The sequence below is a fragment of the Lissotriton helveticus genome, chromosome 8 (assembly GCF_964261635.1).
Source record: "Lissotriton helveticus chromosome 8, aLisHel1.1, whole genome shotgun sequence".
Lineage (NCBI taxonomy): Eukaryota > Metazoa > Chordata > Amphibia > Caudata > Salamandridae > Lissotriton > Lissotriton helveticus.
In genome coordinates, this window is record NC_136069.1 from 518,867,821 (window position 1) to 519,011,999 (window position 144,179).

General features: G+C 44.8%; 1 protein-coding gene across 2 annotated transcripts; it reads right to left on the reverse strand.

Annotated features, from left to right (window-relative positions):
- Nucleotides 1–16,748: 16,748 nt before the first annotated feature.
- Nucleotides 16,749–75,646, reverse strand: LOC144772821 (E3 ubiquitin-protein ligase TRIM56-like). 2 transcript variants are annotated; one of them, XM_078657409.1, is made up of 3 exons: nucleotides 75,541–75,598; nucleotides 46,256–46,296; nucleotides 16,749–19,717 (listed from the first exon to the last, which is right to left on the reverse strand). In XM_078657409.1, exon 3 carries the CDS (start codon nucleotides 19,711–19,713, stop codon nucleotides 17,308–17,310), a length of 2,406 nt encoding a protein of 801 aa, XP_078513535.1. In that variant the 5' UTR covers nucleotides 19,714–19,717; nucleotides 46,256–46,296; nucleotides 75,541–75,598; the 3' UTR covers nucleotides 16,749–17,307. The 2 variants fall into 2 exon arrangements, with proteins under 2 accessions (XP_078513535.1, XP_078513534.1); XM_078657408.1 differs by lacking the exon at nucleotides 46,256–46,296 and having other exon boundaries at nucleotides 75,541–75,646.
- Nucleotides 75,647–144,179: the final 68,533 nt, after the last annotated feature.

Sequence of the window (144,179 nt, forward strand, 5' to 3'; positions counted from 1 at the left end):
ATGATAGGCGCCAATGTTTTTTCCTAATCATCAGGCATTAATTATAGGACTTTTTTTCACGTTGTACAGTGAACGCATGCAAATTCCCTGAACTTGAGGTATGGATATTTTTCATCAGGAAAAATTGTCCCATCACTGCTTTCAGAACTATGGCAATATTAAAGCAATGGGAGTCAGATTATAATAATTTATCAAATCAAAATATGCTTTATTCGATTTTAGCCATTAAAATCACAAAAGCAGGCAGGTAAAATACAGATATGCACATATTCCACAATTCCTTTGACGAAAAGAAAAAACAATGCAAAGCTGAACCTATTAAAACATTGAAGAACAGGGTAACCCTACAGCTAATAATTCAGACAAGTTCATGTACATAGACATTTTAGCTACTTATTCTTTTCCTTGCTTTCATGATGTTCTTTAGAAAGCCAGTCATAACACCAATACGCTGCCCAGCTGCAGATATAAAAAATCAGGACGGCGTTGCCTCCATCCCCCCTCCTTCAATAGGAGCATAATCCATCTTGATCTTTCCTTACAGTAGTGTTTACAAAATAAAATCTCGTAAATAGTAGATTGAGGGGAAATGTCACAAGGGCCTGGGCTGAGTTTGCTAGACCAATTATTCATCCATGGGTAGCTGATCAGGTGATGAAAAATGCCAAACCTAATTCGCGTTAAAATTGATCTAATCATTACCCCCAATACAGCATAAAAGATATGGATGGATTTCATAAGTAATCAGGGTCAATTGATGTTGGACTACCATACACTTATTCATCTCGACAGTCATTCTAAGCAACAAGATGGGACATGCAAATTGCTTTAAAATCCTTCCTTGATGTAGAATTAATTGACTCTGGGGAAATGTATTAGTCTTGATGCCCCAAATCAAATATGAAATTCTTAACATATTTCAGCCAGGTGATCTTACTTGCATGATCCAAATTCATTGAGTCCTTGATGATGTCCCAGTTTAAGCCAGTAAAACTGGAGGCCCAAACACAGTGCCAGAGACGGGCCGGTTGTATTTTAATCACGCCTGTAATGTAAGAAATACCCAACTTGCTATGACAATTAAAAACTTGGCAACTCACAGGGACTGCTAAAATATACCTTAAAAAAGCTTTTTCCACCCGTTGTACAAAAAGATGTGTCATAAAAACCCCAAACTCACGCCCCGAATGTTGCAATGCTCACGCATTTAGCTTGATATATCTTCAGGAGGACCCCCGGAGGTCTTTTGCCCATTTTCCTCAAAAAATTTACCCAGGCCGCAGTCAACTTCATGAAGAGAAGGGTCCTCGCCTTCACTGCCGGCCCCAGTGATCCAGACTGCTCGAACACGACATCAAGGTATGTGAAGATGTTGGTGGAGGCAACCCTGCTCTCTCCCAAAGGGAGACTGCTACATTTTTTTCCTCCCCAGCCCACAGGTCATAATAAAAGTTTTTTGGCATTTAATTTGAGCCCCAGATCATCCATAAAACTGGTGTAGGAAGCTTGGGCCTTCTGAAGACCAAGCTGCGTGCGGGCCATAAGTACTGAGTCGTCTGCATAGAGAAGGGAGACAATCGGACAAATACTTAATACATAAGCTTCATTATATCAGTCACTGATGGTTGGATTCAGACAAACAATATACTTGAAAATGCTTTTCAACACAATATTATTTTTTATTAAATTGAGCAAGTAAAGTAAGGTTCATGGTCAAGTGCGGGATATCAATGTGTGCATTTTGTAAAACACTAACTTATTTGCATGTAGTTTGGAGAGCACACCATTTATATTTTTCTTCAGAGAAATAATGTCTTTGGGTTGAAGTAATCTATGTGAGACGATAAAGGTACTGGCCTTAATATGTCGGACTATAGACAGAACTTCAAAGAGCCCCTATCAAGACTGTTTGAGAATCAAACCATGGCTTGATTTTACTGAGATGTAGGAATAGGATATAAAGGTGTGTACGCAAAAAGTTCTTTTATGACTAAATCACAAAATCCCGTCCATAGCACAAAGTTTGTTAAAACATTTTTTAAGAAGTTTGACAACGTTTATTTTAAGCTTTAGCTGCCTTTCACAATACCTATATCTGCATGAAAAGAACTGGGTGGTAGAGCTTTCATAAGCCCTCGTGGTTCTATAACTATTATCCCACATTGGACTTAATTTGGGTGGTGGAGGGGGGTGTTTTCCTCCTTATCTACTCTTTTGTGTGAGATCTACAATAGGGAATTTATGATCCTAGTTTGAACCGTGCAAAATGTTAATGTACGCAAATGCATTGGTGTACGTAATGTGTAATTGGTCGTCTTTGTTTTGCCCTTCAATCACTGCACCCATTCACAAATGTGTAAGATTTTTAATATAGGTATCCAGAAGGTGACATTAGGTATGTCTTCTGGAACGCTTAGATGAAAATTGGGGACTTGATTCTTGCTACATGTTAAGGTCTTGGATTAAGACACAAATGAACGTAATGCAAGCAAAAAATAAAAACATTCACCCCACAGTCAAGAGATCAGGGTTAAATCCATTCTTCTTTTTCTCACCATGCCATCCCAGTTTAGACCCAGCCATATGCATATCATTCTCATCACGGTCCCCCATGGGAACAGTTCAGCCCGAACTGCCAAGCCATGTCCTCCCTGAACAAGAAACAAACTAGCTTGAATCCAGTGGTAGTGTGAGCCCGGGACCCATGTCTTGGCATACCCAACGCAATGGTGAGAAAGTAAAAGACACACAAATGATGGACGGAACATGGAAGAAAAAAATCAAATATTAACCCCAGGACAAGCGATCTGGTTCTTTGAATAACATAAGTATTGATCCATTGCAGTCAGATGAAGGATAATAAAGTCATAAACCAATATAGAAGCATTGTCTTTCTAATCTTCCAGACTATGTATTGGTTTTATTCACGCATATGGTTAGTACAAGAACTATCAATTATCTATACTAAATTATATAGATTTGTCTTATTTAAGTATGTGGTTGGTGCCGCCAAGGCATAGACTGGCCTCCTGTTGCATCTTAGATGCAGGACAAATCTACTTACCTTCATAAGGGCTTTGAAAACTAGGCTTTTTACTGTTTAATCTTTAACGTTACTCCTCCCAGGTTAGGTTTCTGTAAGACTTCATTTAAGCACCAGGACACCTACGGGTCACAGCCGCACTCTAGAAATGTCAATAACATTATCACTACATCCACATTCTGAGAAGTAAAGCTCAACTGTGTAAGGGAATTTCCCATGTTTTCTCCCATCAGAGGGTTGACCAAATTGCCTGGACCTTACCAAAAGGTAGGAATTATGCACATTTTAGTTTTTTAGTCACAAGATATCTTGTACTATACTACAAGTTATTATTAAGAGGTGCAAATGATACTCAATCTCTGAATGCCTGTTATCATCTGCGATTGGTTTGACTTGTGAATGGACCGAGTACTCAACAATCCTTAGTTTGGGAGTTTAATTGCTGGAATGTGAGAAATTAGGAGTAATTGAAATCTAGAATCAAACCAGAGACTTACACTCATTGACAGCACCTTACTTTAAATATACAGTGAAGAGTTTGCTTATGAAATATACTACGGTCGCATTCTAGGTCTCCTTTGGGAGACTGGCTTGAATACTGGTTTTCAGTAAGTAAAATCTTTGCAAAATAGTACATTTAAATTAGGTCACATATACCAATACATTTGTTAAAAGAACCCCAATATACATTACAGTAAGAACAGTTCATTATAAATCACAATTCTTATCAAAACAGTTGACCGGGGTAAAAGCAGATAAAAAAAAACCTCCTGAATTAACCATTATAATTATTGTCTATGTCCATAGTGTAATGTCCTGCATTGTACTCCGTTGGTGTTGGATTATGATATCCAGTTAGAGCCGTAGTTTGAGAGTTGCGGCTTTTGCCTTTTACAAACGGATCTTTATGTTTGATCTGTTATGTTACAGTTAAATTTGACATAGCTTGTGCAATATGAACACATTTCACCAATCTGCATGCTAATTGGATGTTTCTTCCATCAAAGCAGGCTTTTAATGCTTGCCTGCGGGTTCATATCCCTCTCACGTTCCAAGCTGGTTTACATAGCAGTTTGCCTTCTTTGTCTAAGCCTATGTAGCTGCACAGCAAATGGAGGATATCATCTTTGGATTCGCTGCAGATTTTACGGTGTGTAGTTGTGTCTAACTTTTGCCAAGGGGGAAGATGCTGGTTGACCGGTAAAACTCCCTTCCTCAGTTTCAGATATGATTCCTTCGCAATCTTTGAGAATCTTGTTCCCAAGTAGGTTTGCAGAGTGGCCCTTGTGTAACTCTGAATAACAAACCACCCGTGTGCTCTTTTGGAAAGGGTTAATTGGTCTTCTTCCAAAGATAGTAACTTTACTGTTTTGTTTACTAATTGTTTAAAGGTTTTCTGTGGGCCATTGATCTCCAAGAGCTCTTGTAGGGCTAGATAGTTTATTGCCGTTTGTACATAGACCGCAGCTGGATTGTTTTGGTTTTTGTTCAGCTCTTTCCATAAGTATGAATTCATAGAACAGTTCGCTGCTCCCTTTAATTTGTACCAGTACTTCACATAAGCCCCCTTCCGTGGTGCTTGCTGTTTTTGGAGTCCAAATTCTAGCCGTAGCTGGGCTGGAGAAATGTATTGAGGGAGGTTAAAAATTAATCAAATTGATTTCAACACGCCTTTATCCAGAACTGTCTTGTTTCTTCCTCTCATGCATACACTTCCGTAGGTGATGGTAGGCAGCAGTTTTGGTCAAGAGACTTTTAAAAGAGGCGATAGATCAGGGGCTGTTATTTTTTACTTATTTTTTTCAATGTTACTGCCAGTGCAGTCCCTCTTGTTCTAATAGTTGCTTTGTGTTGTACAAAGGAACCCTTTCTGTCAAAAATGATGCCCAGATATTTGTACTCATCGACCCCCTCCAATAATTTGCCCTGAAGTTCCAAACGAGGTTGCCCTAGTTTCTTTTGATTCAAGATAATCACTTTTGACTTCTCCAAGTTTATCGTTGGCCCGTTTCGGTCTGAAAAGTTACTTGTAGTATTTAGAAGGTGTTGAAGGCCAACTGGAGTTTGACTGACCAGTATTAAATCGTCTGCATACGTTAAGTTTGATATGGTTAGGTCTCCTAAATTTGGGGCATGGTGGATGCAGTTGTCGAGCTCTGCTGAAAGATCAGACAGGAAGAGGTTAAACAGTGTCGGGGCAAGGACACATCCCTGCTTCAGCTCCATGGTGGTCGTTATTTTCCTCGACTGGATGTTGCTGGTTCCTAGTTTTATTTGGATCCATGTGTCAGAATGAAGTGCAATTAGTTGGTTCAAAAGTTGCAGGTCGATTTTCCAGCCTGATAGCTTTGACCAGAGTTTGCCCCGGTCAATGATATTGAAGGCAGACGTTTAGTCAATAAAACAGACAAATAGTGGCTTCTTGAGTTTTGCTGAGGCATCTATTAATAAAGAGAGAGCAAGAATGTTTGTCGTTGTCACTGTACTTCTTTGAAAACCTGTTTGGTTAATAGGAATTAATCCTCTTGTTGATGCATCTATGTCAATTATGGCTATTAACCTGTAATTCTTTGCTTGATTTTTACTGCCTTATTTGATAATAGGGGAAATAATACATCCTTTCCAGGAGATTGGGATTCACCCCCCCATCTAGGATGTTTTTAAAGACGGGACCTAGGTGTTCGGCCCAGTAGTCTGAGTCTTATTTGTATAGACTTGGAGGAATTCTGTTGGGTCCCAGAGCACCCTCTTCCTTGCCCTTAGAAATTCGATTTTTAATCGGTTTGATTGTGAATAACATGAGATTCTCTTCTAAGTTCTTTCGTGATTGGAGATCACAATTGAAGGCCGTGGTGTCTTCGGTAATTTCGTCTGTATTTTTGTTAAAATGGTGCTGCAGGTACTTTACCCAACCTTCTTCTGTTATCTGCGAGTTTATTTCAGAAGCCCTTGGGTTGTCTAGGTCGTTCACTGTGCACCAGAATCTCGCGCTATTAGTTTTGACGTCGCATAGCAGTTTGGCCCATGTCTTCTCTGTAAATTCATGCCTTATTTGCCAAGCAGTTTTGTTCTTTCTGCACTTTAGCTTCCTGAGTTCTACTTGTAAGCTTATGTCGGGGCCACTCTGATGCAACTTGAGAATTACTCTGTTGATTTCCCTTTTTATTTGCCTCGAGTCATGGGCTTGATTTGATAGAGGGTTCTTACTTTGTTCGCTCGTCTCCAATGGGTAGTCTTTGGTGATTCTTAATTAAGCCTATGGCTACTCCTGTGTTTGATTTAGCATTAGCTGAGGTTTTCTAAGAAGTTCTCCCAGGCCTTGATATCATCTCCTTCATTCATTCTATTTTCTTCGCAGCAGGTTTTTGCCATCTCCACAAATTTTTCCTGATCCTTTATTTATTCTCTTTTGGTTTGAAGTTAGTGTTAAGTCTTGACTTTCAGTTGAGAAAGTTTGCGTTATACGCTGAACCTCTAGTTTAAGCTCTAGTGGCAAGTTATCGCTACAGTCCATTATTCTAATCTTAAAACCTCTTACTGGATTGAGAAGTGGAAGTGATATAAATGTATATTCTATTACTGAGCTTGTTACCCGGTTGTGGTAGGTTGCAGCTTGGGGGTAATCACCCAGGAGTCTGAAATGTAATACTATCAGACGTGTTTGTTCCATCAGTAGGATGATACCTTGGGGAAGGCAGGGGAGCTGGTTGGTGAAGTCTGTTGTCGCTGAGACTTCAGCAGGAGGCAAGCTCTATCTCAAACCCTTGGAGATACTTTACAAGTCAATATGAAAGTAGCACAAAGTCCTTTCTTTGTCAGTCAGGCAACCACTGCAGGCCAATCCCCAAACAGCACTCTGCTTAGGGATAGTCTCCTCTTCAGTTTCTCTGGTTCCTCTCCTCAGCAAAGGCTCTTCTTGTTTCCCGAAAAGTGATCTAAAGTTCTTGGGTCTGGATCCCAATATTTATACTAGCAAATGATTTGTCCTCTGAAAGCAGAGGGTCCTGTACCCAGCCAAACCAGTTCTGTGCAGTCCTGGAACACTTTGTTGACAAGACTCCTTTCCTTTGACAGGATGGGCCAGGGACATCAGACGCACCACAGGAGGTGGAGCCAGCATTGTGGAAGGAAGGCCCAGCACTATTCAGGTCCCAGGTACAACTCCTCCCACCCATCTACATGCAGCTAGCTCTATTCAGCCCTGTGCAACTCACCCGGTCTTCTGGGATCCTCCTGTCACTCAAAGTCCAGACAAGGAATAGACAACCTAGCAGAGGCAGGCTTGGACAGTCAGGCAAGAAAATTCCTACTTTCTAAAAGGGGCATTTTCAAACACAGAATGTTAAAAACAATCACTAAAATATGTATTTTATCATTCTGAGTTCAGGCATACTAAACTCACATTTCTACCTAGCTTTCCAAGTCAATTAGGATCACAAGATGTTATAATCAAACTGCCCATTCTGGCCTGTGGGGGAAGAGGTAGCCTTGCCATAGTGAAACATGAAAATGGCTATAATTCACTATTAGGACATGCCACACACACCAGGGAATGTCCTACCTTATACTTCCAATGCAGCCTCCCTTGGGCCTACCTTTGGGGTGTCTGATATGAGGTAAGGGTTAGGGACTGGTAAGTGGGTGCACTTGCCCAGCCAACATGGCAGTACCAGACTGCACACAGACTCTGCAATGGCAGACCGGAGACACACTTTACAGGCTGCTTCTGTGGGTGGCACCAGTGCTGCAAGCCCACCCGCAGCACTTGATTTACAAGCCCGGGGGACACGCAGCGCACTGTACTAGGGTCTGACAAGTAAACCAAACCAGCCATTAATGGAGTCACTAATCCATACATCAATTTACAATTGGGAGAGCATATGTACTTTAGCACTGATCAGCAGTGGTAAAGTGCCCAGGTCCTAAAACAGCGAACAGATCAGAAAAAAATACAGTAGGAAGGCAAAAGGTTAAGGGATGACCCTGCAAAAAGGGTCAAGTACAACACCATTTATTTTTTATTTTAACATTTGTCCTTGACTCTTTCAATAGAAAGCATAAACGGCCCTTTTGTGTGAACCACAGTCTGTTCCCTCCCGATTGCTGCACATGCATAGTACTCTAGAGTCAGCGGAATTAACCTGACTCAAACACCGTCCAAAGACAAAGATACATAGCCTGGGACAAAAAATGACAGTCTACTGACACGGATGGGAACCCATGAAAATTTACAATTTGTGACAATTAAGATGTGAATTCAGGTGGGAATAAAGACTTGAGAATAAAAATTAAGGGATGCGATTTAGAACAAAGAATCAAAAGAATATATAGACAAATAAGTATGGTGTGATGATCACCGCCCCTTGCCTGTCTAATCAGAGTTAGTATTTTTGTAAGTTTGAAACATTAATGGGTGGTACATGAACAAAGAAGAGCATAATTGAGGTAGTTTTTAGTTAGAGAGGGAGTTATGCTGAATGCTGCAGAGCTCGGGATGCTGTCAGAGTGATAGAATGCTGACGAAGAATCTAATTGCAGAACCATTTACCATAGGCTAATTAATTGAGAAGATTGCAGAAGACTAGGAGGAAGAGTGTGTCAGATGGGTGCTACGCAAGCGTTTGTGGAAGAAAGGTCATCTATCCTGTCCAGATTACTGTCCTGAAGCCTTTGGTCCCCAGCTCTTTCGTGGGGACCCTTCCCAGCTCCTTGCCCAGGGGGTTTGTTTTCACACCATATTTGGTAAATATAATTCAAGTCAAGTCAGTCAAGTCAAATAATTTATATAGCGCGCTACATACCCAGAGGGTCTCAAGGCGCTTGAGGAAGGGTGGGGAATTACATGTCGAATATCCAGGTTTTAAGTTGCTTTCTGAATGCTATGTGGTTCAGAGTGAGGCGAAGGTGAATGGGAAGTGAGTTCCAGGTTTTAGCCGCTAGGTAGGAGAAGGATCTTCCTCCCATGGTGGTTTTGTTGATGCGAGGTACAGCAGCAAGGGCTTGGCTGGAGGAGAGAAGCTGGCGGGAGGGGGTGTAGAAGGAAAGTCGTGTGTTGAGGCATTCGGGTCCAAGTTCGTAGAGTGCTTTGTGTGCGTGGGTTAGGAGGCGGAATGTTATCCTCTTATTGACGGGGAGCCAGTGGAGGTTTTTCAGGTGACCAGAAATGTGGTCTTTACGCAGGATGTCTAGTATGAGTCTGGCTGATGCGTTGGAGTTTTTTCTGAAGTTTTGAGGTGGTACCGGCGTATAGGGTGTTTCCATAGTCCAGGCGGCTTGTAACCAGTGCGTGGGTGACCGTTTTTCTAGTTTCAGTGGGGATCCAGCGAAATGTTTTTTTGAGCATGCGAAGAATGTTGAAGCAAGATGATGAAACGGCGTTGACTTGTCTGGTCATCGAGAGTGAGGAGTCCAGGATGACGCCCAAGTTCCGTGCGTGGTCCGTCGGGATGGGTGCTTTTCCAAGGGCCTCTGGCCACCAGGAGTCGTCCCAGGCGGAGGGGGAGGTACCCAAGATAAGGACTTCTGTTTTGTCTGAGTTCAGTTTCAGACTGCTGTGCTTCATCCACTCAGCTACTTCTTTCATTCCTTCATGTAGGTTGGTTTTGGCAGTGTTAGGGTCTTTGGTGAGTGAGAGGATCAGTTGAGTGTCATCAGCGTAGGAGATGATGTTGAGGTTGTGTTGGCGTGCGATGGCCGAGAGGGGGCTCATGTATACGTTGAAGAGGGTGGGGCTGAGTGAGGATCCTTGTGGCACGCCGCAAATGATTTCAGTGGCATCTGATTTGAATGGTGGGAGGCGGACTCTGAGTTCTTCCGGCAAGGAACGAGGTGATCCATTCCAGTGCTCTTCCTTGGATTCCGATGTTTCTGAGGCGTTGTAACAGGGTGCTATGACAGACTGTGTCGAAGGCTGCGGAGAGGTCGAGGAGGATGAGGGCAACTGTCTCCATTGTCCAGTAGAGTTCGAATGTCGTCTGTTGCTGCGATGAGTGCGGTCTCAGTGCTGTGTTTGGCTCGGAAGCCGGACTGTGAGGAGTCGAGGGATTTGTTGGTTTCGAGGAAGGCAGCGAGCTGGTTGTTGATGGTTTTCTCGATGACTTTGGCCGGGAATGGAAGGAGCGAGATGGGCCGGTAGTTTTTGAGTTCGGTGGGGTCAGCTGTGGGTTTTTTCAGAAGGGCGGCGAGTTTCCAGCTTTCCGGGAAGGTGGCGGAGCTGAGTGAGCAGTTGATGACTTCTCGGAGGTGTGGTGCTATGATGGAGTCTGCTTTGTTGAAGATGTGGTGAGGGTATGGGTCTGTTGGGGATCCTGAGTGGATAGAGTTCATCAGGCGGATGGTGTCCTCAGTGGAGATTGGGTTCCAATCATTAAGGATGTTCAAGGGGGGTGAAGGTACGGCAGAAGGTTGGGTTGGTTGGTCTTCGGGTTGGTTGTCGAAGCTGCTGTGGATGTCTGCGATTGTCGTGGAAGAACGAAGCTAGGGAGTCGCAAAGGGTTTGAGAGGGAGTGATGTAGTTGGAGTTGGCAGTAGGGTTGGTAAACTCTTTGACGATGTAGAATAATTCCTTGCTGTTGTGGGCGTTGTGGTCTAGTCGGTCTTTGAATGCGGTTTTCTTGGCAGTCCGGATCAGTTGGTGGTGTATGCGGGTGGCGTTTTTGAAGGCGTCCCTGGTGCTCGAGTTTGGGTCTTTTTTCCAGGCCTTCTCAAGGGAGCGACAGAGTTTCTTGGATTTTTTTAAGATCATCGTTGAACCAGGGGGCGTTTTTGCTGCTAAGTTTGATTTGACGTTTTTTCAGAGGTGCTAGGTTGTCGGCGCTGTTGGTTAGCCATTGAGTTAGGTTAATGGCTGCTTGGTTGGGGTTCGAAGAGTGGGCAGGGGGGTTATGAAGAAGCAATGAGGAGATCTGGTCGATGGTTATTTTGTTCCAGTTTCTTCGCAGAGTAGGTTGAGGATGGTTGTGGGTTGTGGTCTTTTTGTAGACAAAGTGAACGCAGCTGTGGTCCGTCCAATGGAGAACTGTGGTGTGACTGAAGGAGATGTGTTTGCTGGAGGTGAAGATAGGGTCGAGTGTGTGACCTGCGTAGTGAGTGGGGGTATTAAGTTGTTTGAGTCCGAGGTTGGCGAGATTGTCCTGAAGGGTGGTGGCGTTGATGTCGTTGCTCTGTTCCAGGTGAAAATTGAGGTCTCCCAATAGAATGTAGTCCTCGGAGGGGAGGGCGTGTGGGGTGATAAATTCAGTGATGTCTTCACTGAATTGTGCACGGGGTCCTGGTGGCCTGTAGAGGAGGGTGCCTCCGAGTGTGGTCTTGGGGTCGGTGTGGATCTGGAAGTGAAGGTGTTCGGTGCTAGCGAGGTTGACGTCTGAGCTGGTTGAGATGAGGATGGAATTCTTATGGACGATAGCGATGCCTCCTCCTGTTTGGTAGGTGCGGTCTTTTCGGATGATCTTGTAGCCTTCCGGGATGGCAATGGTGATGTCTGGGGCTGAGAAGGCGTTCATCCATGTTTCTGTTAGGAAGGCGACGTCCGGAGAGATGGTGTCTAGTAGATTCCAAAGGTCGATGGCGTGTCTGTGGACCGAGCGGGTGTTGAGCAGGATGCATTTTAGGTGGATGGTGTCAGATCTCTGTTTGATGTTAGTGGGTGAGGAGTTGGACTTGGTGCTGTCATACTTGAAGGAGTTGCATGAGAAGGGTCCATGGGTGTGTCTAGGAGGGGCTTGGGCGCAGTTGGGGAGTCGACCGGTGTTTAGGGCTGAGAGGGTGGAGGCGTCGTATGTGATGCGGGTGGGGTGGGTGGGACGGGGGCCAGGGGGTCTGGCGCTGGGTGCGGTCCAGGCCCGGACGGGCGTAGACGGGCTTACCTTTGGCGCACCTTCGGCGCGCATGGGGCGCTTCCGCTGCGCGTAAACGCTGCACGATTGTCCAGCAGTCATTAATGGAGGGTGGCGGAGCATGGGCGGGGCGGCTGGGAGGCGGGAGCGACGGGCTGAAGGCACAACCAAATGGCAACACGTAGAAAACAAAACACAAAGGCTAACACGCCGATATTCGGGCACAGGAAATGAAAATAAAGGTAATGGTAATGCTAATTCAAATACTTCTGTGGGCACAGTTAAGCACACAGGCACCAAGTACGAGTCAAGAGTCAACATAGGCAGACACACGGCACAATCAATAAATGTATAGCAGTGCGAGGCGCTTGGAGGAGAGCAGCGCTACGATACCCAGAAGCTGCAGGAGGCAAGGGGAGCAACCGCTGCGTCCGGAGACAGGCTGGTCACAGGGAAATGTCGGACCGGACGATACAGATATTCAGTGGGTGGGCGGGGCGGCTGGGAGGCGGGAGCGTGGGGGGAGGGACGGGCTGAAGGCACAACCAAATGGCAACACGTAGAAAACAAAACACAAAGGCTAACACGCCGATATTCGGGCACAAGAAATGAAAATAAAGGTAATGGTAATGCTAATTCAAATATCTCTGTGGGCACAGTTAAGCACACAGGCACCAATTACGAGTCAAGAGTCAACATAGGCAGACACACGGCACAATCAATAAATGTATAGCAGTGCGAGGCGCTTGTGGAGGAGAGCAGCGCTACGATACCCAGAAGCTGCAGGAGGCAAGGGGGAGCAACCGCTGCGTCCGGAGACAGGCTGGTAATTACATGTGCCTATGTCCTTGTCCTCCCTCCTCTCCATGCATAGTCATTGCATAGTATAAATGAATGCATTTCAGAATTGTTTAATTTTCCTTCCCATGGGAGATGGACTGTTATGTACTTTGTAAGTGGTTCACATAAAATTACTCTTAAATAAAGATTTGAAATACTTCCCGACTGATCATTTCAGATTTGAAAGTAAGTTGATTTAGGTCATTTCACCATTAACTAGTTCAACTATTGGTCCATCAACCAGAGGAAATAACGTTTACTAGTGAAAGATTAGTTAGTTAGGAACCACAGGTAACTAAACTTGGTATGATAAGAAACTCAAACTTGTCCCAAACAGTTATTGCCAGGTTGTTCTGAATGTGTGTATGGGCCCAGGTGAGTATATGGTGTTGGATTACCTGTTGCTGGTAAGCAGGAGCATCAAGAAAGATTGTTTAAGATTTGGCTAGTGTTTTGATGTTTATTAAGGTCACTGAAATATTGCTTCTTCTTCCTTTTGTGCACTTTGATTTCAGGTGCAGGATTTAGAGCATATATTAGGCCTGATCTAATTATTCTATATCACCACCAGGCCATAAAGACATTTCTTCAACAATTAGAGTTAGTAGGATTAAGACAAGAAGAGCAGGTAGTACTCCATGCCCCGATAGCTATGGAGGAGCTTCAGGAGGCAATGGGGTCGCTGGCTAGTGGAAAAGCAGCAGGACCAGACAAACAGTCACTCGAGTTTTATCAAATGCTTTTTCAAGTGCTTAAATGAGGACATGTTGGCCACATTTCAAGCGGCTCAGTCTGGGAACCCACCACCATCATGGGCTGAGGCTAATATAGCTAAAAAGAAATTTGCCAGGGTCTTATAGATCAATCTTTTTTAAATACGGATGGCAAAGTATACGCAAAAATCCTAACAAGGCTGGCGCTAGTGATCACACCCTTCGTATCTACTCATCAGCATGGATTTATACCTGGCAGGAGCACTATATATATATATATATATATATATATATATATATATATATATATATATATATACACACACACACACACACACACACACACACGGCTAGGTTTGATCTTTGATGCCGAAAAAGCGTTTGATCAGGTTTCCTGGCAGTTTCTATGGGCTGTTATAAGTAAGATGGGTTTTGTCCAAGCTATATCAGGGCAATATAAATTATTTATAAATCACAGCGGGCAAGGAATCAGAGCCAGTGTGTATCAGCAGGGGGACAAGATAGGTGTGCCCTTGCTCCCAGCTCTCATTTGCCCTGTATAGTCACCCATTTCTGGTAATGCTGGAAAACAGTAATAAGATCACTTCTATGACTTGTGGGCAATATTAGGTGCGGGTTTTAGACTATGCAGATGATGTTGCGATGGAGACCCCAGACCCGGAGCAAGCAGTTGTAGAGATAAAAGCTTGGCCTGCTCATCTGGGGAGGTTTAAGAGTATAAATTAAACCTTGCAAAAACTCAAATGGTTTGTATTAAAGCGGCTTGCCCCGGAGATGCTGGGGTAACTGAGGAAGCTTTGCATCTGGGTATTAAAATCAGGATGTCATTGCAGGAATTAAAAGAGGGTAACTGGGGAGGTATAGTCTTAGGGATCCAGCACAACTTGATCGATTGGAGTGCTTGCATCTCACTGGTGGGGAAGTGCAATGTGCTCAAGATGAGAATCCTCCCTAAAGTCTTGTATTATTTTAGGGCGGTATCTCTAGAGTTGACTAGAAACCAATTACTGAAATCGCAATCCATAGGCGGTAGTTTCTTATGGGGGCAAAGGAAAGCTCGTCGGGCATCCAAGTTTATGATGCCATCACTTGATGGGGCATGGCCAATTTTACATTTTTTATTATGTGTGTCTTCTTCAAAATATGCAGATATTGTCAACTGGGGAGGAAGTGGCCTCAGTGGTGGAAACACATATCAATATATCAGATGTTTGGGTCAGCTGCTAGAAATCCCTGATTTAAGTTCTCGGAGCCAAGCCGCTTTAAAAAAAAAAAACATGCTTTAAGGTTGTGCTGGCAGCATATATGGTATGGAAGTCAGTTTGTAAGTGGTTAGCTATTTCGGGGATATGTTTTTATACTCCTACAAACTCTACGCTTGCACTACCTGCTATATATTGGGAGTTCGAGATGGAAGGCTAATGGGATAAGACAATGGAGTACTAGTTTCATTTTCAGATTTAGCGGACAGATAGTTTGCAAAAAAATGATCTTTATGCAATTGTAAATTCAGGATTTTTTATTGAAACATAAGCAGGTTGGGATGGAAACGAAACCTCTAGTAGAGGCAATTAAACTAGGGGCAAAAATAGGGGTATTGTATGGTATGTTTATGGACACACAGCAGGATGATTTCGAAGTCCAAGTTAGGAAATGGTGTGCTCAGCTAGGACAGGAAGGTGCACATATGCAGCAATGCATTGATATTGTGGGGATAATGTTGATGTCAGCCAACGTGAAGGCCCAACATTAAGACCCTATTTGACTTGTGTCAAACACCGGTGAGGATGATGAAATGGGGAAGGGGGGTTCAAATGATGAGGAAGTGTTTAAGATGTGCGACTAAGAGGGCTGATATCACACATATTTCAGGATTGTACAAGTAGAATGCAATTGAGGTGGCATATTGAAGTTTTTTTCCGAAATCGCAGAGGTTGATGTCCATATAACCATGGATGTAATGCTAACAGGAGCTGGTGGTGCTCTCAAGCAGGTCAATCAAGCTATCCATTTAGATATATTTTTAGCTGTGGAGGTAGCACAGTTGTGTGTTGAGTCAGCTTGGTTGCAGCAGGATGCCCCCTCCTACGAGATGAGGCGGGCCAAATTCTATAATATTTTTTAATCTAGAATATAGCCTCTAGTTTGAAAAGGCAGAAATTGGGTATCCAGATATGGGGGCCTATGATCGACCATATAAGCTGAGAGCGTCATCCAGTATTTCTTTAGTATATGGTTATATAATGTTTTTCTGTGTAATGGATAGCCCGCATATTGTGAATCTGCCATGATGTGGTTGATTTGGTGAGTGGGTGTTAAAATACTTATGTAACTGATTAAGACTGCCACTTGCATTGGATTTGAGAAATACAAAAATAGATTTTCAAAATAAAAACATGACCAATTTGAAACTCTTATTTGTAGGAGAAATACAAATTTTAAACAAACATTTACAAAATAAAAGCCTAAGATGTATGCAGACATTTAATAACCATTTGACTATCTACATTCAACTTTTGTAACACCCAGATGAGTACCAAATAGCGCTGTCCTGTAAAACCAAGATTGAGGGTGGAGTGCAGGATTGAAATCCTTAACATTTTTGAATGGAAAAAGAAAGCTCCTGAATGATTTTCTCCTTTTGTAAAAGTGCAAAATGTGCAAAAGGGTGTACTCCTGCCATTAGTGCAGCCTATGCTCTGGACTCAGATTTCTCCAAAGAGATTTTTTTTAGGCCAGAAAAAAGCACTAAAAGTCACATAATGGATCTCATGTAAGGACCTAGTCAGATTTCCACTATATACACACATACCTATACAGCAGAGGATTCCACCACAGCTCAGAAAAATCTTTATATAGGCTTCAATATCGAACCAAGATATTGCACCGAGCTACTGTTTGGGGGTTACCCTGCATGGAGGGCCAGATAGCCTAAATACAAAACGAGACTTGGAACATGTTCTGCCAAAAAGTGCTTCGAGAACAGAGAGGAGGCCTGGACCTATCTGCTCAACCACATTAGTCAAAATAACGTAATTGCAATATTTTAAAAAGCAACCCAATGCTGCGAGTCCAGAACCGTTGTAAAAAAAATTAAACATTAAGCTCCTGCTGTCCTGCATTTGGCTACGTTCCAGAACCACATGCTTGGCCCAAATTAATTTTGCTAGAATGCTGGGCTTAATATTTATAATTCAAACCTACAAGAGATCAATGTATTCCCTGGAGCATCATGAACCTCCATATAAGACGCAAAGAAGCACAACAAAATTCATAATGAAAAATATTTTTATTGCTGTGGAAATCCATGCATAGTTGCATGCAATATAAAAATCATGTGACTTAATGCAAATCACCATTTCAGAAAAAGCAGAAAAAGTGATTTTTAAAGTGCAGTTTTTATAGGACAGATGGAAAGAGAGGAGAAAGTACATATATTAATTCATAAATATTTTAGAAGTCAATAAGTTAAACCTTGGCATGGTTTTTGTACACAAGTAAATACACTGGTTAGGTTTTTATAAAACATTGTAGTAGCATATGGATATTGGTCACTGCACTTAAGTCCTTGGTGCGCAGGCCCAAGTGGCTGCCATAACTGTGCCCCTATCAGTTGGCAGAGAACCACCTCCGCCGTCAGTTTATTGAACAAGTATACACCTACCCAGAAAAATAGTTTTGAAATGAGCCTGCAGTTATTTTTACAGTTTGTGTAAACCTAAGTAACTCTACCAATGTGCTTAGATCACAAAAAATACACTCACAAGTCTTATTAGGTTTCCATTTTCCCAGCAACAACTTTCCCACAGTCTAACATTACTACCGTTTCAAATGTTAAATATTTTGCCCTTAGATTTTAAAGGTGAACAATTTTTGCATGATTTTTCTTTTGGACAATAATAAGGCATCCCTCTTCATCCACAGCAATGACACGGGGGTATTCAGTGATTTTGTCTGCACGTAGAGCAACCCGGCCAAACACTCCATCACATGTGAACTCAAGCACCCGGTTCTGGTCAACCACGAATATGTGATCGTTGCTATCCACACAAACATGGAAAGGATCTCTCAGCAATGGTGTGTAAGTATCCAGTACATTGACAATTTCTCCAGACTTCCTAAATAGGACTATCGTCTTGTTAAAGAAGTCCGATACAATAAATACTTCCTGACTATTGACAGCAACAAAGAGAAACCTTCCTATAGTGTAACCAGCAGGCCCAACTCTACCTAGGAAGTGGCCTGACACTTCATACAATGCAAGGGAGCAACGGGTCCCTTCACAAACTGCCACATAGTCAGAATTGTAGGAGGTTATTGCATACTGAGACTGTTGGCCTCGCAGTTTGATGTTATGAAGCTGTTTTCCCCTTAAAGTCATAAAGATAAGATAACATCCAGCAGAACAAACCAAGGTGTCTCCGCAAACTGTGATGCCACATGGGGGTGGTTGACCACGTAGTTCTGGCAAAATAATCAGTTTAGAAAGATTTCCATTCCTGGAGAATATTTTTACATCCGCATTCTTTTCATCAGCCATGACAATGCGCCCAGAATCTAAAAGTGCTATACCAGTGATTTTAGGGGTGCGCGAATTAGGTACCTGGTTTACATGAAAAGAACAAATGTACTCGGGCTCACAATATACAGGTGGGGGCTTTCTGTTGACAACCCAATCATATTCATTTTCGTAGGACCATTCAGATGAGTCGGAGTCAAATATATCAAATTCATCAAGCGAGTCATCAGAATCCAAATAATACATATCATCCCATTCATCCAGCAGATCATCACTGAAATCATATCGGTGATAGTTCGAATGCTCCTCTAATGCTCTGCTGAAACTGGGCAACTCATTCTCACTGGGTTGTGTATTCTCAGTTTCTAAAGTGTTCCAAGAGGATCCAAGATCCCCAGTGACTGAGGCCACCCCAGATACCATGGAGTCCCCAGTGACCGAAGAATCCGGCATGGTTGAACAGTTTCCTGTGGATACAGTTTCTATACCTTCCCCAGCTGGCAAAAGGGGGACCAGGCTTACACGGTCTTCAGAAGGTAAGGGGTCTCCATTTTCAGTGCTACTGCTAGTCGATGAAATGCAAGCTGTGCTTATACTGTTCACAAAAGGGTCTGTAGTTGAAACACTGACCTCCTCGAAATGTGACTCTTCGACATCTTCCTGCTTCAACTCTGACAATTCTAGGTTAAAGAGTTTAATGCTAGGAATGTTCACTTCATCGATGATAACTGCCAGTTTAGGAAATTTTAAGTCTAACTGTTGGGGAGTGCAGAACTTCACATCCTGCACCCAACCCCTCAAGATATCCTCCATAGACATTTTGTCGGAACACTTTCCCATTTCCATCACCTTTAACGCCAAATCCTTGGTACTCATTGCTCGGTCACTTTGCCTTTGAAGCACCTGTTCCAATGATCTATATTTTTCCAAGTTCTGTTTCTTTACCATGTCCAATGTTTCACAAGTTGCAGACTGCATTTCTAGAAGGTGCACAGTCGCTTTCTTCACATACTTGCCAATATACAAGCGGATGCTGGTATCAGCTGTCTGACACATTTCCAATTCTTCATCCATTTTCTTCCTGCATTCACAGATATTATGTATATTTAATTCCAGTCCATCAAGAAGTTTCTTCATTTCTGACTTACTTCTCTGAGCTGCCTCTCCCATTGCCACGACGTGATGTTGAATGTGGCTTTGATAACAACAGACCCTGCAAATTGTTAATTTACATGTGCCACAGAAGAAATTCATGGGTTCCTGCTGGTGTTCTTGACAGCAAGCCTCTTGGAGCATTGCTCCTGTGGTAGGATGTTCATTCATAACTTCTATTTCTACTAATACGTGGTCCTGGGTAAGAAGTTGACCACTATGACACTGGGTACAAGTCTGACATAGAAAATGACAGCAGTCTATGCAGTAAGAGGTAGCTGCCAGTGACTGCTGGATGGCAGAACATAAGGTGCACACTTTGTTCTTTGTCTGCTTTAATTTGAACACCTCCAGGAGGCTGTTAATAAAGAAGTTGGTCCTAAGGCTGGAGACACTCCCTTCAATATCCACCTTGAGCCGGCATTCTGGGCAATTAATGGACCCATTCTTCACCAATAGCTGAAGACACTGCAGGCAGTAGCTATGTAGGCAAGGCAGGAGCTTAGGAGACTTGTAAAGTTCAAAGCACACTTTACAAGTTAAGAAATCTTTACGGATGGCATCCGGCAAAGACATAACAGCAGCGTCCATTTCTCTGTGAAAAGAAAAAACACATTACCTTAATATCGAAAATCTCAAACAAAAATTCAACTAAAAGCATGAAAAGGTTGACTTGAAAGTCTATATCTATATCTTTTAAGACAAGTTCTCTCGTGTCATTGATTTTTTCTAAATTGCATGTATTCACTTTATAACTAAGCATGCAACAGAAAAGGAAGGTATGCAACTATCACATCATAAAAATACATTGCTGCATATTTGGAACGGCCCATTCCGTATAACGAAACAGAGCATTATCAAATCTAAAGTACTAGATTGAATTCTGAAGACACGATTACACAGGCGCTTACAGAGCAGACCACTGGAAAGGCAAGTAGGAAAGAGAAATATAGGATGCAACATTAACTTAAAGGACAAAGTCACCACAAGGACTAAGACATTGCAGGGTAAAACAAAGGCACATCCCAAGATGGCGTTAGCATTACTGCTGAACGTGCAACAATATGAACTCCGTTTACAAAATTGCAGCGAAAAATACTTCAACTTGAGGGAGCGGGCGGAATTGAGTGCAGTCAGGGTACAGTTATAGCTGTATATTATTTGTGCATCAGTAGCAAGCATAAAGAAAGAGGTGATTGAGGGCTAATGTTCATAGATATTGTTTATGCTCTAGTGATTAAAATATGAAACTTTAGTTTTTATTCTAGGTTTGGTGGCCTGGAGTGAGGGGTAAGGTATGTGGGCTAGGAGGATTGTTGAAAGTAGTTTTCAGTGGAAAAACGTGGCCAGAGGGAAGAGGAGCTAGACTTCTTTTCCCCAACAATAACTTTGTAAAATATATTCGTGGCATAAAAAAAAAATAAAAAAAATCCAGACCTCCTCATTCATTTAGTCACCACATTTGAAAACTAAAACCTCAAGGTTGGGAAATTCAACACAACATTTTTACTAAGCTCCATCAGCATCAATTGAGATATTTTAATACTACGAATTAAACTGTTTTTTACAAGTAGGCCAGTACATCAATGGAGCTTGATGGGGTGTGTAAATTACATAGAAGCTGTGCTTCATTGCTTTAGCCAGTTTTTCACTGGGTAGGTGTGGAATATGGCTGGTGTCTGATCGCAAAACTTAGCCATGATGAGTGAAAGGAGAAGGCAGCTTTCCAGGATAAATTTTCCATCGGAATTTGCTGATAAGCTTCCAGACAAAACAAGGCTATTTGCAAAGGTAGCTTAACTTTTGTGAGAAACTTTACATTTGCACTGGTATTTAGAGTGACTACTACATTTGGGCATTCACAAAGTCAAAAAAAGTAACTTTCCGGCAGGTTTCCATATGTCCTCTCACCCAAAAAAAAAAGAAAAAAAAAAAAGAGGGTAGACACAAATTTATAAGTGCAAGTTACTGGGGAAAAAAAAAAAAATTTACATACAAATTTATATATTTTTTCGTTTTATTTTACAGCACAGGAAACACCTGCCGCCGCTCCTTACTCACTCCTTGGTGCTCACTCCAGCGGTGGCGAGCCGCTCGTAAACTGCAACAACAAGTATCGGAAAATCTTCGATACCAAGTGGAAAGCACAGTTGATTAAAGTATCCAATACTTTATTAGTGCAGACCCCCCTCCTGACAGACACGTTCGCCTTAGCTTTTTCAATGTCCATTGTTGTTGAAATATAAATTTATATATGAGCACCGAGGAGGATTCGCAAATCCGCCCGAGCTTCATTCTGATTGGCTGCCCACACTCCAAACCAGAATGTGTCGACACAAGATAACAGTAAAATAAAGGTTAAAAAAAAATTTAAAAAAAATTAAAAAAAAAAAATTAAAAAAAAAAAGAAGGGGGCACGGTAGAGACAACCCGACTCCCTAGGCTCTCAGAGCCTAAAAAAAGCATTTTAAAAAAACGCAATATAAAATTCAGCCAAATTAATGCTGTGTGCTCATGGGCCTGGTTTAATTAGGGGTGGGGGTGGGGTCCACCCCCCACTTCTCAGGGACAGCCACGTCCCCGGGACTTTAATTATGCTCTGGGGCACGCTTCCTCCTCCCTGGGGCTTTGTAATTTTGTGGCAGGGGGCCTCACAGGCACCCCAAGCCCCGGGGACTGCCACCTCATCCGGGCTTTTGTTAATGAAAGGCCAGTGGCCTCGTAAGCCCCCAAATATCGAGGACCACCACCTTCCCGAGGCTTTGTACACTATGGGAGGGAGGTTGCGCAGAACCCCTCCTGGAGCCCTTCATGAACCTGGGAAGCACCACCCCCCAGGGACGGCTTCTGCCATGTCCTGGGGTGTCCACCCCTGGGACATTGCTGTTTGCAATGACAGGGCAGGAGATCTCGCATCAAGTAAACGAGAGCAGGAAAGCAAAGCAGTATTGCTTTTGGGCAAGGGGAGCTGCATGGTGGGGAGCCAGACAGTGGGGGCATTTGGGCTCCCCCAGTCCCAAACTTGAGGGCTGCCCCTGGGGGATGGGGTCCCCGGGCCAGAAGTGGCCCAGGGGAGGGGGCCTCGTGGCTCTCCTCCTGGAAAAAATAAATAAAAAGGAGGAAGGCCTGTCCCGGGGAATGATGTATCCGGGGCCATATTTAGCCTTAGTAGAGGGGCCATGCGCTGCTCCCCTCCCCCAAAACAAGGCTAGCCAGGCCCCAGTGGGATTGGATCAGCAGGGTCAAAAGTGGCCAAGGGAAGGGGGGGGGGGTGCAAAAAAAAACAAAAAAGGAGGCAATGCCCTGGGGTTTAAGAGCTGGCCACAACAGCCAGCATTCTAAAATTTTTTTTTTTTAAAGAAAAGCCTGCATCTCGCCTGAGGCCCCACCCCCTCTCTGCACCACTCTGCAAACCCACCCACTGACGAGTTCTAAGTTGGGGATTAAGTCCCCTTCATTCCCAAGGGTCCCTGGGGGCCAACTAGGCCACCAGGTACCTCCAGTTGTAGTGTAGTTCCTATAGTCCCAATAGGCTCTGCGCATTGGAATAATATATTCAGCAGTGTAGACGTAGGACTGAGGTTATCTAGGTCTCTACTGACTATATTAGACTTAAGGTTTGCCAGCTAGCTCAGAGTTCACTAGAAACTCTCGAATAAGCGAGGAGGAGTTTAACCTCCCTGGATAGACAAGAAGGGATTTAGTTTCTGACAACCATAAAACATGACAACTTTGCTCTCCCTGAATAAGAGTATCTCTAGAGTCGTGTGAAAACAAAGGCAGTTATTTCACTCAGTCAATAAGTGCGTACTTAGTTTCACCAGATTGCAGAGAAAAAGAGACGGGCGTTTTCAATAAAAGATGTTATTTATTGAGCAGTCTCTTTTCTCATACAAGAGAAATGAATTGCTACAATTGCAATACTTGTAGTAAAGTAAAGTTCATACAGTAAAAGCAGGATTATGAAATAATACTGTAAAAGCATGGATATGGTTTCTTAGCCATATGATACTTTAAAATGGATAAAATAGATACATACATTGACTAATCGTACTCAACTGGTGCTTCTAACTATGCCTACCCCGGTGTACCTGACCTAAGCCTAATACGTGGGAAGGAGTAAGTAAGTAGCAGTTTAAGTTAAGTTTGTTTTGCCAAGAATCTGACTCAAGAATTCTCTGTAAGGGTTTAGTCAGTTCAGTACCTGGGTATTAGAAGGCAGGAGGGCTGGTATCTCTCTCTCAGGACGCGGTATCCCAGTCACCCGCAAGGGTAAGCTGGAAACGCCGGAGGCTGGATTTCTCGGCAAGAAAAAAGACAGCGTCTTTCTCAGCGCGTCAAAAGGGAGGGGCAGCGTCCGTGGGCTCTCGCATCAGCTGGGCTCTCGGGCAAGTAGTCGCTGCTCCAGATACACCACCACCGTGTCTTTGCTTAAGGCAGCGTTGGTATATTTATACCTGAAAGGTGCCGGGTTTGACGTAAGGATGGACATAAGACGTCAATAAAGAGGTCACTAAGAACTGGTCGTTCTTAGTGCTTTACAGGAGTACACGGACGAAATCAAAACGATAGCAGGCGGGGATTTCCCAGGTTGCTGGAGGCTTGGATTTGTTTAAGAACTCTGTGTGCTTTCTAGGGGGCTGGAGGAATAGTGCTTGCCTAATGTGACAGCATGCGCTATGACTGAATTATGAAATGGGTTTCTATGCCGTTGTAGGGATATTATTGATTTATAACCGGACAAGGGCAGAGAATAGGAATATCGATTCAGGTACCTAGATAAACACTACACAGTAAGTCCCACAAAGTGGAAATGCTGAGAGGTGGTCTGAGGCCATGCCCCTTTTTACATCACTCGGCAAACACACCTCAGGACGCAAGTGGACTTCATTCTCCGAGCAGCCAGGAGCCCGAATTTGCAGAGTGGTGGAGAAAGGGGGCATGGCCTGTATCCATCTCTCAATACCACTGTGTGGGGCATACTGGAGGTACGAGGTAGGCTTGTTGGCCCCTCAGCAGTGAAGGAAACTTCAATCCCCATCCAAGAGTGCGCCAGGGAGCGCGTTTGCAGAGTGGCAGGCAAATGAGTCGTGGCCTACTATGAGAACTTGGCAATCCTGCTGTGTGGGACTTACTGGAAGTAATAGGAGGGGTAGTTGGCCCCGAAGGATGTCCATGGGGCCAACTACCCATCCAGATACCTCCACCAAGTCCCACATCGTGGGATTGCTAAAACATCTCCAAGGCCTCGCCCCCTTTCTCCACCACTCTGCAAACAGGACTACTAGTTGAAGGAGCATTTACAATGTAATAGATTTCACATTTGCGAGAGTTAGAGCTATTGGCATTGTAAATGTAAAAGTTTTTTACTGATGTTTTTTGGTGTCGAATAGATGTACATTTTGTGTAGTGGAATTACATGGTATGATGTGCAGTGAAGGAATAGAAAGTGTGTAGTATTTAGTGTATAGGAATTATGTGGGGTGGGATCATGTGTTTTGGAGAGTAATTATGTGCTATTGTATTCCGTGTTGTGGTAACCTCAAGTTTAGTCTTCCTCGTTTCCATAAAAGCTAAACTATATACTCAATGAGACAAAAAATAAGGAACCACTGATGAGCACTTCTGGACCTAGTTAGTTATGAGGAGGGCCACTGGAATAAAGTGACTGTTCCCCTGCATCAATTTTCATATAATTAAAAAATGTTAACATTTGCCAAACATTCCATATTCTGCTGCCTAATCTGCAGATTTGAACAAAAAAAAAAAAAAGCATACTTACTAGCTCAAATGTTGCCAAATTGCAGCTTCACGTGTTACAGCGTGGTGGAAGGCCCTTTGCAAAGCTGGAATGATTACGTGTTACTTATTGCTAAATGTGGGTGTTAAATTTTTACTAATTGTGCACAAGCCTCTTCTTTGTGCCTCTTGCTATATTTCTCGCGCCTCTTCCTGCACATGTTTTGCTCCTTTCAGCACCTCTTGCTTTTTTCTTTACACCTCTTGCCCCTTTCAGCACCTCTTGCTTTTGTGGGCATGGCTCTTGCCCCTTTCAGCACCTCTTGCTTTTTCCTTTTTGCTTTTTCCCCGCTCGCCTCTTTCTATATCCCGCTCGCCTCTTTCTATATCCCGCTCGCCTCTTTCTATATCCCGCTCGCCTCTTTCTATATCTTGGCCTGTTTCTGCACATCTGTTGCATTGTGTACTTATCTTGCTTCTTTCTGTACTTTTCTTGCCTCTTTCTGTACCCTTCTTGCTTCTACCTGCAACTCGGTTGGTTCTTTCTACACTGGTCTTGCTTAGTTCTGCACCTCTGCCTTAAGGTATTTTTAATCCTCCTGCCCCTATATGTAATAGGGCCTTACAGGGGAGGTCATGCCAATCACAGGGGTACCCCAACTCAGAGTTTACTCTAGAGTAAGTTAGGTTTTCACTGTATTCTAAGTGTCTTTCAGCATAGCACTGGCTCCAAACCTGGTTAGTCAGTCATTTACCATCAGCAAGTGGTGGGACACAGGGAGACTTTGCAATAAGGCCTCTTTCTGCACCTTTGTCAGTTCTTTCTGCATTTATCTTGCTTCTTTCTCCACCTTTCTTAGTCTTTCTGCACGTCCTACCTCTGTAGGCATAGATAGCAATTGACATTTAAAAAAACCTTTGAAATTCACTGAAAAGAGCCACAGGTTTCAGGGACGTTCTAGTTAGTAGGGCATTTAACTCGTACAAAACCTGAGAAATTCGGCCATTATAGTTAGAGGTAACTAACTCGTGCCCCCACAATGCACTGCTGAGATCACCACATATTACATCACTCATTAAGAAAAAACTGTTTGCACCCATACTGGTTTTAATTCTACGCAAGAGTACTGCTGTATAGTCCCACGTGTATGTGCTCTAGATGATGTAACATTGGGTAATGCCCAAATGGAATATTTGGGTTTTTAGTAAAGCTATATAGTATATGGTACACAAAAATGCGAAAATGGCATGGAAGGTTAAATAACGCGTTTGCTACAACATATAATGTGCCGTTGATAAAACGGACAGAATATAGCTGAGGGTTAGCCGGACTGTTGCAGACTATAAATCTGCAGTCAAACCAGTTAAAATACTCTTGACGGGAAAGAATCCTATTTTTAAATATTAGCCTAGTCTCCCCTAAGCAGGTTCTATAGCCCATAAAGTAGAATGCATTGTATTAAAAAATACACATGCTAGAATTTAGTGTTTCAGGGACACAGTAAATAACCCATAATGCCATTTTCACTGCTGTAACTTATTCCATGAGGAAAACTAATTTTTAGATAAAGTAAAAAGTTTGCAACTTTAGATTTGGGATAAGCTACAGAGAGGTTTCAACAACCATTTATCATAGATCAGCACTCCAATTTACTAGTGGTGTGAATTATGATACATATTTACCAAAAGTAACATTTTAAAAGTTAAATCCCACTGGCTGACACCGGAAGCCTCCAAGCACCAAATAGTTCACCATTGTGTAGTTTACAGTAAAGATTCAAGTGCAAAAGTGGGAAGTGTTGCCCTGGGAACTCTCATTGGTTAGGAGTGTCCAGGTTTACCGCATCCACTAGCTAGTGAGTCCTAGAAACATGGTTCCTTACCTCCATTTCAAGAAGAAATATTTTGCTCTTCATACTACTAAAGACTACTTGTACGTTTGTTAGATAAGGTGCAGTTCATTTGTTAAGGCACTAATATAATCATGAATGTGTGCAGAGCATAGCTGTGCTTCTATATTTAAGAAAAATCACTGTTTTAAGTGTAGACACTTTACTCTGAAATTGAGTTACTTACTATACAAGCAAGAGAGCACAGTTCAGAAAGAGGGCACCAGTTGACTTTTCCAGTTTAGGAGCCGAGATTTCTGCTGTTCATGCATTAACTTTAATTGCATGCATTAAATATGGCAAGGCTTTGGTCAAATCACAAGTTTATGTTGAGGGCCTGGGGATGAAGACCCAAGATAGCTATGGTACAGAGCAGGTAAACTTAACTTCGATAAAAACTGTAAATCTATTAGAAGAACCACAATAGTAAAAAAAAAAAAAGAAAAAAAAAAACTCCCTTTGATAGAGAAATTTAGGGCAGCGTGACACCAAAAATGCAATAAGAGGGAACCAGAGATAGATATATGTATGTAATTATTTAACAACTTCCATGCTCATGACGGCTCCCGGCCATCATGAGTCATGGTGGGTGTTAGACCCGTCTGCTTCTGAGAGTCCCCTCACCACTATGATTTCTTTTGTTCCCCTGTACCTCCCAAAATTTGTCGCTTTTTATTTGTCTACCAGGACTTTTTATGTGTTGTCTCATGGGGTTAGATGTTCCTTGACGCCCAGTTGCTCACAAGGTTTGTGGCACCTATTTACAAGGTGCCTGGCCCAAACCTGTGGCATTACAAACTGGGGTTGTCAACCTGTATAAATGAACCTAAAATGGTGGACACCCTTTTTCCTCATCTGAAGTGACTCCCATTGGAGCCTTCATGAACCCTGGCCTTTTGAGGTTGAGGTTTTGGCGCCCTTTGTTTGGCGCGCATTTCTGACAGGAATTCCTTTGTTTTCCTCAGGTACACAAAATGGCTGCTCTAGAACCCCAGTACGGTGGCTGTGAGTGTCCTACATACCCCTCAAGAGTGCCTTGTCATTGTCACAGCCAGAGAAGGTTCTAGAACCTTCTGGCTCGTGCCAGTACCCCAGGGCACTGGCTATATAAGGCCCAGTCCCTGGCGGCCATTTTAGATTTGAGATGTAGATGAAGATTGTTCAGACTAGAGAAGAGGAGATTAAGAGATTCCAGACTTGACACCAGATTGACACCTGCCCTGTTGACCCCTGAGGTGGCTGGTAGCGCAGGCAGTAGAGCAGCAAAGGGTTGCTGGCGTTGTGTCTGACTGGCGCTCCAGTCAGCTACGTGAGAAGTGATCTAGCGCCTACAGCGCCTGCCCAGCGAGTACCTCATTGCCCCCAAAGACTGTGGCCAGATTCGTGTGCCTCCCCGCCCCCCGGTGGTGAACTGTGATCGATTTATCGAGTCGCGAGGCGAGAGCAAGTTCGCCGCGACCGTCAGCTGTGCCCCCTTTGCGACAGGTGCCTCTAGAGGGGAGCTCGGACGTCTCCGAGCCCCACCAGCGTGGAGCGCTTCCTGCGCAGATTGAAGGTGAGATGGTGCGCCGGGGCGGGGAAAGGCCAGCCTTCGTTGGGCGGTACTAGCGTCTCTGCCACTCCCCAGTGACCCGGGAGCTGTAGCTGTGGGCGGGAACCACCCTGTATGCGGAAGTCAGAGGGAGGACCGTGGAGCCCCTGAGAGCCCCGTCGCTAACGAGAGAAGTGCTGTGCCCGACTGAATCGTATTTCGATTGCAGCCGATGTGAGGTGGGTCCGTTTCTTCATAGTGAATGCAGCGTTTTGAAGGAACTGTTAACCGGCATTCATTTGACTGTGCGCGAAGGTTGTGTGACCTCTCCGGCAGCCCGTTCGTCAGTCTAAAGACTTTGAACTGGTGCCGCCTGTGCTCAAGTGGTGCTAAAGCCCGTAGGCGCGCATAGACTTCACTGGCAAAGCAGAGATCCTATCCTGGTGACCGCCGAGTGCAAATGATGTATTTACTGTGTTTCCTTGCCTTTTAGATATACGCGCATACGCCCTGAGTGATTATTAAAGAGTCCCAAACCTTATTTTGTGCTCAGAGAAGCCGTATACCCGGTCATTGAAAACAGCATAAACTGTAAGAGTTATCTTTCCCATTTGAAGCGTATTGCACATGTAATGATTCTAAAGTATTTAATTGGTGGCAGCGATACCAGAAGAAACATGTGGTTGTTTATTTAAATGAACCAATATTTATCCTGATATTTATTCTGATATTTATTGTGATACTCATCCCTGAAGTTATTCTATTTATTAAATACTATTTATTACCAGAACTGTATGACCAAAAGAAATGTATATGTGCTTTCCCAGTCAACCCTATTTACAACAAAGAACTTTTATATAAAGGAATCGTATTTTTCTACAGCAGTGGTGTGGTGTCCTTTTTGGTGTGGATGTACAAGGAGTTATTATTGGGTCAGAGCCGGCTTAACACTACAGCCTTCACTTGCCTTGTCACTTGAGCCAAGCTACCCCCTTTGTGCTGGGCTTGCCCATCGCAGGTCCAACATAAAATTGGTGCCCAGCGGGTGGGATTGCGAGCCGTGCTTGTTTTGAACCCCATAATAATTCAGTGTGCACCACAGGTACACACCCGGAGTTTTCTCCTAGCGGCCCTCCAATTCAACGTTTTGTTTTTTTCAAATTCTTTCCTGGAGGTGGGTGGAAGTGACCCTCAAAGTTCTTATCCTGTTCACCTACTTCGGGGTGGTTGTCCACACTTTTCACTGACAAGATGGAATTCGAAATGTCAGAGCTGGAGACCTATACTGTGGCACAGCTCAAGGATTTCTGTCAGGAGAGGGGAGTGTTTGTCAGGCGAGGGGCAAAAAGAGAGGAGCTCCGTACTAGTCTGCGAGCATGGGTGGAAGCACACACGGAGGGAACGGTGGAGGAGGAGGAATCGGACAGAGGTACTGTCATTGATAGGACTGCGGAATGTCCCCCGGGGGTGGGTGAGATGTCAATCAGACCCAAGGCAACCTCACGGGAGGGCAGCAGTGTGTCATCGAGAGGGTTGTCAGAAACCGAGTTAGCCGACAGGAGAGAGGAAAGACTGTTAAGGTGGGAAATAGCAAAAATGGAGTTGGAAGAAAGGAGGGAGGGGAGGAGGTTGGAACATGAGTCCAAGCTGGAGATGGAAAGGAAAAGGATGGAACACGAGTTCAAGCTACGAGAACTCGAATTCCAGGCCCGTAACATCACTCCGAAGGGTGTCGAGTCAAAGGAATTTGCCAGGGAGCCCAGGCCCCATTTACCCAAGGACGTAGTCGCCAGTTATACCGCTGGAGACGACATAGCCAAGTGGCTGGCAGCCTATGAGGTCTCCTTAAGAGCCCATGGGATCCATGAGAAGCATTGGGGTGGTGGATTATACCGGTACATGCCTCCGACAGGTAGGGATGCCCTATTGGCCCTAGACCGGGAGGAACAGGTTAATTACCCCGCCATGAAGGTGGCGCTCATCAGGAAGTTTGGGTTGACCCCCGAGAAATACCGGCAAAGGTTTAGGGGCAGCCACAAGCTGAGCTCACAGAATTGGGTTGACTTCCTGGATTTTGCTAAGAAAGCCCTGGATGGGTGGGTACAAGGTAATGAGGTGGAGGACTATCGAGGGTTGTACGACCTGATACTCAAGGAACATCTACTCGAGAAATGTCTTCCCGAGCTGAGGCAACACCGGGTAGACAGCAAACTTACTTGCCCCCGTAAGCTTGCTGAGGAGGCGGACATTTGGGCAAGTACCAGAGTGTCCACGAAGGGGACGGGAGGAGATTCTCAGAAGTCCGGACAGGGCGCTCCCCAGAAGAAAGAGGGGGGAGATAACAAGAAGCAGGAGTTCTCCAAAGGCCCCAAAATACCTTCAAGGGAAAAAGTTTCTTCTCCACTTCTAAGGCTAACCCGCAGAAGAACCCTAATCCTGGCCAGAATCAGCAGCCAAGGGTTATCCATTGCTATGAGTGCGGTGGTATTGGACATTAGAAGGGAGACGTGAAATGCCCAAAGAGACCACCCCCTCCCACTGGAGGAAAGGCCCCGGGAGTCGCTAGTGTAGCGCTCGGGGAGGAGATGCCCTTAGTTAAGGGGGGGGGGGGGGGAGTGGGTGGGTGTCCCCTTAGTGTCCCTGGGGGATGTATGACGTTACAACGCATACTTTTACAACGCATACCGTTACAACGCATTTTTTACAACGCAAAAACTTTTACAACGCATACCATTACAACGCATGTTTTTACAACGCAAGTACTTTTACAACGCATGCCATTACAACGTAAGTATTGGTAAGTATATAATATTTTTTTTAAAATTAATTGTAATTAATATAATTTAATTTATTTAATTTAATTTTTTTTATCCTGTACCCCTGTACCCCAAAAACCCAAATTAACCCAGAAACCTAATACCCCTGTACCCCAAAAACCCAAAACTGTCCCTGAACCCTAAAAATACCCCTGTACCCAAAAACTGAAAACTGACCCTGAACCCTAAAAATACCCCTGTACCCAAAAACTGAAAACTGACCCTGAACCCTAAAAATACCCCTTTACCTGAAAACTGACCCTGAACCCTAAAAATACCCCTTTACCCATAAACTGAAAACTGACCCTAAACCCTAAAAATACCCCTTTACCCAAAAACTGAAAACGTAAAAAAAAAAACCAAACATAAAATATTAAATATAATTATATACTTACCAATACTTACGTTGTAATGGCATGCGTTGTAAAAGTACTTGCGTTGTAAAAACATGTGTTGTAATGGTATGCGTTGTAAAAGTTTTTGCGTTGTAAAAGTTTCGTTGTAATGGTAGTGCGTTGTAAAAGTTGCGTTGTAAAGGTTGTTTACCGTCCCTGGGTGATCGGGAGGTGGTTCCAAAGATCCAGGTGCCCTCAAATACTACCAAGTATGGGCAATGGGTCACCATCAATGGCCATAGAGGGGAAGCTCTGAGAGATACAGGAGCCAGTATGACTATGGTAAGGAGTCATCTGGTGTCCTCAGAGCAGGTGATTCCAGGCGTACTTCATCCAGCCGCGATGGCTGAGGGCAGAATGGGCCACTATCCTGTGGCCGAGGTTCCCTTTGAGTGGGGAGGGGTTGCAGGTTCACTTCGAATTGCCGCAAGCCCCGCCGTGCCAGTCGATTGTCTGCTGGGCAATGATATGGAGCACAATGCTTGGAAGGAGGTGGAATACCGGACTCATACTGAGATGCCGGGTACACCTGATTGGGCCTGTGTGAGTACCAGGTCTGTGGCTGCTCGGGAGGAGAAGTCGCGTGGGTTGGAGCCTGAAACAATGGCCCACCCAGCTGCTGATGAGGGAACATTGAGGACAGGAGGAGCCTGCCTCGATGTCCATGCCCCGTGAGACGGATAGGCCACCTGTGGAGGTGGACCCGGAGTCCGCGGAGGAGGACATGGTTCCGTTGGAGGACTTGCCTATCCCAGCTGAGTGGCGAGTTGAAGGAGGAACATCCCGGGAGGAACTGAGCAAGGGACAAAGGGAATGTCCCACCCTCGAGGGTCTGAGGCAACAGGCTGAAGCCCAGGCAGCAGGTAACGAGTCTGGGAACTATCGTGTTTACTGGGAGGATGGTCTCCTCTACAGTGAACCCAGGGCGCCAGTGCACGGATTGTCATGGGGCCTGGTAGCCCCACAGTGTTACCGAGCCTTCCTATTAGAGTTGGCTCATGAGATTCCCTTGGCAGGACACTTGGGTCAGGACAAGACCTTTGCCCGGCTTGTCCCCCACTTTTATTGGCCTCGAATGAGGGTGGCGTCCGACACATACTGTCGGTCGTGCGTGTCATGCCAAGCCAGTGGGAAAACAGGGACGAAGCTGAAGTCTCCCCTGGAACCACTTCCCGTCGTTGGCACCCCCTTTGAAAGGGTGGGCATCGACATTGCTGGGCCCCTAGATCCACCTACATCATCCGGTCACAGGTTTATCCTGGTCCTGGTGGATCACGCCACAAGGTATCCAGAGGCAATTCCTCTGAGAACCATTACTGCACCAGTAGTGGCCAAGGCCCTGATGGGGATCTTTACCAGAGTGGGATTCCCCAAGGAAGTTGTGTCTGACAGGGGGACCAACTTCCTGTCAGCATATATGCGGGCCATGTGGAAGGAGTGTGGAGTGACTTACAGGTTCACCACTCCTTATCACCCACAGACCAATGGTCTTGTGGAAAGGTTCAACCAAACCTTGAAGGGTATGATCAGAAGTCTACCCGAAAGCCTGCGGAGGAAATGGGACGTCCTCCTACCCAGTTTGCTCTTTTCCTACAGGGAAGTGCCGCAAAAGGGAGTGGGCTTCAGCCCCTTCGAGCTTTTGAACGGGCACCCTGTACGTGGACCTCTCAGCCTGGTGAGGGACTCCTGGGAAAAGTCTCCCCGGAAAGTTCCCCAGGATGTGGTGAGCTACATGCTGGCCTTCCGAAGCCAAATGGCTAAGTTGTGGAAGCAAGCTTCTGACAACTTGGAAGCCAGTCAGGCAGTTATGAAAGCGTGGTATGACCACAACGCTCACCCAGTGGAGTTGGAGCCTGGCCAGAAGGTGTGGGTGATGGAGCCTGGAGAGCTGAGTGCCCTCCAGGACCGTTGGACAGGCCCCTATGAAGTATTGGAGAAGAAGGGCAAGTCTACCTATCTGGTGGACGTAAAGACCCCTCGGCATCCGCATCGGGTGTTACATGCCAATCGCCTCAAGCCCCACTACGAGAGGCCCGAAGTCATGTTTGTTATGGTGACTGACGGATCGGAGGAAGAGGACACGGAGCCTCTCCCCGACCTTTTTGCGTCTCAAGAAAAGGATGGGTCAGTGGAGGGAGTGAAACTCTCGCCAACCCTGACTCCTGAGCAGCAGGAGGAATGTCGCCAGGTCTTGGGGTCATTCGCTCCTCTGTTCTCTCTTGTCCCGGGTAAGACCCACCTGTGTACCCATGACGTGGACACAGGGGACAGCCCACCTGTGAAGTCAAAGTCTTACCGGCTGTCTGACAAGGTGAAGGCCAGTATCCAAAGCGAAGTAGCTAAGATGCTGGAGCTAGGAGTCATCGAACCTTCAAGTAGCCCTTGGTCTAGCCCGGTGGTGTTAGTTCCTAAAGCTGCCCCACCTGGTACCACACCAGAATTGAGATTCTGTGTGGACTACCGAGGACTAAATTCGGTAACCAAAACGAATGCTCATCCGATCCCTCGGGGGGATGAATTGATTGACCGGTTGGGAGCTGCCCAATATCTCAGTACCATTGACCTCACTGCAGGGTACTGGCAGATTCCCATGTCTAATGGAGCCAAGGAAAGGTCAGCTTTCTCCACACCTGATGGACACTACCAGTTTTGCGTCATGCCCTTTGGGCTCAAGAACGCTCCTGCCACTTTTCAACGGCTGGTGAACACGATCCTCACTGGGATGGAGTCATTCTCTGCTGCTTACTTGGATGACATCGCTGTCTTCAGTAGCAGCTGGGAGGATCACTTGCAGCACTTGCAAGCCGTTCTCCAGGCCCTGGAACGGGCTGGCTTGACGATCAAGGCCAGCAAATGTCAGATTGGACAGGGGTCGGTAGTGTACTTAGGACACTTGGTGGGCCGGGGAACGGTGCAGCCCCTTCAGGCGAAGATTGAGGCAATCATGGCCTGGAAACCCCCCCCAAGACCCAGACTGAGGTCTGAGCCTTCCTGGGCCTCACGGGTTACTACAGACGATTCGTGAAGGGGTATGGCACTATCCTGGCACCCCTTACAGAACTCACGGCCAAAAAGCAACCCAGGAGAGTCATTTGGACGGAGGCTTGCCAGCGAGCCTTCGACACTCTGAAACAAGCATGGTGTAAAGCTCCAGTCCTGAAGGCTCCAGATTTTTCAAAAGAGTTCATTGTCCAGACAGATGCATCCGACATTGGCATTGGGGCGGTGCTATCGCAACTCAATGAAGAGGGTCTGGATCAACCCGTGGTCTTTCTGTCACGGAGACTGCTTCCCCGGGAACAGAGGTGGAGTACCATCGAGCGGGAAGCCTTTGCGGTGGTCTGGGCACTGAAGAAGCTGCGACCATATTTGTTTGGTTCACACTTCCTTGTTCAGACAGACCACCGACCTCTCGTTGGCTCATGCAAATGAAGGGGGAAAATCCCAAACTGTTGAGGTGGTCTATCTCCCTACAGGGAATGGACTTTCGGGTGGAACACCGGCCCGGAGTTGACCACGCCAATGCAGACGGTCTCTCCAGGTATTTCCGCCTTAGTGTTGAGGACTCCCAAGGGGTTGGGTAGCTCTACCCACTTTCAGCTGGGGGGGGGACGCGTGTTAGACCCGTCTGCTTCTGAGAGTCCCCTCACCACTATGATTTCTTTTGTTCCCCTGTACCTCCCAAAATTTGTCGCTTTTTATTTGTCTACCAGGACTTTTTATGTGTTGTCTCATGGGGTTAGATGTTCCTGGATGCCCAGTTGCTCACAAGGTTTGTGGCACCTATTTACAAGGTGCCTGGCCCAAACCTGTGGCATTACAAACTGGGGTTGTCAACCTGTATAAATGAACCTAAAATGGTGGACACCCTTTTTCCTCATGTGAAGTGACTCCCATTGGAGCCTTCATGAACCCTGTCCTTTTGAGGTTTTGGCGCCCATTGTTTGGCACGCATTTCTGACAGGAATTCCTTTGTTTTCCTCAGGTACACAAAATGGCTGCTCTAGAACCCCAGTACGGTGGCTGTGAGTGTCCTAAATACCCCTCAAGAGTGCCTTGTCATTGTCACAGCCAGAGAAGGTTCTAGAACCTTCTGGCTCGTGCCAGTACCCCAGGGCACTGGCTATATAAGGCCCAGTCCCTGGCGGCCATTTTAGATTTGAGATGTAGATGAAGATTGTTCAGACTAGAGAAGAGGAGATTAAGAGATTCCAGACTTGACACCAGATTGACACCTGCCCTGTTGACCCCTGAGGTGGCTGGTAGCGCAGGCAGTAGAGCAGCAAAGGGTTGCTGGCGTTGTGTCTGACTGGCGTTCGTCAGCTACGTGAGAAGTGATCTAGCGCCTACAGCGCCTGCCCAGCGAGTACCTCATTGCCCCCAAAGACTGTGGCCAGATTCGTGTGCCTCCCCGCCCCCCGGTGGTGAACTGTGATCGATTTATCGAGTCGCGAGGCGAGAGCAAGTTCGCCGCGACCGCCAGCTGCGCCCCCTTCGCGACAGGTGCCTCTAGAGGGGAGCTCGGATGTCTCCGAGCCCCACCAGCGTAGAGCGCTTCCTGCGCAGATTGAAGGTGAGGTGGTGCGCCGGGGCGGGGAAAGGCCGGCCTTCGTTGGGCGGGACTAGCGTCTCTGCCACTCCCCAGTGACCCGGGAGCTGTAGCTGTGGGCGGGAACCACCCTGTATGCGGAAGTCGGAGGGAGGTCCGTGGAGCCCCTGAGAGCCCCGTCGCTAACGAGAGAAGTGCTGTGCCCGACTGAATCGTATTTTGATTGCAGCCGATGTGAGGTGGGCCCGTTTCTTCATAGTGAATGCAGCGTTGTGAAGGAACTGTGAACCGGCATTCATTTAACTGTGCGCGAAGGTTGTGTGACCTCTCCGGCAGCCCGTTCGTCAGTCTAAAGACTTTGAACTGGTGCCGCCTGTGCTCAAGTGGTGCTAAAGCCCGTAGGCGCGCATAGACTTCACCGGCAAAGCAGAGATCCTATCCCGGTGACCGCCGAGTGCAAATGATGTATTTACTGTGTTTCCTTGCCTTTTAGATATACGCGCATACGCCCCGAGTGAATATTAAAGAGTCCCAAACCTTATTTTGTGCTCAGAGAAGCCGAAAACCCCATCATTGAAAACAGCATAAACTGTAAGAGTTATCTTTCCCATTTGAAGCGTATTGCACATGTAATGATTCTAAACTATTTAATTGGTGGCAGCGATACCAGAAGAAACATGTGGTTGTTTATTTAAATGAACCAATATTTATTCTGATATTTATCCTGATATTTATTGTGATACTCATCCCTGAAGCTATTCTATTTATTAAATACTATTTATTACCAGAACTGTATGACTAAAAGAAATGTATATGTGCTTTCCCAGTCAACCCTATTTACAACAAAGAACTTTTATATAAAGGAATCGTATTTTTCTACAGCAGTGGTGTGGTGTCCTTTTTGGTGTGGATGTACAAGGAGTTATTATTGGGTCAGAGCCGGCTTAACACTACAGCCTTCACTTGCCTTGTCACTTGAGCCAAGCTACCCCCTTTGTGCTGGGCTTGCCCATCGCAGGTCCAACAGTGGGCATGTGCCGATGATGGCCGGGAGCCGTCATGCCCACGATTGGAATCTCCGCACTGCGGCAGAATTCGTGCCGCAGCGATGAGGTTAAGAGCAAAGCACGAGAAAAATTTAAAATTCCAATAGAAATTATTGTTCACAGATAACCAGGATCTGTGTGCAACTTTGGGCTGACCACGAATGAGTGTGGATCAGGTTTGCATGCAGGTTCATTCTGGTCAAGTTTCACCTTGTGACTTACTCTGTAATATTAGTCAAAACGAGTAAAGCGGCAGGCTGTAGCTTGCGAACTCCCCACAAAGTAGGATAGGCATTGAGCAAGTTCCTACCAAACTAAACTGCTTCAGCAGGACAAGCTGGAGTGGGAAAAAGTATTTGTGCCCAGGAAGTCATCTACTTCTGAAGAACTTTTGCAACTTCGCCCATTCACAATTTCTTCCTTTGGACTTTGACTTTTTTGGAGCGAAGACTTTTCCATCTTGGATACTGTATCTGGAAAAGTCACTAAAGTCAGATAAGCTTGCCCAAGGGCCCCCTGAACTGGATTTAATTGGCAGAAAGTGGAGTACAATGACAACCAGAATTTCTTGCTCTGTGAAGTCACTCCTTATGTGGATTGAGTTTGGTAGTTGGTACAGGTCATCTGCAGTCCAGAAGTCCAACATTGTTCCAAAGCCACATTTTTCAGGAATATCAGAAAAACTGCTCCTGAACACCAGAGGCCACATGCAGAGTCAAAAACTCTTTCAGGTATAGACAGTCACTGGCCACTCGGGGGGGGGGGGGGACCTGTTGCCGGTTTTTAGGTCCCTGCAGCTACACAGCAGGTCAGCCAAATGACCAGTGATATCATTGTCTTGGGTACAAATGAGAGCAAGTCCAGCACTATAGGTTCCTCACAGGATTTAGACAACATATTTGGTCCTCCTTCATTCTTCTAGGAATCAATAAATTGTTCTGATAACTGTGCGCACGGTGACAGCCTTACAGGTTTTACTCTGGGTGAGAGGGTTAAGATTCCTGGACACTACCTAAAGAGAATGAGGCAATAGCACCAGGGGTGTACACTGCCCTCATTGTCAATAATTCCCATTGGCCTTCCTGCAAATTCTCAGTGCACTAGATTAGGGGAATTCCAAGATGAACAACTCTTCTGCCACTACAGGGAGTCTATGGGCTGGCCAGCTGTACGTTTAGGTAAATAATCAGTCGCATCCTCCTACGCTTCCAACTGTTTGTCATTCCCTCCCCAGCCCCTTTCCACTGAGATGGTGGACAATCAGCTACAGATCAAAGGCTTACCCTTAAATGGCACTGTGAAAGGACAGGCCTGATCCTGGTCAGCTTGAACCAAATAAAAATCCTGAAACCCTCCAGCCTCTTTCTGGGCTGACTGGAATCAGATACCTCATCTCCAGTGGAGTCGGCACCAGGCTTAAAGCCCTCAACAGTGCTCTGGAAGCAGTTTCAACAACTTGGGTTACTGATGGAGGGTGGTGAACCCCTAATCAAGCAGCAACCACAATCCTTGTACGGTGAAGTCACAAGCAAGTCCTAAATTGATCTGTGCTCAACCTTCTGGCTTGGCACAGAGCTGTTATGCTTAACTTTGAAGCAATGTCTACATATGTCTTCAGCAATTCTAACAGTAATAAAGTGAAATCACAATACAAGAAAAACCCTCACCAATTTAGAAGAGTAATTTTAAAATATCAACAAAAATCAGATTAAAGCCGGGGATATGCAATTTTAAAGATTTAAAAGAAACAAGCACCAAAAAGCACAAAGTGCCATCCAGAGTTAGCTGGTTATGCAAGACTGGAACAAAGTTGCAAGTTCAAGCCAACCGCAATGGAGTGCAGGCTGGTTACACCCCCCTCCCTCCACCCCCTCAGATAACCATACAACCCAGAGACACTCTGGTGGTCCAGGGTTAAAGATGCAGGCCCAGTCCTTCTCTAATGCAGCAGGGTGACAGTCCATTTTGCAGAAGAGCATTCCTTGCAAGTTTTCACAGGTCCAGAAGTGTACTGAAGAGTTGGATCCATTATTTATACCGGTTGACGACTTTGAAGTAGGAGAACATGCTGGGTGTTTCCACCACTCCGAGGTGTCAACACATCCCATTCCTCCCTGCCCTGGTCCTAGCTTGTTCGGGTACACTATAAGAATCATGACAAACCAGTTGTGTGTTCAGGCAGGGTCTTCCATGTGTAAATAACGAGGGGGCAAAGTGGTCACCTACCAAAAGCCAGAGTGGCCCATCCTGCCAACACCCATGTTTTTTCTATCTCCATGTCAGGGAGCAATATGCAAGGACCAACTGCCAGCTACACCAAGTAAGGTTATGCAGGGACCAAATGGCTAGGACAAGAAAATAACTTTTGAAAAGTGGCATTTTCAGAATTGGGACTTAAAAAAACGGACTTTACCAATTGGAGAGGGCTTTTAATTACAATCCTTTGGCACTAAACTCTGCCTGTCCACTTGCTCCCAATTGAAAGTTAACACCTATTAAATGTAAAAAGAAAGCCCAATGTTATCCTATGGTAGGGGTAGCCCTTGCAGTTGTGAACAAATAATTTAAAGAGTTTCCATTAGTAGGACATGTAAAAGTTAAAAGCACATGTCCAGTCTTTTAAATACACAGCACCCTGCCTTCTGGGCTGTACAGGAAAGGCAGCAGGGGTGACTGGTGTATTAAAACGGAATGTTTGGGACTGGCAAAAGGTTTATTTTGCCAAGTCTAAAAGATAGTTTAAAAATGCCCACACAGACTGAAGTGGCAGGACCAGAATAGGTTTTATAGAGCCACATAAGCGAGTGGCAAACTGTGCTGCTGGCTCACTTGCAGCATTCTATTTACAGGCCATGGCTACACGCAGTACCACTCCACTAGGGATCTAAATGTAAATTCAGTGTGCTAATTCAGTGCAACCCAATTCCATCATGTGTAAAGGAGAAAGTACAAGCACTTAAGCACTGGTTTTCAGTGTTAGTGTTCAGAGTCCTAAAAGCGAACATAAACTGGTACAGAAAACAAGAGTTAAAAAAATGTTAGTGATGACCCTGCAGAAAGAGCCATGTCCAACTACTAACTTCATGTAATTGGATTATTTTCAATAAATATTAAATAGAGAAAATAGTGGCTGAAGGATTTCTACCTTGTCCCAAACCCTAGCCAGCAAAATTAATACATGAATCTGTACTCTACTATGCCTTGTAGGAGACCCATCAACTTTCACAGTGAATGTAGCTTTTGGAAGGCTTGCCAATGTGAGGATATCACATTACATTTCTACAGGTCTCATTTTACATGCTAGGCACACTACCTTGTGGGCTACAAGGTCAACTTAAGGGTGGCTAATATTTGAAAGGAGGGTTTTTTCCTCTGCCTAAGGAGTTCTTTTGACAGGTCAGACTGCAGCAGTCATGCTACATTGGAAGCCTGGGGCAACATTACGTGGTAAAACTAGTGATGGCATAAGCGCTGTGGTTCACAGGTAACATTTAACTGTCCATGACATGGATGTAGTTTTTACACCATATACTAGGACCTTACATGAGTGTTAAAACATGTAAAAACTGGCTAATCCCGCATTAACATATTTAAGTGTAGGAGCGCACACACTGGGTGGTAGAACCCAGCATGAAGTCTCTAAAAATCTGAATAGAATTTAGCAAAAATGAGAAGTGGCCATGTGAAAGGGGGGGGGGCTTTTCTCATGACTAGGGATTTATTGCATTACCAAGGGAAAACACCACATGACCAATGAAAGAGTGGAACCTGGCCTGGGCAAATCCTTGTCTTCAGAAGACCAATGGGTGGAAGCGAGGGAAGAATTCTTATCCCAAAATGTAAGCAGGTCAATGGAAAGCAGATGTGCATACTAAAGAGATTATAGCATAATTAATATTCAACCTTATTGCAGCATTATACACCCACACAGTCATTTTGAAAGCAGTCTCTAGAGCTGCCCTGCTTTCATCATTTTGAGTGAGTTAATCCATATGTGGAATGGTAATTTCTTGAGTGGGGCAACCTCTAATTTGAGAGGTCCTCCGATTTCATGACCAGCTCAGAGCAAATTCTTACGGTCTACCTACAGAGTTATTTCTGGGTATGGTGAAGTGCATTTTGTATGGTTGACCTCAGATCATGCTATATTTTTTCACTGAAATGTGAGAGTGTGCGAATGTGCTACAAAGAAATGCACTCAATTTGCAGGGATGAATATCTGGGGGGGGGGGGGGGGGGGAAGAGGAGGAGGAAGACTTTGCTTATTTATGTTTCCCCTCGAAAAGAAAAATGGAAACATGGAATTTCCACTGCAACATTTTCTGGGAGGGAAATCTGTTAATAGTATAATCTTTGCTCTGTACCCAATTTCAGAATATAAACCTTTCCCATTAAGCCCATTTAGCTTTCCTGGTTGCATTCCAAACGCTACAAGCCCTAGATAATTACTGAACGTTGTTTAGTTACCCTTACTTTCCAAAGGACTCTTTTATTCCATCTGGAAATGAGATTGCAATTTATCACTTGAAGACACATATACACACACACACACACACACACAGATATGTAGACAGCATTTAAAAATAAATAACATTTCTTCCTGCTATGCCTTATGCGCAACTCACTGGACAAGTTCATAGACTATTGGCAACAGCCTGTTCTGAACATTATATAGTCAACCAGAGATGCATATAACTGCATTTCATGCCAGATTCTATGGCTCCGCAAATCTAACTGGAGAGACAATAAATGCAAGCGGAGACAAGCCTGTCTGGAGTAGAAATCTTGATGGTATAAAAAAACTAATTTCCCCCACCCACTGGGAATGTGGTTTTCCACATAGCCTAACATGTCTTTCCTCCAAGAAGGAAGGCTAAACCTGATCAGCGTATCCAGACAATGGCTTCAATCATTTATGGACTTTGATGGGTAGCAGACATTTTTACCTGAATGCTATTCTGTGAACCAAACTGCCAATGCATATATATTAATCTGGTTTACCTCCAAGAACTCTACATAGACTTTAAATATACCCAAAAGAAAAGTAGTGATGAGTGGGAGAACGTGATCTCCTGTTCAACCTTCCCACCAGTAAGCGAATGCGTAACACATGGGCTAATATTAACTGGGTTATATTTTTTTTTTTTTTTAAATAAATTGAACTATTGGTGTCCTCTGTCAGCCTTGTGACCATTCCTTTGCAAGATAAATCACTGTCACTTTTCTAAGAGTAAAATTCCCCATAAAGTGCAAAATGATGATTGACCGGGGTACTGCAAAGAACATAATTCAAACTGAAGAGGGGGGCACAAAGGGTCGTTGAGCCACTCAAGGGTCCAACACAACATTGTCACTCTTGGCTAGTAGTAGGTATCAAAGTGGTTGTCTGCTCCAAATCCTTACGTGCCTCTCACCCCTTCCTTTGATAAACATGCGCTATGTGGATACCCCTGCCACCCCCAATAAGGGTGGCCAGTAACCTTGGGCAAAATTCTCCACTCGCGAAGTTTGCGCAACTTTGCACTACGCGAACTGCATGTAGTACAGTGCAAACATGCGTAGCAGTCATTTTTTGCTTGCCCGCGGTCCTCAGCGTCAAGTTGGCGACATGAGCAAGCAAAATTACATCCTCGGGAGACTTTTTCCTTGTTCGCGATCAGCAACATCAAGTTGCCGATCGCGAGCATGGAAAATATACCTCCCGGCGAGATTCTCAACGCGGGGAGGTCAGGTTTCTCATTGCGAGTGGTCGCGCATGCTTGCGACCGCTCGCGATGAGAAACTATCAGTCCACTTTGAGAAAGCTGCAGCTCTAGTAAAAATCTACTCCAGCGGCAGAAAAGCACAGCTCGCACTATGCAAGATGCCGTTTTCAATGATTGTACAGTGCTGGATGCTTGTCCGCACTGTGAAGTCATTGAAAACGACATCTTGCACAGTGCGAACATGCTACTACGCAGTCTGCATAGTGCTACGTGTAGCTCGCGTAGTACTACACATCGTGCGAAGTGCACTTTGCGTAGCGCTACTTTGCGAAGTACGCCCAGGCTACTCATAGCAAGTTTGCAATTGTGAATTTGTTTGAAATATTACATATGTTTAGAGCTACCAGACAATGTTAGAGAATTGTGAAAAAATATTCTTAGCCCCCTGCACACTTTTTTTATATTGAAGGGGTACACCTTAATAAAACTTCTAAACCACTGTACTAAAAAGGATAGACAAAACCATGCTCGAAAACAGGAGCTTAATTTTTGGTTAAGTAAAGAGCCACCTAGAATCTTTCTATACCCACATGAATTGTCAAAAACTAGTCACACTCAGGACTGAACTGTGTAAATAAGCTGGCTGGGTGAACTGAAAATATGCACTCCAAAAACCATTTTGAGATGTAAATACACAAAGTTCAATCTCTGGGCCTTCCTCAATAGCATTTCTATGGCTATAGGGGAAGCAGAGGTGAAAACAGGGTGAGTTTTTATAATCAGGAGAAAAGGTTCTTACTTTTATGGAAAGTCAGATTTTTGTTCCATGATCTGGTCAACTGCTCTGGAAGCTCTTTTAGACTAGGTTGAAGGCAGTTGGTTCACATTCTAACCAGATTGTATCATTTGAGGTACACAGCAGAATAGAGCAACAGGACTTCTTTCAGCTCTTGGCTTATTTCTGTGGGCGCAGTCCTTTAAATAAAAAAATAAACGAGACAGCAGACCATACCCTGCAGAAACATTGCAGGAAGGGAAACTGCTGAATGCTACATTTGCCTAGACAGCATGGTGCAAGCTGTGCCCCATAGGTGAAAGTACTGGACATCAGACAGAGCAATGCTGCACTGCTTAAGAAACAGCTATTGTCCACTGTCCTTTTGTAGTACTTCGTGAAGGGATATAAACAAAGAAAATGAATTTAAATGGTACAATTTAGCAAATCGTGTAAAAGTTATTAATATCACATTCTAACCTAGGTTTAAACGTCTAGCTTAAACTTTGTAAAAACCTCACTGTATCCAACTAATACATGGGACAAAGTGATGGGATGACTGTACTGCTTCATATAAATCAACGAGCTAATTGCTTACAGATTAAGTAAAAAAAAAATAAGCTTATCAAACTAGATTTAAACCTTAGGACCACTTTAAACCAGCTCTGAGAGGACTTTACATGCACACATCAGGACAAAGTATCAAATCCAAAATTAAAATAAATTAAATCATACATAAGGGCTAACTGGAACAAAAGCATTGGCAAACTGCAAATAATGCTGCTACTACATTCTAGTGAACAATTAGGACAGGGGCATTCGAAGTTCAATTCAATCATATGAAAAGAATTAGAAAAAAGGGGGCTACATAGCCCCCCTTCAAAAATAAATATTTTTTAAAAACGGGAATGCGGCCGGAGGCCAGGCCCCCTTATTGCACCACTCTTCAAACACACCCCCTGGCAAATTCCCCTTGAATACTGGGGTCAAATAGCCCACCAAGTACCTCCAGTATGTGCCAGGGGGCTGCGTTGCAGAGGTGTTCTGAGGCCACGCCCCTTTACACCTCTCTGCAACGCAGCTCTGTGGCGTTTACTGGAGGTAGCTGGTGGGTTAGTTGCACCCCAGGGATCCTCAGTATTCGAGGGGAGTTAATCCCCAACTTAAAGCGCGCCACAGGCGCGTTTCCACAGTGGTGAAGGGAGGGGGCGGGGTCTGAGTTCACATGTGTGCAAACATGCCCTCTGGCGCGGTTCAAGTCGGGGAATTAATTCCTTGTCAATACTGAGGGTCCCTGGGGGCCAACTTGCCACCAGGTACCTCCAAGCGCCTCGGAGCTGCGTTGCAGAGTGTTGTAAAACGGGGCGTGGCCTCTGAACACCTCTCTGCAATGCAGCCCCCTGGCGCATACTAGTGGTACCTGGTGGGCTAGTTGGCCCCCAGTATTCAGGGTCAGCGCTGATTTGCATATTGCCATTGTCTAACCCAGGGTGGTGTGGAGTGGAAAAACGATGGATTTGGGCCCAGATCTTTGGACTGGGGTGAATGTGTGACATTGATCCACATTCTGTCCATCACTGTTGTGTTTGCAATTACCGCTCTAAGTGTACTGGGGATGCTCAGACGTGAGTCCCAGGCACTCCACACCACTGGAGTCAAGCTAGCCGGGCTGATGAGAGGTGTTTCCTCGAAACCGGGCCGGTCCTCGGATGCTTGATTCCGTTCTGGGAAGGACATGGCTTTTGTAGTTCGGACTGGACTGTTCCCATGGGGCACAGGGTCAGCGCTGATTTGCATATTGCCATTGTCTAACCCAGGGTGGTGTGGAGTGGAAAAACGATGGATTTGGGCCCAGATCTTTGGACTGGGGTGAATGTGTGACATTGATCCACATTCTGTCCATCACTGTTGTGTTTGCAATTACCCCAGTATTCAAGGGCACCTAATCCCGCAACTTAAATGCACCACAGGGCGTGTTTGCACACATGTCACGTCAGGCCCCGCCCCCTTCCTTCACCATTGTCAAATATTCCTCTAAAATCCTCCGAACTAAGAGTTCAGATTTATTCACCTGTTATCAGGAGAGAACCCAGTGTTGCATCTTTCAGCCCAGCACGGACCCTGAAAAGTAATTCTAAGCATACTTAACACTAACTTGTATTTCCTTTCAAAGGAATCCGTTGTGTGATTTTCAGCAGAAAAGTTTCTAATTGTTGATTTTTGAAACGTGCAAATATTCCTCTAAAATCAGCTGAACTACGAATTCAGATTTACTCACCTGTTATCAGGAGAGAAGTCAGTGCTGCATCTTTGAGCCTAGTATTGATCATGAAAAGTAATTCTAACCGTACTTACCAGTTACTTGAATTTCCTTCCATAGCCTAACATTGACTGGTTTCACTTGGAAATTCTAAGTGTGGAGTTTTTGAACTTTAAACAATTCCTATAAAATCAGCAGAACTACAAATTCAGTTGTACTCACCTGTTATCAGGAGTGAGCACAGTGCCGCTTTTTTGAGCCCAGTACCGATCCTGAAAAGCATTTCAAAATGAGTATTTTTGCAAACTAAAGATTTCTTAAAAATTGCCTGTATGACTTAAACACATTCTTTCAACTGTTTACAGGAGATGCACCCGTGCTGGAAACAGGATCCACCACTAACAAAAAGTAACGTTAACACTACTTACCAGAGAAGTAAATTTCCTCCCATAGGATAACATTGGTGATTCTATGTGAAAAAGAATGTGTCATCTTTTAAAATACAATAAAATTACTTAAAATCACTACTGTAACCAAAACGCTTTTACTCAACTGTTTACAGGTGATGTCTCAGGACTGAATTTAGGATCCAGTCCTGTGGTTAGAAAGTAATTAATTGCATTTAACTAGAAATTCACATGGACCTCAATGTTGCATTCGGTTTGAAATTGAGTTGCCCATTGTAACTACTGTACAAAAGTCTATTGGCAAAGTATTTAAACTAAAGTAATTCATTCTGAGAAAGTATATTTTGTAATGTATAAAAAATAAAATCTCTAAAAATAAAATTAAGAAAATGTAGAAAATCAGTACAAAAAAAAACTTTTTTACGATTCATAGGGCGTATTGGTCTCCTTGAATACTTTCCAAATTCAGCTCAGGCGGTGTGGTGGTGTGTCCCAAGTGCAAAAGTCCCAACGAAGAGGACCTGCACAGGTTTCTGCTATGTCCGAAGATCAAAGAGTTTTGGGAGGCCTTGAGTAGCGGTCTGTCGAGAGCCCTAGGCCTGCAGATCAAGGCAAGTCTGGAGCTAGTTATATCAGGAAGACTTGACCTGCAAGGTTAGGGCATAGACGATATTTCAAATCTTATAATATATGCTATACTTTTGGCATGAAGAGAGATTTGTAAATTATGGGTTTCACCGGTCCCCCCCCAACAGAACTAGATTGGGTGCGAGCTATGAGATTTACTGTGAAATTGGATATTTTGGATCAGACGAAGAAGAGATAAATTTTTGACTCCTTTTTTGATGTGTTTTGGGTAAGGGTGTTTCGCTTTTGATAGACTACATTCCAATGATGAAGCCTTCACCTACCTCGGCTGGTTAAAGTCTTCTCAGGTACCGTGAAGATTTGGGGTAATAGCTGACACTCTGGAGGAAGACTCCCTGTCCCTCCCACACTGAGCTCTGCCCGGAGGGAAGTGTCAGCTCTAAATAGCGTTGTGTATGTTCTCCCTGTAAAGCCAGTAAATGAGGTGAAAAAGCCTAGGGTGGATTCGTTGAGCAATGGGCGTCGAAAAGGCAAATGAGGATTAAAAAAAAACATTTAAACATTGTCATTTACAAAACCTTTGAAATTCATTGAAAAAAACCATAGGTTTCAGACAGGCTATTGTTCGGAATTAGCATTTAAAAAATCTTAGAAATTCACTGAAAAAGACATAGGTTTTAGGGGTGTTCTAGTTAGATGGACAATACTGTAATCTGACCCTTGTAACACTGAGTCTGATACATACAGGAAACATAAAAGGTTCAGACAGGGGATTCATGCAATAATGTTATGAATAGGCCACATATAATATACATGTAAGGTTCAGATGGTAGATCAATACACAGGAGAGTTGGTCTGTGGTGGTCTAGTTTTCTGTCCATCCAAGCAATCTCTAAGTTGAAGGCATTGTATATCCTGGATAAGATGGTTCTAATTGAGTACACATATGTTTGAAGTATACATGTACACAACTATACATATGACTTCTACTTTTTGTGTTTTTTTCCGGCTGGCAATTACTCTGATTGCGTGTTAATAGCAATAGCGTGTACTACAAGATACACAATCCTTAGTGGTTATCTGGTTATATTGTATATGGCTATCTGTTTACTGCAGGCTAAATATGTGGCAATTGGCTCTTATTCTAACATACATAAACAGTTTGTTGACATGTGATCTAAATGACTCCTTAACTGTGGGGTATTGTGCCGGTGTTATAGTTGACGTTGCAAGGTCTTTTTATTGAGTCTGGACCTTTCCATCGTAGTCCGTTATTCAATTTGGACAAAGTATCTGCTGAAAAGTTACACTACATGTTACTATGGAAAATAGGAAGGCTACATGGGTGGTTTAGTGTGAATTGACTTTATTTTCCACCAAAGTACAATTCCCATTATTCCTGCTGTCGATTTCAGAGGACGTCACACTCATCGTTAGCGCAACGAACACAGAATTGCAGAGACCGGCACGCTAACAAATAAGAGTGCTCCTGACACATCGGCACCTTCCCGACGGCTTGGTTGTCTGTCTCGAGGTATCGACGGTCAGGTAAGTACTGAGACCGACTGGGCTGGGCTCGTTTTGTTGTTATGGAATTCCGCTAATTTAGAAAGAGGCTGTGCTCTTGTTGAATAGAGTGACAGTGCTATCCCAGCTGCACGTCCATTGTAAGTTTAATCGCCATCATCCTAGTACGCGAATTTTGGTTACATAGCATTTGGCGGCTGGGTCTGCATGCTTCCGCTTCATCTCACTAAGTAAATAACAAGCATGTAAGCTATTGAATATTATGTTGGTGATAAACGATAATGAGACAAGGGATTATCACAGCCAAATGGGGCATTAGCTTGCAGCCCATACCGTGGAAGGTCTGGTTTTGTTTGTTCTCTGTTTAACTTGATGCAAGACATAACGGACAGGACAAAAAATCTAAAATAATCCAATGAATTGATATCCTTCACAATAATAAGGCCATCGGTCTCTGTAGAAATAAGGTTCAACAGCAATTTGCTCTTAAGGCTCGCAAGATGGTTGGATGTGTAAAATTGTCATATTGGCTTAAATATAGGAGAATACTTTGTAGCCATATGACACGTAGAAATCGCTTGATTGATGACCACATAATATGCTGCTGGTTATCACTGTTTTTGTGCAGGCTTGTACATGGTATGTGATAAAGATGAGAAGCTGGTTTACTAAGATTTTATTGAGACAAACATCATCAATGACAATGCTAAATACACTATGTGCGCTTTGGATTGTGATCCTGCAGTAGCAGAAGGTACATCTATGTGAGGCAGGGTAGCACTTTTAGAATGTTAAAGTTGAGAGAAGCATCCGTGTTTATGGTTCTTTTTAGAGCTGTGCCTCCTCTTTTTTCCTGAGCCGTTGCCAGGTAAGGTGAGGCAGCTCCCTTTAAACATCAAGGTGAGAATCATGAACTTATAGCCAATTGATTGGGACGAGTAGCTGGCAACTAGGAGAGCCACTATTTTCTTGTTTATTATGTGTTCCTGTATGATCTGTAATAAACCTATACTGAGATATGCAGGTTCACTTTATATTCCCTTGCAGACAGTCTGTCAAAGGATGCTTGAAAAGAAAGGAAAATACACACCAAGATATAGGTGACTATGGTTGTATCGTTTCCAACCATTTTGAGATATTATTGAAGACATTGTTCGGTCCACATTTTTTTACTTTTAATTCTTCGCAGTAGCATAATCCTGGGTGGGTCCTGATGAAAGGACGGTTAGACCTTATAACCAAGCGTGCTGAAACATGTCGACCATAATAAGATTCTAGATAGGTATTTGTTGACAATATCTTTGCACTGTTTTTAACTGTGAATTATGAGACATCAACAAAGTTTAGGTTTCTCATATATCAATTTTAACCTCACTACACCCAAGAACTGCACTCTATTCTCATATAGAACAATCACTGATCGGGTTAGACCATCTGTGAATTAGATCAAAACATCCTTGGGCTCCCTATCCTTCTGATATGGTTGTAGCTCTTAGAACCACCAGTGTGGTTAGAAAATGAGGAGACCCAGATGAGGAAGCAAGTCACCAGGCTTGGTGAGTGATGGGAATCCGTAATTTTCTTGAAGACTTGAGTTTGCGCGACCCTATTCTTAATTTGGAAATATTTCGGATTTGTACAGGACACATAATGAGTTAGACCCGTGGATACTCTTTGTGTGTTACATTGGTGAATGGAACATGCCAAAGCACATTTGAGCAGTCAAACTGGTCATAATGGGATCAATTCAAAGACAACTTTACAGTTCGGGAATCCCCCTCCCCCATATTTAAGATAATGGCACATTTAAGTGCAACAGTTCAGAAATACTGATGAGCACAAAATTAAAGATAACTCCATTGGTTTGGGTTTTCAGTTCGCAAGTACAAGGTATCCAAGAGTCAAATTGACTATTGTAAGAAAGTGTTTAAAACATTAATGCACACTGGTTATGGTTTTAAAATCAAGCCCAGAGTTTAAAATGTTTGGATGTGATGCACATTAGTGCCAGCTACCCACTGGCCCGCCTTTCAGTGACCGATCGGTCTGTAAAAAGAACACAGTATCAACTATTATTCCTAGTCCTCAAACAGCAACATACATCTGTACCTTTCAGCAACTGAAGAAAGGTGGTGGTAATAAATTACAGCCACATCAATGGCAAATAGCTCTTCTATTGAGCAAATATTTAAATGCAAGGCATAACACCAGTTCCAAAATAGCCACACATGACTGAATTTTCATTTGTATAATCTCACCTTTGAGGAAAGCTAAACAAATCTGCATTACCCTGGCCACAATGAGCAGTACCCTCCAAACTGATAAACCAGTACATTCGACATAACAATCTCCTAGAGAGATGAAATAAACATTCAGAGGGAGGTAGTTTAAGGATAGCACTGAAAAACAGAAACTTTTTCAATCAAAAATGCTGGAAAATAATGCCTTTGTATGGTTATCCTCCATTTATTCCTGAAACTTATTCCTGGTTCAGTGCTTAATTTTTTTATTTTTTTTTAAAGTTTTTATTGAAAAAATTTAAATGGCAGTTACATCATCACTATGTTCCATCACCAGATGCACAAATTACATGTCCACATTTTCTAGCATCCAAAAGTGTTTGTATCTTGCTTTTGATAGTCTAGACAGAGACAATAGAAAGTTCCAGTTCGACAGTGATAACATATTTCCCCACACAACCAAGGAGGAACTCTTTAAACAAAAGAGAAAAACAAAAAAAGGAAAATAAAAAAAAAAGAGAAACAAACAAGGAAAATTGTCCACATCAACCTCTACGCACTCCATCTAGTACAGTTATACCATCATCTCTAGAGGTCTAGCCCAGCTAGCCGAGCAGCCACCCCACCTATTCACTCTTTAGGCAACTGATGTTTCTCCCTGTCTGAGAAGATAGGCCCTCAGTGGTTCCCAAAGGTCTCTGGGCCTCGAGATTTCGGGCAGTTCTTTGGCGTAAGCCACTAGATTGTCTCTGCAATATACCAAATCTTTGAGCCATAAACTCATTTTCAGTCCATTCCTGCCACCCCATGTCATAGCTACTCTTCTAGCCGCCATCAGCAACGCAAGGCGCACAAACTTGCCAGTTGCTCCTTTAACATGCGGAACACAGCATAGCAAGCTCACAGCGCAGCCCCAGGCCCACCATTTCATTCAGGCACGTCACCACTTTCTCCCAGAACTCCCATACTATTTGACAGTCCCATGCTAGATGCATAAGATCCGCCCGGTCTTGGCCCCAGCGCCTGCACTCAGCGGATGCCCGCAGCCCGTATCCCTGCAGTCTCAATGGAGTGTAGTACACCTGGTGTATGTATTTAAAGTGAATAATCCTCAAATTTCCATTCTTACACAGTGTCCCCGTTAGGCTACATATGTATTTCCAATCAGTCTCCCCAATGGGTTCAGGCAGACAGGCAGACCATCCCAGCTATGGTCCTGGCCTTCCACAGTCTCCAGCTTTACCATTTTATATAGTTTAGAAACTAAATATTTATTGCTGGCGGCAGTAAGTATGTATTGCAAGGAGGTCAGTGTAGGTGGTTCCTGTGGGTATGTGGGGTAGTGTGTCTTGAGTGAATGCCGCAGCCTATGTATTGCAAATCTAAACATCAACGATTGGTTGTCAACGTAAGTCAGGTCGTCCTCTGTTAAGACTGAGCTATTCACATATATACATCTGCCATCGTTCAGAGTCCTGCTTCAGTTAACAATCGAAGCGATGGCTTCTCCTGCGTTACGGACAACTCAGCATGACATTCCAGGTATAGCGCCGGGGCATAGATTGGCAGTTTCTGTGCCAATTGTCCGATTTTCCACCAGGCAGCTACAGTAGCGTCCACCGAGTTGATTTCCGCCCTCGGAGTGCCACGTCGACGGTGTGTGACCACGCTATGGAGCGGGACCGAGACGCGTCTCCCTCTTCCACCGCAACATGTGGCGTGAAGGCGTGGGCCCTGTACCAATACAAATACTGAGCTTGCGCACTTAGATAGTACACATAAAAATCCGGGGCCTCAAACCCACCTCTTTCATATCCCCTGGTCAGAGTCGTCCACTGTACCCGGGCGTGCCTGCCTCCCCGCACTAACCTAATAAACTGTCCTCTCAGCATCCTGAAGAACTGCAGTGTGAGCCCTAAGGGAATGTTGAATAATAAATAAAGGAAGCGTGGCAGTATTACCATCTATCAAGGCGAGCGACAACGGCAATGTTATTCAATTGTCCACCTGCGTTTCTAGCGCCTCGTAGGCTCTGCCATAGTTCTCCCTAATCACAGTCTGTGGGTCTCTGTGTATCCATATTCCCAAGTATTTGACCGGATCTTCGGTCCATATTAACAAAAACTCTAATTCCAGACAGGTAGTCGATGAGGTCAGTGGTATAACAAAAGACTTGTCCCAATTTATAATGAGCCCCGATATTAGCCCAAACCGGACATATTCTCCAAGTAGTGGCTCCAAATAGGTTGATGGCTCCCGAACAAAGAGGACCATGTCATCTGCATAGAGTGACACACCCACCGGACGATGGTTAATTGAGTGCTGGCTCACGGTGCCTCTGTCTAATCGCACACGCCAGGGGTTCCAGTATCGGAGCAAAGATTAATGGCGATAAGGGACATCCCTGCCGTGTACCCCTTGTTATAGGAAAAGTCAGATGTGAGACCACCTATTCGCACCCTCGCAGTCGGTTTGGAGTATAGCACCACAATCCACTGTAAAAATAGTGGTGGAAATCCCATACGACGCAATATATAGTGAAGGTAATGCCATTCGACCGAGTAGAAGGCCTTGGCCGCGTCCAGGAACACGGCCGCCGCCTGCAACCCAGGTTCCAGAACATGGTACATGGAGAATACAGTCCGCAAGTTAAGAGGTAGAGCTTTCAGGTATGAAACCCGACTGATCAGGTAAGACTAGTTTCTGCATCAATGGTTGTTGACGAGTCGCCAGTATTCTGGCCAGGATTTTCGTATCTATATATCTATATTAAGCAAAGAGAGTGGGCGATATGAATCGCATCTGTCGGTTTATTTTTTTTATGCAATGCAATCATCATCATCGCCTCCCGCAATGAGGGGGGCAATTCTCCAGATTCATGGGCCTCTGCATACATTTCAAGGAGATGGGGAGCCAGTAGGTCTGCATATTTTTTATAAAATTCCACCGTCACTCCATCTGGACCCGGTGCCTTCCCATTAGCCAAAGCTGCGATTGCCATCTTCACGTCTTGTTCATCAATCCGTGAGCATTAATATGCTCTATGAGCGAACAGCCAGGCACACGCCACATCATTTAGGTATGCATCCATATCTGTCTCCACCGCTTTCCCACGGGATCTATATAAATCTGCATAAAACTTACGGAATTGTTCCAATATATCACCTTGATCAATTTGATCACCCCCTATCTCATCTACAATCCTGTCCACTCTCGGTTGCTCCAATCGTGTTTTGATCCTAAATGCTATCTCGCCCTGGCCTACCTCCCCGTATCGCCTAGCTGTGTGTCTACGTGACAGGTATTTTAATTCGGTTTCCGCCAATTACTCAAATTCCTTAAGAAGCCCCTGCAGGTCAGCTAGCGTGTCTGATCTGGGGTATGCCTCGTATTTGCACTCCAGCCTGCGCAGTTCAGCCTCAGTATTTCCCAGTTGCGTACGTATATCTTAATATGCCCGCCGCAGTGCCTATGCAGACCCCCCGTATGGTGACTTTGAAGGCCTCCCACAGGGTGGCAGCCTCAGCGACAGATCCCTTGTTTAGTTGGAAATACTGTGTAATGGCTGTCCTGATCGTTGACTCAAATACTGGGTCTAACAGAGCCTCAGAGCGCAGGCGCCATGTGAACGGGGGACGTCCTGTTGAGGGAAAGATCACTTCTAGTTGAACGGGGTTGTGATCTGACAACGTACGAGCCAGTGGGTGGATCTCACGCACCCAGCCCAGCACTTCCTCCTCCAGTAGCCTAACCTTGACCAGCTACCATGAGCCGGCATCGCATGTGTGCCAGGTTTCACCTGTGGGTTTCTAATTCGCCATGCATCCAGCATCCCAAATTCTTCCATTACACATTTCAACATCTGGGCCACTTTGGGGGTGCGGTGCGATAAGGGGTTGGACTTGTCCAGTTCCTCATTCAGATAAGTATTGAGATCACCACCTAACAATACCGGGGTCTCCGGCCACTCTCCCAATACCCCACGCATTCACCGTACACAAATTGGATCGTCTGCAATGGGGCCATAGATGTTCACAATAGTGACCCCTCTTCCCTGCAGTCTGCCACAAATCATCACACATCTACCTTCGTCATCCGCATACGTGTGCAGGGGCTGAAAGTCTACTCCCCTTTTAATCAGAATCATGACCCCCCTGGCATAGGATGAGTACGAGGCTGATAGCCTAAACCCCGCCCACCTACTGGCTATTCCACCATCGGTATATTTGGTGAGATGGGTCTCCTGCAGGAGTGCTATATGAATTGCATGCCTATCTAAATAGGTCAGCACCTGCCTGACTTTTTTCGATGAATTCAAGCCTCTGACATTCCAAGTCAAGAGTCTACAGGCATCTACCATATTGCGCTAAATAGCAACATCTGATACTATATCGGTGTCTACAGTGCGGGTGCCTCTCATGCTGGTTCAACGCCCCCAAACATACAGCCCAGTGCTATGTGTGTCATAGAAGTCGTGTGGAAAAACGTAATAAATCATAAAACATACAATACATAATTAACTCTGTCAATCCCATCCACCCTCCACCCACTCCAACCTCCCAATCAGGTCGAGATATGTTTCCACCACCCCCCAACTTAAATCAAATAACTCCATGCAACCACCAATTGGGGGGGGGATCACCCGCTAGGGGGCGTGGGCCAGCAACGATCGCCCACACCGTAGTGCGGTTGCCGATCTTCAACCATAATGCATCCCCCCACCCGTCTTTTTCAGTTGGGACTTGAATGGAACGACTAACAGTGTATAACAATCAATCCAACAGGCTATAATGTCGTTTAACTGCGAGTCACTCTATTTCCACTTCTGGCAGGCAGTAGCACCTGTTACATTTCTAACAATTCCCAGCATGTCCTCTCTGTCCATGCGCTATGCCAGCCAGAACTGTACAAATTTAAAGTAGTTCAGTCCGTATCGTTGAGACCAGATTCCTCGGGCGCCCTGCTAGCCACACGAGCCGCCTTTCTACTCTTGCAGATATGCTTCGTAAATTTCAGCGCCGATTTTGCATCGGTGAAGAAGTGCGCCTGTTCCTCGTGTGTGATCTTTAGCTTGGCTGGGTAAAACATAGCGTATGGTACGGAGGCCTCTCGCAAGAGTTTACCGGCACAAATTCCTTGCTCGCTGCTTGCACATTCAGGGTGTAATCAGGAAAGAACGACAACTTGTCTCCCTTATACATCACCAGTTCTTTGGCCCTGGCCTCACGCAATACTGCATCACGGTCTGCATAGTTCAAAAGGTGCACTATGATAGGCCGGGGCGGTGTACCCGGCTTGGGCCTGGGCCCCAGGGATCTGTGCGCCTGCTCCACTATTACAGCAGAAAGTGCAGGTCCAAATAGTTTGCGCAGCAGCTCCTCTATAAAGGTCTCCATTTTGAATATGGGTGTGGTCTCCAATAGGCCTAAAATTCGTAGGTTATTGCGCCTAGAGCGCGCTTCTAAATCCTCATTTTCAGCGCTTATGACCACAAGTATCTTTTTAATCTGTAGAATCTGCGTTCTAGATTCAGCTTGCGCATCATGTGTCCGAGACCCGGTTTTCAAGAACATCCAGCCGCTGTTCATGTTTCTCAACTTTTTTCTTAACCATGTCTAGTCCGGCGGCTAAAGCGTCTATCTTCCCATCAATAGTTTTCATTCCAGCTCTGAGTTCCAATAATATGGAACGTGTGTCATCAGCCGTATCCTCTTCTGAGCCCTGCTGCCCTCCTTGCGCTCCACCGTCGCACATACCTTCCGCTGCACGCGGGTGGAGTTTATTGTCAAATTGCAACTTGGCCTGCCGGGGTTCTGTTTTCCCCATGATGAGAACCCCTACAAAGCTGTGTCTCAGATTGTCTCAGGAAAGGGTCTCGGCCCATATGCCACCAGTCTCGGGCAAGGATATCTCCTTCGTAGCACTCTAGTTAGTGTAGCCCAAGCCTCCGGTCTGTAGTGTAGTGCCTCCAATGCCAGGCCCCACGAAACTCCACAGCGCGCAGTCCCGGTCTCTCCTGTGCAGCGGCAGGAGTCTTAGGTGATGCAGGGCCCCCCGACAATCCGGCCCGAGCCCAGACAGAGTTACACACTCCTCCGCTCCGTGGCACACCAGGCTAAGTCAGTGGCCCCCACCGTTCGCCCGGCGACCCCCTGCGGCCACCCAGACCCCCCCCCCGACCCGAACACGAGTCAAGGTTGGTCCCAGCACCCACAGTCAGAGTCCCCCAGCGTCCCGAAGTCAGCCCCCGACTCTCCCGGGCCCCTGTGAGCGCAACTATTGGCCTGTGCCACTCACCTCCCAGCGGCCTGCGCCACGCCACGCTCCAGTAAAATGGCGCCCGGCGCCAGCTCTAACACTCAGCAGCCCAGGCACGGCCCTGTCAGTTGTCTCACTTACCCCTGCTGGGCTCCTCCAGCCACACTCCCTAAGGGGGCCCGTCTCCACTCCAATCCGCAGCATTCCGGCTCCGTCCCGAGCCTCACCTTCAGATGAGCCGCACTCCGCCTAGACAGTGTCCCAGTTTGCCAGCTTTCTCCTCCGGTGACCTCGGGGCTCCGTTCCGACACCCAGTACCAAGATCCAGTGAACGGCTTCCTTGCACAAGCACACCTCTCAGCGCCTCCGCCCGCACCAGTCCACCATCGATGAGCACCTGGCCAGATCGGGCAGGACGTACACCCTCAGGGGACTCAATCGCCGGAGGACTGCTGCCGCCGTCCCCTCGCCGCCATTTTCTTCCCAAGGCCGCTCCGGTCCTTACAGCACACTATCTTCGCTTTTCATGGCGGCGAGGTCGCCACAGCACCCCCGACGCTGCTCCCAACTCTGTAACCGCAGTTCCGCCGCAATTTAGTTGCGGGTGGGGGTATTTTTGCAGGATGGTATTGCAGGATTAAGTGATCGGCTAGCGGAGCTCCTTCACCAGGCAGCCCTTCCGCGTCGCGCCGTAGCCACGCCCCCTCCTGGTTCAGTGCTTAATGTGTGCGCTCTGACCCCTACAACATGTTTAACTTGGCTACTCCTCGATTGGCTTCTCTACATTTTCAATAAGGTCATAGTGGAACGTTTGGAAATACATCTATGACATTTAAAGTTGAATGTCACCTGTGGACTGCAGCACTTATTGTGCATGGGTTTAGGCCTACCAAAGTAGCCTGAATGCTGCAATGTAAAACCTGCAATGAAGCCCATTAAAACAACCTTTGACAAGTAGAAACCCTTTTTAAATATGTAAGCCTTGTAGCCACAAGAAAGGGTGCATGGTTTTTTTAAAAAAAGTGGGACATGGAAACATTTATGTTACAAAGTCAAAAAAACAAATGTCACTGCTGCAGTTCTTGCTGTCCTATGTAGAAAAGCAGAGTACAAATCAAACTACTAATATTGCCATCTCTAGAATGGCACAAGCTAGAACAATAATTAAACTACTATTTTCATAGTTCTTAAAAAGCCAATGATGATGATGGAATTTTAATAAATATTAAATAAAAAGTAACTTTTAGAAAGTTACCATTTGCCTGCATGAACTGAAACTGCTAACTAGCATAAGCCGCTGACTGTGCTCAAGCCTCGGAATAGATGCAAAATGTGTAAAATGTCTACAAGAAGCAAACAGGTCAACCTGAATGGGCCGAGAGGACTCCTGAGCTCAGCGAATATGCCAGGTGCTGAGGGCATCATGCTATCAGTGCCAAGTCCTGCTTAACAGGTCAGTTGAGCCACATGTAATGTTTGGCGCACACTTGAAAGTGAAACAAGATGCAGAGAAAAACTCCTGTGTATCCCCTATCTGGTTGCTGAAGGACCCTGCTTTTGCCATACCTGACCTATGCCTCCGTATTTGTTTGGGTAAAGTGCCTCCTTCAACTGGAAGTTAGTGTTGGATGTGGGAGGACACCGATTACCATAGTACACTCCCCACTCACACCCCCAGCATCAGAGGAAAGTTTAGTGTGGCCTTATACAACATTTTGGATTTGCCTTGACACATTGCATTTTTGACCGGTTTGCAGTAAACCAAACAAAGTACTGCAAAAGTAGGTAGGTCGTAACTTTGGAGGCTTTAGTCCATTGGTCAAAGAGAACAAGGAACGTATTGAGGTATCACACCCACCTGCTTGTGAACCCTACAAAGCTGAAACTTCACATAGGCTTCCTCAGAACACTGCTGGACTTGCAAAAGGATTCCAGACAGACCAAACTTGCCGCAGTTTGCATGTGTGATCTGTGAGAAGGACCAGAGGAGATTTGAACCCCTTCCATTTGTCTTTCAAGGACAGAAAGATCTCCAAGGATTATAGTAATGATTCCTTTGGCCGGTTAGAACATAAAAGTTGATGGGGAAATGCCTGTAAACTATTCCAGCTGACCAGTGGTAACTGGAATTTGCTGAAGCCCTCTGCACACATTAATGCTCCCGCTGAAGTACTGGGAGCCTTGGAAGTGTACTTTTGTGTTTTTTTGTGCACCAAAAGAAGATTGTGAACTTCTTCAAATGTTATGCTCTAGAGCTTCAAGGGAAGTTACCGCAGAAGGTATCCAACTGGCAATTCCACATCGCTCAGTTTCAGGTTGGTCACACAGATGGGAGTTTTCTCCTCAGAAAGACAAAGTCCTATTTAAATTAAATCTAACCCAATTTCCACTATGCTGGAATTGTAATTCCCATACAGGTGACTTATTTCACATGCTCCTGCTATGCCACAACATTTTTTTAATCAAATTTTCAAATACATTTCACAGACACTCAACATCTCTCCAGTTAAAGAGCTATCTTATATTTTAGCAGGCTTTTTGGACCATGACCTGATGGGGGGAGGGGGAGGGAGGATGACCGCTTTCTGCTTAACTTAATGGTAACACTAGCGTGTAAAATAGTACTGTGTATTGGAAGATCTTTGGGAAAAAATCACATTAAAAAATTGGCAAGAATTGTTTTTTTATGAGGAGCGGACAATACCATCTTAAACACCTCCCCTTGGAAAACCAGGCATAGGAAACGATGGAAAGTGCTTGACGCTAGCTCTAAGGTTTTTAAACCCCCCTGAATTACCAGACCCAGAGGAGTCTATACCACATCACTTCATGGCCCTCACTGCTTATGAAGCCCACCCACTTGGGATTAAATGAAGGTTCCCATTTGAATTTAGCGAGCACCACTTATAGTTTTCCCCCTTTGATCCAGAGTTCTAGCGCTCTTCTTACCCTCACTCCTTCTGTACCACTTCCACTCCCTGCCTTCCTATCCTCATCTCTTACCTTTTACTGTTGGCTTTTTACTTTTCTTGACTTGTTCCATGCTAGAAAAAAGATAATCCTCAACATCCATGATATGATATTAATTACCTCTGGTTTCCATTAGTCTGCTCCTCACGGTCCATTACAGAGAAATGCATAATTCAAGCTTCTTGATCTGCCACGGATCTGCCACTGTTAACTTTCATATATGCCGTCTCCTCGATGGCTTATTACATTCTAATTTTGTACACTTACTAATTTGTGAACCTTCGCATTTATCTGATTACAATGTACCATCTGAACAACCTTCACTGTCTTGTCTAGTAATGGTGACATGGATGAGTTGAAGTGCCTGCAGTACTTTGTCCTGTATTTCATTTATTTTGTGTTTGAAAAGAAAATCCATTACATTATTTGAATAAAAAAAAAATAAAAAAAAGAAAGTCCTTTTGTAGATCGGGACTTAAAAACTTATTTGACCTACTCTACTTAAAGGCCTTAGCAGGGCCACTCTGCTGGTTGTATCCGTCCCACACTTGATGCCTGGCCTTAAATCACACATAGGTATTTGTCTACCAAGAACATGGACTCATTGGTGCTTTGCCCTTTTCGGCTCTATTTTCACTTACATCATGTCACTGATTTTAGTTACTGGATATTTGCCATTTTCCTTCTTATACATTTTCTCCATTTTCTTTTTAAAAGTTGGGGTGAGGTTTTTTGTTTTTTCTTTATACTATCCATTTTTGGTACTTCTAAATGCTTCACACATTTTTTCCTGATTTGAGCCGGTCTGCTCTGTACCGTAGCTACCAGGGATTGAGGTCAGGACGACATTACTGAAACCAACAAATAAGTGGGTTCATTACTTATGGTGGACTACCATACAGGCAAGAAATAGTTCACTTTCATAGTGTTCTATGGTCTTTCATAGTGTTGTACATAATCTTGCCTTAGTGTGTGGGGGGGGGGGGGGGGGGGGGAGTGGGCTCAGTGTGTTCCAGGAATTTACTGGAAGAGATTGCTCTCCACCGGAGAATATTTTACAAAATGAACCCAACGGTTGCTTTTTACATTACAGTACCATGACATAGCAAGCAGGGTGATTCCAGCCCCAAACTTCACAAAACTAACTTAATTATAACTTGCCTTTTAAATAGCAGCTAGTACAACAGTTTTTCACTTTCAAATGCTTGTATATGGCAAGCATTATTATTGAATCAATAGTCAGTTTACAAACCCGCAAAGTACAAGAGGCCGAGTTGTTCCAGCTAGGGATTCAACTAATGCAAGATCTTGGAAGACTTAAGGTGGCTTAAGAAAGGTCAATACTGACATAAGATTGCTGGTATAAGGTGTTCTCTGCTCAAACAATATGATTGATTGGAAAAGAAACTGGCATAAACTTTGCCTCACTGAATGTTGAATGTGTGTCCCTTTACACTCATTTCTCTATATCCATATCCCCTTCATTTCTTTCGCCCTGAGAGTCTCTCAGTCCTTACTTTTTAGGTCGAGCCTGAGCCAGCGCACAAGCGCTGCTCTGGAGATCTGCTGTAGTACAGTAAGGAGAGAAGCCTTGCCCACTCCCACACCCCTATTTTTCATTTCCTTGTGTCTTTGTACTTCATATATGCTGGCTTCTTATTCCTAAATAGGCTGTTAGTCCCTCCTCAGTATGGTCAGGTCTTCATTAGTAACCTCCCATGGCTACTGGCCCCTGCTTGGTTGTTACACTGTATGTGTATTTTCTTTATTGAGTTTCTCCTAGGTCAGTCACTGCAACATGCTTTGCTTACATTCAGCCGGCCATGCCTGCTTTCACTTTCGAAGCAGCCGGGACAACTGTGGCAGTTTGTAATTCGATAGGACGCTTATTTAAATGCAAGACCTATAGCATTGCGAATGTTTCTTGGACTGCTTTTGAGCTGCTGGCACTTCTGTCCGGAGCACAACTGTTAATCCCAATTATCCTGCACAGTCGCATGGTTGTGCTGCCTATGCCACTCTTCCGTCACTCTTGTTAGCGCCGGCACTTCACATTCGGAGGGCAAATGTTACCTTCTATTAGAGCAAAGGACGTGCTCCCTATGCCACTCCAGCTCACTTCTCGGCTAACCAAGTAGCCTTTCCTGGTTGCCGCTCCCTTCTCAGCACAGCATGTAGCCACTGCTCCTCATGGCTTACTCCTTGAGCAAGCACAGTCCGAGCAATCCATACTCTGGCCTTTGGGAGGCCAGTGTGGGAGGGGGGGGGGATGTGGTAATGTGGAGACTTCCCCCTCAGGCCTCCAGCTTCCCTCATTGATCCAAGGTAGACGCTTCTTCCACCAAAAGCCAAATTAAGACTGACCGTATTCATCAAGGAACTAGGTTGAAATAGTCAGACGCAAAGGTAAGACCCATTCAAGACTTTAAGAAGTCAATCTCAGACCCTAGAAAATTTAAGGAGCAAGATAATTTGGATCTAACAAAGCTTTGCACAGTTCCAATATGCATACCTTAATCCTTTTCTTCCACTATTTCCTCATTGTGAGCCTTTTACGAGGTGGTATTTTGACAACCTTCTTTTTAGGTTCATGAGCAGATCACAGAAGTTATCCCTCGTTTCTAAGATGTCGAACATGGATGGGTATTGGGGATGGTATTTCATGGAGGAGACTTTTGTCCATCCACGGTTCCCTCTTGAAACTCTAGTAGACAAACATGGGTGCTCAGACGAGAAACAACCATTACAAAAGTGTTTACACTACAATGCCTTCACCATAAATCCAACACTATGTATCATGCAATGCTTTACCACACACTTGGCCTTACCATGCATAGCATGTATATTTAAAGTAAGTGTGTGTATGTGTATATAATTATGTAGAGCTGTGTGTGGTAAAGGCTTCTGCATGGTACAGGTTTGTGTAAAGGCATGCTTTGTATATAGTCATACAACCCTTAGACTGTTTTATCACAGTTTCCACAACTCATGATTGTGTTCTTACACCTCATGCCACATCACATGCATCCAAGCAAAGCTGTATCCTGACAGTATGGTCCTGTTTGTTCTGGTTCAAACTTAATTTACTGTGCCCAAGGATGTAGCAATGCTTAACAATTCTGTTCTTATGCATTTTATATCTTGTCAAGTCCTGGTAGCAACATGTGAATAAAGAAAGGAAACCGGTTCTGGAAAACTTTCTCTGCTAACAAGTTTCTTTGAATTTTCCCAAATGGATGGTGTTGGAAATGGCCATTTTTGCTGTTTGGGCCAGTTTCCGTGTTCTATTGCCCTAGCAGGGAATCCCATTGAGGTATCATTTGGTCTACCCTGGCTTTAGGCTGAAGGGGGTTGTGTTGGATATGGCCCATTTTGCAGGGTTATCCCTAAACTTTTTGCTTCTTCCTTCTTTATTTTTCCTGACCCGTGGTTGTTGGCAATAGGACTCTGGGCACTTTACCACTGCTGATCAGTGCTAAAGTGCATATGCTCTGTGTAAATTGTTATTGCGATTGGTTATCCATGGATGGCATATTTGTTTTACCAGAAGTCCCTAGTAAAGTGCACTGAGTGTGCCAGGGCTGCTGATTCAAATCCTACCAGTGGGCCTGCAGCACTGATTGTGCCACTCACATGAGTAGCCCTAAAATGGTGTCTCAGGCCTGCCACCACAGTGCCTGTGTGCAGTTGCTAACTGCCATGCTGACCTGGCCAGTGTCCACACTGACCAGGCCTAACCCTTTCTATACACATTGGTCACCCCTATGGAAGGCCCAAGGTACCCCCCTGGGCAAGGTGCAGTGTACGTGAAAGGTAGAGCATGTACTAGTGTGGGTGACATGCGCTGGTAGTGAATTACAGCCATTTTCGTTTTTCACTATTAAAAGGCTATCTTGCCCATAGGCTATAATGGTGAATGCGGTGTATATTGTTTACCTGCATATCTTCCCATAGGAGCAAGATAGAAAATTGAAGTCTGGTATCCCTGAACACAGAATTTATTAACACATCTTTAGGAAGGATGTTTAAATCCTGCGTTTGAAAGCTGCACTTTTAGAAAGTGGCTGCTTTGTCTGACCTTTCTGTGTGCCTTTGGCTGTTTGTGAATTGACTGTCTGGTTTGGGAGTGACAGGGCGGGGGGGGGATTCCAGGAGACAGAATGAGTCTGCCCAGTGGTGAATAGAGAGATCGGCATCTAGATGGGAGGGAGGAGTTGCACCTGGGACCTGAATAGGACTGTACCTGCCCCCACAGTGCTGGCTCCACCCCCTGTCCACTAAGTGCTCCAGGGTTATGCTTTCCCTCCACAATGCTGTCTCCACCTCCTGTGGGATGTCTGATGTTTCTGCTCTGCACTGTGAAAGAAAAGAAGGAGTCATATAAACAGAGTGCTCCAGAACTGGTTTGGACCCGTCTCAGATCCCTCCTGCACAAAGGGAACACAGATTTTTGGGGTACAAGTACAGGAACCCAGACCAGTGAACTTTAGATCATCCTGGAATCAAGAAGGAACCTCTGCCAAGGAGAAAGCTGGATGACTCAAGGACTGTCCTGCTGTGTGCTTGTGGACTGACCTGCAGTTGCTTTGCTGCCAAGGAGAGGGGGAAGGACTTTGCTGTGTGCTATGTCCCCTTGTTTGAAGGCATATCCAAGGGCCTGAGGAGAGCTGGCCTCCTGTTAAGTCCCAGGAACAAAAGGACTTCACCCCCAGCTTCCCCCTGAACTCCCCTGTAGGAGTTCTGCCCTTCCTGGAGTGCCTGATCCAATTGTGGGGCCTCTGGAAGTTGTGCCTGTATGGGAAGCTGGACAAGGATTAAAGACGACAATCTGCAATTTTCACGCATCGCTCGCGGAGCGCATCCCCGACAGAGCGAAGAAATTCCCGCCGCCGCGAAGATAGAGATAGTCTCAGCGCCTGTTGCATCTGCAAGAACCGACGCATCGTTCGCTTGCGGAACGCATCGCCCCGGTGTGGGAAATTTCCTGACGCTGCGAGTATCGTCGCCGAACCCGTCGTCGCTGGGTGAGATCGCTGCAAAGCTTGCGGACCGCATCATGTCCCTGCAATCATTTATTTTTAAAATTTCTAGAGCGCGCAAATACCTTCCGGTGTCTCGGCGCTAGTGTGTACAGATTACATAGTTGTGAGAGGATGTTACTGGTTAAAAAGCCATGTCTTGAGATGTTTTCGAAAGGAAAACAGCGAGGTATGTTCCTTGATCTGAGAAGGAATCTGATTCCACAGTTTGGATGCAGCCACTACAAATCGTCTGTCTCCCCAAGTAACCTTTTTTGTTGGGGGAATTTGGAGCTGTTGGGCTGTGGATGAGCGCAGAGTTCGACTGGGTTTGTAAATTTTGAAGGCGTTTTTGAAGAAGTCGGGGCCATTATTGTTCAAGGCCTTGTAGGTTATACACATGGCCTTGAACTTTATCCTGCTTCTTATGGGTAGCCAGTGAAGCTCTCTAATTATAGGAGAGATAGAGGCGTATTTTGGTATCCCCAGGAGGACCCTTGCAGCAGCATTTTGAACAAGCTGTAGCTTATTCACCACTTGTTCCTGTGCATTGAGCAGTAAGCCATTGCAGTAATCCACCTTGGATAAAACCAGGGAGGACAGAGTTTTGCCAGCAGTGGGAGGAAGAAACGGGAGCAGTTTCTTCACCATTCTCAAGGTGAAAAAAGAGGCCGAGACCACAGCGTTAGCTTGGCCAAGGAACGTCAGCTTACTGTCAAATAGCACGCCCAGGTTTTTCACCTTGGCAACTGGCAGTGGAGGCGTGCCCAGTTCAGAAGGCCACCAGACCGGAGACCAAGACGGAGTTAGTTCGCCAAAAACCAATACCTCCGTCTTGTCGGAATTTAGCTTTAAGCAGTTCCGATTCATCCATGTACTGATTGCCTTCATGCCTGCCTGAAAGTTAGCTGCCACAGCTTCTCCGTTTTTATGTATCTCCAGGATCAGCTGTGTGTCATCGGCGTACGATGTAAGCCCTATGCCGAATGACTTTATTACCCTAGCCAAGTCCGACACATAAATGTTGAAAAGTGTCGGACTTAGCGAGGAGCCCTGGGGGACACCGCACGGAAGAGAGAAGTCGGGGGAACTGAAGTTTCCCCATCTTCACGGATTGTATCCTGTTGGCCAGGAAGGAGGCAAGCGTTGCTCTGGCCCTGCCCTGGATGCCAAGGGCGGCGACACGGTCGATCAAAGTAGTGTGATCGACCGTGTCGAAGGCGGCGGATAAATCCAGTAGTATTAGAATAGCGGTGCCACCCCTGTCCATGATAGTCCTGACCTCCTCAGCTGCTTTAATCAGGGCCGTCTCCGTCCCATGACCCTTCCGGAACCCGAACTGCGTGTTGTCCAGCAGGTCATTCTGGTCAATAAATCATCATCGCAGAGCCATCGCATCGAGGGGCCGTGAGAGGAGAAGATAGACGCTGCGCATCACCCCCACACCTGAGATCGTCGCAGTCCCAAAGATAGTCACATCGGGCCTTTGCGATACGCTTCCTACTGAACCTGCGCACCGGAATCCATACAAGGTATCGTCTCCCTCCCCATACACACCAGATTAGTCGCAACATGCCTGCTGCGTCCAGCGGGGCGGTCACATCGCCTCACAGGGTCTCAGGAGTGACGCATCGCTTGTTTTTCAACGCTGCAGCTTCTATTTGGAACTTTTGTTGCATCTAAAGGTACTTTTGGCTAAACGTGATGCAACTGTGGATTATTTTTACGGAAACCCTAGAACTCTTTTGAAAATCATAGTTTTGATCTGTGAAGGTTGGATTTTTGTCGTTTTGGTCTTGTGTAGTTTAGAATAAATAACTTTATTTTTCTAAAATAGTGTGGAGTCCCTTTGTGGTGTTTTTACTGTGTTACTGTGAGTGTTGGTACAAATACTTTACACATTGCCGTTGATAAGCCTGTCTGCTCGTGCCAAGCTACCAAGGGGGTGAGCAGGGGTTATCTAAAGAGTGTATCCCCTTACCCTGACTAGAAGCAAGGGTCCCTATTTGGACATTGGTACCTACCACTGCCAACTAGAGACACCCAGATCTAACAGATGGTATGCCCAGAATCAATCAATCACAGGCTTGTTCAGCGCAACTACACACCAGTAAGGATCTCAAGACGCTGGTGAGGAGGTGAGGTGCAGGTTCCAGCCCATCAAGGAGGGGGTCTGTCAAAGAGCCAGGTTTTGAGGTTTCTCGTGAAGACTGGCAAATGTTTCCTTCACTTGGAGCAAAGGACTAATGCCAATATTGTCCTGCTGAATACCTCTGCTTGTCAAAATAAATCTCTGCAGTACTTTTTACGCGTGCCACACAGACACTCCTATTCCCTTTCATAACAAAAACTCCCTGTTTACCTTCCTCCTTACTGCCTACTATCACCGACTTGCTAGTTTGTGTAGTAAACCCCTTACATTCCTCCCTTTTCTTTCATACTTGCTAAATTTCTATCCTAGCAGCCTAGTTGCTTCCTTCCATTCTCCCTCAGCTATGTTTTTTTCTATACCCCAGTCCTTTATCCCTGCCAACACCATAGTATATCTACCACTCCCTATATCCTAGTACCTCAACCCAAATCTGTATCCTAGCACGTATGTCCTGTGTATACCCTGGTGCCTCTATCGCTGCCTATGCACTTTGTCCCATACCTCTATACTAGAACCTCTGCATAGTAGGTTTCCACCTACCTGTACAGTAACCCCTTTACACCAATCTAAACACCAGTGCCTCTGCTCCCGGCAACATGTCTGCCCTTCTTATACCCTGCTACCTCTACCCTGCTATAAACCAATATATACTATTCTCTCTACCACTACCTAAACCCCACTGCCTAGCCCATGGTGTCTTTCCTCTACCTTCCCACAGAACCTCAACTCACATATGTGCACTAGTATACACTAGTCCCTACATATTTTTTCTTGTGACACTACCCTACCTTTGCAGCAGTACCTTTATCCCTTTTCTGTAGCTGTATCCATATGTACTGCCTCGTTAATCTACCCATACCTACTACAGAGTACCTCTACCCCTCAGTACTTCAATTATTACATATGCTTCAGTACCTCTAGTCCCATTTCTCTCCATTTCTCAAACCCCTTTTTATCCTTATACATTTTCTGGTCCCATTTTCTCCATGTTTTGGCAAATTTCTTCGTGGTGTTCAAGCAAAAAGTTGTCCTCATTTATGAAATTCTCCCCAACAGCATTTCACTATGTGCGTTCGTCGGAAGGGTGCACTCCATTTTGCTTTTCCTCAGAAATGAAGGGGAACCATTTAATAACGAGTACATTTATATTGGAATTCATTAATTCTAACGTCATCAATATGGCATAGGGTGCATAACAGACAAAAAGTGGATGGAGTAAATAGAAGCAGGGAAAAATAGACACATTAGATAATGCAGTTGGGAAGATGTCCTGTAGTATGCTCATATCCGGCGACAATATATTTCATCCTGGCATAACATGGACTTCTTGTTGATTTTATACTGCCTTGTGGTTCTGTATGTACATGTGCTCTTCAGTGTTAACACTTTAAAGTTCTAGCCTGTTAGAAGCGACCTTTGAGGTGCTTTTTTCCATATGCAAGACTGCCTCCGAGGCAAGTCAAGAATTATTGTTTTATCCTTATCAGACCTTTAACATGTTTAAAATATAAATTCCGTATTACAAACCAAAAACAAAACTTGCTCCCTAGTCTTAAAACAACTTTGTTCTTCTGCCTCTCCAAAGTACTTTTTCTAACAATTATGGACTATGGTCTATAAAGGTAACACATTACTGGTTCTCCAACCAATAGTGCTGTATTGGCAACTTTGAAGAAGTCATCAAGCTGCTCTTGAACCATGGTGCTAAGGTCAACTCTAAGGACAACGAGCTGTGGACTCCACTTCCTGCAGCGGCCACATCAACCTGGTGAAGATCCTCATCCAGTATTAAGTGCCTCTTTATTCTTTTGCTGGTGTCTTTCGTCAGTTACCTACATGGGCACAATTTTCCACTTCCCTCAAATCATTATTGCTAGAGCTGCCCTGTGTCCTTTCTAACACAGCCTGGGTGTTCTTTTCTTTATGGCCTTCCATGCTGATTTACTCAAAAGGAAGGGGGAGAAAGAGGGAAACGATGGCTAGGCTCACCCTACACTTCTATACTGGCTGACATTTGCTTCCTTTGCCTGGCACATCTGACTCTTCATTACACCTCTTATCCTTTCCTGTGGGATCCAGTTTAACCGTTGTCAACATAGGAGTGACTTCAGGTTGTGGGTGGACGCAATTGGGTGTTTGGGGTTCTAGATTCAGGTTGGAACCAGAGAAACTGTGGTTGTTGAGCATGAGTTCTCCAGCAAGATTCACAACTATGCAGATTTTGATCCAGATACTAAGAATAAACTTTGCAAGCAAAAATCTAGAGTCAGGGAGAATTTAAGGAGCTTTAAATAATGTGATCTGGAATTACGGTGAAATTAGCACGGAGTTACACGGCATGAAGACATGGGTATGATACAGGAGAGCTATCAGGAATTAAATGCTAGTTTCAAATAGGATAAAGAAGAGTTTTGGGTCTTAATGTTTTAATCGGCTAAGAGACAAAGCTCTGAGTACGCGGTGTTGGCTTTTGTTTGCACTGAACATGTAAAAAATATGTGCAGGCCCAATTTTTTTGTTAGCAGCCTGTCGTTGGTGCTGATGAATACAAAGTTTACCAAATTCCATGGTTGTCTAGCATTATTTACTGTAAATAATCTAGGGCAACTTTATAAGGAGCTCAAAACAGGTAAAATAAAAAGTAGTGACATTAGTTTAGAAAAATACAAAATCATTATATATCTATCTGCGCAAACTCCCAAAAACGCCGCTTCAGGTCCTAGTGCAATTCAGAACCCTCGAGGCAAGTAGGAGACGGACCACAGTCAGGATTCACAGATGTTTAATGCAAAGGTTGAAAATTGCGAGGGCAAGACGCGTTTCGGGCTTACAAAGCCCTTGTTCACATGCATCGATTCAATGAATTTTGTTTAGTTTTATAATGCAGTGCAAGCCCGCCTCCCCGCCACTTTACGTTTAGGTCACATGATCACAAAGGTAGAAAAAAGACTCTACGTTGTAAATGACCAGCTACATTACATGTACTGCACAAGTTACATTTACAAGAATAACTTTTGATAAAGAAATATTTCTTTTTAAAAAAAGACATCTATATTCATAAAAGTTCTTATTCAGTTATTTTGGGATAAATCCCTGTGCAAATGTTATCATATGTGCAAAGTTTGCGATATGTAAACAGTGGGGGAGCGGGAAAAGGTGGTGAAAGTGCAAATAACAAACTGTCATTGAATTGCAGTCTGCAATTCATGGAGTAACTTGTATTTTGTGCAGAAATACAGGTAGAGGGAAGAGGAAAAGTGCTGTGAGTGCATGATGATAATAATCTGTGTATATAATGCATAAATGCTAATTTAGACATTAGAGGAGAATAGATAATTTCCTATCTGTCTTATTAAAAACATGCATAAAAACATTTGATACCAGTATAAATACATCATATAAAAAGATTAGAAAAAGACACCATGTGTAAAATGAGTGCTAAAAAATCTCACATCTAAAATTCATGAATATATAAATATAAAAGTGAATACTATATATAGTGAAGAAGCAGAACAAGATGAGATGTGCAAAGAAGTGGCTGACAAGGAACTTGACCAGCCACTTACATCAATGTATACGAACGTAATATTACTTAGGTGCAATGTTTCAGAAAGGGTCACCTCCCTAGATCACAGGGAACCTGACATATCTAGGGAGCCACTAAGATGCTGTTTAGGATGACAAGTTTTCTTAGTGCGGCATATCAGTATTAGAGTCTGCATTTAAAGAAAGTGGCGTAGATCCTCGGTATTATTCAGGCCATTAGGCCATTTACTGTCGTATTCGAGGATCAAACTCGACTCTAGTCGCCTCAATTTGAGCTCTCGATTGCCTCCTCTTCTAGGCTTGGGGACAGAAGCCACTACATAGTAGAAGAGACAATTGAGGTCTTTATTGTGGGTGCTCTCAAAGTGGCGAGCCACTGGATATGCCTGGTCACTATGTAAGATAGCCCTGATATGCTGCAAGATCCTGACGTGCACCTGTTTTGTGCTGCCTATATAATTAAGGCCACAGGTGCACGTCAGGACATACACAGCATATTCGGTTTTACAGGTATGGCTGCCTTTAATTGGGATATCAACAGTAGAAAAATGAGTTCTATAGTGAGTTTTGTTCACTCCAAACTTGCATGCTCTGCAAGTTGTGCATTTACGAAAACCTGCTGATATTAACCAATTGGGTTTCTGTTGTAATTCAGGGCTGCTCTGATCTAGAATTGCGCCCATGTTTTGTGCCCGCCTAAAAGTGACCAAGGGTTTATCAGGTAACATGCATCCCAAAACAGCATCTGTCTGAACAGTAGGCCAATGTTTGTTGATTATCTGCCTAATTTTGTTTTCCTGACTACTGTAATCCGTGATAAACCTGGGACAGTCTACATCATTTGTTTCGGTCACTTCAGTGGCCGCATTGTTCTTGTTTACAGTGTTTGAGAGTAGACTGACTCTAGAAAAACTTTCAGCTTTAGCCAGTGCTTGGTTGAATATCTGGTCTGAGTATCCATGGGCCTTCATTCGTGCTTTTAACTCGAGTGCATTTTTTAAAATCCTCAGCCATACTGCATATTCTTTTTAACCTTCGGATTTCTCCATAAGGTATGCTGTGGATAGTATGCTTAGGATGAAGGCTTGTGGCATGGAGCGTGGTATTGCCCGCCGTGGCTTTTCTATGTAAAGTAGTTTGGATATGGCTATTGTCATCTATGTATATTTTGACATCTAGAAATTCTGCTTGTTTGGCGCTGATGTTAGAAGTAAATTTTAAGTTGAGGGGGTTATCATTAATTTCAGCAATGAATAGTTGTGCTTCATACTCATCCCCTTGCCAAACAATAAAAATGTCATCAATATATCTGAGCTATTTTACAATCTTCTCCTGTACCCAAATTTGGTGTGTGACATTAAGGACCCGCTCCTCCCACCAGCCAACGTGTAAACACCCATAGCTGGGGGAGAAGCAGGCCCCCATAGCCACACCCCTTAGTTGTTTCCAGATTTCCTTACCAAAAGAAAAATAATTGTTACTTAGGCACCAATCAATCAAACTTAATATCACCTTGTTATGTTCGTACAATTCAACAGGTCGTTGGCCAAGATAATATGTTATTGCATTTAAGCCATCGGAATGTGAAATGCTAGTGTATAATTGTTCAACATCAAGAGTGATGAGTAACATGTCATTCTGCCATTCCAAATCCTCTATTTTGGCCAAAAAGTCAGTAGTGTCTCGGACAAAGCTGGGAAATTTACTGACCCAACTCTGTAGAAAGAAATCAATATATTGGCCCACATTTTCTCCACAACTATTAATGGCGGAGATAATGGGCCTACCGGGAATCGGTGATGTTCCTTTGTGGACCTTTGGAATTAAATAGAGACATGGCAGTACAGGATGCTCATTGTACATGAATTTATATTTGTCTGCTGAGATGAGGCCTTCTCTGCGGTATTTTAGAAGTAGTTTGTGCAAAACATCATTAGCTTTAGAGTGCTCTTTATTGGTTGACTTGATGTAACAGGCAGGATCTTGTAATTGCCTTTGTGCCTCTGCAGAGTAATCAGATTTAGGCCAAATGACAATGTTACCCCCTTTATCTGCAGTTTTTATTACGATATTGGGGTTGTCTTTTAATTTCTTCATGAGTTCAAAATATTTGGCCTTTTGCACATTGTATTTCTTTTTCTTATAGTTGTTAGTCTTTCTGTACAAATCTTTAATGTCTGCAATTATACAATCCTGAAAAACATCCACCGCATCTTTTACCATGATAGGTACAAAATCTGATTATAAAGCTATAAGGTAATTTGGATTGAGCAGCAGCATGAGCGCTGGGAATTTCACAGTGAAGTCGACTGCGTTTCGGCCTGTAGGAATTTTAGGCCATCAGGACCAGGTTACATTGATTTTTATCGCAGTGGTCTGGGGCCACACCATCAGGAGCCCAGGGTGGAAGGGCATAAGGTCTTGGGGGAACCTAAGTGCGCCAAGGCTTGGTTGTCAGAGTTGGGTGAAAGTCCCCAACAGGAGATGGACATGTGCAGGGTCGTGTGTCGTATCAGTCCAAGGCTGTAGTCCTGGTAGCTCAGTGGACAACTGGTGCCAATAAATGTAGAACCGCGTCAGTCATGCTCTGTGTAACAATTGATTGTACTATTTTTATTATCCTCCTACTAACACCCCTTTGAGACATTGTTGTAGGTTACAAATGTTTGCCCTAGTCTCATTAGGGTATATGGGCTACCTCCTGTAGTCGGATATTATTTACAGGAGAAAGTGGCGCGGTGGTATGTTTAAATCAGTTTGCAGTTCAGAAAACAATAGCAACACTCCAGCTCTGAATAAATCTCTCAAGCATGTCACATCCCTCTCCACCCACATGGAGAGATTATGTTGATGCAGTGGGACAAGTAAAGATAACCACTTCAGTGGTATATCCGGCAAGTATGAAGTTCATACACTAGTTTTCTGTAACTAGTGATTCAACACCCCCTCCCCCAGACATCAACCAAGGACACCCTAACCCGTTCGTGTTCTAATAAAAATTGGGCCAGCCACTGCCATCAGGAACCACCATCTTCCTGGATCGCCATCCCCAACATGAATCCAGTGTGCCACCCACTGGATCTGTGTCACCAGATTCCGTGTCAGTGACAGCCAGTCCCACACACATCACTGGATATTGCAGCTTGGCAAGTGCCACCCTATGTCAACCCACATGACAGGTAATAAATATGGTACATCATGACAGGTAATATGTCTTCTCTGAGGCCTCAAATTCGTAAGATGACACTGCTTCTGCACCCCACCTAAGGGTACTAAGAAAAACTCTTAATACAATGCAAGCATGCAAACTTTATCCATATTCTTTGACCAGTACAAGGTTTATAATATCCGTTTGAAACTTGAGAATGCTTCATGTTAAACTGATAAAAACGCCCAAGTATGCAGCTTCTAAAACTAGCAAAGCAAAAGGCAGGCTGACTTCAAAAAGATTATAAGTCAAATTGTTCACATCACAAGAGTTGCAAAGCAGTTGCACATCAATCACACACAGTGGTAGCAATTTCTTCACCTAGTTCATGTTCAGTTGCATCCATGTGCCACCTTAAGCAACGGAGAGTAGCCTACAGCGGCGGCTCCTCCTCTAAGGGGGAGGAGCGTCACCCTATTGCTCTCTGAACAGTTCAAAATGGAAAAATAAAATGATAAGAGTTATTATGATTTTATTTTTTCGTAGTGCAGTGGCTCAGTTGGTTTGGGTCATGCGGGTTGGGGCAGGCCAGAGCAGGGGGTTCTGGGAGTGGTGGGTACTCTAAGTGTGCATGATAGTTTTCCTGGTGGTCTTGGGCCTGCCAAACAGTCATGTGCACTTAGCATGTTCTCCACCCAGCTGAATTGTACAGCCTGGGTGGAGAACCTGCACAGGCTTGCAGTCCCTGTCTGAGTGTCAAAATAGGGTGCTCAGACCAATCACGACGCTGCAGTCATTTAGCGGGGGGCACAAACATTAAAAGGGGTACCAACCCATATAGCCCCCGCCTAGACTGAGACACTGGGTGGTATACGTCAGGGCCAGCGCTAGGCATACGCCAAGGCCGGCGCTAGGCATGGAAAGCTGCTAAGAGCCCACCACAATTGCAACACCATCACTCCTCCTGTTCCCCTGCCGATCCAATTGAAAGAAAGGGGTCTCTGTGCAATTGGAATAAAACGTAACTACAACAAAACGCACACACAGCGAACCAGGCCTAGATTATTTAGGTGCACAAATTCACAGCTAAGCCTGAAGTAAGACGCCCATAGGACAAGCTATTTTGAATTGGACGGGTGCAGTCAGTCTCACCCCCAAGGTCACCTGACAGAAACTCCTTTCTAATAGCCACACGTGTTTAGTTTTGTTAAAAAGCATTCTGAAAATGCTACCTATGTCGCATAATTTATCAAATGTGCAACTGTGTTAATGTACGAAAAAGCGCTACGATGCCTCAGCATTCTATAAAAAGATAGACCGAAAATTCCCGCGTGAGCTGGTTGTCCTGCATAATCCATCCTGTCATTATCCGGCCACTTGTTGTTTTGCAAAGAGACACTGAGAAAACGCAGAATTAAAGGCATACGTGGTGTGTTAAAACAAGAACACGGTGGTGTTCAGAAAGCCTTTATTACGTATTCTCTCGATTTAAGTTTCATATAGTGAAAAAAAGTCACGTGAAGTAAAGTAGTGCGGTTTCGTAAAAGTAAAGAGGATCGCTAGATTACTGGGAAACAAAGATCGTGACTTGTAAAGAACGGAGAGCTCAGTGGAGCGAAAAGGATGTGCCGGGTACGTGGAAAGTGTAGCAATACAGCCCGACTCTTTCGGAATTTAACGAGTGAACATCCAACAACTACTATGGTTGCTTGAGCAGTCGCCACACAAGCACGCAAGGAAAGATGGGAGCGTTCATACCTGCTGCCTTAATACGCGTCCGAGCAACCGAACGGCGTCCACCTACTTCTCTCGGAAGATACAGACAGAAACATAAAAAAAAAGACAAAATCTTAACTTACTAGGACACTTCTGTAGCAATGTGCGCGGCAACAACAACCCACAGCTTGAAAACAAAACCCACCGCCAATGTGGAAGAGCTACCGGTTACTGCCCGGCCATTTTATAAGTGAGCACAGCTGAGCAGCGAAGAAAAAGGGGTAATCCTTAATTGAGCTACAGGTGTGAGCGTGACAGCAAAAACACGTACACAAATTTAGGACTGTTAGCACATAACTCACCTTGAACCTGAGAAAATTATAATAATGTAATAAAAGAAAAAGTGAGAAAAAAATCGCACACATTCTCACTAATTCCTTGGCAGAGTCACGTTCAGCCAGCCGGTGATAGTCAACGAAGAGCACACTGCATTTTGGAGATTGTAGTTTTGCGAGTCACTTTATAATCATGTCCCTATAAATCACAGCATGTGAACTGTTGCCGAAGAAAAAACTCTAATTGGTGGAAAGTGTATCTTTTGACATGGTCAAATGGCAATTGGCAGCTAAGTAATTATCTGATAATTATCCAAGTGGATCCATGTAATGTGTGACATTTTCAGCTAGTTCTTATATTTTAGACACCAACACTTTATAATATAAAACTTGTAGCCCCAATCTCTTGCTGAGCTGCCTGGGCCACCTTGGGGACGTAAAATCCGTCTGGAAGGCATGATCTGAAGGGAGATCAAAAAAGAAGAGAGTAACCCTTTAATCCCAAGGGAACAGGGTAAGTCAACAAGATGATGAATGATGGATGTGAGTTCATGGTAGCAGTAAACTGAAACAAGCAAGATAACAGTAATAGATGATCTTGCAGATAAAATTGTATTTAGGTATCACCAAGGTGATCTGAAGGGAGCAACTCTTCCATCCCCTCGCTCACACACCGCAGTGCGCCTACAGACTCTGGTAGGACTCCACGTCCCAGAGTGCAACGCGTGAACTACTGCCCCCACACCTGAGTGGGAGGGACAGATCTCTCGCTCAAAAGCGCTGCTCAACACCTGTGGCGCGGGACGCGCCAGGGCCAAGTACGGGCCAAGGGGCGGGCCCGTCCTTGACCGTCATCGCCCAGAAGAGGCTGGGCTGGGCCACCCCCCGTGGTGTTGATCATTCCCGAATACCACACTGGTATGACCCTTACTGGACCATCATATCTGCCTTTTATTGTCCTGTATCCCCCTACAGTACTGTCCAGCTGCCTATTACTCTTCCACACTGATTTGGAAGACCTGGTAGTGGAACGTGGAACCTGCTCCCCAGTATCTCTTTTGACTAACTGTATAAGCTTCTCATTTACCGTGCGAGTCGGGGCTGCTTTCGAGTCATCATCAACAGGACTATTACATTTTTTAACAAACTTTCTCTTTCAATTGTTTATCTTTGTCCTTTCTATTTTGACTGACTAGCCCACATTTGGTTCCTCCATTGCAACCTTAGCCTGTTGGCCAGGCCCTCCTCTGCCTTATTTGTCTTACTGTTTTGAAAATGGGTAAGCATGCTTGTGCAGTAAAGCATCCCCAAGTGCCTATTGCTTCACCCAAACCTCCAACCTCAATAGACAGGATGCTACCAGGGGGCCACAGGAGCAGTAATAACTGAAATAGAAATGACTCAGAGGAGCCTGTCTATAACATCAGACTTGTTTCGGCAGGTTTCGGAGCCTTCTACCATCTAGTCTGCAACCCCTGGTTTTGTACCTAGGATAGCGGAAGCATCACCAAGGCTATTAGAGTTTTCTTCACCCTTACTACAAGAACCTTTAGCAAAGCCAGTAACTCACAAAGGTAGAACTACCACCACCTTATCGAAGAAAGGGAAATGTAAGCCTGCATATGGGGCAGGTACTAAGAGGAAGAAAAATCCAGAGTTACTCCTAGTTTAGATGAGTTAGCCAGCTCTGGGAGAACAGCATCTAATACTACTAACCCTCGGTCAGATTCTGATTGTCCATTTTGGGTGAGGAATCTGGTATCAGATCTAGAGACCCAGCTGAGAGTCATCATAAAGGAAGAGCTTGCCTGTTTAACCATATGGGGCAGGGCACTTGATGGACCGCGATAGGTGCACTTACATTCCCGATAGTACTACCCAAGCACCAGGTACGAAGATAGATTGTAGCACCCAGACTAACAGCATAGATCAAACCCCCTTAGGTAATCTTGGTCCATCAAGTGTACCACTCCTTAAAGGGCCAATGGATGGGAGAAGGGTAGAGGATCTTAGCACTGAGTTAGTCGGAACTACATCCTCCCTTCTAGGAAGGCCACCCACCGAGCAGGTTCAAGAACCAGGGACTGCCAATGGCCCCAGGAGCCTCACTGCTTTGAAAGGGACTTTAAACTTAGCCCCCCATAGGGACGACCCAAGTACCTAGTGGGTCTATCCGAACAGAGTCTAGGGTAGCTTGGGTTGGGGTGTACTGTGTAGAGACTGCTGAGAGAAGACGTGTGATAACGACTCTTCTGACTATAAATCCACCCCAGCCTCACTCCCCTAGGTAATTATATTGACAGAAGTACCTGTGATCCAAAATGGCCAGAAGGAAACGCAGTTGGATCTAAGGAACAAGTGCCTTTTTTGGTTGGCTAGGCACAGACAGTTTCCCCATGATAGGGCCGGAGAAATTATAATGGTCCGTAGGGTGAGAAGGGTGGGCAGGAGACCAAAGTCAATTCAAGGGGACTGTGTAGTTATTAACTTTAGTAACCCCCTGACTGTTCATTCCCTAGTAGATCAGATTTTTAGTCCCTATATACCATACACAGGGGTTAGGGTATACACCCTAGACTATTTTTACTCTGGTAGCAGTGGTGAAGCTAGGACCCCTATCATCAGCGCCTCAACAAACTGGGCCCTGGGACACCCAGTGGCGGGCCCATCACATAGGCCTCTATCATTCAATATTACAGTAGGGAATAGGTTTTGAGTCCTAATTTAATTTTTTTTTTTTATTTTTTTTTTTTAAAACATTTGTAAAGCGCGGCGTACACCTGTCGGTTTCTTGGCGCTGAAGGAGGGTTTTAACTACTGAGACAAAGTGGGAACCGGTAGTAGAGCCGGGAAGTAGAAAGGGTTACGCAGGGAAGGCCTGTTTAGAAAGAAACGTTTTAAGTTCCTTGCGAAAGGATACATAATGGGTAGAAGCATGAAGGTGATCAGGGAGGGAGTTCCAAAAAGTGGGGGCTAAGGTGGAAAAATTGGACCCACCCCACTTTTTACGCCTGAAGCGTGGAATTTGAAGAAGGGACTTGGTGGAGGATCGAAGCTCTCTAGGGGGAGCATAATCTTTTATAAGTGAAGAAATGAAGGCAGGGGCGGTGCCTTGACGGGCCTGGAAAACCATACATGCGGTTTTGAACAGGGAACGTTCCTTAACAGGTAGCCAATGAAGCTCCCTGAGGAGGGGTGTGGAGTGGTGGAAGCGTGGAAGACCAAAAACCAGCCGGGCAGCTTGGTTTTGAACCAACTGTAGTCTCCTTAGGCTATATGCTGGTATGCCATTATAGACGGCGTTGGCATAGTCCAGCCGTGATATCACAAGCGCGGCCATGATCATTTTGAGTGCCTGGGGAGTGAAGAAACGGGAGACAGTGCGAATAGTGCGGAGGGTAAGGAAGCAAGAAGACACTACAGAACTGATTTGAGAGTGAAGGGTGAGCTGATTATTCATTTTAACCCCCAGTGTTTTCACCGTGGTTGAAGGAGTGGGGGCAGGACCAAGGGTTTGGGGCCAGAAGAGGGGGTTCCAGGGACTGGAAGAACCACCGGTAAGAACCAACTCGGTCTTGTCCGGGTTCAGCTTGAGGTGGTTGTGGTTCATCCAGTCCCTGATGAATGTCATAGTGTGCTGAAAGCTGGAGACAGAGAGAGGGGAAGAAGATAGATCAAAGATGAGCTGGAGGTCATCCGCGTAATTATACACGGTGACCTCCAGCTGCTGAAGAGCGAAGATAAGAGGAGAGATGTAAAGATTGAATAGTAGGGGAGACAAGGAGGAACCCTGGGGGACACCACACGTGACGGGGAGTGGGGTGGTTGTGAAATCTCCTAGTCGGACCGCCTGGGTGCGGTCCCTCAGGAAGGAGGAAAGCCATACCAGGGCGGATCCCTCGATTCCGGCCGCCTTGACACGGGACAGTAGGATGGTATGGTCAACCGTGTCAAAAGCGGCGGAAAGGTCGAGGAGAACCAGCGCCTGGTGTTTGTTGTCATCCATACCCTTCCTGAGGTTGTCCAGGACTGATACCACGACTGATTCTGTCGAGTGCCTCGGTCGAAAGCCTGCCTGGCGGGAAGCCAGCCCCCCATTTGCCTCAACGTGGGTGTTGAGAGTTGCGGTGACATGGCGCTCCAGCACCTTGCCCAGAAAGGGCAACAGGGAAATGGGGCGGTAGTTGGCTGAGATGGATGGGTCAGCGCCAGGCTTCTTTAGAATGGGCACTATGGTGGCTGATTTGAGCGTAGGGGTCACTACTCCCTGCGCTAGGGAGCTGTTAAGGAAGGCAATCGGGGGTTCGGGACAAGAGGAGTAAATTTGTTGGAGGATTCGTGCCGGACAGGTATCTGCCGGGGACCCTGATTTCACTCTGGGGAGAATCTCCAAAAATGCCTCTTCAGTGAGGGGAGGGATAAAGGTAAGGAGGTTTCGAATAACCGGAGGAGAAGGGTCAATAAAGGCGGGCGAGGGGGGGGGGATGTTGGCCTTAATAGTGGTGATCTTGTCGAGGAAGTAAATGTTTAGTTGGTTGCAGAGGGACTGAGATGGGGGGATCTGAGGTGAGGCTCTATCAGAGTAAGCCAAGTCCTGCACTATGCCGAAGATCTCCCTAGGTTTATTATCGGCAGATATTATTTTTGTTGAGAAGTAAGAGGATTTGGCAGCGAGGATTGCGGTCTTGTAGTCGGTGAGTGATGACAGATAGAGAGTTTTTAGTAAAGGACAGTAATTTTTCCTCCAGCGCCTTTCAGCTTGTCGGGTGGCCACTTTTAGTTCTTTTAAGTGGTCATTAAACCACCTATTGGATTCCTTGGGACGCCGAACGGAAATGCGACGCAGGGGAGCCACTGAATCGCACCCTCTAGCCAGCCAGGTGTTAATCATGTTGGCTTGGGAGTCAGATGAAAGACCGGAGAGAGACGGAGAGAAGTTCCGTAGGTGAGACATCAAGGTAGGAAAGTCGACTCTGTTCCAATTCCGCGCCCAGGTATTTTTGGCGCGGGGGGCTTTGGGTACCTGGTAGAGAGAAATGGAAAAAGAAATAAGGGCGTGATCAGACCAAGGGCAGGGGGAAACCGATACCGGGGAAACTGAAAGGTTAAGGGACCAGACCTGGTCAAGTATATGACCCCGGGAGTGAGTGGGGACAGAGATGTGTGACTCAAAATTTAAAGATGTGAGAGACTCAGTGAATTCTTTAGAGGCTGTACACTCAGATGGGTCTGAGGGCCAGTAATTGAAATCCCCGAGTACCAGGACCGATGCGTAGTTGACCACCATGTTGGCCAAAAGATCTTGAAAAGCCGGCAAGAACAGAGGCAGGGACTGGGGAGGACGATACATTAGAAGACAGGTAATGGGGGGGGAAAAGGCGAGGGAGCGAACTATAAGGAATTCGGTGGAAGGGATGGGGGGAGAGGGAACGGTTTGAAACTTTAGTTCCGACCGAGCTATCATCGCCACTCCACCACCAACCCTACCTGCCGAACGATCGGCACGTAAGGCCACGTAGGAAGGGGGGAGGATAGCCAGGAGGACGGGAAGGGAAGAGTCGCAAAACCAGGTTTCGGTCAGGAGCAATAAGTCAGGCTTCTCAGAATCGAGCAAGACAAAGAGCTCATGATGGTGCTTGACCGCTGACCTGGTGTTCAGTAAGAGAATAGATAGCGAAGGGATGGGAGGGATAGGGTCGTGTAGGAAAGGGCGTTGAGGGGGAAGAGAGGACGGGAGGAACGACAAGGTAGGGGCAGAAGAGGGTTCGAGCCCTAATGAAAGGATGTGACTCCGGACGAGGTTCGAGAGAGGCCAGTGGCCTTGGAGGGTAGTAAGTTCTTCCGAGGAGTAAGAAATAAAATTGGCATGGAGTCGTGCCCCTAGCCCCGTCCGGCCGCGGACGGGCGCAGACGGGCTTGCCTTAGACGCGCCTTCGGCGCGCAAACGGCGCTCCCGCTGCGCTCGTCCGCTGCGCGTTCTATAGATGCACATTAATATAGGGGGCCGTAGGGCGTGGAGGGGTCGTGGCCTAGCGGTGGGCGTGGCCAGCGGCGCAGGACGCCGGTGTGTAGGGTCACGTGAGCGCTAGATCCGCTCCATGATCCCAAAGTGCCAAGGTGCAATGTAAGTACAATACAAAGTTAAAAGCAGTTTTTTTAAAAGTAAGCAGGTCTTAGAAAGGCAAGCAACAGCGTCTACTCCCGGCTATTTTCCCTCAGGAGTTTGACCCAACAGAGCGCTCGTCAACTCAGCTCTTATGTAGGGCGGGGAGGGGGCGTGGCCTAGCGGTGGGCGTGGCCAGCGGCACAGGACGCCGGTGTGTAGGGTCACGTGAGCGCTAGATCCGCTCCGTGATCCCAAAGTGCCAAGGTGCAATGTAAGTACAATACAAAGTTAAAAGCAGTTTTTTTAAAAGTAAGCAGGTCTTAGAAAGGCAAGCAACAGCGTCTACTCCCGGCTATTTTGCCTCAGGAGTTTGACCCCTAGAGTCCTAGAGAAGGTTTATTGACTTGTGATGAAAGGCGCTCCGGCTCAGGGATTTGGGCCCTGGGCGTCTGGTAGGGTCACAAGAGATATCAATAGTGGTCAGTTGAACCAGAGCACTCTCTGGAATAATGAGGATGAATGAGGGGCTCAACAAAATGCAACCCTAAGTGGAGCCTCTGATCTGCATTGGCCATGTGCAGATCTATCTAGTAACTTACCACTTATTCCTTACCACTCCCCAACATCTAGTCCATCTGGGTCGAGCTCCCCTTTGGAAGCTGCAGATGTACCTATCATGGCCCGGCACGAGAATATCCCAACCCCTAACTTTAACAACTCTAATGCCTTAGATGAGAGCACCAATAGTGATCATAAGCTAAGGGTTCTATCCTGGAACATTGCTGGAATAAAAAAACAATCTGAATTGCCCAGAATTGGGATCTTTTGTACACAAATTTGATGTTTGCATGTTTCAAGAAACCTGGGCAAGGGATAACATCACGAGGCTGGGATATGCAACCTTTAACGGGTTGGCCACTTCGGGAGGGAGAGGAAGACCATCGGGGGGCTTATCTACTTGTGTTGGCACACAACGTTTGAACACTTTGTCCAATGATACACAGTGTACCGTTCTTACATAAATACTGTTCCCCCGAACACAAGGTTGGTTATAGGAGGAGATTTTAATTGCCAAATTGAGCCGCTTGTTGCACTCACTGATGCACCCCGTAGTGCAGAGGATCAATATTGGATAATCCCTGATCCCCAAATCGATCTGATAAAGGCGTGGACTCCGTTAGCATTCCATATTAATGCAGCATTATTAACTAACTCTCTGAGAGCATGCAAGGGATGCACAAAGTCAGATAGACCAGGGAAGCTAACTTTTAACAGAATTGGCATAGCCTCCTTGTTGGATTATATCCTGGTAGAAACAAGATCATGGCATTGGGTAGTTGATTTTGCGGTACTTCTAAGAACAGACAGAGACCATAATGCCCTGACCATGGAGCTGGAGATCCCTGATATTCATAATCCAATGCCTAGCCGCACTTCTGTAAATTGCAATCTAATACTTACCAACAACAGAAGGAAAATTAGGTGGGATACAGTCAAGCAGTCACCAGACAAGGTCGCCACATTATTCTCCCTAACTATTTCCCCTTTAATGGAATTGGAGGGGGTTGTTACAGCATTAGACTCCCCCCAAAATATTGTTAGGATAATGACATTGCCTGAAGAACTGACAACCAGTATGACCAACATATTGAACTCTTTGACACATTCTAAGGTGAAAAAGGGTGGAAAACAAACCTGGTTTAATGACACGCCGCAAGGCCACGGAAGCTCTTTTGAGCGCTATTCGAAATAAGGACAGGCCCTTGGTTAAACAAATGAGGGTCCTCTATCGTGATAGTATTATTCAAGCAAAGAAGGAGTGGGAATCACATAGATGGGATGATATTAGAACAGCCCTACTTAATAGGGATAGGAAGGCATTCTGGGCACTAGCTTGCACAGATAGTCGCAAAGGGAAGCCAGCACTAGAGCCCAATATTGCAGCGGATGTTTGGAAACTACATTTCCAAGCCTTATACACCACCCAGATGAAATATCTCCAATAAACGTTAGGACTTGAAGAGGCTTCAGGGTTTACCTTATTAGAAGTCCTAAATGCAATTAGGAAGCTCCCCCTTGGTAAAGCCCCAGGCCTAGACAAGATTCCTGGGGATCTATTTCGGGCAGAACCACCAGTATTGGGTCCCTATCTTTGGGCAATATTTAATGCTATCCTGAGAGGTATGGACATTCCAGACACTTGGCTAGGGGCTGAAATCCTTCCAGTCTTCAAAAAGGGTTCACCTCTCCTTCCCACCAACTACAGGCCACTCAACCTGATTGATGTCACTTAGAAATTGTTTTGCAAGGATTCTCCTCGACCACCTTCAGGTATGGATGGAGGAGTGTGATGTTCTGAGTGTCTTTTAGGCTGGTTTTAGAAAAAAATATCTCCACCATTGACCAAATCTTTAGGCTCCAATTGTTGTATTGGAAGACGGTGTCAATAGAGGGTGGCAGCCTCTATTTGATATTCGTCAATTTGAAATCCGCCTTTGATTTGGTCCCTTTAGTTAAACTATGGGAGGTCCTTAGGCAGTTGGGAATCCCTACATACCTACTGACATTGATTATGAGACTACATGCTAGCAACTTAGCTCAAGTAAGGTATTGGGAGTTTGGGGAACTAACCCCCCGCTTTTCAGTCAACAGAGGAGTAAGGCAGGTGCGTGTGCTTGCCCCTACTCTGTTCTGTTTATTCATTAATGCTCTGATTGCCCAATTAAATGAGACAAAAGGCAATAATGCACTGAAGTTGGTGCAAAGTAAGGTACCTGCAATGATGTTTGCAGATGACACTTTGCTATTATCTAATTCCTCTATGGGCATTCAGAGGATTTTAGATAGTTTTGTGACATTTTGTAATAATCTTGGGCTCGAAAGTAACACACAAAAGACCACATTTATGGTCTATAATCCAGCTAAAACATCTCGCCCAAACCCAACCCTAAATGGCACCTTCCTAGAAAGGGTCTCTGTTTTTTACTACCTTGGTGTGACGGTCACCAAATCATTTGAGTGGAGTTGGGCCAACAGTTAGCCAAAGCAAGCCTTAAGTTAGCTCAGACAGTTGGGGGAATAAATAGAACTCATAGGAATTCCGCCCACAAAATGGTCACTCCTGTGGTAGAGATATACAAAGTAAAAGTGAGGAGTGCGGCAATGTATGGGGCTGAACTCTGGGGACATTGCTTTTCTGATGGACTGTCCAAAACTGAGAATAATTTTATGAAATAGTTGTTGGGACTTCCATCAAGGACCCCCCTTATCCCTCTACGCATGGACCTAGGTATTAGACCGATTGGCAAGGAGGTGGGACTGCGACCGCTAACCTTTTGGCATAGACTGTGTGTGACCCCAGAACTAGCTGCTTACCAGCTAGAACTAAATGAGATCTTGAGTCTTCCGGGAGTGGGCAAACTACCACGGTTTTCATATATCAGGGAGTTATGTTATAGGATAGGCAACCCAAACCTATGAAGTAACCCCTAGGAAGTCTGCCCGACAATTTCACGCCCATATTTAGGGGCCGATTATGATGGCGGACGGACCTGAGTCCGTCCGCCACCATAGAGTAGGAGGGACCATCCGCAAGGGCAGCGGCGGTCCCTCCGTCCAAATTAGGATGTGACCGCCACCCTGGCAGTCACATCCTGTATCTTTAACATTGCGGCGGGTGCTGCATGAAGCAGCACCCGCCGCAATGTTAAAAATGTAAGTTGTGCATTTGCATGCACAAAGTGGCAGGCACCGCGCGGTGCCTGCTGCTTTGTTCACGCAAATGCAGGGGGGTACCTTAGGTACCCCCCATGTGCATCCCCCACCCCCCTTCACCCAGGGGGCCCGCAACGGGCCCCCGAATTGAAGGTCCGTATGCTTTTTCACGGTGGAAGCATAAATAAAAAGCATACATTTTACACCATCATAATATGGCTTGGATTGGATATTATGGAAGGTGACATTTAATTACCACAACAGATATTGCCATGGATAAAAGTGATGTCTGGTTGCAGGCCTAATGCTTCACATAGTGTCTGATATGATTTACTTTATGATTTATTCCTAGGTACATGTATAAGGAGCAATTCTGGTCCAGTAACTTCCTTTGCATTCCGGACTTGAAATCCTTAATTTCTGATGGAAAAACAGGACTACAAATCCCAGAATGCAAAGAAAAAACATAGAGCTGGATGAGTTACTTGCACGTGGAACTAGTGAACTTGAGAGCTATGGAATTGTGTATCCACTCCTGTCATTTAATCTCATTGCACTCCATATTGTGCAGCCTTCGCATGATTTCTAAATATAGTTTGTGGCCCTCGTCTAGGTTTTCCATCCCTGACTACAGTGGTTCTGAAACTTTTATGGACCCCCCCTCCCCACACTTAATTATTAATGAAACCTGGGGACCCCAACTGAATCATTATTGTAATCTGTGGACCCCAGCCTACGCAGTTTCTATGATTTTAACTGCAAAATGATACACAAAAAATACAAACAAGCACTCATCAAGCAAATGAGGAAATATTTTATTTAATTCACAAACAAATTAAAAAAAAGAAAATGTTAATGGGAAGATTCTGTCTTTTTAAAAGTTAATTGAGGCCACTCATAATTCATACTATATTCTGCTGGATGAAGTTGCACTGCTCACACAAACCAATCCGGCAATACTAACTTATTCTTTATCCTACAGTTCCAAATTCCTTTATATTTACAGTACGTGTTAAAATAAATTCTTTATTTATGTACACTTTTAAAATCTATTAATAATATTTAATTTTCTAAGCTGTCCCAGACCCCCTGAGTAGGATTTGCAGACCCCAAGGTATCCCTGGACCACATGTTAAGAACCACAGCGTCACTGAATAGATAACCCATTTCTCATCCTTTCGTTCCAGAAAGCACTATACTATGACCTACAACTATCTAAGGGTATTACTATGAGTTTGGCAGTCCGATGGACCGTCAAACTCATGGTGGCGGTGCAGCTACCATTGCACTGGTGACCCGACTGCACTATTACAAATAGGGCTGGTGGACAGCCATGGGACCACTGCTTCCGCCAGGGATCTTCGATCCCTGGCAGTCTTGCAACGGTCTTGCGGCCACAATATGCTTGGCGTGGTCACTATGGCACCGCAAAGCATATGATGAGTTTTATACCCACCTCACTTTTTACAGCGGGCTCGGTTTGGTGGTGAGGAAACAAGAGGGGCCCTGTATGCCTCTAGGCATGGTGATACATGCAGGGGGTCACATGGTGTGCCCCCCTGTGTGCATGTACCCCCAGTTCCTGAAGGGCATTGACTTCATGTGACACTGCATGATCTTGCTTTGGCATTCCGATTGCAGTACCTTTTTCATAGGCACCACCATGGGGCTGCCAGTGACGAAAAACGTAAAAATCTGGCAGGCAGTGCTCCGATAGGTTTGGTGCAATGTTCCCTCTAATTTAATTTCTTTGTATGCAGCAAGAAGCCATCTATGTGCACACTTCTCCTGGCTTTGTGCAGAACTCCTTCTGGGGAAGCCAGCTGTAGGGTTGAGAGCAAGTGAAGACTGGTCCATTTTAATCTTCAAACCATTATAATGTACTTTTAGCAATAAGCAAACTTCCTTCCACATTGCAAATTGTTTGAGCTTCCTACCCAATAAACATTTGCCCTATAGCTCTGTTACAAAATAATATACATTTATCAATATGGCTTGCTCCACATGACAGAAATATAATAAATGCTGAAAATGCAAAAAACAAACACAGCAAACATAACAATTTTTTTATATAGCACACACAGTGAACTGAATTCCAGGCTGTTTTGCTCTAGGGCTCATAATAGTGATTTACTAAAGGGTTTTTAGTATCATGCCTGTCGTGAGGTGCCTGGAGATTAACTCAGCTAAGTTGAGGTTGAGGATTTAGGCGTATACGTTTACATTAATGTTAATTTTTTGACACAGCAATCTAAAGCCAAACTGTTGGCAATACAGGTCTAAGCATATCTCTTTTACAATAACATGACAGAAGAGAGGAAGGCATTGCCCGGTGGTAGAGGGATTAGGAAGGAGTCTAATAAATTTGCAAATGAGCGCTTACATCTCAAGGCTCTTTGACTACAGTTTCCCTTGTTAAAAAAATGTAATCTCCTTGCAGAGAAACACTGTGTTGCTAAATCTACAACTTAAATACCAGAACTATCTAAGCATTATCATCAGTCTGTCAAAAATGGCTATCATTGGGGGCGTGGGTTACGCGCCGAGGGGGATGGCGGATCTCCCGTGAGCTCCGTGGAGCTACGGGGCTTGGAGCAGCTTTTGGACCTCACGTATCGCCCTCCGGAGCCTGCCTAGCGCATTTCTCCACGGCGGAACATGGTCCGCGACGTTTGGAGGCTCCATTAGCGGGATTCCTGCAGTTTTTACAGTGTATTTCTGCATCAGCAATTTCCTTAGGCTACGGGACGCGGGCGGCCGCCATTTTGAGCCGCCGTGCCCGCGTCCTTCCTCACAACAGTGCAAGCACCGTCTAATGCCGTTTTGCCTGAATCCTTCTCGCGTTGCCTGCCTCCCCTCATCAACAGTAAGGTATGGCTTAATTCGCGAGTTTTCAGCTGCATTTGTGCCACCATGTTTATAACAGCTGCAACTACTTTTATGTTTATGAGGAACAGCGGCCGCCATTTTAACTATTAATCTGGAGGTCTACTTCTACCTTGGTTCCTCTTTTACTTGTCACTGATTTCTCCTCAAAGGCACAACATCGTTCATATTTAAATGACTCTTTGCCGTTTTGTGCCTTCCCTAAATAAATGAGGACTTTCCAAAGGTAATTTGATGTGGTGACTGGGCAGCGTACTCCTATATCTATCGCCAGACGAGGTGGTGGTTGCTGCCTTCATCCTGGTGCGTAATCATTCCATTGTGGTCTCCAGTATCTATTTCTAGGAGAGCCTCTCTGTAGACACTGTCTGGTTATTTTTATCGCCCTTCTTGAGCCTTACCTGTCACCTCTGCCTCAATATTTTTTTGTCAAAATTTTGAACCTATTTAAATCTTACGCTTTTTCCTCAATTTTGGGGTGCCCTCAAGGTAAAGCAATGGCTCATGACACAGGCAATTTAAAATCTTCTCACACCGGAACAAAACCTAAACGTCTTAAGAATGACCCGCCCTCCCCTATTCATACCTCTACAAATCCCGTTTTGGACTCTATCCTTGAGGAGGTACGGGGTCTCCAACCTTTTATGTCTGCCACTAATGAAAAACTCAAGCAAATTGAAGAAAGATGGGTCATTATGGAAGGCAAGGTTTTGAATTTAGAACAAAGTGTCAGTGATATTCAGGATGTCTCCTCTAAAATACCTCTGCTGGAACAAGAGATTCAAAAGCTAAAACTACACACTGAGGATCTTGAAAATCGCAATCGTAGAAATAACCTATGTATTTATGGTGTTCCGGAAAATTTGGAAGGGTCCGACATGGTGTCCTTCATACAAAAGTTCCTCCATGAACTTCTAGATCTTCAACCTGCATGTCACCCTCTTAACATCCAGAGAGCTCACCATTTAGGTCGTCTTACATCCAACGCGTCCAAACCTCGTGGGATTATTATTCTTTTTCTTGAGTTTACTGAGTTGATGAATGTTCTGAAGGCTGCTAGACTCAAACGACGTCTCATATGGTCTGGCCATAACATTTTTATAGCACACAGAAGGATACAAAGTTCCCCGGGGAGAGTACAACAGTGTGGAGAAGGAGAAGAAGTGCAGAGTTAGGGAACTAGAGAGGTTCCCTTATCGGAACTAGAGAGCCTCACACACCCAGAGCGCTAGCTGTAAAACACCCTGCCTGTAGGATGGCCAGCTTCATCATCGGCTCACTGCTCCTCGTCAGACCGGCGCTGCAATGTCTGACGGAATGCCAGGGGGCACTCTTTTGGCGGAGTTCTTTTGTTCCTTGCCGATGGTGTGTGTGAGTGAGAACAAGAAGTGTAGTCGGTGAAAAGTGAGTGAATGTTAAAAAGGGTAAGCAATCCACAATGTATTTTATTGGCGTGGCTGATTCCCTGATTAAAAGGGGTGAGAGGGGAGCTAGAGACTGTAGTTTATGCAGAAAACTAACTCAACCCCCTATTGTGGTCAACATGTTTCTCGCCAACCGGTGATTCGTCAGGACCTTAACAAGGTACTACACAGGAAAACGGTGATACACTGCTCATTCAAAAAGTAAAAAGCAAATGCAAATACAACCTCACTGGGTCGGGTACAAAGCGGGCCAGGGGTCCTGCTCTAATTAGGCGACCTAAGGGTAGGAGGTAACAATAGAAAATAACAGAAAGCGGGTCAAATCATATCTCAATATTGTAGTCATACATTAGATGATATGGAGTGACTGTTGATAAACACTCTCCACACTGTGAGGGGGGGGGCGTGTAGGGAAAACATTCATACCGGACACAAAGTGGAAGAGAATTTCCCTTCATAATCGGTATGAATATGGCGCGACTACTATCTCTCATTGGAGAAACCAAAGTACAAGTAAACCACTAGTCTTAAGTGTAAAGCCGAATCTGTCAAATCCACACCCATTCCTGGGAGAAAAAGGGAAGGTTCTTACCCTAAGGGAGAGTAACACAGGCCTCGCAGCATGCTCCCGTGAGGCCAGCGCTGTCTGGTAAGAGTACCTGCAGGGTATGGAAGGGAAGGTATGATTTATAAGTTGCAAATCGCAGGGTAGGAGACTAGTTCCTGATGGAGCAGGCTAGTTCTTATGGTGGATTGGATAGGACCGGGCTCGTGCCTTAGCACAGCCACGCTGGGGATGCAGAAGCAGGTTCCCAGCTGTCTTCCAGGGCTAATTTCGCCAAACCCACACATACAGTCACCCGTTGGGTTGGGAGCCGGCCGCTCTGCCCGTGTCAGGCTCAAGAACCCGAAGGAGCTCCCGGCGCGGAGCCCAACTCACAAAGCCGGCATCAATTCCTCATTACATGCTCGCATGACGCGAGCATGGGCAAGGACAGTGCCAGAATGCGGCGGAGCACCGCGCAAGTAACTGACCTTAAAGCTAAGCCTAAAGGATGTAGGCGAGGAAGGGGAGAGGCGGGCGCTCGCTCCCTCCCATTCCGCTAAATGTATTGTGGGGAAAGGTGGGGGCCCGGTCGGAGCTGCGAGCTACCCCTGTCACCGCCTGGTGCTGTGGGACTGCGAGAAATGGTCGGAGCCTCCGGTCGGCGGGGTTGGGGACAAGGCTTACCTGAGCGTAGACGCTGGGACGGCGACGACACCTACCCCTCACGCTCGCGGCATCTGGTCAGGGTGCGGAGCAGCTGGTGGTGTGTCCCTGCTGGGTCCATCTTCATATAGGCTGCCCGCTACCTCGCCGCGTCATGCGAGCATGTAATGAGGAATTGATGCCGGCTTTGTGAGTTGGGCTCCGCGCCGGGAGCTCCTTCGGGTTCTTGAGCCTGACACGGGCAGAGCGGCCGGCTCCCAACCCAACGGGTGACTGTATGTGTGGGTTTGGCGAAATTAGCCCTGGAAGACAGCTGGGAACCTGCTTCTGCATCCCCAGCGTGGCTGTGCTAAGGCACGAGCCCGGTCCTATCCAATCCACCATAAGAACTAGCCTGCTCCATCAGGAACTAGTCTCCTACCCTGCGATTTGCAACTTATAAATCATACCTTCCATTCCATACCCTGCAGGTACTCTTACCAGACAGCGCTGGCCTCACGGGAGCATGCTGCGAGGCCTGTGTTACTCTCCCTTAGGGTAAGAACCTTCCCTTTTTCTCCCAGGAATGGGTGTGGATTTGACAGATTCGGCTTTACACTTAAGACTAGTGGTTTACTTGTACTTTGGTTTCTCCAATGAGAGATAGTAGTCGCGCCATATTCAGACCGATTATGAAGGGAAATTCTCTTCCACCCTGTGTCCGGTATGAATGTTTTCCCTACACGCCCCCCCCTCACAGTGTGGAGAGTGTTTATCAACAGTCACTCCATATCATCTAATGTATGACTACAATATTGAGATATGATTTGACCCACTTTCTGTTATTTTCTATTGTTACCTCCTACCCTTAGGTTGCCTAATTAGAGCAGGACCCCTGGCCCGCTTTGTACCCGACCCAGTGAGGTTGTATTTGCATTTGCTTTTTACTTTTTGAATGAGCAGTGTATCACCGTTTTCCTGTGTAGTACCTTGTTAAGGTCCTGACGAATCGCCGGTTGGCGAGAAACATGTTGACCACAATAGGGGGTTGAGTTAGTTTTCTGCATAAACTACAGTCTCTAGCTCCCCTCTCACCCCTTTTAATCAGGGAATCAGCCACGCCAATAAAATACATTGTGGATTGCTTACCCTTTTTAACATTCACTCACTTTTCACCGACTACACTTCTTGTTCTCACTCACACACACCATCGGCAAGGAACAAAAGAACTCCGCCAAAAGAGTGCCTCCTGGCATTCCGTCAGACATTGCAGCACCGGTCTGACGAGGAGCAGTGAGCCGATGATGAAGCTGGACATCCTACAGGCAGGGTGTTTTACAGCTAGCGCTCTGGGTGTGTGAGGCTCTCTAGTTCCGATAAGGGAACCTCTCTAGTTCCCTGACTCTGCACTTCTTCTCCTTCTCCACACTGTTGTACTCTCCCCGGGGAACTTTGTATCCTTCTGTGTGCTCAATACTTGGACATGTACACTGGACCCCATTAAATATCGTCCTATCCCCGTTCCTCTTGTTGTTTCACATAACATTTTTATCTCTCAAGATCTCTCAACTGCAACGAATGCTCGGCGCAAGGAATTTCTGAATCTTCGTCCTCAATTGAGACAGCTGAACATCCAATATGGTATCCTACATCCATGTTTTTGCAAGATCACGCATAATGCCCGTACCCCCTCGTTTGAGGATCCTCAGAAACTTCACGTTTACCTTCAAACTGTTTCCTCCTCCAGCATGGACACTAATACTTGATAGTTTTCGTCTTTTTGATTGTAATAGTTATGCTGTTGTGGTTACTTAGGCTCTGCTAAGACTTTCCGTTTTATATCATTCTCTTCCTGAGGTTATGTCTTTTCATCCTTTTGATTAGTTCTCTTGCTCCCCTCTCTGCTCTCTTGTTGCTCGCTGGGGTCCGTACCCTCTTTGGCATCTCTTCGCTCCCAATGTTTTGGTTGTTTCTTTTCTCTCAGACCTGGCATTTTTGCCTTCATCTGTCTACTTATTTCTTTCTTCTTACCTATTTCCTTTCTTTCTCTTCCTTCCTTGTGTTTCCCCTTTCTGTATCTCCTTCCTTTCTCATGTACTCGTCTGTTACCCTTTCCCTGTACACTCTCTTTTTGTATGGTTTCTGTATTTTGTGGTGCGGCCCTTTATGACTTTGGGTGCGTTTCATCCTATCAATGTGAATGTGTTGGATATTTTGTTCATATGTAATGTATTTGTTTGTTGTATCTTTTTTTGTAGCGGTTCTCCTGCAATGTGTATACTCCTAGTGTCTACCCTCTTCCCTACCTTCCATCATGTGTAATTTTGTTACGTGGAATGTTCTAGGCCTTGGGCATCCTGTCAAGCGTCAAAAGGTATTGTCTCATTTATCTAAGCTTAATTCGCAAGTTGTTTTTCTCCAAGAAACCCACTGTACGGATGTTGAATCGGCTAAGCTAAAAAGACATTGGGTGGGTCAAGTTGTGTTCTCTCCTGCTATTAACAAAAAAGGGGGTGTTGCCATACTGTTTCATAGGGGATTGAGCGTCCAAATTGTATCTTCTCAATCTGATGATGAGGGTCGTTGGGTAATGGCTAAGGTTGTGATCCAGAATAAGACATTGGTTTTACTTAACATTTATGGTCCTGTTCGTCCTGACCCCAAATTTTGGAATGATATCAAAATTCTTATCTCCTCAATTGATTGCCCTAATATTAGGTGGGAGAGGTGTGGCGCCGCGGCCAGGGCGACTGACGCTGGAATCTGGGGACCACGGTTCGATCCCCGGCTCCGGCGGCAGGTTAGCCCAGCACCATGTGACTCTGGGCAATAGCTCGCTTAATCTTCCCGACGGCCCCCCAGCGCCTAGAGACCCTTACGGGTGATTGTGCGCTTTACAAATGTGGACTTTACTTTACATTCCTACAGCACCCTTCGGCAATGCAAGAAGTATCACACCGAACATATGTGCGCGACCTCTTTTATACAGTTTAACAGCAATAAAAGGTAGGCGGTATACATTTGAACAGTTTTAAGTACATATAAGGACATTTTGGACCACAGCCAGCATGTGGGAGGGGCTTAATACCACTGGTCAGTTGGGGGAACATTGCTAAGGAGTGACCATTTGTTAGTCCAAAGATCGTATGTACGCATGCGCGAAACTGACCATCGCTAAAAATAGCCTGTTGCTGGGCAGGGTATAAGTTCATTGGCATGGAGGAAGGACAAAAGGCCACGCTGACCACGAGGCCGCATCTTCATACAAAATGGAAGCCACCAAATACAAAATGGCCCCCGTACTTTTAGGATAAATTAACAGAAAAGCTCGTGTAGCTGACCTAAACGCTAACTTAGGTACTGCCAAATTACGACAGACGGCCCTTTTAGCGTTTAGCTGAAGCTACCTCATAATGGAAGTAATCCGGATGTTCATCGTCAATATCGATCATCATAATTTGCTTTACTTCAGCATTACTCATCTGTACATTTTTAGCAATAGCTCGTTTGGATGGGATACAGGCTGTAATACATACAGAACATAAAGTAGGACCAAATTGAATACATAGGCAACAAGAGAAGAATATCCCTATAATCACACATAGAACCGTTAATAGTTTCCAACCCCATGTACTAAGCAGAGTCCAAATCCAGCCAGAAAAAGTCCAAGTACCATTGACAGTATGAATTTCAGCAGCAATTTTGTGCAATTTAGAGATGGCATCATACACAGATGGCGAATTATCAGGGACGTAAACACAACAACTACTTCCAATGATGCGGCATGCACCCCCACGGTCAGCTAACACTACGTCCAGAACCATCCGGTTCTGAAGCCTAACAATTCTTGTAATTTGGAGCTCTTCAGTTATATTCCCTAAAGCAGAGGCAGTTTCATTAGCAACTGCCTCCACAACACGTGTTAGCCGTCTAATTTTCCTGCTGTTTAAAGCAGCACCGACAAAAGAGAACAACCCTAAATTAAAATCCACATATTGTTGTAGTGAGGTGTCAGTTTGGTCGACGTCATCAATGTCCAATGTTCTCTTCACTCTATTCAGTATAAAATCGTGATACAATACAAAGTCATTATGGTACATAGGCGGGGCAATAAACACAGGGGGTAACACAAAAGATATGTAACATGTGCCTAACCATCCAAGAGGAAGACGATGATAACCTTTATTACCACAAATAAGGTAAGTGTTTCGTGAGGCCACAAATGAAATACCATTTGGTGTATCAAAAGTGAGGGTAATATTGCATTCACTCCTCCCTACCGGAATTGTTACTTTATTTCTAATACAAAGATCTGCTTTTATATCAATAACTGTAATCACATGTAAGCTGGACATATTTGTAAGTCTCTGGTTGGTGAAGATACGAGGCGTAGATACATTGTCCGGTCGATATTCTTCCCATTCAAATTTAGTTCCTTCTGCTTGTGGATAGCCATCTCGATCATTGTAACAGACCTTATTCAACCGAAAAAGTAGTCCACCCTTTGTCGGCCATCTTAATGTAAAGAGAAGTGTGTACCAAGCATTACACAAACCATTGTGAGAAAAAGGAAGAGGAATAAGTGGAGTTCCTCCTTTCTTCTGATGTCCAGGCAACATACCACATAACCAACAATTAGTGGTATTTGTCATATTATGTGTGTGGTGTAATATTTGAATGAAACTGTTATTCAAATAAGTCTGTCTATGTCTCTCTTCATGATAGGGCAAAGTAAAATGGAAATGTTCAGATGGAATTGGAGTGGTAGGCAGTACATAGTCCCGTGCAGGAAACAGTCTTTCTGTAATCCAAGCTATTACTGCTATTACCATCATTGTCATAACAAAAAGAACCGCACCCAAAATTCTTCTGCTTCTTAATGTCATAGGTGCCATAGTACAAAGAACAAAGTCTAAAAAAAAAACCAACTAAAAAATAAAAATATAGTGCTGAGAACCGAGGCTGCCGCTGATTTCTTCTCCGAGATTCAAGACGGGTGTCGCTACACTGGACAGAACTGATCCCCCCCCTTGATATTCTCGGCTTCCGTTTTCACAAACCTCAGAACGGTTACTAACCAGTCACGAAAAATACAAGAATATTATTTCCTTGGCCGCAGATTGTACTTCACTCCACCAGAAACAGTGTGGTCCGGGAAGGCTCCCTCCGACTCGTTGGGCATAACAGCTGGGCTCTTCTCCGCGTCCAAGATGTCTCTGTAGTCAGACAGCTCAGTAGGGCTCACCAGATCCGGAGAGACACGTCGGCAGTGCGTTGAATGTATCCACCGCTTCTTATTCTTGACACGCACAGCCGTTCGCGTTGCCAGCAGCACTTGTTCAGGGCCACGCCACCTCGGCTCCAAACTGCTGGATCTCTCAAACACCCTAATCATGACATACTCGCCAGGACGAAGATTGTGAGCCTCTCCAATGGAATTGTCGGGGAGCGCTTCTCGAACCTGTTGGTGAATAGAAAGTAAATCATTTGTTAATCGTGCCAAATAATCATTCATCATTATACAAGGCACATCATGTATCAAACGAGGCTTTGGAACTCCCCAAATATTCATGGGCCTTCCGAACACCACTTCATAGGGTGTGAGGCCAGATCGGGAGTGTGGCACTGATCTAATAGACAGTAATGCCAATGGCAAAGCGTCCGGACATTTCAAAGACGTGGATGCCACAATCTTCGCTAACTTCAGCTTCAGAGTCGCATTGTACCTCTCTACCAGATCTGCTGACTGCGGGTGGAATACAGCATGACATTTTTGTTTTATTCCCAATCCTTTCAAGACATGCTCCACTACCTTCCCAACAAAATGAGGACCATTATCATTCCGCAAAAATTTACAAACACCATAACGTGGGAAGTACTCTTTGAGTAACATCTTGGCTGTTGTTAATGCTGTAATATCCTTCGTGGGGTAGGCTTCAATCCATTTACTGAAAGCACACACCACCACTAGGACATACTTGAGGTTATTACAGCGCTCTAGCTGGATGTAATCCATTTGCAGCACTTCGAATGGTGCAGTAGGTGGAACAAACCCTCCTTTAGGAGTATAGGTCCCTTTAGCAGGATTATACTGTAAGCATATCAGACAGGTCTGCACTACTCTCCTAGCCGTGCTGGTAATCTCAGGATGCTCCCAAACTCGTGTAAGCAATTTAGTAATTGCAAGAGCTCCAATGTGTGCCAGCCCATGCGTCATTTGAACCATTGCCTGCAAGTAAGCAGCAGGTAATTTCCATCTCTCCATGTCTCTGCTTCTCCAACAACCCTCATCATCCAATACTCCCTCTGTTGCCCAGGTTACGAGTTCTGCTTCAGATGCTGACTTCTGTATGTCTAGAATTTTTTCTCTAGCATCATGCCATCGCTCGGCTTGTGATCTCACCACATACATAGGGGAGTCGTTTTGCAACATAGCAGTCTCTCTCGCTATGCGATCTGCAAAAGCATTTCCTTGCCCTATTTTGTCTGTCACTTTCTTATGTGCACTACATTTTATTATCGCAACCTTCTTTGGACATAATAGTGCGTTCAAGAGGTCGCATACCAACTCTCCGTGCATGATATGTGTTCCATGTGAGGTCATAAACCCTCGTTCCCTCCAGAGTAGGCCAAAATCGTGCACTACTCCAAAGGCGTAACGACTATCAGTATAGATATTCACACATAGATCAGCACTTAACTCACATGCTTTCGTCAAGGCTATCAATTTAGCTGCTTGGGCAGATTTTTGCGGTATTCGTGCTGTTTCTACCACTGTCTTAAGTGTCGTGATCGCATAGGCTGAGGAAGCCGTACCATCTGGCAATCTCACACACGATCCATCAACCCACAGTTCCCCATCTACATCTGGAAGTGGCGTGTCCTGTAAATCGACACGACCCTTTGTTTGTTCGTCAGTCAGAAATCACAATCATGTTGTTCTTCTTCCTGAGTCTCAGTAACAGGATATGGCAATAAAGTAGCAGGGTTCAAAGTGGCGCACCTTTTTAATGTAATGTGTGGCGCCAACAGTGTTAGCTCGTATCCTGTTAAGCGGGCACTGGTTAGATGCTGCGTTTTCGTTTGGTTCAATAGCGCATCTACTGCATGGGGAACTAACACCAGTAATTTGTGTGACAAAACTATTCCCTCACTCTGCCGTATAGCTACTGCTGTTGCTGCAACTGCTCGGAGGCATCCAGGCAGTCCTCGAGCCACAGGATCGAGTACCGCTGAAAAATATGCACAAGGTCTCTGTTTATCTCCGTTTAATTGTACTAAGACCGACAATGCACACCCATCCCTCTCATGTACGTACAGTGTAAAGAGCTTTGTATAATCTGGTGTACCTAACACTGGTGCAGAACAAAGAGCTTGTCTCAATTGTTCAAAAGCATTCTGGCATTCATCCGTCCATTCAAGGGGAGTTGGTGCAGTTTTGGACAGCAATGCTAACAAAGGTTTTACAATGTACGAAAATCCTAGTATCCATTGCCTACAAAAGGACGTCAAACCTATGAAAGCGTGAACATCCTTCTGCGTGCAAGGGACTGGTGTATCTAAAATTGCTTGAATTCGATCTGATGTTAATGCACGTAGCTCCTTAGACAAAAGATGACCGAGGTAGGTCACCTTTGGTCTAAAATATTGTAGCTTCTTTCGCGAAACCTTGTGATTGTGTTCAGCAAGAAAAGAAAGCAGGGAGAGTGTACTCTCCTCGCACTGCTCCTGTGTATCGGCCGCCAGCAAAATGTCGTCGACATATTGGATTAGCGCCACCCCAGACTGCAAATCAAATGAATCAAGTTGTCTTTTCAAAGCCTGGCTGTAAATGCTTGGACTTTCTGTGTAACCTTGAGGAACTCGACAAAATCTATAAGATGTATTATTTAATGTAAAGCCAAACAAATATCGGCTATCAGGATGAATGGGGATCGAAAAGAAAGCATTTTTCAAATCGATCACCGTAAATGTAGTAGATGTGGGTGGAACCAAAGTAAGCAATGTGGTAATGTCGGACACTACTGGATACTGGGGTACAACTATCTTATTAATTTCCCTCAAATCAATAATAAAGCGATAGATCTTAGTATCTGTATCTTTCTTTAGGATCGGAAGAATTGGACTGTTGCAAACATTGTAAGGAACTTCCTCCACCACCCCTGCCGTTATTAAGTCATTCACAATATGTGTCAAAGCTATTTCGCCTTCTCTAGAGATCTTGTACTGAGGGACACGAGGTAAAATCGCTCCCTCCTTCACAGTAATGCGCACAGGAGGAATATTCATTTGACCCACATCAGTGTCGGAAGTAGCCCATAACGTACTTGGAAGGGAAGCTAATGCATCGGCCTCTTGCATGAGGCACGATCTCTCAATTTCTGGGTAGTTCTCATTCAAAATAACCCGCACCCCTTCAGGGGCACAGCGTATTGTTGCACGAAAATGCTTTAGCATATCAAGTCCCATAATATTATCTGGTGTATTTGGAGATAATAGAAACGGACATGGGGCAATGAATTTATCAACATGAAATGTAAGGGGTTGAGACAATGGGCTTAGAGAAGGTGTTCCATCGAACCCTATTGCTGTAATTGTTTCGCCAGACAGGGGAGCCCTTGGAACCAAGTGTTTGGACAGAGCGCTACGAGTAGCTCCTGTGTCAACCAGAAACTGATCAGTAGAACCCAAAACATGTGCTGATATATATGGACCCCTTTGATCGACTGGTACCTCAACCGATTCCACACCCCATCCTACGCAATCCTATGCATATCTATTGTCCTGAGACTCAGTATTCTCTCCTTCAGCTATCTGATATTGATTCCGCCGATCAAAAGTATTATGTTCAACCTGACCACGACCCCTCTCTTCAAACCTACCACGATCATTCGCTCCACCTCTCGGTCCTGCATAACTATTTCGTGACCTTCCACTTACTCGACCCCTCTGACTACGCTGTTCACGAAGTACCGGACAATCTGCAATCCAATGTCCAAACTGCTTACAGTATGCACACTGGTCCTCAGAAATGTCGGAACGAGGGGGGGACATAACATACGATCCTCGTCTACCCCTATCATTCCCTCTCGATTGCGTAGCATGAACCTGTGCCAACATCACTTGCGTCTTTAAATCCTTCGTTTTCTTATCACTACTTTCTTTAGCCTCTAATTCCTGTCGTTCATAATACTGAGCCATAGTTAATAAAGAAGCGGGTGTTGCAGTGGTCCACGAACTTTCGCTAGCCTTTAATCGTTTTGCAATCTCCGGTAGGAGATTAGCCACATACTTGTCTACGAATAAGTGCCGGCCCGTGTCCTCTGTTAATGATTGACCACTGTAATCATGGAATGCTTCCTCAAAACGTGAAAAGAAATCAGAAACCGATTCGTCCGGCTTCTGCTTACAAGACACCAATACTGTGCAATCAATTTTCTTAGGGGGGACAAGCGTTTTTAATTTATTCAAAATAGCCGTTGGTAAATCTAAAATCAACTGACACGGCTTACATGCAGGTTCACTATCTAAATCAGCTCTCACTATGTCCTTCCACTCTGCACCTAAAATCGCTCGATCATCAAATTTACGAATCGCCCTCCACATATCAGGAGGCAATATCAAACCAAAGAAAAGATCAATATCAACTAACGTCATAATACACGAAGAAATAGCGCCCTCCACACCTTCATAGAAAGCTGCTGGATTTTTGCGGGGGTCAGGCAAAGCATTCTTAAGTGCCATAACATCTGCTCTATTCCATGGCGTATAAACCCAATTATACACAAAATAGCCCTTTGCATCTTTAGACGTCTTATCATCATCCGTACCATCCCCTTTAGAAGGGACATACAAAGGTGCAGCTTCCCGCATAGGCATAACATTAATCGCAACACTCTTATCTGATCCATAGATAGGGCACACTCGGGAATTTTCCGTCGATCCAGACGCTGATGGATCCGATGCCTTTTTCGCCGCTTGTAATCGTGTCGCCTCATCCCGTAGCCAAATCAAACGCTGGAAAAATTCATCCGCATCTGAAAGAGCAAAAACACCTTTACGGAGATTGTCACGACCAAGTGATATATCCTTAGGTTCCAACTCAGGAGATTGTTTCCTAAACCGCTCAACAACTTCATCTGCAAAATGATCCAAAAAATACAACCGTTCCTTGTCAGACCACTTACTCATAAGATCATCAACCCCTGAAACAGTTATAGTATTTATATTAAGTTTACGAGCAACCGAACGCAATTCCGTCATACGATCGGTAGGTAACCTGGTATGCTGTTTATCCTGACTATCCTTGTCCGAGTCCCCATCCGGAGCCGTGGGCTGAACATACGGAGGCAGGCAACGATCTAACAATGAAAAATCATCTAATTCATTAGTAAGGACAGGATAAAGAGGACGTCGAATAGGAAACTGACCATTAACTTGTAAATTACGTTCTCGGCTCTCTCTCTCTTTCTGTTCCTGCAATTCCTTCTCCTGTAGCTGTAAAGCTTTATCCCGAGCAGCCTTGCGCTGCTCTTTGTCCGCCAAGGCTCCTTCACGCTTCATTCGTTCACGCACCGCTTTCTCCCACATACGCACACAATCGAACATGTCCCTTCTAGACCTGCGCTGAAACAAACATTGTTCCACAAACTGAACCTTTTTCAAGTCAAATGACCCATGTAGTGGCCATTGCAACTCACGATCAGTTTTAGTGTACTTGTGCCATAATGTGCTATACATTATGGGAGGGAGGCCAAATTTAACGTACATTTCACGATTAGGAGTCCCCTCTGGGGGAGCCGGCTGAGATTCATTTAATCGATAATTGGTACCATTTCCAAAGCAGCACATTCCTCGGAGTGTGCTGAGAACAGGCATGTTCAAAAATATCACGGAAACGCGATATTACAACAAATAGCACTTAAATGTACTTACGCACGATGTGCCGTTCAAACAAGTTCAAAATCAGAGAAATATCCCTACATGCCTGCCTATGTGAGGTGCACTCCACATATATTTCAAATCATAGGTCCAAACGTTAGCTAACTCATACAAATTCAAATTCAAATTCAAAAAGCCACAGTAAGTGTCAGTAGACTACCTTACCAAACATAAGCTTACCAAGTATTTTCAAAAGTGTCCAGATTCCAACTGCCAAGTTCCGTAGCCGAATCAACCAAAACAGGCACTACACGACAGGCCAAACGATCAGGATCTCAGTCGAAGACCGGCGCCACCTGGAAGGTCAGATCAGAAGGAAAGGAAAAAACACCATGGGTGCCAAGACTCGGGTCACTCAGTGGCAGCGTATGCATCCATAGCGAGTTTCCAGTCCTCCGTCGCGACCTCTCCTTCGGGCATCCGAGTCGCCGATGAGTCCCTTTGTGGTCGCCAATTGTGGTATCGGGTTCTGTCAGGCCTACATACTCTGCAAAACTCCCGATCACCATATAACAGAGATTGGCACGGAAACTGAAAATGCAAAAAACAAGTTTATTAGGACCCCATGGGGTGGTGGTACATTCCTACAGCACCCTTCGGCAATGCAAGAAGTATCACACCGAACATCGGTGCGCGACCTCTTTTATACAGTTTAACAGCAATAAAAGGTAGGCGGTATACATTTGAACAGTTTTAAGTACATATAAGGACATTTTGGACCACAGCCAGCATGTGGGAAGGGCTTAATACCACTGGTCAGTTGGGGGAACATTCCTAAGGAGTGACCACTCGTTAGTCCAAAGATCGTATGTACGCATGCGCGAAACTGACCATCGCTAAAAATAGCCTGTTGCTGGGCAGGGTATAAGTTCATTGGCATGGAGGAAGGACAAAAGGCCACGCTGACCACGAGGCCGCATGTTCATACAAAATGGAAGCCACCAAATACAAAATGGCCCCCGTACTTTTAGGACAAGTTAACAGAAAAGCTTGTGTAGCTGGCCTAAACGCTAACTTAGGTACTGTCAAATTACGACAGTTGGAAATTCAATACTTTTCTCCTGCATGATAATGTTTTTGTAAAAGAGGTTACTGTGTTTATTAATGAGTTTTTCACCTTTAACAACCCATCAGACACCTCTATCCCTAATAACTGATGCTTTTAAGGCCGCCCTACGAGCCTTCACTATTTCCTAGGTATCTAAAAAGAAGAAACTAAATAGAACTAAATATGAAGACCAACTCAAGAGCATCAAATGGCTTGAACACTCTTACTTCTCTTCCAAGTCTACTGATGCCCTTCAAAACCTAATAAAAGCAAAAACTGAGTTAAATAAAATCGTTACAGCTGAAGCATGCAATACCTTGCTAAGAGTCAAATCTAAATTTGATGGGGGCCAAAATAAAGCTGGTAAAATGTTGGCTAATTATCTAACAATAAAATCGGAACCTAAGACGGGTGGTCCTATTCTTAATGATTCTACCAATAAACTGGTTTTGTCTGATGAAGACATCGCGGAAGTGTTTCATAATTACTATCAAGCTCTTTATACTGATGACACACACCCTTCTGAACAAAATTTAACGTCTTTTTTTGATGGTCTCCCCTCACCTCCGTCACTCCCTGATGAATTTGGCCAGTTAGAGAAAGATATTTCTCATCAAGAGGTTCTTCGAGCTATCAACTGCCTCAAAAAATCAAAGGCACCGGGGCCTGACGGATTGCCTGTTGAGTTTTACTCTGCATTTCATGCCATTTTTGTGCCGAAATTGCTGCAACTTTTTAATTCCTTTATTGCCGACGCTAAGGCGTCTGGGTCCTTTTTGGATGCTCTGATTATTATACTTCCCATTCCCGACAAGGATCACTCCCAGTGCAAAAATTACCGTCCTATATCCCTGATTAACTATGATTGTAAAATTTTTGCTAAAATCCTAGCCTCCGTCTTGATTCTCTTATTCCGCTTTTGATCAAAACTGAACAGGTTGGTTTTGTGAAGGGCAGGTTCGCAGCAAATAATGCACGTATGTTTTCCAACATTATCTCTCACAGTAATAATTTCAAAGCTCCTCTAGCAGCCCTTTCTATGGATGCTGAGAAGGCATTTGATCGTATTATTTGGCAATTTATGTTTCGTACCTTACATTGGTTTGGTTTTGGGCCTGCTTTTATTTCCCTGGTTAAGCTCCTCTACTCCTCTCCCGAGCCAGTATTTTTGTTAATAACCAATTTTCTAGTTTTTTTTCCTTATCAAGGGGTACAAGACAAGGTTGTCCTTTTTCCCCATTATTGTTTATCCTTTGTCTTGAACCTTTTTTGGAACGAATTCGAACTAACCCTCATGTTAATGATTTTAAACTCTCCTCTATTGAAACAAAAATCTCGGCATATGCAGATGACATCTTGGTTTATTTGGCTAATCCTGTAACCTCTCTCCCTCCTTTCTTAGATGAAGTTCGTTTATATTCCTCCATTTCAGGCTATAAGCTTAACTTATCCAAAACTGAAGTTTTGCCTTTAAATTCCATCTGCTATCAATACATGTTTGACTCTACTGATTTCACATGGTGCCCTTCCAAGTTCAAATACCTTGGCATTTGGTTCTCTTCATCTCTTGCTGCCACACTCAAACTTACGTTTGCCGCCCTTATTCAAAAAATCCAATCCCTCCTACGCATTTGGTCTCCCTTGTTTTTGTCCTGGTGGGGCAGACTAGATACTATGTAAATGATGATTACGCCACATATACTTTACACTGTCTCTATGCTCCCTCTAAAAATACCTAATTCCTATTTTAATCGTATAAACTCTATCTGTTCTAAATTCTTGTGGAATGATAAGCACCCTCGTATTGCCTTACACAAACTCATCTGCCCTAAGAATGAAGGTGGTGTACGTTAGCCCAATTTTAAAGCTTATAATTCTGCTTTCCTGATTAAACAATCCTTTTCTTTAGCTTATGATTTCATGGATACCCCGTTACCCACACGGGTTGCATTTGAACGATCACTGTTAAAGGATTTATCGTTTCAACACACTGTTTTTATGTCAAATTGTTCTTTTTTGGCCAAACATCAGGTTCTAAAATATTCAAAAACACTACTTCACAACACATTCTCTAAGGATCTATCCCCTCTTCAATATTTTTTGGCATCCACTGTATGGTATAATAAATTCCTCAAATACAAGGGCAAGTCCTTCTATTACAAATATTGGAAAGAAAGGGATATTGTATTTGTTCATCAATTTTTCTCCAATAATAATATTATTCCTTTTCATGATTTACAAGCTTTATATCAATTGCCCTTAACCTGTCTTACTGAGTATACCATTATTACTGCCGCCATTCAATCTTACTTGACTACTCTTTCAGCACCTGATACCTTGCCGTATTTCTCTCCCTCTACTCCCCTTTATCCTTTGTTTTCACTACATCAACCTAAAGCTGCCCTTGTATATAAACTATTGTTATCAACTGTTATTGATCGACCTAAATCAACTGCTGAGATTGCTTGGGAAACTGATTTGTCTGTTTCTTTATCTGTTGATGTTTGGGATCGTTCATGGTCCAAATTGTTTAAAGTTTCTATTGCTGCACGCATTACCCAATCACTATTTTTTATTTATCATAGAGCTGTTATCACGCCTGTAAGCATTTCTAAGTTTTCGTCATCAGTTTCTACACTTTGTTGGTCATGTTCTTTAGAAACGGGCACACTCAAACATCTGTTATACGAGTGTCCTTCTGTGTTATCCTTTTGGAATTCTGTTTGGAATATTTGCATGCGAATGTTTCATTGCTCCTCTTCTTTATCATTAGTAAATTAGTTTTTAGGCTCTGTATCAGCTGATATCGATATTGTACCTTCTAGTGCTAGACTGCTTGATCTTTTTATTGCTATTTCTTTTAAAGTGATTCTTTCTTGTTGGAAAGATAACTCCAAATTATCTGTACTTACTTGGTGAAATTTCATTTGTGACGAACATAGGATTAGTGTTGTTTCCTCTTCTTCTGTCTCTTTAAAAATCAAATCTGATCTTCTATGGCTCCCTTTTACTATCTACCTCTCGCCCCAATCTCCCAGCTGATTACTTTGCAAATATTCCCCTGCCTTGATCTAGCTTTCTCTTTTTCCTCTATTTTCCCCTTTCCCACCTCTTCTTTTCTTTTCTTTCTTCTTCTCTTAATCTTTACTGTCTATTTCTTCGTATCTTCTTTCTCTTATTCTTTCTCTTAACTTTTTTCTTCTTTAACTTTTATCATATGCCTCATGTTTTATCCCATTTTGGTTTACCTGAACTATTTTATGGCTTTCTATTGTATTTGTTAAATCTTAATAAAAAATTTCTTAAACAAAAAAAAAATATGGCTATCATTTCTGGGATCCTTAAAATGGATGATATTAGCACTTAAAATGAGTGAAAGTAAATAATATACTCTTGTTGAATAAATGATGAGGAATCTCTACATTTTTATCTGCCAGTGTTAACATGCAATCTGGTGGTCTGTAAGTACTAATTTACTCTACACATCTATCAAATGAGTAGTAAAATGAAGGGATATGCTCTAGAGTTTTCAGGGTAACCCCTTGCGACATGCGACACTGCTCGCAGAACCTGGCCTCACAATACTCCCATAAAAATAATTAGCTTTACATGGATGATGCCACCGTATTTATAATTTTGCAGAATTCATATCCTCCTAACAGCCGTTCATTAAAGGTTGCCTATTATTTTAGAAAGTAATATTTTCATTGGTAAATACAGATACCACCGAGTGCAGTGTTTCCTCCCTGTTACTGAGTTCAGCACTGCAGAACTGTGGATACTACTGAAATATTCCATGTTTCCCCATTTATTAGCTGCAAAACTAGAAATGAGCAGTATTTTCCCTCCACAAATTATGTCACACTTTGCCCAGCAAAATTTGCAAGGGGAAAACACTACAAATGTATTCAACTTTTGTTATCACAGTTCTGTATCCAAATATATTCAATAAAGTTTACCCTGCTTCTTTTCCAAAACCATTGAAAACATGTCACAATGCGTTATTGTTCTCTGTTGATTTCATAACACATTGTAACGCCCTGTCCACCTTCGGAGCATTATATCTATAATACAAGTGTCTTTGTTCGTGACTAATATCACTGTGTCCCTTTCGCTCTCCCATTACGTGAGTAAGACCGTCATAATCATTTTCGGGGCTATGTGTGAGCTGCCACTAGCTCAGCATTTCATAGTACTGAACTGGCGTAGTTAAAATTAATCGCCTCAAAAGGCAATATAATTATTAAATTAATAAAAAATCGGGGTTATGAAATGAATTCCCAATCTGATAATACAACCTTGTTGGTATTGTGTTTTCTCCTATATAAGGTGCCTAGTGCTCTGATTTTCTACCCCAAATTCTTCATATAGTCCACATCAGAGGTTCAATTGAAAGCCAGTGCTCTGACTATGTAGAACCACCATAAAGTATTCACAGTTATTTTATGCACTCTGAACCTCAAATTGCCACGCCCCTGAATCTTGCACCCAGATTTTGTGCGCACTGTCATATAACTATGTACTGTGACACAACGTAGTTTCCATGATTGTATTGATCCGTGTACCTGCAGCTCCATGCCTAGTCAATCACTTCCCTGCGCTACCTTCCCCTAATTGAAGGTTTCACAGAGGAATAATTTGCAGAATGTATAATTTAACGTTGCAAACTTAAATAGATAGGCATAACGTGTTACGTGAAAAGCTGCCCTGTCTGACTCTATGCAGACATTTAAATAGATCACCTTCCCCTAAAGACACGTTACATAAGGGAATAAAGTGCAAAGTGCCAGGTGCAATGTTATACATTGAAATACATGTTTTTTTGTTTAAATGTGTTTATTAGCATTTAAAAAAAATAGAAACAATAACAAGGCATAAATCACACAATGCGACAGAGGGCGCCATCCGCGCACAGTGCGAACACAGGAACAAACACTTTCTCTACACAGGAAGTGCACTGATAAGTGCATTGTATAACAGGAAACGGGCGGCACCCATAATTATTCTGCCTTTATAACAAACCAAATTCACAAACTCCCCCCCACCCTCTCCGGTATTCTCCATTTCACCCTGAGCTCCTGCGTGTGATACAGCACTGGCAGACTATAAGAAATTATGCGTGATCTGTCCATAAATTCAAGAGATGCAACCCTCTCAGGTGTTTGGTCTGGGTGATTTCATTAAACTCCGACGAGAGCAGTGTTAGGAATGGACTTCAAACCTTCTGAAACGAGTCAGCGGTGTTGGTCAGGGCAGCTGAGTCCCCCTCCATCCCCAGGATATGCCAAAGTCTATGCAGCCAACCCGTATGTGTAGGGGAGGTGGTGGAGCCCCAGTGAGACGGTATATTTTGCAACGCTGTGCCCAGTGATAACCCCATTTGACGTCCTCTCATGCTTTTAAGTGGGTATGTGATTGGGTGGGGTAGGCCTAGGATAACATACACAGGGAGTCTAGCAATCTGTGTGTCAAATAGCTAATCTATCCTGTCAAGGATTTTAGTCCAATATTGAAACAGCAGTGGATAATCCCACGAAATGTGTAGCACTGTCCCCTCGTTGTAACATCCCCACCAAGATTTGGGGCTCCGTTGTGGATTACACCTATGGAGGCGCGCAAGTGTGAGATACCAATAAGTAGCTTTTTTCATAGCGGTTTCTATACTGGCGACATTGTGAGTTGTATGTTTTGCACTACAGTAAATACCTTTCCAGTCTTTCTGCATAAGCTTTCCACCCAGTTCCCTCCCCCACCTCTGTTGGCTCTGCGTGGCCTGAGTTTGGGGGCTATGTCTAATCATTTCATACATGTCAGATATGAGTCCTTTATCGTGAGTTGTGTAATTAGCCATTTTTCATATTTGGTCAGCCGACGGAACCCTTGTTCCCTCACCACCTTCTGAAGTAACCAATGTCTCAATTGCAAATATCTCAACCTCTTGGATACGGGAATACCGTATTCAAGCTTCATTTGAGAAAACGGAAGAACTACAGATAGATCAAGCAGGTGGCCTATCAATCAACAAGAGGTGTCCCACCATGCCGGAAAAGCTTTATCTGACAACCAAGGTGCAAATTCACTATTACAAAAGAGGGGGGTCATGGGGGACGGGAAGGTAGTGAGATTCTTTGTGGTCGCCACCCCTTCCCAAACCTTCAGCACGGATTTGGTGATGGGCGAACCAATCAGTCTGCTGGGACATTGAGCCTTCTTTAAAAAGGGGACCTTCCAGAGCAGAATCCCAGCCAATGCTCTATCCTGAAAGAGCCATCTTTTTTCTGATTCCGGCCGCGCCCATTCCACTAAATACCTCAGTTGTGCCTCTTTATAATAGCTAAGGAGGTCCGGTATCCCCAAACCACCAGCTTCAGGTTTCATATATTCATATATACCAGAGCCTTACTCATCCGTGGTTATGCCCCGGACCAGACAAACTGATTGCTGTCCTGCTGTACTGAGGTTATCACCCCCTGGGAAGGCAATGCCAGTAGGGATTGGAATAGATAAAGCGCCTTAGGTAAAAAGGACATTTTAACCACTGCAATTCTCCCCAGTAGCAACAAGGGGTGCTTACTCCATGCACTCATATCTTTCTTCGCTTGCCTGGCTAACCTGGCATAGTTCAGATGGGTCGTCCCTCGGATGTTAGGATTGTCCCTAATCCTTTGTACCAGGGGCTCAATATAGAGGGGGAACAGCAGGGGGAATAACTGGCACTTTGAATCGAAAATGATCGTGAGGAGATGCTGTTAACTGCAATGGATGCCGATGGCTGGTTGTAGAAACAACTCACCCATTGCCTGAATTTGGTGCCCAAACCGAACTTGGATAGCGTATGACTAAGGAAGCCCCAGTCCACCCGGTCAAATGCTTTTTCAGCGTCAAATGTCAGTAGTAGAGCGTCCATTTGTGTTTGGTGGACTTTATGTATAAGGTGGATTATTCTCTTTGTGCTATCTGCACTCTGGTGGGATTGAATAAATCCCGCCTGGTCTGACTCAATCAGGTGTAACATGCAGGGGCCTAGGCGCGTGGCTAGTATTCCAGTGCAAATTTTTAGATCAACATTGAGCAAAGAAATAGGACAGTATGATCCACATTGTTGCCTGTCTTTGGCCGGCTTAGGCAGCACCACAATAGCCACCGCTAGCATCGTGGTGGGTATCGGATTCACCCTCCCAAAGGAGTTGAACACTCTCGTTAAAATTGGAGCAAGAGGATGGCAACATTTCTTATCGAAAATAGCAGAAAAGCCGTTGGGCCAGGGGACTTGAGCACTTTGAGACGCAATATGGCTGTAATCACTTCCTCAACCCGAATGGGAGTGTCTAGTGCAGACATAGATACGGACTGAAGATAATCAGAGATTGCGCCTTCGGGTGCGGTGTCAGCTGTGTAAAATTGCTCATAAAATTCCCTGAAGGTGTGTGCTATCTCCTGATCCCCAGTAACCATTTTCTGCCCGCCCCCCTGGAGCTATGAGACCCATGCATGCTGTCTTTAGGCACGAAGCGTGTTGGCCAGTAGGCGGCCGGTGCAGTCGCCCCCAATGTAGTAAGAGTGTTTCAGCCTGACTGCGACATATTCCACCCTGTCCAAGTCTATCCCAGCAAGCTGTGCCCTTGCGGCCAGCAGCTGCCTCCAGACCCAGGGTGCACCTGTTCGACTATGCACCTTTTCTAATTCCTGTACTTGAGCCGCTGAGCTAGATCGCAGCTCCTTGCTCTCTCTATTGTCGACAGTTGACAGCACAAATGGTTTCCCCCGCACGACCGCTTTCATAGCTTCCCAAAGTGTTGTTGTCACTATGTCTGGAGTATCGTTGAGAGTGAGATACTCCTGAATACATTTAGTAAGTTGCTCTTCCACTGTTTTCTTGTGGAGCATATTCTCTTTGAGCCTCCAGCAACCAGTGGGGCTGGGGCTTGATGGCAGCGATTTTATTTTATTTATTTATTTATTTTATTAAATTTATATTGCGCACAGCTACCCGTAATAGGTTTCCCGGCGCCAGGGACAGACTAAAGAAGAAAACAAGCAATTGCTAAAAAGAAGAAAAGAAGAACAGAGTCAAACTAGAACAGAAAAGTTTTCAGTTTTTTGCGGAAAACCAAAAGGTTGGTTTCAGTTTTCAGCGCCAACGGGAGAGCATTCCACATCTTTGGTCCCAAGTGTGCAAATGAGCGACCACCCATTTTTGCCAGTCGGATTCTTGGAACTACGAAGTAGGCATTGTTTGATGACCTGAGAGAGCGACTGGGCTGATATGGCTATAGGCATGTAATCAGTGCGTTGTGGTCCGAAAGTGATGTAGGCTAGATGGTCACTCTTTTGACCACTCTGTTAATCTCCCCGGTCTCTGGGAAATAGTCTATATGGGCATAGGATCAGTAGGTGTGCGAAAAAAAGGAGAATTGCGTTGAGACGGGGTGCGCCTCCCTCCAGATATCCACGAAGCCCACTTCCGTCAACCATTTCTTCCCCTCCCCCCACAACTCTGCCTTATGCCAATGTGAGGTCTGGGATCTGTCCTTTTTTGAGTTCATTACTAGATCACCCCAATTAATGTCATGCGATTCTGTGTCATTATGACGTCTCTCAGGGCTGCTTTGAGAAAGCCTTCCTGTCCCGAGTTGGGGGCATATATGGAACCTATCACCACAAGCTGGGAACCAAATTGTATAGTATCGGCCAATAATCTTCCTTGTAACTCAACCACCTTGTCGCACACTACCCCCTTACAACAATGGGAGAGGACCATGCCCAACCCCACCTTTCTCCCTCCTGCGGAAGAGAAGTAGTGTTCAGGGAATACTCTCGACCTCATTTGGTGTCCCTTAGCCATGAGGTGAGTCTCCTGTAGGAGACATAAATCGGCCTCCGTATGTCACAGATAGGACAGGATAGCCAGCCTTTTGACTGGTTTATTGAGACCCTTAACGTTAAGTGTGAGTATTTTTACCTCATCCGCAACCATGTCAGGTGTGAAAGGGCTAAGCTATTGCGATCCTCCGAGGCGTGCTCTTCTCTCAACCAGACCAGAGTGTCCCCCTCACGGGTCATATTAATGGTGAACAGAGTGGAAGTGCATTGTAAAACGCTCCCTTAACCCCATGGACTACTGGAAGGAAACTACTGATGTACCAGACCCCACCCCCTGCCCCCTCCCTAACCCCAACAAGTAAAACAATATTTACCCCCCAAAAAAGTCCAGAAGACGCATTGAGCTTACACACCTCTGTGGTGAGATAGAATAAGGTGTACTTCCTGTGGCCATCAGCGCTCCCCCAGCCCCCCCGCCGCCCCCAGCAAAGCATTAAACCACTTATCTGACCCATTAAGCCAATTAGTCCTCAGTGTTGGAACCAGAGTCAGGGGTCAGCAAGGCCAGTACTGCCCGTCGTTCCTGAGCTATAGTCTCGGAGTCCAGCTTGGAGGCAGCCTCCGGCCTCCGACCTCCGCCAACACGCTGCCAGCTCTCCCTCTGACCTTTCTTGTCTCTGTCCATTGGCTCAAAGGGCTGTGGATCATCGATACCCAGGACCTTGCATGCCTCCTGCAATGACCTTATCTGCCTCAGCCTGCTGTCCCACTTGAAGATTATGCGGAAAGGGTGCCCCCACGAGTAAGGGATGCCCTGTTTTTGAAGATGCATGGTGATTGGTCTGAAGTCTCTGCGTTTTTGTAGCGTAATTGCAGCCAGGTCCTGGTATAAAGCGATGTTGTGTCCTCCATAGGTTAGCTGCTGCGTATCCCTGGCTTTGCTCAGAATAAGTTCCTTCAATTGAAAGTCTGGGAGATATGCCAGTATATGGGGGTGCCGGGGCTTTCCTTGGCAATCCCACCCTGTGGGCACTGTAAATTTTGATAGCAAAGTCCTGTGACTCCTGTAAGATGTGGCGACAGAGACCCCGGAGGTATTGGGTGTTGTCTGTGTCCTCTTCTTGAGAAGGAACACCCTTCACACGGAAGTCGTTTATGCAGGATCGATTTTCTAAATCCTCAGCGTAAGCCTGGAGGTCTATCTGTTGGGTGTGGAGCTGAATCACCTCTTGCTTAAAGTGCTCCTACGATACACTGGTCTCAGATAGAGGCAGGATAGATATTTTCGTATGATAACTGGGTTCCCTCTCATTGTGTTTATTGTATAGCTAAATTGGGAAGACGAGGATATACCCTTATCAGATACATCTCACTCCTTCTCGTTTTATACTTATCTGTGATTTAGCCAGAATAATGGCCAAAGGGATTGATGAAAGATCAAAGTTCAGAGTATGTGAGTCTCAAAGTGCATACATGTTTTTATCTGCAGCTAGTTTCTCCCAAGATGAAGTTTTCTGCTGACTAGCTGATCTTAAACTGTGAAGTAAATGTATTTCCAATGGAATTGTATGACCATCTGAACTGCATAAGTGTATACATAAAAATAAAATGAATGTACAATGAGATCCCAGCAGCAATCTAACTGCCAGCCTTAAGTTAAATGTGCACTCTTTGAAAAAGCAAATTAAGTTTTAAAGCCACAATTGATTGTTAGCTGTGGATTCACACTCCGTTAGATCAGAGCAAAAATAGTCAACAATGATGAAACCGTATTGATCCCTAATAATGAAATTAAAAATGTTTTTGGTGAGAATAAACAATGACAGAATTTGTTTTTTGTCAGTACAACAAGGAGAATGAGCCACTTATGGCGTTCTCAGCTAATTTGACTCCTTAAGTTCTTGCTCCCAAAATAAGATCACAGGATGAAGTAAAACTCACATGAACGATTTTAAGAAATGCCCTGATAGATTTAGATTTTTGACTCAATTACACATTTTGTGATGCCCTATACCTCCATCAGTCAACAATAATTCCTGAAGCTGTCTTAACATTTTTTACATCATTGTTTAATATCGGATGTACGTCATTACGACGCACACTTTTACAACGCGTTCCATTACAACGCGGTTGTAACAACGCAAGTCATTACAACGACTTGCGCTGGGGGGGCGCAAATTAAAAAAATTTAATTTACTATTCCAACACCAGTCCCCGTGGATAGTAGGGAAGGTGTTGGGATAGTAAATTAAATGATTTACTATCCTTGAGCGCCCCCCAGCGCAATTCGTTGTAACAATTTTCGTTGTTATGACCGCGTCGTAATGGAACGGCGTTGTAATGGTTGCGTCGTAAACGTCGCATACCTTTAATATCAGTAAAGCAAACTGTTACAAATTAAAGTTCTTGAGTTTGGAACATATGCTCATAACATTGATGATGGCCTTGAAGATATAAGCGAAGAACTGGAAGACAATCCCATGAACAGACAGGCTTATGCAATGAAAATCTACTATCTTTTCCAAATATTATTTTATGAACTACATCATGGCACAAAGAAAACTCCACTGCCCATGATGACTGCCCACACAATCTAAGACAAGTGCAAAAGTAGAGAGCTAATCACTTCAATTAATAGCATTGTTGTATCAACTAGTTATTATGACATAGTGGGAGCAGGAACTTATTAGCAGCACATGTTGTAAAATCTTGTGAATCCGACGGCACACCACTACCAAGTCACATTACCAGGAAAGGATTTGCAATTGCTACTCTTGGTAATTTTGATTTTTCACACAGCTCTTCTTTGTCTGGAACATCTAGAATGCTTGATACTGCCATGTTGCTTTTTCAAGACTGTATCATGGAAGTAGCTGCTGGAAAACAAGCTGTGTCAGCTGTATGTATAAACATATGAAGCTGCAAACTTAAAACCCGATTGCTTTGTCAACATGTGAAAAATCACTACAAACCATCAACACGTCCCAGTCTACCAGAAAGTTTCAAAGTGGCTGAGGACATAGATCATCTTTTACCTGATGCTGCGGTCTGCAAAGCCGATTTAACTGCATTTATCATAACGCTTATTCGGGGCGGACTGAAGGATGAAGAAAAGCCAGTTCCTCCATGGACTGGAATTCATCTGATCTCCCAGACCATTCCACTGAAGAAGGTTGGGTTTCTACCAGTAATACCATATCCAGTCACAAACTATGCAACAGTATACAAAGCTCTAAACAATTTCCAAAATGTGTGTGTTTCTGGAACAAGAATGGCTAATTTGGTTTTGCATATCTTATCTCAGAAGTGATCAAGGCACAGGGTGTACTTCATTCAAAAGACATAATGCAAAGCCAGCCACTGTTCAATACACCCAGTTCAAAATCAAAAAAACTGAAATCCAAGTTTGAAGAGTTTGTCAAAGAATATGAAGAAAAATCAGAACTTTGCAAGTACTGGGGAAATGTTTTATACATGATAGGTCTAGTGACAAACTTGGTACATGCTGATCGGGAAGGTAGTTAAGAGCTGCATGTAAAGACTGTGGAGTCACTGATTATTGTGTTTCGCAAGATCAATTGCATGAACTACCTGCAATATGGGTCCTGGTATTTGGAAAGAGTGAAGAAGCTAGAGGTGGATAAAACATACCTCTACAGAAAATGTATCCAAAGACATTTTTTAATGAAATACAGAGAGAGAAGGTTCAGTGATCTGGCCCCAGATAAGAAACTGGAACAGACAATCCAGATATAACAGATGAGCTCCAAGGCAATTGTTGGTCAGACACGTAAAAGTGAATATGTTCTTGGATGGTGGCTTGTTTACCATGAAGTCCTTTTATTTGCAATATTTTCAAAGAGATGACAAACTAAAAATTAATGGACCATTGTGAAACTCTTCCTCACCAAGGATTTATGGGAGAGAGAGGGAAACGTTTTAATAAGCATGTTGACAGACTTCTTCATGTCATGCAGCATCAAGGGGGTTTCCTTACACATAATGGCAAAAAGTAAACTCCACTTCACATGATGACTGCCCATGCAATCTATGACAAGTGCAAAAGTAGATGGCTAATCTCTTCAATGAATAGGATTGTTGTATCAACAAGTTCTAATGACATAGTACGGAACAGGAACTTGTTAGCAGCTCATGCTGTAAAATCTTGTAAATCAACAGCACACCACTTCCGAGTCACTTTACTAGGAAAGGATTTGCAATTGCTGCTCTAGGTAATTTTGATTTTGAAGATTCTTTGTCCGGAACATCCAACACACGTGATAAAGCCATGTTGCTTTTTTAAGACTGTACCAATGAAGTAGCTGCTGGAAAACAAGCTGTGTCAGTTGTATGTATAAACATATGAAGATGCACATTTATAACCCAATTGCCTTGCCATTGTGTGCAAAATTATTACAAGCCATTAACTTCTCCCAGTCTACCAGAAAGTTTCAAAGCGGCTGGTGACATGGATCGCCTATCTGATGCTGGGGTCCTCTAAGCTGATTTAACAGAATTTATCATATTGCTTATTGGGGGCGGACTGAAGGATGAAGAAAAAACTGTTTGAAATGACTGATTCTGTGTGACCACACAACTTTATGACAAAACAATATGTGGATAATGATATAATGACACGTCTACTAGATGTCCTGGAACGCGGATCGAACTTTTACACAGACCTGAAGCTGGAGAGATTTGTATTGAAAGAGAAAAATCTGTTCTACATAATCATTAAAGCTAGACTTCCAGGCTTTAATTGCAATAGTAAGTGTTTTATCCAAACAGTCACTAGAAAAGAGGTTGCATAGAAATATCTGCAAGCACAGAGGGAGATGAATGTAGCAAAATGAAGGGGTGAATTTATCAGTTACATTCTGTCACATGATTTTTTCCAACATTGCAATATTTTATGGCGTCGCTGCAGCCAAACCAGTGAAGCACAAACACGTACAACAGCTCAATAAAACATTTCACCTGAAGAATTTCAATTAAAAAAGGTACCCTCATTGAAAACTGCTATTGTGAGCTATGTGCCACAATTGCGAATGGTCAAGAAGTCTTCCATGCGAAACTTCAGAGAGGTCATTCAGACAGTTCTACAGATATCAACGTCAGTGTGCACCTTGCAAAAACTGCACAATGTCTTTGACAGTTATCATGAACTATCTGACAAAGAATGTGAGAGAATCAGACAAATGTCTACAAGTGGAAAAATTAACCTCGCCTGCATCATAAATTCAACACCTAAACCTGTGAAACTTGATAAAGTCTGGTCATCAACATTAAATGAGATGAACTTTGAGATGTTTACTCACCAAAACATTGCTGATGTTTCAGTGAACACTGAATTTCCAATTATTGCAAGTGGAATGATTGTCAATGAGGAGTTGGTGCCGGCAGAGATATATTTAAAAGGTACGGGCCATATTGTTGAATAACTTAACAGCAAATTGGAGGAAGCGGAAATTTGTGTTAAAAAAATCCAACAAGTTGATGGACGGAGTGCCGAAACTTTTCAACCGCTCACCCTAGTCACAGATCTTGGTTTATTCATTTGTTCTTTTGCTCACTATGCCACCCCAGTTTTGACTCAGCCATATCCAAATCAGCCTTGACCCTGCTCCTCATGGGAACAGTACAGCCCAAACTGCCAGCCCAGGTCCACCCTGGACCAGAAATAAATATCCTGGGACCAGTTTCATGGTATTACCCCTTATCAGTCAGGATAGCTAATGTTGTACCACATTTTGAGTGGGGTTTTTCAAATGGTTCCAATCACCTCATTGTCCAGTCAAATGACGCAGATGTTATTATTCTGCTACTTAGAATTGGTGCAATGTTCATAAGTCAAGGATTGTTAGAGTTATGGATACGTTATGGAATAGGCGAGAAAGACACTTAATTCTGCTTCATATTCTGTTCAAGAAACTTGACGGAGAGATGTCCAGTGTTGTTATCAAGGTGCATATTCTTACAGGTGATGTCACTATGAGCAAAATGTGGAACAAATCTTGGAGCTTTAGCTGCTGGACCTGTGAAGTTTTTAAAAGTATTTGCTGAGACAGAAGAAGAATGTGACTTTAATAATGTAGAAATCGATCTTATGCGTGTGGAAAACGATTTCTAACTGTCACACATTTGACAATCTTCAAAACAGTGAGTTGAAGAGATCAGTCCCGCTTAGTGACTTTCCACCAATGTCATATTCTATGTGTGGACACATTAAAAGAGCTTTCTACTTGATCAAATGATGTTAAAATGTTTTTGATAATGCATATGAAGAGGAATATCCAAGTGAATTTGGTTGGGAACATATTGATGGGGTGATAAATCCTAAGAAATTTCTAAAGCCTCTACCCACAGAACTTACATGTCCATGCACTTGCAAAGCCTGAGCTACAAAAAGATGTCCCTGTCTATATGCTCTTCTCAAATGTTCAACATTCTCCAACTGTACGAGCGATTGCCGAAACAAATAAATAAAGTGAACTATGATAATGTTTCTAAAACAGGAGTGATAAACATTATTTTCTTTTCAAATTCAGATCATAAACATTGTATGGTGTATACATAAAAGGATAAAAAACTATCAATATTTGTTTCATTTCTATATGTGTCTCTTCTTCCCCTATTATAGCCGCCATTTTGGAAAAGGGTTCCTCTTGGAGGTTATTTTCTGTTTCTATAAAACTACTTGACCCCCAAAACATATGATTTGACACCAAAATGAAGTATATAGGTCTCAAGGTTCCTGAAATCATCATCACTGCAACAAATCCGCTGTTTTAACCAATGTTGTCCAGAAAAATTCAGCCCGGATCAGCGATGTCTATCTAAGCTAAATTAAATCTCTAATGATCTAAAAACAAAAATCAAAAATGAAAATCTCTGGACACCAATTATTTTACGGAGGTGTCTCAGGGGGCTGTGATTTCAAGCACTAACTGAAAATATTTGTGTGATTTGTAAGCACTCTGACCCGAGTTAAAAAAAAACTTCAATGGTTCTCTAAAAAGGCAAAGTTACAACATTAGCTGTGTATAGCCAATTGCTACCGCAACAATACTGCCATTAGTGGAACTGTTAGAGGCTACATGGCCTTCTTCACAAAAAACTTCAAGCATGGTTAAACTGGTCATTGAGTCACCCAGACATTTGTCCAGTGGACTGCAGGCTGAGTTTGACGGTCTTGTTCCCATAGGCATCAAGCAGGGGCTAAATTGTTCATCTAGCCACCCTGCATTTTCCCAGTTGACTGCAGGCTAAGGGGATGTTTCACAGTGTGACAAACTGCCCTAACATGAAGAAAGCCCTCATGGCCCATTTTATTTTTTTTTAATTTGTTTTTATTGAGAAAGGTTAGGGACAGACACCCATAAATTATTGGCATATACTATTAGTAAGTTGCACTCATCATCATATATGTTACAGTGGTTAAGAAACAGAAATTTTAAGAAGTTACGTCTCTGTCCACATTCCTACGCATTTCTAAAACATCCACGGGTGATACACAAAATGTCTCCCCTGTAGGTGTTCCATTTTGACCATTTTTTATCCCATTTCTTCAGGCACCTCCTGTTAAAAATACCTCTTTCTCCGCAATCATGCACCTGTCCAATTCTTTCAACCATACAGATACAGCAGGTGGTGCCACTCCACCCCATCCCCTGGCCAGTTCTCTTTTCACCAACTTGTACCCCAACGTCACCAGTTGCTGTTCAATCTCAGTCAGGTCCGAATCTGCCCATATGTTTAAGAGGCCTAGGCAGGACGTCAGGTCCACCGTTTTTCCCAGTGCAGACTGTATATGATTTGTGGCCCTCTCCCAGAGACTGCGCACTAGCGGGCATTCCCACAGTGTGTGATAGAAGGTAGCCTGCTGCTTGCATCCCTTCAGACATAGGTCATCCTGCTTCACCCAAATTTTAGTAAGAGTTGTCCCCATCATATAAGACGGATGCCGAATTCTAAGTTGTATCAGTCTCAACTTAAGCATGATGGCCGCCTTGCTAGGTGACATAAGAGCAAATCGCCAATCCCCTTTTTCAATCAACCCCAGGTCTCTCTCCCACTTTTTCTTGAGCTTGCCGAAATTATCTGATAAATTGTTACTGAGTTTTTTGGACGTCAAAGAGACTTACACTGCTTTAGACTGTAGTGGCCCATCAAGCAAGCGATCCTCCAGAGGCGACGAGTCCGGTATGTCCTCCCAGCTCGGGAAGGCCGCCCGTAGGTCCTTTCTTATTTGCAGGTACCTAAACACCTCTCCTGGAGCCATTTGGTAGATCCTCTGTAGATCTTCAAATTTGACAATCCCCCCTTTTTAATCATGTCTTTCACTGTCGAGATGTCTATCATATCCCATCTGTCAAACCCTGGTTGATAGGACAGCATGCCTAGTTTCTGAGTGTACCATAAAGGTGTTGCCTTGTGAGAATGTCAGCCCATCCCAGCCGCGAGTTTGCCAGATGCCAAATTTGAATTGTGTGCAGTGTCGGACCAACATAGTTTTGTCTCTTGGCGCGGGAATACAGGGCACCCAGATAGCCCAAGCAGTCCATCTGGTATCTGTCCAGGGCGTAGGCCGGGTCCGTCGGCGGGGCGTACATCCAATAATTAACAGCCCCCAACGGAGAGGCCTAGTAGTACAACCTGAGGTCGGGCAACGCTATCCCACCGTAGTACCATCCTTTTGTTAATTTCTGAAGAGCGATTCTAGTAGCCCTTCCATCCCACAACAGTGTGCGTACCTCCCCTTCAACCGCTGCAAAGAACGCATCCAGAATTCGGTGCTGGCAGTTCTGGAGGATATACAAAAATCACGGGAGCGCCAACATTTTTTTTGTTATTTTTTTTTGTCCTCATCTCACCTTTGGTACTTGCAAAAGAAAGACACCAGCAACCCTTTCTCTTTTGTGCGCCCAGGGTCAGGGTCCATGCTGCACCCGAAGCCGTCCTGGCTGCCCCTTTATCCCGGGACCCGGTGTAATCATTGGACAAACACGGAATCGGATACCAACCTCAGCTCAAGTGCCCATTCCCACAATGGAAGCCAAACTGTGGTGTTTCTATTACGTGTAACCCCCAACTCTAACCGTGCAGTTTTAAGAACAGACCGTAGCCACTTATCATGGAGTGGGGGGGCTGGATCTTTCCATAACATGCAGATTTCTCTATGGGCAATGATAATTAGAGTGAAGGCTAATGCTATCTGATCCTCACTGAGCTCATTAGTAGTTTCCAAGTCTAAACCAAACATTACCCTCACCCCGTTCAAACCAATATTTGTTTTTAAGACATTATCAAGTGTCTCTCCCACTTTTGTCCAAAAGGGGCCAATTGCCGGGCAGTCATAGAACATGTGTATATCATCGGCTTCTACTAAATCACACCTTGGACACAAAGGGGGGGGGGAAACAAACTTAGCTATTTTTTTTGGCGTGAAATACAACCTATTTAATACATAGTAGTGATTATTTTTCAGTGAGGCCGACTTAACAAACCTATATAGAAATTTAAGAGATCTTTCATAGAGCACAGCGGCAGGGGCCTCAAAGGCAGATGCACTCCAAACCTGGTGTAGAGGCGTGACTGTGGTGACTTCTGAATTCAACAATTCTCTATACCAGAGGGCTACCTCTTTCTTCCTCACGCCGACAGACTGGAGAGCTTCCTCAATTTCCCAATTACCCCCTATATTGTCATTCTCTGTGTCGTACCAGGAGCGGAGTTGGATGAATTTGAAACGGGAAAAAGAGTCCCCGATCTTAGCCCGCAGAACTTCCCATGGAAGAACACCCTCCGCCGTGACAAGATCTGACCAGGTGATTACACCTGCACTTCTAACAGCTTGGGAAAGACTGTCTTTTAGGCATAGTGGTGTACCTGGGGAGTCCCAGATGGGGGCCAGGTCTGAATAGTATTTTATACCCCAGCATCTCTTCAGTCTGCACCACAACGTCAAAGCAGATCTTAAAACCTTTAGACGAACTTTTTTGAAGAATCTTGGAGACCCGTATTTATACAAGAAACCCGGACCTCCCCCTTCTAAGTCTAGCATCGCCTTTAATATCCGACCCCAGTGAGAATCGTCTGGAACGGTTAAGAGGGTACGAATGTTTTTTAATTGAAAGGAGAAAGAATACCAGAGAACATCCGGCAGTGCCATTCCTCCCTTCAACAGACTTCTTTTAAGTTTTTTCCATGAGAACCGAGCGCTCTTGTTTGCCCAGATGAAGCTACCTATCTTCCCCTGAATATTCCCCAGGACTTTATTTTGAAAGGTTACAGGTATAGCATTGAATATATATGTTAGTTTGGGCAAAATAATCATTTTAACCAGGTTAACCCGGCCGTATATCGTCAAAGGGATATTCTGCCACTTCGAAAACAACAAACAAATATCCTTAATAACCTTCGTCAGGTTGACCTTTGCAATATCCTTAAGGTCGGAAGTAATTAGAACTCCTAAATATCTAAACTGGTTACTTTGCGGGCCGTCCCAGTTATCTACTCCCCAGCACATTATTTCAGTTTTAGTATTGTTTATTAAATAACCAGAATACTGTCCATATTCCAGCATGATCTCCTCTACTCTGGGGAATACCTCCGCCGGATTACTGGTGTAAATCATTAAGTCATCCGCATAAAGGGCCAGTTGAGAGGAATAATCATTTATTCTAAAAGGAGTGACCCTGTTATCCAATCGGAGTGCCTGAGCCAGGGGCTCAATGTATATGTCAAACAAAAGGGGCGATATAGGGCACCCCTGTCTAGTCCCCCTCCCCACATTAAGTCTAGGAGAGAGCAAGCCATTCAGCAATATTGCTGCTGAGGCTCCCTCATAACAACTCCTGAGGGTATTAATGAAGATCCCCCCGAACCTCATAGTTTTAAGCACATCCCACAGAAATCCCCAATTGACGCGATCGAACGCCTTGGCGGCGTCATAGGCAGCCACCGCCAATGGCTCCGACCGCGTCACCGCAAGATCTATACAGCCTATGAGTTGAAGGGTCAGCTCGTGAATGTGCCTTCCCGGAATAAAACCTTTTTGGTCTGGATTAATTAGGGACGGAGCCAGCCTGGCCAGTCTCCCTGCCAACACACCAGTGAAGATCTTATAATCGGCGTTTAGCAGGGAGATTGGCCTATAAGACTCCGTCCTGAGGGGATATTTGCCTGGTTTTAATAGCAATACGATGATGGACTCTTTCCAAGAGGGTGGGATTTTACCATGTGGGCTATAGATAAAGTTAAACAATTCACATAGTCTAGGTGCTAATAAATCTATGAATATTTTATAGACCTCACCCGGTAGAGCGTCAGGTCCAGCTGCTTTATTTTTTTTAATTTTATTAATTTGTAATTTAATCTCCTCTACTGTAAATTGACTATCTAGCAGGGTACGACCCTCCTCCGATAGGTTGGGTAGATCCTTATCTTCCAACCAACGCATAGCATTTACTGAACTGCTGGATGGCTCCTCTTTATATAGCTCAGAGAAATGTGCAAAAAAGCATTTTTCCATCTCTGTCTGCTGACATGATATCGTGCCCTGTTCATCTATAATCAGCCTATTGATGTTATTCTTAACTCGGTCTGCTCTTATTTTCCGTGCCAGCACTACGCCTGCTCTTTCTCCATATTCATAGTTCTCCATAGAGTAAGAGGCCCATTGCGCCCTAACCTTCTGGTCTAGGAGCCCCCGATATTCTTGACGGAGAAGATCAATTTCAGATGAGATTCGGGGGGCGTCTTCCGCATTTACGTTTATTCTCAGTGTTTCTCAAGAGGAGATCTTGTCCTCTATTGTTTTAAATTTAACAGCCTCTTTCCTGTTACAGGAGCTTATTGCGCCATGAAATTGACCACGGACAAACGCCTTGTAGGCGTCCCATACAAATTCAGGGGATGTCGATCCTAAATTATCAGAGAAGAAATTGACAGAGGATGTTTCTATCCTAGAGACAACATCCTGATCATATAAGGCCCCTCGCTTAAGAGTCCATCTAGAATTTACTTTCGGCCTGTCACCTCCTATATTGAATGTGACCAGAATAGGTGCATGATCAGATAATACACTAGGTAAAATATCCATGTCCTTCATTGACTCCAAGCCTTCTCGATCTAATAAGATATAGTCTAGTCTTGAAGCGTGGCCATATTTTTTACTATAGTAAGTATGGCCTGGGACCGGCCCATTTTTCGCTCTCCATGCGTCTATTAGTCCCAGGTCTGAAATCATATTCTTCATCGCATGTCGCATCTTTGGAGCCACTACCGCCAGACGGTGGTTAGAACGGTCTTGCCTAGGATCAAGAAGGACATTGAAATCTCCTCCTATAAGTAACATTGAACTGACTCCTGACAGGTTGTCCTGGACCTTATGTATATATACAGGATCATTTATATTGGGGCCATAAAATGAAACCACAGTGAGATCCCTCCCCCTAATGTTGATCAGAGCTTGCACCCATCTACCTGAATGGTCAGTTAAGAATGATTTTATTGAGCCGCCGCAGCCGACCTTAATTAATATCGCCACCCCTTTATTGGTGACGGATTGATTTGAATAGCAAGAAGCATCAATCCATCTAACTCTCCCAAAGGCCTGTTTAGCTTCTGCAGATGTCAGATGTGTTTCCTGGAGCAGGATCACTTTAGCTTCTGACTGTTCCAGATATTTAAATATTAATCTTCTACGTCGGATACATCTAAGCCCGTTAACATTCCAAGATAAAAAACCTATATCGCCCTGCACCATTTTTGTGAACTCCTCCCCCCGCACTTACTCCAGCACCCGACTGAACAGTATAATGGAAAGATGTTGGTTGGCATAAATATTTCTTGTACAATTTGTTGCGATAAGGACACATTTTTTCTTTTTTTTCCCCACTGCTTTTCCCCCCGTGACCTGACTACCCCCCCCCCCCATCCCACCCTGGGGAACCCTCTTTGTCTTCTTGAGCAACTTGCTCTTCGACGGGCCCACCCCCTACGCGGTGTTTGAAAAAAAGTCAAAAGAGAGAGAAAAAGGAAATAAAGAGACCAGCAAGGGAAACAAAAAAAAAAAAGGAAAAGAGAAAGCTGCGTTACTATTTAGAACATTTAATTTAAACAGTAGATATACCATACTAGTCATGTTTCTATCATTGAAATTCTTAATAGGCCCATCCAGAAATGATCAGTATTGTTGCTCACCCTGACCCTGACCCGGACCCAGCTCCCCCTGATGGCATCGACCCCTGCAGACCGACTCCCCTCTCCCCTTTATTCCCAGCTTGGATTTTTTCTATCAGGCCATCTGCCTCCTCCACCTGCCGGAAATTGTACATATGATTATTCCGCATGACCCTCAGAGATGCGGGGAATTTCATTTGTGCACGGGCCCCCAAGGAGTTAAAGGTTGCCAACCTCTTGCCCATCTCCCATTGCCTAGATGCCGTGATGTGGGAGATATCTGATCGAGTAGTGAAAGTGAAGGGAGTGGAAAAAGAAGCAGATTTAATCTGGCCAGCTTTCAGTCCCAGTGATAAAATCTTCTCCTTAACAGAGTAGGTAAGAAAGTTAACTAAGATCTTCCTAGGTCTTTCTTTGCTGAGGTTCCGGCGGAAAGGATCACGATGGGCTCTTTGAATATCCGCCAATAAATCCTGCGCCGTGTCGGGGGAATCCTTCAACACAGTAGCCTTAAGCAGGGCCACTATAAATGCTTTGATGTCATTGCCCTCAATATCTTCCGGAATATTTAGAAATTTAATATTGTTTTTCCTAGAATGGTTTTCCAGCCTTTCTATATCTTCTCTCATTTCCCGATTCTGCTTGACCAAATTGTCAATGTTGATTGCCGATGTTCCTAGCGCTTCCTGGATCTTGGGTATTTCTGCTTCCAGGGCATCCGTTCTTAATGAAACATCCTCAACCTTCCGAGCTAGCAGCTCACACGAGGCCTGAATAGCTTGTTGATTAGCCTCCGAAGTGGCGAAGCGCCTCCCCAGATCTTCTCTCAAACCCATAAGGATGTCAGCTAAAGATGCAGAGCTTCATGGGGCTGCAGTGCCCGCGGAGGCTACCGGAGCTTCAGATGTATGCTGACTATCCGATGTAGATGGAGAGGCATCCAGCATACCCACTTCATCTAGTCCAGCTTGCTCGTCTTGGATTTCCAATGCTGAAAACGGGAGCGCCAACATTTTAAAGAGGGCAGCACGGCCCACCAAAGACAAAGGGAGCGATCTCCAGTGTTTAACGTCTGCCCACAGTCTCGCCAGCTGGGTCGCCAAATTATGGCTGTAAAAAAGTGCCTGGTCCGATGTGCCAAAAATACCCAGATATTTAAATCCGTCCCCTGCGACTACTAACGCACAGCCTTTGGGGAGGCGGGGAGCCTGCCCATGTAACACAAACAGTACGGACTTACCCCAATTAATAGCATGCCCGAGTACTTCCCAAATTTTATAAAAATATCAAGGACAGTATGTATGGACTTGTACAGGGAAGCGAGGTACAGCAATATGTCGTCGGCATATAAGGATATTCTGTCCTTGCATTCCATCATCCATTGGAAGCCTCACACCATGACATCTCGCCTGATCTAAGCCGCCAAGGGCTCCAGCATGAGGGAAAACAACAGTAGCGATAGTGGACATCCCTGTCTAGTGCCCCATCTTATCATAAACACCCGGGAAGTTAAGTTATTAACCCGGACCTTCCCCACGTATGTCAGTATAAAGCAGTTTCACCGACCGTATAAATTTAGGGCCCAGTCCGGCCCTCTTGAGAACCTCAAACAGATATGGCCATTCAATAGAGTCGAATGCCATGGAGGCATCCAGGGACAATATGACCGCGCCCTCTCTTAGAAAGTCTCTGCGCGCCATTACATTATGTAGTCGGCATATGTTAAGAGCCGTATTTCTCCCTGGCATAAAGCCAGACTGAGGAGATCACTGTTCCAAGGCTTGTGGCAAGTACTTTCGCCAAGACCTTAGCCTCCACGTTCATCAATGAAATAGGCCTGTGGGAGCTACAGTCGTCCACAGGCTTTCCCGACTTGTGAATAACAACAATACTAGCAAAATGCTGGTCTGCTGGCAGACAACCCTTTTTATAGCTTTCCTCATACATTGCCCACAGATGTGGGACGATCTGAGAGGCCATGACCATGAGGAACTGAATGGTGGTGCCATTTGGCCCCATCGACTTCCCCAAATTAATTTGGCCAATAGCTTCTGGATTTCCTCATTGGTCAGATCCACATCCAGTGCATCTCTATCTAGCTCTGAGAGAGCCGGCACATCACTGTCTGCCAAGAGTTGACGTGAGTCTTCTTCCGTATATGCACTGGAGGGAGAATATACTTTTTCAAAGTGTCCCGCAAATGCCTCCGCGATATCTTTGGGGTGGCGGAGAACCTCCCCGCTGGGTGACGTTAGTCGAGGCACCCACTTAGTACCCTGCTCCCTCCTTTCCAACCACGCTAAAGTCCTCCCAGCCCTGTCCCCCAGTTCACACAACCTATGTTGGGTAGCACTATGTGTGGCCATCATGTGTTCACCAGCCTTGAGCCTGTATTCATCCTGTTTTAGCGTCAGTATATGTTGTGCATCCCCGGAGGGGTCTCTTGCATACTCTGCCTCGCGCTCTCGAAGTTTCTCCTCTAATTGCACCAACATTTGATACCTGTTCGCGACATGCTTCATTTTTAATAACAAGGTATACCCCTCTAAGACCACCTTATATGCTTCCCAAATAGTCCACTGAACCCAGATTTTCAGTCAGATAGTTCCCTGTTTGTATACAGAGTCCCTCCCTGATATCAGGTACTTTTAACAACCAAGGGTTAAGAACTATAGTACTGCGAGCCTTTCGCTCTCCATGTGTAAACTCAATCTCTACAGGGGAATGATCCGTGATTCCTCTGAGCAACGTTTGAGGATGTCTAAAGCTACCAAGGGAGGCTGTGTATGTTAGGAAGTAGTCAATACGGGAAAGACTGCCGTGTACCCCAGTGAAGTATGTATATGTAGAGCCAGCTGTTTGTAACTCCCGCCCCACATCTGAGAGGCCTAGTGCAGTGGCAAATTCTGCCATGAGGTCATTAGTTCTGGCCCACTGCCTCTGTGGGTATCTGTCAACCGTATCGCCCATAGTCAAATTGTAGTCACCGCCCATTATCAGGGTACCCTCAGGGAGTCCAGTCAACACTCTACCTAGGTCTGCCAGGGCCACCTTACCCAGTGCCGGTGGCAGGTAAACGGAAACCACATTAAGAGCTCTTCCCTCCCATTGGGCCTTGACCACAGCAAACCGTTCCCTTGGGTCTGCCCATGTCTTGTGTATAATCAGGGGCTTGCTCTTCTTAACCAGGATACACGTACCTCTGGAGCCAGTGGTGTAATCACCATGGACCAAGAGCTTGTATCCCCATCAATTAAGGGCCTTGCTTTTGCTACCCACCAGGCGAGTTTCCTGCAGCAGCACCAAATCCGGGGACTGTCTCTTTAGATATTGTTGAACAAACCCCCTCTTTATTTTGTCACCCAGTCTGTTAATGTTCCAAGATAGGACAGAGAGTACTAGTTCCCCGTCAACCCCCATCCCATGGCACGTTGGTATCTACGTCCTTACAGGTCAACAGTACGGCAAATGCGTCATAATGCACCATGCACACGAGAGCAACTCCACCATATTTGTGTCTGTCACTTCCAAAACCAATATGAATACCATCACATAGCAAAACAATACAGCTACATTTCAACTGACCACAAAAACACCCCCTCCCACCCAGTACCCCCCTCTCTGCCCCCCTGCCCATGGATTTAAAACTACCCACCCCCAAACATGGCAGAGTGCCTCTCTCCCTCCTGAGAATGCTGAAAATGCACCGGGTCAGTCAGCCCCTCCCCTGCATATATATATCACGATTTATGATATTGCCATCCACATAATGTAATTACTGAAGTCGTTGGTGAGCTATGTCCTTTAAGTCGACAATACTTTACCAGATCAGCAAAGCCCACCGTCTGTCCTGTGTGAGGTCGCTGCCAGAACCATGTCTCTGTATCACCACTCTTACTCTATAAGCGGGTGCCGACGCCATCTAGGTTTCACAATGATTGTCTCATTCCTTGTCCGTAGCAAGATTGCCCCTGTCCGTCAAGCCGTCACCTGGCATTTCTGTACGGCCACCCCTTTGCTGGCTCGATCCGCTCGCACGGTCCCTTCTCTGGCTTCCAGCTTTGCTCCATCCTTCCATCCAGTCCCACACATTTTGCCATCTGACTCCACTCTCAACTTCGCCGGAAATAGCATTGCATACTTCACTTCACGGTCGCGGAGTTCTCTTTTCACTGCCTGAAAGCTTGGACGCTGGGCCTGGACCTTGGCCGTGAAGTCCGGAAAGAAGGCAACCTCATAATTACCAACCTTCAAGGGAGGACTGGACCTCACCATCTGCAGATTAATGTCTTTGTCTCGAAAAATTAAAAACTCGGGCTGTTAGGGGCCTTGGGGGGGGGGGGCACCTGGTTTGGTCCTGCCCCATCGGCACTCTGTAAGCCCTTTCAATTTAAAAATAGCTGGACAACGTCTTAGGTTTGATATGCGTGGTGATTAGCTCTTCAACATAGAGGTCTTTGGCAGGCCCTTCCGTTCGTTCCGGAACCCCCAAATGCGTATATTGTTATGGAAGGCTCAGCCTTCATAGTCGTCCAGTTGTTGTGCCATTCGCTCCTGCTTCTTTTGCATCTCAACCATCTGCGTTTGGAGCTCTGACGTATCCGTTTGCAAGGCCGTAGTAGCAATTTTCAGCTCCTTCACCCTGTCATCCATCTTCCTAAAGTCTGCCCTGGTGAGGGTGACTTCCAGCGTGACCGAGTCCAGCGATGTGCGCACTCCGTTAATTGCTGCCATAACATCATGTAGCATCGGCTCCCGTCCCTGTTTAAGGACATTAGGCCCTTCTTCTTTCCCCATTTGTTGCGGCTCACCCTTATCTCCGGCCTTAGGCCAGGCAAATTTGGCCAGTTGTTTCTGAGCAATCGCTTTAGGGCCCCTACCTCCCGTCGCCATGTATGCAGAGCAACATCCCAGGGGGCCAGGAGAGACCCTGGGCCTACCGCGACTATCGCCTGTCGTCGACGTCATCAGATGAGCAGCCCAGCACCTATCCAACCAGATTCTCCAAGGCGTCTATCTCCGCCTCCCAGCCCGCTGCAAGCTTCACCAGTTAGGATGGCTGCCAGCTCCAAATCACTGCTACTGCGGGGCAAGGGGTAAGTCCATTTAGAATTCACTCCCTAGTTATGTCGTGCGCCAATACTGCTGCAGTCCCAACACTGACCACTTTAGGATGCCCCCCAGGGGGCAGAGGTCACTACCGTGAAGGCACCTCAAGGCCCTAGGAGTGCCGAATACCAGTCCTCCCCGTTGTGTAATGCCAAGTCCAAAGTGGGTGCCGTTTCACTCACCTAGCCTTGTCACAGCGCTTCTGATGTGTCTATCAGGATTTGCAATCTGGGCCGCTGAATCACCCACGCAAGGGTGTCATTCACCATGCCCCGGGACACAGGTTCCACTCCTCAGGGTACAATTGGCACAGTCGCCCCCCCAGGAGGGCGTCCTATCACCCTGCAGAGATTCACACTGGCTGTAGACTGGTTACCAGCCACAACCTCCAGCTCTCAGAGTTGCCACCTTCCACGGAGTGCGAGGGGGGTCCAGGCATCAAAACCAGCCCACAGATGTGGGCGACATGCAGACAGCTGCACAGGATGCATGTGCCACTTTCCAAGTCAAGCAGGCCCTACAGGCTGCGCAACCGGGACCTCGTGTAGCGGGGCCCACTGCTTTACTCTCTCCAGGCCTCCCGCTCTCTCCTGCCGCCGCGTGCCGCCCTCTTCAGCACAGCGGGGCACCACCACGCAGCAGACCTCCTCAAGCTGCGCAGTGTCCAGGTCCCGCCGGGGTTTGGGGGCCGGCCTTCACTGTCTCGCTAGCACCGCCTCCCGCCCGGGCTCCTTACTCTGCCTGTTAGGGGGTCTCGATCACTAGGCCTCCATGCCGGGACCTCAAGTCGGAGAACCGTCCGCCCGGCTCCCACCTCCTCGGTCCCAACACACGCAGTCAGATCCAGGCCACTACAGTGCGCCCATCAGGTTTCCGCCTGTGTCAGTCCGCCAGCGGGGCCCCGCTAGGCACGTCGGAGCCTCTGCACTTTCTCTGCCGCAGAGCCTGCTCCCCGGCTCTAGAGGGCTGCCATTCCTGCTGCCACCAGGGCTCATGCAAGGGGTTTACAAACGCCCACTCTCCGCCTTCAGGAGTCTTCAGCTGCAGTCCCACAGGTATGGTACACAGCGTCACATCGCACACAGTTACTTTATGCACTTGGATGGCACAGGATAATTCCAAATGGTATGCCGGGATTGGGAGCTCCCTTAGGTTGCGGCCATTCTCTGTGGCTGCTAGCCACGCCCCCCCATGGCCCATTTTAAACTCTGCCTCCTGTAGGGTGAAACTGGTTTGAACGTTTTTGCCAGGGCTTATTTTGGCTTTTAGTCTAGACTTTGCATCTTGTGTAGCTTGTAGACCTTTCACACTGATAAGCAACAAGGTTTGGGCTTTGTTTTGAGGGAGATCTTGTTAAAAATCCAGAGAGAAAATGTCTATCTTCAGTTTTATTTTTTACAATTTTATGTCTCAGGTTTGGAAATGTCTTGGCTTTTCATCTGAAGGTGTCTATCTAAATTGATTATTTTTTGCAATTCATGCAGGGGTGCAATTTAATGTGGCCGTCTAGAATTTTAAGCCAATACTGAAGATGATGCGGACTTGGAGTGGAGTGATAACATTGTTGGAGTGATGTGGAAGAGCTTCTTCAGGTCTTTGACATGCAGCAGCGTGTAAGATACTTTTATCTGGTTCCATGCTGGAGCTGGAACATAAGTTGTACAAAACATGTCATTAGTTTGTACTGGTTTGTGAAGCTTAAAAAGGACGATTTTAACAAGTAAATATATTTCCTTCTCACACATCTATGTAGTTTTAGGACAACTCATGAGTTAAAGTTAAAATCCTCCATCATCGCATGCATGTTTTTGGCCCACGCGGTGGATTGATATTTTAGAAAATCATTTTGTGCTCTGATAAATGATGTGGAAGCTGTTTGAGAAGTTTAATTCCTACAAAAACTCTTCTACATTCCTGCCAAGTGTTTATGTCTCACCAAATCCCCAGCCTCTTCATTCTGATCACCGCATAGCTCCGAATCTGAGATTAAAATGGAAATATATTTATATATTAACATAAATATTGCTTTTCTGCCTTTGCTCGTTTTAGTATTAAGATACATAATCCTGCAAAATGAGCAAATGAAATACAGGTGGATATGAAAAAAAGCATGGGAAAAATATTGATTAAATCATGTCTTCACATTTATAGCGTAATTACAAAAGCAATAGTAAAAACAACAGGTGGTAATGGGCACCAGCGGCGCCATAGGATCCCGAATGCATTTGAAAGGACAGAAATACATTTTCAATTAGAGTTATTCATTGCTGTGCCAAAACCTAAATTCCAGGCACTGTTGTTTAAAAACTATTCCACTGTAGGTGCGGAACATACCAGTAATTAAGGATGTGAGATGCATGATTGAACTTTTCGAGCTCCCAGTTGAATTGATGAGCACATTTTAGATCAAGGACGCTCCAATAACTCTTCTTTGCTGTTTTAAAGTTGAACATTTTAAAGCTGTGCTTTCTTAGATCAACTGTTTACAAATACTAATGATTTATAATGTATGTGCATTCATCTGGAGCAATTCAGAACAAGAGATTTTTTAGTATTTTGCAGAAAAATAACAAGTGAGACGAGAAGTGGTGGCGGGGAGTAACAATGGTCTGTAAACGATGCGAAACACACACGAATAATCAAATCACAAAGAATAATTAATAATTCACCAATAAAAGTGCTTCTAATTTTCCACTTGCAGTTTATGAATAATCACGGATATTCGTCAAATGAGAAAGCTTCACTTAGGTGTAGCTCTCAAAATTGTCGTAACATTATGATAGAGAAAGTGGAGGCAAAGAAAGTTTCCACAAAATAAATTATCATTGTTAGCATGGCAGATGAGGAGACAGGCCAAGATACTGCTGCTGCTTTCCACAACATGTTTTGTATTGCTTTCCGACATGTATGTAATGTTTACTACCCCAATGTGGGTATCTGAAGCACTTTCCTATATGGTTGGCACACTACACTTTGTAGTGTGTGTGATTAACAGTATGTTGTCTGATTTTGATCTTACGTGGGAAGTGGTTCCATGTTGTGCGCGATGACCACCTTGGAGTACTTATCGTGTTATGGAACACATCATCTTCACAAAGATGTGGAAACAATGGGGCAAGATAAACTCACTAGACCCATTGCTTTCTCAAATGCTCTTCGAGCACGTGATTGCTTATTGCCAAATATATTCCACACATCATTTCGCAAGGAAACAAGCCATGCTGATGGTTTATTCCCACTGTTTTATGCATTCAGCAACAATTTAGCATGACACAAATGAGTCGTGCCAGACAATGTATTACAGAGGAACTCTGTTCAGTGGCAATATACCCCATGTTCTAGGAAGGATTGACTGCAGTGCCAACATGTTGCCCTGCAACCATCCCTTCTGACTCAACGTTTGTATTTCAATTTGAAGCTCTGGAGCAGGACTACAAAATATTTTTGGACTGGCACTCTTTCATGTTGTTTGTGTGTAAGTTAGGACTGTGCTTGCTCCAAGCAGCTTTTGTAACCTTATTATGAAAATAAAACAGGATTCTGGTGGTAGTAATGTGTGACTATAAGAAAGTGCCCTTTTTTTGCATGGTTGCCCCCACTTTTTTCCAAACGGTTGATGTATTTTGACTGAGTATACCCTGGGTTCCTGCCAACCAAGTACCAATGGCCTATGTTCTTTCCCTAAACTGCATTAAAACAAAACCAATTTGCACTCTTTGGCCACATGTCAGTCCCTTGTAATTGGTACCATAGGTATCAAGGGCACTGTGGCCAGGGAAAGCCTCTAAGGGCTGCAGCACGTGTTGCGCCATCCTAAGAGGCCCTATAACTTTACAAATACACACACACACACACTGCTATTGCAGACTGCGTGTTTTGGTGCAGAACAAAGTGAAGAGTTGACATGGAACACATCCCTGTGTGCCATGCCTGCAACCCACTGCTCTGGCATAGATCAGCCACCCCTCTAACTGGATGCACCATACCAGGGGTGAAGGTACAGGTGCATGAGCTCTTTACCCGTACAGTGTCCTTGCCAATTTGTAGACATTGTAAGTGCAGAAATGCCATTAAGAGTATATGGTGCTGGGAGTTTGTAATTACGAACTCCACAGCACCATAATGGCCTTACTTAAAACTGGCAAGATTGGTATCAACCTTCCCAGCACATTAACCCCACACTGACGCCAGTGTGGGATTTAATGAAAAATGCACTCAGAGGGCATCTTAGAGATGCCCCCAGAAAAACGGCAGAACTCTAGTGTCGTGAATGAGTGGCTGCTCACCAGCTGACACCACCAGGCATGTTTCTGGACCCCTAGGTCAAGAGCTTGCTGCTCTCAGGGGTCTGACAAAATGCACATCCTGGGATGAGGTGCCAAGCCTCCTCCCCTAGGATGAGCAGGTTCCACAAAGGGGAAGCTTCAGAGGCTTGCTACCTTTGAGAGCTACCCCAGCCATTTTCTGATTCCAGCAACTGGCTCCCATCAATTCTGGCCCCCACTTGGGTGGGATAATCGCTGGAAAAACCAAGTGAGGAAGGGAGGTGCTCCCAACTTTGCCAGCCCCACCCCTCAGGTGGGGGAGGCGAGATGAAGCACAACTATCAGTCCCTGCCATCTTGCAGATGGGTGGACCCAGCCACACAGAGAGAGGCCTATGCCCCCCTCCCACTGGAGGGTGGCATAATAGGTGGTGTATCCTCCCCAAAGAGGGACCGATTGGTCCTGATCTTTACCTATCTGTAACACCCATACATCTAGTAATTAGGGGCAACCCCAAACCTTGCCTTCTCAGACAAGAACCGACCAGAAGAAGAGAAGAAAAAGGACTTAAGAAGCAGTGCTGAACTAAGCAGAGAAGGATACCCACTTACTTGGCCCAGCCCTACCGGCCTGTTCCCACTTCAAGCCTGCTCCAACAAAATTCTGGTGTGTCCAGCTGGAAGTAGTTGATAACTACAAATATTTGGGTATATATTTGGACCGAAGGTTTTCTTTTGCTACGCAGCAGGAAACAATTGAAAAGAAGGGAACTGCTCTACTGTTTGCTTTTTGCAGTATTCTGAAACGACTAAAAGGCCCATCGTTCGTCCCACTTCTTGTTGTCATGAAAGCAAAACTACTACCGACTATTGCATATGGAAGTGTGGTTCATCACGGGAAAAGTGAGCGATTATTAGACAAAATACAAACACGAGTCTGCCATGTGATGCCTCGCCAGCCCAAGTATGCCTTGAGTTTGGATTACAACAACAAGAAATACACAAAAGGTATGAGACAATCAAATTTTGGTATAAAATATGGCTGAATCGGGATCTAGATATTAACTCTGTACTCTAGGAAGCTCTGCAAAATGATTCAAAATCATACTATGCAAGGTACTTTAATTCCTCACTGAAACTAACTAAGATGGAGGCTCTCTGGCAAAGGAAGTTGCCATGGACATCTTTTCAGATGATTATAAAAATAAGCGGCAAAAGCTCACTCATTAATTGAAGATAAAGTAATCTTAAGCCGACGTGCGCACGCGTGGTTGGTCTTACAAGCATACACAAGGTCTGAGCCAGCAGCATATCTGGCCTTAACATTCCCGCTGCATCTGAAAACTAAGTATATGGAGTGGCGCATGGGGAAATTGCCGTCCAATGCCGATCAATCGATCTGGAGGACCCCAGTCCGAAAAGATTGCGATCTATGTGGAGCAGCTGTACAGGATTTTATACACCTGATATGCATCTGCCCAGGCCTAGGGCGCAGCCGCCAGGATTTGCTTAAAAGAAAGTTTAATGAAAAATGCATTCGTACCTGCAGATCGGCAATATTAATGAGTATGGACTCAAAGGACCCGCAATTAATTTGCTATATAATCAAATTTTTAATCCATTTTGAGAAAGTGAAGAAAGAATAATGTAGCAACACTAGCGGAATTTGTAAAATTGCAAAATGTTTCTTAAATTTGATATTAATCGTTTACATCTGATCTTTTTTAATAGTCCGGGAAGGCAATATGTAATATATTTTATGTTATGGAACATTGTAATGGTTTTAATTAACTACATAATAAACTATTTAGACTCTGGTGCGTCCTGCAGCCAGCAGCCCTCGAGAACCCGAAGGACCTGCTCTGCCTTCCATAACCAAGACTTTGTCTCTCATGAGTGCCACATTTGCTCACCCACAGACTCTGGCTTGGCCACATCTGTGAGTCTGCACCACTCTGCATCCGACATCCACGGCTCGAGTTCGAGTGGCCCAACACCACGAGGAGGTCTCCCCTCTGAGATCTGGTGATCTCTGACCTGCCTGGAATCTCCAATGGACACCTGCAGCCCCTTTCTGGAGGATCCCCCGACCGCGACCGGTGCTGGTAAGAAAACTCGACGCATAAAGACACCCCTGCAACTGATGTCCCACGGCCACTGGTGGCCCACCATCCCCAGGAATACGAACTTATCTCTCCAACCGGTGGTCACCTCTGGAAGATCTTCGTCCCTGAGCCTGCAGTGTTTGTTGCAACCAGAGAATCCCCATTGAAATTGACAGTGCACCTGACACCAAAACAGCACCCTGTACCCAGCCGCCCCTGTGCCGCTGTGGGTATAATACCAGGAGCTTTGCTCCCACAACAGGGTGGCCTGCTCGTGATCAGTCCCCATCCAGAGGCCCCATCCCACATTGGATAACATTGGGTCTCAGCACTCTTACACCCGGACACCCTAGTGCCACTGAGGGTGTTCTGAGAGTGCATCTTCAACCCTTAGGGAACCCTGGTGCTAATCCCTGAATACCAGCATCCACAAATAAGTACTTGCATGCAAACCATTAACTCATTTCTTTCCATAGGATTGCATTGACTGCTTTTCCTTGAAATATTTTCCAAGTGTGGAGTTGGTTTGTATGAAACATTGAAAAACTCCAAATGTACTAAAAGTGAATTACTTACCTTTGATCTAAGAAATGTATCAGTGTGATATCTAGGCATTTCTCCCTGATTATCAAAAGTAATCTAAAAAGTAATATTCACAATAATCTGTAAAGTAACTGAAAAGTAATTTTGAACTGCTGACTTACCTGTAATTCAACCAACTGCATTTGAACCTGCATTCAACTGTAAATCACTGCATAAGATTTTGCAAATCATTATTTCACTTACCTGCACCAGGCCTGGCTTGGTTCTATAAATAAAATAACTTAATAATATTTTTAATACAAACAAATTCATCTGTGTTCTGTCTTAGAGTGTGTGACATAATTTCTTGCTTGCGTGCGTGCAACAAATGCTTAACACTACCCTCTGATAAAGCTGTGCTGCTCGCCCACACTTACCCACACAATAGATAAGAAGGGGTAAGAGGAATATAAGTCCTAATTCAACCTCTATAATACAGTAAACACACAACAAGGAAGTAGGAATAAGAAACCTAGAACGCGGCATCTCATCAAGGTCCCAGGGAGAATACCCAGGTGTATAGAACTGCCCTCACACACAACAAGCTGTGTCATGCTTCATCAAAGGGCTGCTAACATACCGCCGCGCTCGCCAACGCTGGAGGTGGAGCAATAGGGAGGGGGAAGACAATATGACACATAAACAAATGCGAAACAAGTGATAAAACTATGTGAATAAAAGTGCTGAAATAGTGATGTAAAACTGGTTTAAAGGATGTCCTCAATCCAACTTTAATTATGGACTCCCTTGCCCAGAGTTAACATAAAGGGCCACACATATGACCAGTAGATGAAGGTACGGTGAATTATCATAAATCACCTACCCCTCTACTCTGCAAGCAAATTTCGACACGTTTCAGCTGAATCAAAGGAATCAATTAATCATTACCCCGGCTTTCTTCAGGACTTCACATAAAAGAAAAAGATCTCAAGAGAAATTACCCTACCTCCTCAGTCCAGGAGCAGGTAATAAACACCCCTTCTTTGAGAAATACTACCTAACCATGTATAGGGATGATTTTCATGGGGAACCAAGTTTATTGGAGTTCAACACTCGAACTGGCGTGGGAGTGAAAACAACTCCCTGTAGGGCAACTTAGGTCAAGGTGAGTTGTTTGCCCCAAATGGTCCCTCCCGTCGCCATGTAGGTTTTATACACCTAGGTATTCTCCCTCGGACCTTGTTGAGATACAGTGTTCTAGCTTTCATAGTTCTACTTCCTTGTTGTCTGCTTGCCCACACTACCAGAAATAGAGAGCAAGGTGCTCTCTACTTTCACCTCTGCCTACATTTGGCGTTCCACTGGACTCTGTGCATACTTGTAACAGTGGTTAGTCCTCAGAATCGGTTTGCAGCTAGGAATGGTCCACCTCTAGATCTCACCAAGCCTGAACAGCTATTATGGCACAGGTAATAGGAAGGATCAAGTGGGGGAAGTAAAGGAAGGGAACAGCAGGGAGGGAGATCTGTAACAAAACAAAACACACAGATAAACACCTCCTGCTCTTTCTCTGTTAAACCATGGAATACATATAGATAACAACAGACTCTATAGGGGTAGGACACCTCTTATACCTGTAAAACAAAATGAGTAACCCTTGTAGCGGTTGTCGGTTTGACAGAAAATGGTGCCTGCTGTGTGGAGGGTACTTGTGGTTGTATAACTGCAGGAAGACAAAAGAACATATAGCTACGTACTCATGAGCTCACTCTTTTTCTATAGGAACAAAACATATTAACAATCTTGCACTAGACGTACACATGAACATACCATTATCTATGCTCCATTGTACTTCACAGGGATAGAGCGTAGACCTCTACCACTCGTATTAACCCCTGTTAAAAATAGAGCCAGAATAATACTAATAATTTATCAAACCTCCACGTAATTCACAATACACATTCCTGTGTAACATACAGGACAGGCAAGTCAACATGAGAACCTTTATTCCTTGGTGAAGTTTTGGCGATCCATAAGAAAGTATAAAGAAATGATTACTTCCTGTGTAATACGTCTTACACAGAAGTACGGTAAGTAATGTGGGAAGCAAATGTACAACAGATAAAACAGGTTTGAGTGAAAGAAGGATATGGCAGCAAGAAATCAAGGGAACCCTCCTGCCGGCTGACAATGCAGGCCGAATACATCAAGGAGCTGCCAGCTCCCTCTCTGCTGGTTGAAAATACCGGCCAATGTAATAATCCAAGAACTAGCCAGCCTCCGCACGAACAGGATGCTCACCAACGGAGGTTGGCTGGAAGAACAAAGATTGGTGCAGAGCATCCTTACCGGACCGCCACAGTAGAACCAGGAACCGCTGCAAGGGGACGGCGGAGATGAGGAATTTCTGACACCGGCTCGGAGAACCACTTCCTCCTTATGCCGTCTTCTCGCGACGTCAGACGTGACGTGCGAGGGGTCATGGGAATTGTAGTTTGCTGTGACTTGAATTGGTATTTCTCAGAAAAGCATTCTAAACTATGGTCAGTGTGCTACTTGAATCGCGCTCATGACAATACTATTCCTCATTTTAGTATGGTATATGCAGATCCAGCTTCCTACATTGGTGCAGTGGTGGGATATACAACTTTGCATTTGTTGCACTGACTTAGTCAACACCTTACCACACTCCTAATTTGTCTTTAGAAATTCTGAATTTTTGGATAGACAATTTTTTCCAAATTACTAAAAGTCTTGTTAGGGCCTTGGCTAAGTTCCTTTAGAGTTTTTGAAAAATAAAAGCTCCCTTTAGTTAGGGGTAGGAGGGGTTAGCAATTTCTTTAACAATGTCTCTTAAAAAGAACCCAGCTGTTAGTAAAGATAACAACAATGACAAAGAAAACCAGGTTGAGGAGCTCAACCTCCCCCTTATTACCACTTAGAATTTAGAGAGTAAAGGTCTCTATGTAAGTTTTAATATAATAACATGAGGGCCCATTCCCCCCCAACCTAAAGCTCCATGAGCAATTGGCAGGGTATGCTAAGGACCATCCTTCTGAGAATGGTGAAGACCTCTCAGAAGAAGATGGTGGATGAGGCTAACTACCACCCCTCGCCCCCACTTCATAGGGAGAGATGGGTCCCAGTGGCCCTGACTACAAGAATACACATCTCAGCACCTAGAGCTCACACAGGTTGGTCGTGTGTTTCCGAGGACATTGAGGACAGCCTCAATGAGGAGACCAACATTTTAGTAATGTTGACAAAAAGACTAGATCTAGAGTCCAAGCTCCTGGCTCTGGAAAAAGAAAGAGTAGAGATAGGCTTAGCTCTCATCAAAGGAGGCAGCAATATACCAAATAGGGACAGAGAGCAATCTTATGATCCCAAAGTACCCAAAGGGATTGTCCCCAAATATGAGGAGATTGATGACATCACCAAATGGTTCACAGCTTTTGGGAATGCTTGTGAAATGAGAAAAGTGAAGAAGTCCCACTGGGGGCACTCCTTTGGGAACTGTTCACTTTTAACTGTAGGGACAGACTCATGATCTTTACAGTGGCAAATGCTGGGTCTTATGACCTAACGAAGAATACTCTGATTGAGGGCTTTGGACTCACAACTGAGGAATATAGAATTAGATTCAGGGGGCTACTAAAACCCAAAATCAGTTCTGGATTGACTTTGTTGACTACTCAGTTAAGATGCTAGATGGATGGTTAATTGGCAATAATGTGCATGATTTCAATGGACTTTACAATTTGTTTATGAAGGAACATATTTTGAGCAATTGCACTAATGAAAAGTTACATCAACATTTGGTAGACTTAAGTCTGATTTCTCCCCAAGAATTGGGAAAGAAGGCAGGCCACTGGGTCAAGACTAGTGTAACTAAAACAGCCACTGTGGGTGACCAAAAGAAAAGGATTACAAAACCTCCCCTGGGGAAATGGGGTGAGAACCCCAAAGATAAAAAGTCAGAGTCTTCTGAAGGGCCCCAAAACCTGCTCAGGGGGTCGGTCCCAAAACTCTTCCCAGCCTAATAATAGGGGCAAAGGGAAGAACTTTGATCTCCTAAAGGCCTTGTGTTTCAACTGTAAGAAGTTGAGACGCTTAAGTGGAGATGCTACTTGTCCTACACGAAGCCCCCTAGTTCTCCTCCAGCTACTACTGGTATAGTCAGTCTCCAGGTGGGATCAACAGTGGACCAAGTACAAATCAGGGTTCACACTGAAGCAATTCTAGTCACTAAGGGTGAAGTTGAGTTTGACACTTTAGCTGTGTGGCCTTCCAACTTAAAGAAGTATTTGCAATACCCCTGGAGCAATTGGACTAGAATAGAGGCCCATATGGATACAGGTTCAAGTGTGACTATGGTGAGAAAGACACTGGTTTCCCCAGAGCAATACCTGATTGGGACATCGTACCTAGTCACCAACGCTGACGGTGTTAACACTAACCATGCAAGGGCTATGGCGACATTAGACTGGGGTGGGTTACTGGCCTAAAACAGCTAGGGTTCTCACCAAATCTTCCAGCTGCCTATCTGCTTGGGAATGACCTGGACACCTCAGCATGGGCTGCGGTAGAATTGAAAACCCTGAGATTGTGTGTATCAAGACTAGAACATAGAGCCGAAAGCAGGGTGAAAAAAAATGTTGGATCCTTAAAGAATGGCCCAACCTTCCAAGAGGAAAGGTAAGAAGACTGGGATACCAACTTCTGAACAGCCAAAGCCTCAAGACCCCTCTCCTTAGGGAGAGAACTTGGAAGCCCCAGAGAGAACTGAGCCCATGGAACTTGACCCATACCAGGTTGAGCTTTTAGACCGAGGGGAGAGCTGTGCCTTCGACAGCAGACCTGTCCAACTCTTGAGAGCCTGATGCAGCAAGCTGCTGCACAGAAAAAGGGAGTTGTCAGTTGTACCCACAGAGCTTATTGGGAGGAAGGACTACTGTACACTGAAGCCAGAGACCCCAACCCTGGAGCCACAAGGAGAGCGGTAGTGCCTCAAAAGTACAGGGAGTTCTTACTCACGTTGGCTCATGATATCCCCCTAGCTGGACATCTGGGCCAAACCAAAACTTGAGAAAGGTTAGTTTGCTGCTTTTACTGATCCCTGATGTCTCGGAAGATAAAGGAGTTTGTCAGCTCCTGTGTCACCTGTCAAGCCAGTGGCAAAACAGGGGGACACCCAAAGACCCCATTAATCCCACTACCATTGGTTGGGGATCCCTTTGAACTGTTAGGTGTGGACATAGTGGGTCCACTTGAACCTCCAACAGCATTAGGAAACAAATTCATACATGTAGTAGTGGATCATGCTATCAGGCATCATGAGGCAATTCCCCTTAGGACTACTACAACTCCTGTAGTAGCCAAGGCTCTCATTGGTGTCTTGACCAGGGTAGAGTTTACTAAGGAGGTGGTTTCAGACGGATAGTCAAACTTTATGTCTGCTTACGTAAAACATACGTGGAAATAGTGTAGAGTGCAGTACATGTTTACTACACCCTATCACCCACAAATCAATAGTCTTGTTGAAAAGTTTAACAAGACATTGAAGTGCATGATTATGAGTCTCCCTGAAAAGGTCAAAAGGAGAAGGGATGTCCTCTTACCATGCTTGCTTTTTGCCTACAGAAAGGTGCCTCAGAAGGGAACACGATTTTCCTCTGAACTTCTGTTTGGCCATCCTGTTAGGGGACCACTCTGTCATGTTAAGGAGGGTTGGGAGAAGCCTCTCCAAGAACCCAAATAGGACATTGTGGACTATGTACTATGCCTAAGGTCCAGAATGGCAGAGTACATGGAAAACGGTTTCAAAAATATTGAGGCCATAAACTCTGGTATGACCAAAAAGCTGCACTGGTGGAATTCCAACCTGGGTAAAATGTGTGGGTTTTGGAGCCTGTGGCACCAAGGACTCTCCAGGGCAAATGAAGTGGCTCTTACTCCATCTTAGAAAAGAAAAACAAGGTCACCTACTTTGTAGACCTGGGCACAAGCAGGGACCTAAAAGGGTGATCCACGTGAACAGCCTTAAGCTTTTCCGTGACACGGTTGACATCATCACGATGATGGTATATGATGAGGATCAGGAGACAGAGAGTAAACCTCTCCCTGACCTCCTCTCTTACAGCCACTAAATGGGTCAGTGGATGGAGTTGTCCATATAGACACCCTCTCTGCCCAACAGCAATCTGACAGTAAGCAAGTCTTGCAGCAGTATGCCAAGCTATTTTCCTTGACCACTGGTCAGACAAACTGATGTACCCATGATGTGTGCACTGGGGATAGTGTACCTGTCAATAATAAGATCTATCAAAAGTGTGATCACGTTAAGAGCCCATCAGAGCTGAAGTCAGCAAGATGCTGGAGTTACGGTTATTGAACCCTCTGAGAGCCCCTGGGCTAGACCAGTGGTTCTAGTCCCCAAACCTTGTCCACAGGGTGGAAAGAGAGGAATGAGGTTCTGTGTGGACTAAAGAGGACTCAATGCTTGTCACCAAGACAGATGCTCAACTCATCCCAAGTGGAGATTAATGTAACAAAGAAGGCAATACATCACCCCAACATATCAAAGAAATGCAATTTATTCTTAATCATCACATGAATATATGTTTAGAGGACAGCACACTTGTCTGTACATTTCTAAAATCGGTGCTCCAGAAAGGGGAAGGAGAGAGTGCTTAGGAAGAAATGTGTGCTTGTGAGGGTTGTAGAAGAGGAAAGGCAATGTGCAATATATACGTCATAGACTGATGAAACCTATCCTGCCATATGAAGGCAAAACCATACAAGACAGCATAGCATCTTAATGACACAGATAATGAATTTCTGTTGTCTGTTCTTGAAAAAACAAAAAGGACCATCGATGTTTCGACCCCCTTGTAAGATGTAGGTTAATTGTTCCTGAGCTTGGGATCTTCATCAGAACAAAAGAGAGACACCAATTAAATCGAGCTAGATCAATTAGGCGGCAATATTTCAAAATGGTAGGCCTGTAGGCTCTTGCATGAAAAGGGCGAGTGGGAAGGACTAACACTATGTTCATGGTAAAATACTGTAATCAAGGATCCTGAGTGGGATCCAAGATGATAAAATATGTTGAAAGACGTGGATTAAGTT

Coding starts and splice junctions, on each gene's coding strand:
- LOC144772821 (XM_078657408.1), bottom strand. CDS start 19,713: ATGGACGCTGCTGTTATGTCTTTGCCGGATGCCATCCGTAAAGATTTC.